Genomic DNA, 109,133 nt, shown 5'->3' on the forward strand with positions numbered 1-109,133 from the left:
GCTTCTTACTATGCTGTCTAGGTTGGCCATAGCTTTCCTCCCAAGGAGAAAGCCAAGCGTCTTTTAATTGCATGGCTACAGTCACCATCTGCGGTGATCTTGGAGCCCAAGAATATAAAATCCGTCACTGCTTCCGTTTCTTCCCCTTCTATACGCCAGGAAGTGATGGGGCCAGATGCCATGATCTTACTGAGCAGTGTGTACCTCTCTTCAAGTATAAGTCGTACGTTCGGAAGAACGGGCGGAGCTCTTCCGGGGCAGGGGGGAATCGGAAGGGGAAGTGGCCTGGGCCTCCCACGTGGCTGGTGCGTAGACGGGCTGCGGTAGAACGTTCGGTGGAGCAGCGCCCGGGTAGGTGGGCTCCGAAGGGAGGAGGGCGTTCTGGGGCGACCCGCTTGGACCTCCACGGGTGGCCCGGGCGCGCGTGTGTCGGACAATGCATGGTGTGGAGGAAGTGGATATGGGGCATTTATCTCCCTCTTCCGTAGTACTAGGGCCCAGTGGGGTCCCCATGGAGCTGAATGGCAGGAGATTCAGGGCAGATAAAAGGAAGGACGTCTTCACACAGCGCAGAGTCCACCTATGGAACTCAGTTCCACAGGATGTAGTGAGGGCCACCCATTTGGATGGCTTTAAAAGGGGGTTAGACAAATTCCTGGAGGAAAAGGCTATCAGTGGCTACTAGCCTTGATGGCTACTAGTCTTGATGGCTACGTGCTGCCTCCAGTACCAGAGGCAGTGAGCCTAGGTGCACTGGTTGTTGGGGAACGTGGATGGGAGGGTGCTCTTTCACTCATGTCCTGCTTGTGGGTTTCTCATGAGCATCTGGCTGACCACTGTATGAACAAAATACTGGACCAGATGGACTCTTGGCCTGATTCAGCATGGCACTTCTTCTGTGCTTTTTATGCAATACGATATGTTTACTAAGAAGTAAACCACATTGTGGTCAATGGGGCTGTCTCCTCAGTAAATGTGTATAGGATTGCAGCCTGACCTGTACTAGAGAGCAGTTCCTGCAGGTCCATTCCTCCTTTTGGGTAAGGACTGATACCTGTTTTGACTTCATTTACTCACAATTTCCCCCATCCCCTTTTATTTTTGCATGCTAGCTCTCCCCAATCTGATGTTCTCCAGATGTGTTGGGCTACAATACCCACCATCCCCGGCCAGCATGGCCATTTGCTGGGGTTGATGGGAGTTGTAATCCAGCCATCTGGAAGGCACTAGCTTGGGGAAAGCTGTTGTGTACTTGTGAAGAAACTGAGGTATAAGTTTAAGAGATGCATTTTGTTTCAACACTTAGGGTCTGAAAGGATTAACAGTAAAACAATAAAAGAAAAATGTATGGTTTTACTTGAAACTTTTGCATGAGGAGCATATTGTAAATATGGTGTGCTGACAAATTGCAGTTACTGTTATCGCTAAGGGCACAATCCTGTGCGTGTTTAGACAGAAAAAAGCCCTATACATCCCAGCATTCCCCAACCAGCCTGGCTGGCTGGAGAAAGCTACAAATTCTAGGACTTTTTTCTATCTAAACATGTATAGGATTGTGCCCTAAGAGGATTAGACATCTTAGTTCTATAAAACATATAGCATGAAGAGGGAAGAGAGTGATTTGTTCAATAATTTGTTCATGGAAGGCTGGTTAAGAAGCAACTGGCGTAATTTATAGGAAATGTCTTTTAGGGCGCAATCCTACGTGTGTTTGGACAGAAAAAAGTCCTACAACTCCCAGCATGCCCCAGCCAGCCATGCATAAGATTGCCCTTAAGAGGTGAAGATACAGCCAGGTTCTGTCTATTTATATGGGGAGTTAGGACTGAAATTTGTTCCATCAGATAAGGGAATAATTGAACCTTCTAAAGATGTTCATTGGTTGGAAGTGTACAGAGATGGCATGACAGAATGTTGGCCACCCCAAAGCTGATTGATTGTCTCTTGACTGGAGCGCCTGAGGAGGTGTCCTCGTGAGAGTCTGGGGAGGCTGAAGAAGACATCAGCCAGGGCGAAGAGCAGCTACAAGACTGGGAGGCTGAGCTGAGAGCATGTGAGGCAGAAGCTGAAGAAGATCTGCATGTGGGGAGAGGAAGGCTCCTGAAGCAGCCTTTGGAGGAAAGAGCGGAAGCCTGAGTGACAGCTGGTTACAGGAGTCTGGAGACAGAGCAGTGCTGGACCACTGAAGACTTCTGGGAAAGCTTGGTGAACAGAGTTGAAGGTTCCAGGTGGAAGTCAAACCAGACAGAAAGAAGACTGCCATTTGAGCCCTCATGTTAGACCTCTGAGTTAACTGATCTGGATAGAGATAGGAGCTGGGGCTTCTGACACCTGATTGGTGGTAAAGTAACTGTAAAGAAACCCAGTTTAAGAGTAGTAACAACTTCCTTAAAATAATAAGCTTTCTTGTTTTCTTTTTAATAAAATACTATATATCTTCATTTATTTTTCTGGCACCTCTGATGTGTTCTGTCTTATGCCTGATTACTGGCTACCTTAGGAAAAAAGAGTGGATGTTAAATAAGAAGAGTAGAGTTTAGTAGTAGCAGCAGAAGTGAAGAGAGGGTTTACACAGTGGTGAATGGTTGGAAATCAGTCAATAAAAGTGGAGAATTGATTTACAACATTTGTATACTGCTCCATATCTAAAGCAGGTTCCAGAGCAGTGAACATAAAAGGTAAAATAGTAAAAAGATGAGAAGATTAAAACACCAATATTAAAATCCTTTTTAAAAACTTTTGGAGATAAGGGTGGGTTTGTCCTAGCATACAGGCCCCCACTCCAAGATTAGGTTCTCCACAGTGCTATTATTTTAGATTCTAAGCTTAAGAGGAAGCTGTCTTCTGCTAGATCAGATTATCTGGCAGTGGCCCTCCCAGGTTTTTGGCGGAGAAGGGGCTTTCCCAGCACCTGCTACCTAGTTCTTCTACATGGAGAAGCTGGGGTTTTCACCCTGGGACTTTCTGCACGCAAGGTGTATGGTCTACCACTTAGTTGTGTTCCTTCTAAAGTTCCAGCTTAAATAGAATGTTTAAAAATACAGAAAAGCAAGTTACACCCAGCCAGAGTTTTGGTTCATCTAGCCCAGTACTGTCTTCTACTCCAACTAGCAGCAGCTCTCTGAGGCAGCCTTCCCCAACCTGGTGCCCTCCAGATGTGTTGGATTACAACTCCCATCATCCCCAGCTAGCATGGCATGCTCTCAAGTAAAGATCTTTCCTATCATCTGCTAGCTGAGCCTTCTAACTGGAGATTCCAGGGATGGAACCTGGGATGTTCTGTGTTAAAAGCATAGGCTCTCCCACTGAGCCACAGCCCTTCCCCATAAACTGCCTTGAGTGTGTTGACAGAAAGTGCTATATCCCTTTCTCGTTCTGTACCGTGTCCATTAGTTTGCAAGCCTGTGGGCAGGGACTGTCTTTATCTTTTAATGTCTGTATAGCGCTTTGAAAATTTTATGTGTCTTATAAGTGTTTATTATTAACATATATGTATTATTACTATTAATATGAGTGTGATAAGTATGTTTCTCTCAATGATTTATATCAGCTAGGAAGAAAAGATGGTGCGCAAGCTGAAGTTCCATGAGCAGAAGCTCCTCAAGAAGCTAGACCTGGTGAATTGGGAGGCTGCTTCGGGAAACCTTGCTGAGCTGCGTGTGCTCCGTCGATACCGCTTGCAGCGCAGGGAAGATTACACTCGTTACAACCAGCTGAGCCGGGCGGTTCGGGAGCTGGCTCGCCGGATCCGAGACCTGGGTGATGCACCAGAATCATCAGCTTTCCGGGCTCGGAGCACTGCTGCGCTCCTGGAGAAGCTTTACGCCATGGGACTGGTGGCCTCCAAAAGCTCGCTAGAGCAGTGTGACCGTGTCTCAGCCACCGCCTTCTGCCGCCGCCGCTTGCCTTGTCTGCTCCTGAAGCTCCACATGGCCCAGAACATGAAAGCTGCCGTGACCTTTGTGGAGCAGGGACATATTCGGGTAGGACCTGAAGTTGTGACCGACCCGGCGTTCTTGGTGACCCGGGCCATGGAGGACTTCATTACCTGGACTGACTCCTCTCGCATCCGCCAGCATGTGCTCAACTACAATCAGGAACGTGATGATTTCGACTTGGCTTGTTAAAAAGAGCCTTCCCTCCCCCTTGGTTAGCCCGAATTTTCCATCTTTTGTATAAATCTATGTGGCCTGCAGGAACATGCCTGAAATGCTTAGCCCAGGTGATGTCTGCTGGCAGGTTATGTCCGGTTTCATTTGGATTGTCTGCCATTTTGAATGATCATAGTGCATGAGGGCTTGGAATAGTGATTCTGCCTGCTCAGCTGTGCTGTGCTGTCTTCTTGCCCTTCCGTGACCGGGTGGGACTTGGTAGGCCCTAAGGAATTAATGGTGGTGTCTGTACTTCATGTTCAGATGGCAAACACTGCAGTGCAATGGCACCTCCTCTCTACGTATTTGAGAAAAACACATGCAAAACTACAAACAGAGACTTTACCCGCTGCACACTGCTGATACTCCTCACCATGTGCTCACAGTATCCACCAGAGGGAGGTGGTGGACCCAAGGTTGTCCAATTGAGTTTGGAAAAGAAAATATGTTGGCAAAACGTATGGAGAGGCTCACGATCAAACGTTCTGTGTGTCTCTATTATAGACTTCTTCCAGGACCACACTGCAGATTAAATCGCTGGATTATATTTGACTGCTCCCCAGAAAACAACCCAAAATAATCTTGATCCATCTTGAATGCTTTAATTTAAAGAACACCAAACAGACCTTATCACTCACTCCTGATCAAGGACTGGATGGCTGCCCACAACAAATCTGTGCAACTGTTCTTTTAAGAAATCTAATTTTCTTCCCTGGTGTCTCAGCAAAATAATTAACTGTTTGTCTCTATGGTAACACGTTCCTTGGTAAGTGTAGGAACAGTTACTTCACTGCAGAATTTGTTGGCTAGGACTTCAATCTCTGAATCAGTGCTCTGAGTGTTTTGTACATTTTTTTCTCTTCTGTGCTCTCCATTCCGTGAAGGAAAGACATGTTTGATAGTGCGTTTCTCAGTTTGACAATAGCTTGGCCCAAAAAGTGGGTTTTTGAGATTGCCTTTGGAAGGCAAGGTTAGTATTCCATGTTTCACTGTTGCCAACGTGATTAGGTCTTTTGCATTCTCTCTGTATAAAATTATGTTTGCCTCCAATTTTGGCAAGTTTAAAACTAACCATGCACTTTCTGAATGCTGTTAATAAACTGCGAATTGTAAATGCACTGATTTCTTGATTACCCAGCGTGCACTAGCAAGGTAATTTAATGAATAGTTTGATGGTAGAAGTCAGAGCTTTCTCACCGGAATATGTGCAAACCCCAATATTCTGCAGTTATCAACTTCATAGGCTCCCAACTGCATTTCCCTGGAAAACTAATTAACTGATAAGGCTAAAGAACAAAAAAAGAGTTTGCGCCTCAGTGGTTCTAAATAGTGTTTTTAAAAGCTGCAGGAGAAGTTCTACACACACACGCACACATACTTTGAGACACTTTGTCAATGGCTGTTCTGGATTTCCAGCAAAACAAAACTCAACTCCATAGAAAGGACGGGCCAGATTATAGCAAAATTCAGTCTCTTTACATTACTCCTCTGAACTCACTTGTAGCTCAAATCCTGTGCTCAGTTGTATGCAGAAATCTTATGCTCCATTGACTTGAGCTTTGCCATGAGCAAAGTGTCACAAGATTATAAATCAACCAAGAAGATTGGGCAGCTTGTGAGAATCTATGGATCTTGGAGGTTTGAAGTTGAGCAGGAAGGAGGGACAGATGGGTGGAGTGGCTTCTTTTTGTTACAGAGGTGTAAAATCTAGACTTGCTCACAGTGTGCTTTTTCCCGGAGTGGATGTGAGAGCTGTCCATAGAAACAAGGGAGACTTATTCTAATTTATATGATATCATGGCTATGTATGCTACTTTATATAGTAGAAAGGACTGGTCCCTGCCCCAAGAGGCTTGCAGTTTACAATTTGACATGGGAGTAAATGGAGGAAGAGCGGATACTGAAGAAAAGTATGTTTCCATGGGGAAAAGATGTGTTTCAGTTTCATGAACTTCGGTTTAGTTACAGTGAAGCGACCTTGCCCAACTTGCTGGGAATGACAGGAGATGCAGTCCAACACATCTGGAGCAGCACCAGATTGGGCTGTAGACAGCACTAGGAGGCTACAGTTCCCTTAAACTCTCAGTTAAAAGCACAATCCTATACATGTTTAGACAGAAAAAAGGCCTAATGCTCCCAGCATGTTTGGCTGGGGCATGCTGGGAGTTCTAGGCCTTTTTTTCTGTCTAAACATGCATAGGATTATGCCCTAAGAGAACCAAGGGTGTGCCAAGAGGCAGGGGCTGAGACAGGCAGAGTCCAGGATTTGTGCCTAGCTGCAATTGGGCCGCAGTGTGTCCCTCCCTCTCTCCCCCAGACAAAAAATAGCAATGATAGGACCTTCAGCTCTCGTGTGTAAATTTTAATGGGGGGGGTAGTTTTTAGACATTTAAAACGCAATGGGGCTACATGCAAGTCATCCGGCACAAGGCTTCTGCCTGCCTTTGAGCTGCAAAGTAATTTAAGGAGACAGGCCTTTGCTGCAGCCTGACAGGTGTTCTGCATGGGGGACTTTTGACAGCAAACCCAAACCAGCTTTGGCCCCACTTCTAACTAGCAATTTCAACAGTAGACTATTTTGGAGTGCTTGTAAACCGCTCTCAGCCAGCCACAGCCCTTTCTACCATGGGCAGGGCAATCTTTTAAGGTGCAATCTTACGAATGTTTAAGAGAGAAGAAAGCCCTATCCTAGGCATGTTAAAAGGGAAAAAAGTCCTACAACTCCTAGCATTCCCCAGCCAGCATTGGTAGTTGTAGGACTTTTTTCTCTCTAAACATGCATTGGATTGCACCCTTCAATATTTTAAAGCTTTAAAAAAAAAAATCATATTTCCCCCATGTAAGAAGACCTGAATTAGAAAGTGCAGGAACTCCTCGCTTTGCTGCTATGTTTGGTTTCTGGGTGGCCTGGCTGCTTTCCAGTTACAATTACGCTAAATTCCTGGATTTCTCCGTTGTTTCCTTATGAGCAGCTCTCGCTTTTGTTCAAAAAGAGCCAGGAGTTTCCATGTCCAGACAAGAGTGAACTTGGGTCTGTAGATATTTCCTAACTGCTGCTTACTGGCTACAACTGGTGAAATGCAATTGACGGAGAAAGAGAGTACAGTACACGCCCTTCCACCACAAGAGGAAAGTATATTCTTTGCAAAGCACAATCCTGAGGACAGAACTGACCGTTCCTTGAGGGTAACGGACAAATGAGTGAGTGGAGAGTATATCAACAGTGCAATCCTAGGCACATCTACAACTTGAAAGGCTGTCACAGAGAGGAAGGCCAGGATCTCTTCTCGATCATCCTGGAGTGCAGGACACGGAATCGTGGGCTCAAGTGACAGGAAGCCAGATTCCGGCTGAACATCAGGAAAAACCTCCTGACTGTTAGAGCAATGCGACAATGGAACCAATGACCTGGGGAGGTGGGTGAGGACAAAGGCGAAAGGGGGCACGGCCAATATTTTGAACATACCAGCATATTTTAGTGTATTTATTATGTTTATGTCCTGACTTTTTTCCTGCAAGGAACCCAAGGTGGCTTACATAATCCTCTCCATTTTAGCCTCACAACAACCCTGTGAAGTAGGTTAGGCTGAGAGTCAGCAACTGGCCCAGAATCACCCAGGGAGCTTCATGGCTGAGTGGGGACTTGAACCCAGGTTTTCCAAGTACCAGTCCAACAATCTTAATCGCTATACCGCACCGGCCCTCTTAAAGGTCTTACTGTCAATAACTAAGGGGAGGCATTTCAACTTCTTAGAATGGGGTAGGGGGGGACTGCACAAAAAGCCAAGAAATCACCAAATTATTGGGGTGGGGGGAGAAAAGGACAAAGTCCCATCAGGAGGCCTGGTCTGCCACACATCTGCTCCAATGGGTACACTGGGGCTCTGCCGGCCAGCTGGCCTTTTTTGCAGGTGAGGGAAGGCCTGCAAACTAGATGAACTACCCCCTACTTTTTGGCATCACCCCACCCCCACAAGCTTTTAGGCTGTAACTAAACCCTAAACCCTTGCAGCTAAGTGTTGGCTGGGGAATGCTGAGACTTGTGGGACTTTTTTCTGTCATGCCCAGGATTATGCCCAGGATTATGCCCTAAGTCTTCAATTCTGTTCACAGCGTATGAAATGGGACTTGCTTCTGAGTAAGTATGTATTGGGGCTGTAAGAGGTTTTTTAATAAGCCACTACTGGCTGTAGTAACTTAAAAACAATATTATTTTGCACCCAATTTTCCATTTTACACACGTGTGTCTGTTCGCAAAGATTATGCTGTTTTTCCATGTCTTAATGAATCTCAGAGGGGTGGCTTTGCTGCAACAGAGCTTTGTGGCACCTTAAAAACAAACTGATATTTTGTGACATAAACTTAGTGGATGGCATATACCCTGTCACTTTTTAAGGTGCCACAAGATTCTGCTATGTCTAATAAAGAATTCTCAGAGTATTTGCATATTCCTAGTCTAAAACACCCCTTCATGGATCACTGCCCTGTTGTGGCAAAGGGGCTTGCGTAACTCAGTGAAGCCATAAGCTATGCCATGCTGGGCCACCCAAGACGGACAGGTCATGGTGGAGAGTTCTGACAAAATGTGGTCCACTGGACAAGGAAATGGCAACCCACTCCAGTATTCTTGCCAAGAAAACCCCATGGAACGTATCACAAGGCTAAAAGAGATGACGCCGGAAGATGAGCCCCTCAGGTCAGAAGGTGTCCAATATACTACTGGGGAAGAGCAGAGGGAATTTCCAAGTAGTGCCAGAAAGAGTGAAGCGGCTGGGCCAAAGCCGAAAGGACACTCAGCTGTGGATGTGTCTGGTGGTGAAAAGAAAGTCCAATGCTGTAAAGAACAATATTGTTTAGGAACCTGGAATGTCAGATCAATGAATCAAGGTAAGCTGGAGGTGGTCAAACATGAGATGGCAAGATTGAACATCGACATCTTGGGAATCAGCGAACTAAAATGGACAGGCATGGGCGAATTTAATTCAGGTGACCATTATATCTACTACTGTGGGCAAGAATCCCTTAGAAGAAATGGAGTAGCACTCATAGTCAACAAAAGGGTGGGAAAAGCAGTACTGCGGTGCAATCTCAAAAACGACAGAATGATCTCAGTACGAATCCAAGGCAAACCATTCAACATCACAGTCATTCAAGTCTACGCCCCAACCACTGAGGCCGAAGAAGCTGAGGTTGATCGGTTCTATGAAGACCTACCACACCTTCTAGAACTAACACCAAAAAAAGATGTCCTCTTCATCATAGGGGATTGGAATGCTAAAGCAGGAAGTCAAGAAATCACCGAGATAACAGGCAAACATGGCCTTGGTGTACAAAATGAAGCAGGACAAAGGCTAATAGAGTTTTGCCAAGAGAACACGCTGATCATAGCAAACACTCTTTTCCAACAGCACAAGAGGCGACTCTACACATGGACATCACCAGATGGTCGATATCGAAATCAGATTGATTACGTACTTTGCAGCCAAAGATGGAGAAGCTCCATACAGTCAGTAAAAACAAGACCTGGAGCTCACTGTGGCTCAGATCATGAGCTTCTTATTGCAACTTTTCGGCTCAAATTGAAGAACGTAGGGAAAACCACTAAACCATTCAGGTATGACCTCAATCATATCCCTTATGCATATACAGTGGAGGTGATGAATAGATTTAAGGGATTAGACCTGATAGACAGAGTGCCTGAGGAACTATGGACTGAGGTCTGTAACATTGTTCAGGAGGCAGCAACTAAATCCACCCCAAAGAAAAAGAAATGCAAGAAAGCCAAGTGGCTGTCTGATGAGGCTTTACAAGTAGCTGAGGAAAGAAGGGAAGCGAAAAGCAAGGGAGAAAGGGAAAGATATATCCAACTGAATGCAGATTTCCAGAGATTAGCAAGGAGAGACAAGAAGGCCTTCTTAAATGAACAATGCAAAGAAATCGAAGAAAACAACAGAATGGGAAAGACTAGAGATCTCTTCAAGAAAATTGGAGATCTCAAGGGAACGTTTTGTGCAAAGACGGGCATGATAAAGGACAAAGAAGGCAGGGACCTAACAGAAGCAGATGAGATTAAGAAGAGGTGGAAAGCATACACAGAAGAACTATACAGGAAAGATCTGAATGTCCCTGATAGCCATGATAGTGCAGTCACTGAACTTGAGCCGGACGTCCTAGAGAGTGAAGTCAAGTGGGCCTTAAGAAGCATTACTAACAACAAAGCTAGCGGAGATGACAGTATTCCAGCCGAACTTTTTAAAATCCTAAAAGATGATGCTGTTTGAGTGCTACACTCAATATGCCAACAAATTTGGAACACTCAACAGTGGCCACAAGACTGGAAAAGGTCAGTTTACATTCCAATTGCAAAGAAGGGCAATGCCAAACAGTGTTCAAACTACCGTACAATTGCGCTCATTTCACATGCCAGCAAGGTGATGCTCAAAATCCTACAAGCTAGGCTTCAGCAGTATGCGAACCGAGAACTACCGGAAGTACAAGCTGGGTTCCGAAGAGGCAGAAGAACTAGAGATCAAATCGCCAACATTCGCTGGATCATGGAGAAAGCAAGAGAATTCCAGAAAAACGTCTATTTCAGCTTCATTGACTACACTAAAGCCTTTGATTGTGTGGATCACAACAAACCCTGGCAAATTCTGAAAGAGATGGGAGTACCAGACCACCTTACCTGTCTCCTGAGAAACCTGTACGAGGGTCAAGAAGCAACAGTAAGAACCGGACATGGAACAACCGATTGTTTCAAAATTGGGAAAGGAGTACGACAAGGCTGCATATTGTCGCCCTGCTTATTTAACTTATATGCAGAGTACATCATGAGAAACGCCAGGTTGGATGAATCACAGGTCGGAACTAAGATTGCTGGGAGAATTATCAACAACCTCCGATACGCAGACGATACCACCCTAATGGCAGAAAGCGAAGAGGATCTAAAGAGGGCGAAAGTGGAGAGTGCAAAAGCTGGTTTGAAACTCAACATTAAAAAAACTAAGATCATGGCATCTGGTCCCATCACTTCCTGCCATTATAGAAGGGGAAGAAACGGAATCAGTGACAGATTTTACTTTCTTGGGCTCCAAGATCACCGCAGATGGTGACTGTAGCCATGAAATTAAAAGACGCTTGCTCCTTGGGAGGAAAGCTATGGCAAACCTAGACAGCATAGTAAGAAGCAGAGACATCACCTTGCCGACAAAGGTTCATATAATGAAAGCTATGGTTTTCTCAGTAGTAACGTATGGCTGTGAGAGCTGGACTGTAAGGAAAGCTGAGCACCGAAGAATTGATGCTTTTGAACTGTGGTGCTGGAGAAGACTCTTACGAGTCCCCTGGACTGCAAGGAGGTCCAATCAGTCAATCCTAAAGGAAATCAACCCTGACTGCTCATTGGAAGGACAGATACTGAAGCTCAAATATTTTGGCCACCTAATGCGAAGAGAAAAGTCACTGGAAAAGACCCTGATGCTGGGAAAGATTGAAGGCAAAAGGAGAAGGGGACGGCAGAGGATGAGATGGCTAGATAGCATCACCAATGCAATGAATATGAACTTGAGCACACTCTGGGAGAGACTGGAGGACAGGAAGGCCTGGCGTGCTATGGTCCATGGGGTCACGAAGAGTTGGACATGACTTAACGACTGAACAACAACACTCTAAAACATTTGCAACCAACTTCACCCCATCTATAATGGATGTAGACTTGGGTCTGTGTCTTTCAACAGTTACCTACCAGCAGAAATCGACAGATAAAAGATGTTCATGGCACGGGAAATGTTGTGAGGAAGAAACCTGCTGATTTCTACCTCCCGTGTAATGCTACAGCAGCTGCACTGGTTCAATCTCTGCTGTCGTATGCAAGTACCTTGGAAGTTGCCATCTTTTAATAGAATCTCTTCCCTGAAAGGCTTTATATACTGCTATGTTAATTGATAGTCGGACACAACTGAACGACTGAACAACAATGTTAATTGACACACTGAATCTGTAGATGTGCATAGCTGTGACTGGTGCATAATTAAGGTGGCTTTCTCTGACATAATGCAGCACTGTACAATGATAACTCATGCTGCTAGTCATTTGCTATCATTTCAGCCACAATGGGTTATGCCATTTCTGTGGTGGCCAAAGAGCCACTGGGGTAGCACATATGAGCCATCCCTCCGTCCTTCAACTCTCCTCTCTGCTCACCTTTCACCTATGTCTTTGCCTGGGATGAATGGGCTACATCTGGCAGAGGGTGGGCATGTAATAAGAGTTTGGTTAACCCTTTACAGGCAACACAAGGTCTTGCATTGACCTCCAGTCATTTCAGGGTCTACTTCCCATCACAAAGCCACTATTTAAGATCCACAAAGGCCAAAATATTCACGGTCTTAAAACAGTTCTGAGTGCCAGGGCACAAACTGATGTGGGGGGACATAGAGATATGCTTTGCAAAATATTCACATTCCACCTGCCTTAGATTCTGACATTATTGGGTGTCATATCCCTTCCTTATCTGTCTCCTTTTGTCATGTGGTCCTCACATCTTCTTGCTCATCCAGCTGCCTCCTGTTGTTGCCCCTGCCATGCCACCTTTGCTCCCACAAATTCCTCCATCCAGAAGGGGAGATCTACTTCCAGGTGGACATGGGGACTGAGGGAGAGCGAATTCTTAGTAATTGTTATGAAAAACCCACATCCCACCTAGACTGCTTCTGAATCCCACTGGTGGTACGTGTCCAACCAGTTGGGAACCAATGTTGTAAGACATCTTTCATTTTCATGATGGTTCAGGTATCCCGAGATCCCGAGAGGTCAAAAATAGCGAAGAACAGGGCCAGCCCTTCCATAACATGGAATCATGTGGCCGCATCAGGCAGCGGAGCTGGTGGAGTGGTAAATTGCACCGATCCCTCCGCCGCCACCCTGCCAGGAGAGCCTACTGCCACCTCCGGTGGGTGCTCTTGAGAGCCCTGTCAGCCACATTCCTGCCATGGCATTTGCCACAGCAAGAGAGCAACCAGCAGGGCTCCCTGGAGCAGCTGCCTGCCCTCCCAGCGTGCCCTCACTCCCTTGAAGTCTTGCAAGACATTGAGTGAGCTCTCACAGGACTTTGGTTGAGCAGGGGTGCACTCAAGAAGGACGGGCAGTGGCTGCAGCTTTTTGCCTCAGGTGGCAAGATAGATTGAGCCAGGCCTGATGAAGGAGTGAATAGTTCATAGCACTTAGATAAAACTGGTCAGAAGACATGCGCGCAATCTGGAAGTAATGGCTCAAAAGCAAGAGGCGTCAGCTTGATTATGAACATATGAAGGTGCCTTACAAGGAGTCAGATTGTTGCTCTATCTTGCTGAGTGCTATGTATCTTCTCTCCCTGTCTCAGGGACAAAGGAGGCCTTTCCCTAGTCCTGTTACCTCAGATCCATCAACTGGAGATGGTGGGGATTGAACCTGGTATCTTCATACAAAATATGTGCTTAGGGCTAGCGTTGAAGACTGGCATGGCTGGGCACCTGCCAAGGGCTCACACCCCAGGAGGGACCCACTGACAAGAGCCCCCTGCACTTGCTCTTCCTCTTCCCCAACCTGCTTGTTCACCTGCCTCTTGCTCTGGCCCGATGATGGTGGTGAAAAGGAGGTGCAGGAGATGCCCCTGGCTACTTGCTTGTTGGTTTTCTGCCTGTCAAGCAAGGAAGTGGTAGCAAGGATGAAAAAGAGGAGGAATAGCAGCTGGTGAGAAAATAGACTCACTGAGGGAGGGGATCTATTGAGGGTGTCTTGCCTAAGGGTCCTCAAAAACCTGGAGTCAGCACTGCATATGATCGACAAGCACTTGGGGCAGATGACCCCACTGACCTGCGGCTTTTAGCCGATCTTGAAAAACTGCAGTCCTTTGCACGGGCTATAAGCAGTTGTTTTGGTTAATTGACACAGCATGGTGATAAGGTGGCATAGCCATCAAAAGCCTTGATAAATTCACTCATTAAATAATCTGCTGACCACACAAAAAGTACAGTGGTTTGGCTAATCCCCAAATTAATCTGACAGACTCATACCCTCCTTGGACCACCATAAGATAAGACTGTGCATTATATCTCTTCTTTTCCTCAAGCGCGGGGCAGGCTGAAATGCAGAGAGAGACCAAATGGCTGGGGAAAGTTCAATATGCAAGCCATTCTTATTCTTTAGCAGTGGGTTGTCAGTGCCTGGCAGTTGTGGAGGAGGCTGGTATCATGCTAAGATTATTAGCACGTTCTGTTTTTAAAAAAGGAAACAAAATAAAAGCTGGTACAAGCCTGGCATTAAAGCTGACACTTCGCTTTTGAAAAAAAGCTGGACCACCCTTGATTTGATTGGCAGTACTTGAAAAATAAGTGCCATGTTTTGGTTGTTGTTGTTCAGTCGTTCAGTTGTGTCCGACTCTTCGTGACCCCGTGGACCATAGCACGCCAGGCCTTCCTGTCCTGTACTCTCTCCCGGAGCGTGCTCAAGTCCATATTCATCTTTACTGCATCGAATTTTCTTTTCACCACCAGACACATCCACAGCTGAGTGTCCTTGTGGCTTTGGCCCAGCCGCTTCACTCTTTCTGGCGCTACTTGGAAATACCCTCTGCTCTTCCCCAGTAGTATACTGGACACCTTCCGACCTGAGGGGCTCATCTTCCGGCATCATATCTTTTAGCCTTGTGATATGTTCCATGGGGTTTTCTTGGCAAGAATACTGGAGTGGGTTGCCATTTCCTTCTCCAGTGGACCACATTTTGTCAGAACTCTCTGCCATGACCCGTCCGTCTTGGGTGGCCCTGCACGGCATAGCTCATGGCTTCACTGAGTTACGCAAGCCCCTTCGCCACAACAAGGCAGTGATCCATGAAGGGGCATTTTTTGGTAGAAGGGTACACATTGGACTGGGAGCAACGAGATCCAGGTTCTAGTCCCCACTCGGCCATGGAAGCTCACTGTGTAACTTTGGGCCAGTCACAGACTCTCAAGCCAACTTACCTCACGGGGTTGTTGTGAGGATAAAATGGAGGAGGAGGAGAATTATGTATGCTGCCTTGGGTTCCTTAAGGAGGAAAAAAGGCAGGATATAAATGTAATAAAATAAATAAATTATATATATATATATATATATATGTATATATATGGCTGCGGTGGCTTAGTGGTTAAGACGCTGAACTGCAGACTGGAAGGTCGGCAGGTCAACAGTTCGAGACCCGAGTGCTGCGTGACGGAGTGAGCTCCCGTCTTCAGTCCCAGCTCCTGCCAACCTAGCAGTTCGAAAGCAAGAAATTGCAAGTAGATAAATAGGCACCGCCTCGGCGGGAAAGGTGACAGCGTTCCGTGCACCTCGGTGTTCAGTCAAGCCGGCCACATGACCACGGAAGCGTCTTCGGACAGCGCTGGCTCTTCGGCTTAGAAACGGGATGAGCACCGCACCCTAGAGTCGAACACTACTGGTTGGGGACACCTTTACCATATATATATATATATATATATATAACGCACGTATATATATATATAATATATTATATAGATAGATAGATATAGATAGATAGATATAGATATAACATATATATAAAACCACTGCCCTTAGGTTGGTTCCAAGGTGTAAAATCTTGTGTAAAAACAACAAGCCAAAACTGATACTCAGCTAGGCTTTAAAGGTTGGCACCTGGCTTACAAAAAAGGCGGTGCCAACCTGGATGTAAGGTTGGCATCTTGTGTAAAAGAAAAGAAAAACTGGTACCAGGCGGGGTTTAAGGCTGGCACCTGTCTTAAAATAAAGGGGGCACCTGCTGGGATCTTAGGTTGGCATCTGTTTTTTTAAAAAGGTGGTACCAGGCTGGATGTAAGGTTCCTATGTTGTGTGAAACACACACACACCTGGTACCGGCCTGGCTATTCGATTGGCATTTGGCTTAAAATTAAGGCTGGGTCTAAGGTTTGCATTTGGCTTTCAAAAGAAGGTGGTGCCAGGCTGGGCCGAAGGTTCGGATTTAGCTTTCACGAAAGGTGGTGCCAGGCTGGGCCGAGGGTCCGTATCTTGTGTGAGCACACCAGCACCACCCGGTACCAGGCTGGCATCTGGCTTTTAAAAGAAGCCCGTTGCCAGGCTGGGTCTAAGGTTCGCGTCTGTGTGAAGACACCGCCGCCACCGGCCCCGGCGGGCTTTCAGGCTGGCCCCCGGCTTCAGAAGGCCCCGGCCTGCCCGCAGAGCGGGCGTCCTGGCTTGGGAGAGGCTGGCACCTTCCGATGCGTGTTCGTGTCGTGGAAGAGCAGCCCTCGGCGCTGGGCGTGGGGCCGGGGCCGGGGCTTGGCTCTCGGCCTGAAGTTCCCCCAGCCAGGAGGAGGCGGCGGGGGCGGCCGCCGGCCCGTCCGTCCCTGGCACGGCTGAGGGGGGGACGGCGGGCGAAGGAAGCCGGCAGGCCGGAGGGTGCCCCGCCTGGCCCGGCGCCAGCCTGCGCCAGCCTCCGGGCGGGCCGGCGGGCGGCCCCCTCTCGGCGTCGCTGCTCCGCCCCGGGCCTGGATTGGCGAGAGGCCGCGGCCGCGGCTCCTCCCCGCCGAGTTGGGGCCGAGCGAGGGAAGCTGCGGAGGGAGGCGGCGGCGAAGGTGATAGCGGCACCAGCGCCGGGGGACGAGAGGGAAGCCGAGGCCCGGAGGAGACCCGCCCGCTCGGCGTCGCCCCCTCGCCAGGTAGGGCAGGCCGCTCGAGGCGCGGGGCTCGCCTGGGCGCGCATCCCGCCCCCGCCGCGCGCTCCCTGGGCCTGGGCTCCCCTCGCCTTGGGCGCCCGCGGGGGCGCCCCCCACCGGAGCCCACGGGCCCATTTGCGGCAGGGGCCTCCGACACTCGCCGCCTCCCCCGTCCGGGTGTTTCGGGGTTCTGGTCCGGTCTATCCAGTATTTGGGGGTTGGGGGGGTAGGGAGGTGTTCGCGTGTGTGAGGCTGTAGGTGTGGGATGGGAGGCCTCTCTTTCCTTAGCTGTGGGGGAATATTCGGGCTGGGGGCTCCCATCCTTTGGTATGGGGGCTTCCTCCCTTGTCTTGTCGTTCAGGCTTAGGTTTTTGGGTTTTTTTCCATCCAGGCTTGGGCTGGCTTGGGGGTTAATATAAATGTAGGTACAGCTCTGTAAAATTGGGGCCATATTTGGGGGTGAGGCTGCCTCCATCTTTTGGGGTCAGGGTTTCCCTCCCTGTGACTCAGGGCTAAGGATGGAGGTTCATCCACATTTACGGTCTTTCGTGTCAGAGGGGGTTTATGGAATTGGGGCTGCCTTTGCTTTCAAGGTTGAGGGAAGAGTTGGGGTGGAGGCTTCTCATTCCCAAATGTTATAATCTACTGGGTCAGTGTAGGACTAGGGGCCTCTATATTTAGGAGCTTGGAGCTAGAGGGGGAATATAGAATTGAGGCAGCTCCTGTTGCTTTCATGGTTTGGGAGTAATTTCCTTGTTGTGAGGCTGAGATTTCCCCTTTTCAGAATGGGGGAGGGATATGGGATTAGGGGCTTCTTTTCCCCTCCTTAGTCTTTTTTGAGATTTGACATCTCCTCTTTCGGGAGAGTTACTTGCCCCTTCATATTTGGAGTTTCCCCTTAGCCAAGTTGTAATTTAGTTATTTATTTTATTTATTAACATTCCAGTACCATCCAATACCTGAAGGTCTCTTCCCCCAGCATTCAGGGTTCAGCTAGAAAAGAGGCTCTATCCTCCCCCACCCCTGTTCAAGAATTGCAAAGACTTTGTATTATTGGGAGTCCTCTGACTGGGGGTAGAGAAATTTTAGCAATTGCCAACCATGTCCTGAGGGCTGCTTGCATTCAGTTTGTAACACACAATGATTTCCATGTAAGAAAAAGTAGGAAAGTTCATGTAGAGGTGACGTGTGACTATTTGCCTGTGTTTGCGTCCAGTTAAATGCAAGTGTTTACAAAGATTGCAAGGAACTAGGGTATTTGTGCCCTGTAGGACAACTTCAGTTTACCTGCATGGGTTTAGGGGCAACGTTGCCTTTGTACATTTTTTTGTTTTACCTTTACATTTAGAATGAAATATGTGAAACATCATATGCTTCTTTCCAAACTAAAGGTTTGGGAATGGACTTTGTGCACTCAGCTGGCTTCCTATGTGTTGGGCTCCTCAGTTTTCCCTCTTTTATCCCCTCTCTTGGCAATATTTAAGGATTATTTGGGCATCTCTCTTTTTGGTTTGAAGGTACAGAGAATCCATGGTGGAGGTGGTTCTTCTCTTTGACTGGGTTGCATCTTGCAGTGGCATATACTTGCAGAATATAACAAGTTCTGCAAGTTAGTGAACTTGCAGAGTCCTGTGACATTTACGTCTGTTGGGGTCAGCTACACATCCAGCAGAATCAAGTGATAATGATAAAAGGGTTTGGGGATTGGTTTTTGCTAATGCTATAGAAATATTAGCCTTATTCAAAGCTAATCATTCAGTAGGTAGTCTCCATGCAATGACTAGGTATGATGGGGAAACGTCACCCTCCCATAGGTTATATCCAGTGTTAGTCTAATGCAAGTCCCATTCATTTCAATGGGTCTACCCTAAGTAGGACTGGCATTGGATAGAACTTTTTGGCTGCTTCTGCTGGGGTAACTTCAACCCTTAAAGTGTACCTTCCACATCACCTTTGCTGGTGGCTCTACTCCTGGAAAGGAAAAATAATTGGCCCACTAACAAGCATTCCCGCATGCCACTGTAGCTAGGGGAACTTCACTCGTTCGCTCCTTTTTCCATAAGGGCTCCCACTTGGCTGTACTTGATGCTCCATGGAGGAAAAGTTGAAAAAATGAGGTGAAATTCACTAAGGGTTTGTCAAATACACTTATTTTTCTTCCACCTTCAAACTGGGGACAGGTTGCAGAGGTGATTTGTCAATTTCACTCCGCTGGAGTGAGGCAACACATCCTATCCTATTTTATATTTAAAAACTAGATGGACAGTTTTCCTCCCCTCATCTCTGCTGTCCTGCTACAGTTTCAAGGTAAAACGAGGTGATATTGACAAGCCCCTTTGTGAACTCCATAACGGATGATGGTGCATGGGTGGCCAGCATGAAAAACAGCATAAGCTGTCATAAGCCATATCTCCAAATGAGATGGGATGAAAGTGCTACCTCAGTTCACACCTGAAAAAACTATGCTACAATTGTGCCAAACACTCTAATGATAAATGACTGGAAGAAGGCTAGGCTGAACTCCCTGACAGTCTAGATTTCTTTCACCCGCAGCCTGAAGTTGTTGTTGTTGTTGTTCAGTCGTTAAGTCGTGTCCGACTCTTCATGACCCCATGGACCATAGCATGCCAGGTCTCCCTGTCCTCTGCTCTCTTCCCGAGTGTGCTCAAGTCCATATTCATTGCATCGGGGATGCTATCTAGCCATCTCATCCTCGGCCGTCCCCTTCTCCTTTTGCCTTCAATCTTTCCCAGCATCAGGGTCTTTTCCAGGGAGTTTTCTCTTCGCATTAGGTGGCCAAAATATTTGAGCTTCAGCTTCAGTATCTGTCCTTCCAATGAGCACTCAGGGTTGATTTCCTTTAGAACTGAATGATTGGACCTCCTTGCAGTCCAGGGGACTCGTAAGAGTCTTCTCCAGCACCACAGTTCGAAAGCATCAATTCTTTGGTGCGCAGCCTTCCTTATAGTCCAGCTCTCACAGCCATACGTTACTACTGGGAAAACCATAGCTTTGATTATACGAACCTTTGTCGGCAAGGTGATGTCTCTACTTCTTACTATGCTGTCTAGGTTTGCCATAGCTTTCCTCCCAAGGAGCAAGCATCTTTTAATGTCATGGCTACAGTCACCGTCTGCGGTGATCTTGGAACCCAAGAAAATAAAATCCGTCACTGCTTCCATTTCTTCCCCTTCTATATGGCAGGAAGTGATGGGGCCAGATGCCATGCTCTTCGTTTTTTTTAATGTTGAGTTTCAAACCAGCTTTTGCACTCTCCACTTTCACTCTCAACAAGAGGCTCTTTAGATCCTCCTCACTTTCTGCCATTAGGGTGGTATCGTCTGCGTATCTGAGGTCGTTGATCATTCTCCTGGCAATCTTAATTCCGACCTGTGATTCATCCAACCCAGCGTTTCTCATGATGTACTCTGCATATAAATTTAATAAGCAGGGCAACAATATACAGCCTTGTCGTACTCCTTTCCCAATTTTAAACCAATCGGTTGTTCCATGTCCGGTTCTTACTGTTGCTTCTTGACCCTCGTACAGGTTTCTCAGGAGACAGGTAAGGTGGTCTGGTACTCCCATCTCTTTAAGAATTTGCCAGGGTTTGTTGTGATCCACACAATCAAAGGCTTTAGTGTAGTCAATGAAGCAGAAATAGACGTTTTTCTGGAATTCTCTTGCTTTCTCCATGATCCAGCGAATGTTGGCGATTTGATCTCTAGTTCCTCTGCCTCTTCGGAACCCAGCTTGTACTTCCGGTAGTTCTCGGTTCACATGCTGCTGAAGCCTAGCTTGTAGGATTTTGAGCATCACCTTGCTGGCATGTGAAATAAGCACAATTGTGCAGTAATTTCAACACTCTTTGGCATTGCCCTTCTTTGGAATTGGAATGTAAACTGACCTTTTCCAGTCTTGTGGCCACTGTTGAGTGTTCCAAATTTGTTGGCATATTGAGTGCAGCACTTTAACAGCATCATCTTTTAGGATTTTAAATAGCTCAGCTGGAATACTGTCATCTCCGCTAGCTTTGTTGTTAGTAATGCTTCCTAAGGCCCACTTGACTTCACTCTCTAAGATGTCCGGCTCAAGTTCAGTGACCACACTATCATGGCTATCAGGGACATTCAGATCTTTCCTGTATAGTTCTTCTGTGTATTCTTTCCACCTCTTCTTAATCTCATCTGCTTCTGTTAGGTCCCTGCCTTCTTTGTCCTTTATCATGCCCGTCTTTGCACAAAACGTTCCCTTGATATCTCTGATTTTCTTGAAGAGATCTCTAGTCTTTCCCATTGTGTTGTTTTCCTCGATTTCTTTGCATTGTTCATTTAAGAAGGCCTTCTTGTCTCTCCTTGCTATTCTCTGGAACTCTGCATTCAGTTGGATATATCTTCCCCTTTCTCCCTTGCTTTTCGCTTCCCTTCTTTCCTCAGCTACTTGTAAAGCCTCATCAGACAGCCACTTGGCTTTCTTGCACTTCTTTTTCTTTGGGATGGATTTCGTTGCTGCCTCCTGAACAATGTTACAGACCTCCGTCCATAGTTCCTCAGGCACTCTGTCTATCAGGTCTAATCCCTTAAATCTATTCCTCACCTCCACTGTATATGCATAAGGGATATGTTTTAGGTCATACCTGAATGGTTTAGTGGTTTTCCCTAGGTTCTTCAATTTAAGCCGAAATTTTGCAAGAAGCAGCTCATGATCTGAGCCACAGTGAGCTCCAGGTCTTGTTTTTACTGACTGTATGGAGCTTCTCCATCTTTGGCTGCAAAGTACATAATCAATCTGATTTCGATATTGACCATCTGGTGATGTCCATGTGTAGAGTCGCCTCTTGTGCTGTTGGAAAAGAGTGTTTGCTATGATCAGCGTGTTCTCTTGGCAAAACTCTATTAGCTTTTGTCCTGCTTCATTTTGTACACCAAGGCCATGCTTGCCTGTTATCCCAGTGATTTCTTGACTTCCTACTTTAGCATTCCAATCCCCTATGATGAAGAGGACATCTCTTTTGGGTGTTAGTTCTAGAAGGTGTGGTAGGTCTTCATAGAACCGATCAACCTCAGCTTCTTCGGCCTCAGTGGTTGGGGCGTAGACTTGAACGACTGTGATGTTGAATGGTTTGCCTTGGATTTGTACTGAGATCATTCTGTCGTTTTTGAGATTGTACCCCAGTACTGCTTATCCCACCCTTTTGTTGACTATGAGTGCTACTCCATTTCTTCTAAGGGATTCTTGCCCACAGTAGTAGATATATGCTTGTCTATTTTAGTTCGCTGATTCCCAAGATGTCGATGTTCAGTCTTGCCATCTCATGTTTGTCCACCTCCAGCTTACCTTGATTCATTGATCTGACATTCCAGGTTCCTAAACAATATTGTTCTTTACAGCATTGGACTTTCTTTTAATCATCAGACACATCCACAACTGAGTGTCCTTCAGCCTTTGGCCCAGCCGCTTCTCTCTTTCTGGCACTACTTGGAAATTCCCTCTGCTCTTCCCCAGTAGTATATTGGACACCTTCTGACCTGATGGTCTCATCTTCCGGCGTCATCTCTTTTAGCCTTGTGATAGGTTCCATGGGGTTTTCTTGGCAAGAATACTGGAGTGGGTTGCCATTTCCTTGTCCAGTGGACCACATTTTGTCAGAACTCTCCACCATGACCTGTCCGTCTTGGGTGGCCCTGCACGGCATAGCTTATGGCTTCACTGAGTTATGCAAGCCCCTTCGCCACAACAAGGCAGTGGTCCATGAAGGGGGCCTGAAGTGGTACAATCCAGGAAACGCTTTATCAGTTGATTCTGCCGAATGTATAAACTGGTTCTTGGCAAATTCTGTATCCACAATATCAAATTGTGCACCTAGTGCCACCTAATGTTGGCATGTATTCCATGCCATGCAGGATGGTGGTACAATATGCCTTAATGTTTTTGGTAGCTGTGTTTTCTACATGGGCAATGTTGTGCGAGTACAGTCTATTACAATGCAGCAGATATTTTAAAAAATGCTGCGAATCTTCTCATCCCTGTTTTTGTGCATGTATTGTTAATTTTGTTTCTGCCCTTTTCTCTGTCTTGCTGCTGTGTGACAGTTACATAAAGAGGGTATTGTGAAACTGGATTGGACAGAATGTCGTCAGATGCTCAGTGACACTTCTGAATTCACTGATCATGCTCTGTAATGTGCTTAGAACAGTGCGTGCGGAGTGAGATGGCATCGCATTTAAAATATTCAGCATGTCAGTGTCTCATTAACATGTGTTTTCCGTAAATCATCGATGTCATATTCATGCTGATTGCATAGTCAAATATAGGATAAATATACTTGTGCTTTTTTTTTTTTTAAGAGATAATTATAGTAGCTTGTGATGCTTTCATCAGTCTTAAGGCATAAAGAATGTTTATAGAGTGAATTTTGAGCTGTGGTGTGGAAGATATTGTTAGGTTGCCAGCCTGAATCTTTTATTACCAAATGGAAGAACATGACCTAAGGTTGCTGGGTTGGTTTTATGTATGTGTTTTTAGAGTTCAGCCTTTCTCAAGTGGTTATCAAGCTGTATCTCAGTGAATCTTCTCCATAGGAGCCACTTGATCTTGCTTTCCAGCCTACCCTGCCCCCCCCCCCCCCGTTTTCCGTTTAACCCATGACATCTTTGTTTGCTAGATGAGCCTCTTGCTCCCTACCAGTGAGCAGGGATCCCTGTGTTTCATTAAATGCATTTCATTCCCTCCAGTGCACCCTGATAGGGGAAGAATACTGCTCTTCCCCACATGTTTGAACAGAGCGCTTGGTTTTCCTACAAGCTAGGAAGGAAGGAAGAACGCTGAGCCTCCACTAGGAGAGCAGAAACGGTACTCCTCCCTGCTCTGTTGTGTAGGTGTTGGTTGTTTGAAAGCCTAAATATTCAGTGCATCCTCTCTTGTTTTGGAAGCTCCCAGTTTTGCTCTTGCTTGCTGGTGATACTCTGGAAGGCTGGGGTCACAGGCACCTTGGAGACTTCAGTTCAAAGCCCAGCTCAGCTATGGGCTTGTGGAAGATTACTCCCCAAGACTTACATTGCCATCTTGAAGATGGGAATAACAATGGCTATGTACCGATGAGTACATAGCCATTGTACATAGCTGTAGGACTTTTTTCTGTCTAAACATGCATAGGATTGCACCTAAATGTATTTGATTTTATTAAAATATTGATGAATTTGCCTTTGTGCCAAAAGAGTCCCTGAGGTGATCTACAACTTTAAAACAATGTTGTATCAAACAATCCAGATTAAGAACAGAACAAGCCATCTTTAAAACAACAAAAGAGTGGAATAAAGTTTTTTAAGACCCATGAAAAACCAGCCTAAGCAAAACAGTCTTTACAGCCTACATGAAAGCCAGGGCCAAAGGGACGGCATTCCAGAGTTGGGGTGCTGCCATAGAAAAGGCCGTGTCTAGTGTCTCCATCAACCTAACCGCTCTTGGTGGTGAGACGCATAACGGCTTCCAAAGAATGTTGTAGATTCTGGGAAGCTTCATACAAGAGGAGACAATTTTTCAGATATCTTGCCCCCCAACCATTTGTTGTTGTTCAGTCGTTAAGTCATGTCCGACTCTTCGTGACCCCATGGACCATAGTACGTCAGGCCTTCCTGTCCTCCACTCTCTCCCGGAGTGTGCTCAAGTTCATATTCATTGCATCAGTGATGCTATCTAGCCATCTCATCCTCTGCCTTCAGTCTTTCCCAGCATCAGGGTCTTTTCCTGGGAGTTTTCTCTTCGCATTAGGTGGCCAAAATATTGGAGCTTCAGCTTCATTATCTGTCCTTCCAATGAGCAGTCAGGGTTGATTTCCTTTAGGGTTGACTGATTTGACCTCCTTGCAGTCCAGGGGACGCGTAAGAGTCTTCTCCAGCACCACAGTTTGAAAGCATCAATTCTTCGGCGCTCAGCCTTCCTTATAGTCCAGCTCTCACAGCCATACATTACTACTGGGAAAACCATAGCTTTGATTATACGAACCTTTGTCGGCAAGGTGATGTCTCTGCTTCTTACTGTGCTGTCTAGGTTTGCCGTAGCTTTCCTCCCAAGGAGCAAGCGTCTTTTAATTTCATGGCTACAGTCACCGTCTGCGGTGATCTTGGAGCCCAAGAAAATAAAATCTGTCACTGCTTCCATTTCTTCCCCTTCTATATTCCCGCCTGCCGTATTTCCTCTTGCAAGGAACCCAAAGCAGCTTACAGGGTCCTCCTCTCTATTTTATCCTCACAACAACCCTGTAAGGTAGGTTAGGCTGAGAATTGGTGACTGGCCCAAAGTCATCCAGTGTGCTTCATGGCTGAGTGGGGACTAGAACCTGGGTCTCCTGAGTCCCAGTCCAACACTCCAACCACTACACCACACAAAGTTAAATGTTTTACAAAGTGCATACCAGAAAGCAATTTGGCTACTGCATTTTGCACTAGCTGCAATTTCTTCAAGGGCAGCCCCATGTAGAATGCATTGCAGTAATCTAAATGGGAGGTGAATGAGGCATAGAAATTAATAGGTGGGGATGCGGGGGGACATGGTTGCATATGCCCTTAACTTTCTAATTCAAGGATAGTGGCGTATGAAAATCCAAACATATTTTTCGTTTAGAGAAATGTATGTTTGTTAACAATAATCTTTTTCGAAATGCCCTCCAGCAATGGTAATTTCTCCTTGCTCACAAAGTAGCCCTGTTTACAACTTTTGGAGTTATGTTAAGTGGTTTTTCCAGCAGATATTTTGAATCATTTGAAACCAGCACACACTAAGCTTTGAAACTGGTTGCTTGCTGAACAAGCCTAAACTATAGGTGTGAAAACCACAGGGGTACCATTTGCTACTCAAAAGACCTGTTCTTTCCTTCACAACAGTTGATCTTGGTATTTGTTTTCCAGAAAACCCACATCATGCCCCTCGTGAGCAGTTTGCGGGTTCAAAGGTCGCAGTTACTTAAACATGTTTGCTTTTCTGTGCATATTGCTGTCTGGTGGAGTCTGGAAGCTGCACAATGAATGGGGCTTGTGGAGAAGGAATTGGGCTGAAGTAACTTTGTGTGTTGCTTTATTTTCCCCAAAGAATAGATATGCTTGGGGTGGGGGGGAGGGAATATTGTTGCCAGCATAAAAATTTCTCAGTTCCCCCACTTGGGAAACCCCCCCTCTGCTGACTGGATTTCTACCTTTGGCTCTGTTATCTTTTCCTCCCATCCACTGCTCACTGATCTTATCTCCTTCAGTTTGTAAAAGTTTTTCTTGCAAAACCTGACCCATGGAGCATAGTCCCCTAGAGTAGGGGTCCCCAACCTTTTTGGACCTGTGGGCACATTTGGGAATTTGAGAAACTGCTGTGGGTACCACCACAAAATGCCTAATCAGTGGATAGCCACTTTGGCATCTACCTGCTACCCCTATGGATCTTAGGCTGAATTTTATTCAGCAAAAAAAAATGTTTCGTGTCTATTGGACACCACAGTGTCTCTTTAATAAGAAATTTTCCAATTTGGCTAATTGCTGGTGGTGCAATACAGCTAAAGCTTCTTTTAAACATGTTTTGGCAATGTTCAGTAGTTGCTTCGTTTGGGGAGGAGGTTATTACACAGACAAATTTTATACGGGAACAGTCTTTAATATTCAGTGATGTACACGCTCTTTTAAATTATTTACCTGCTATGGAAATTAACAAATGGTCAGCGTAAATGGATTCTCTGCACCCTTTTGACAACTAAGAGACTGATAGTATAACGTTGGGAGGATAAACACTGACCTCCTATAATGCAATGGATTGAGGACCTTACAATGCTTTCAGTATTTGAACGAGTGGCATATAGTTGCTACCTTCAAATGGATACTTATATGGATATTTGGTCTGCTTTTGTTGAAGCCTATGTCTAATTGCAAGAAAGTTGTATGCATTTTATACAAATTCATGTATGTATATTAAAAAAAGGAGAAAAAACATTTTTTGTTTTGTTTTGCAGGTACTCATGGGCATCACTTTGGAGGTGCCTGTGGGTGCCACATTGGGGTTCCAGAGGGTTCTCCTGCAAAAATCTCTGTTCACTTCAGTGGTGGCCTCCAGTGGATTGTGCCCCCTATCATATAGGGGCGCCATTTTGGATTTTCCACCCTGGCTACCAAAATGTCTTGGATCAGCCTTGCCTACTTCCTGTCTTCGTGCAGTTTAGCTTACGTGTTTTATTTATTTATTTTAAAATATTTATTGGCCACCTTTCAGGGCAGAAGCCTTATCAAGTTGGCTTACAGCAGTGAAATACATATACAGCGGACTTTGACCATGGACATTTCAGACACTGTCTAAAAATGAAGATTTTGGAATACATTTTGTTTGGATGTCTAATCTGCCTCAGGATTTGGGAAAATAACTTTTCTTACTTCATGCTTTGGTTCTGGGGCTATTTTGAAGTAGGAAATGGGGTTTTAGAGTGTAGAAACCTCACTGCAGGTGTGGGTGGTGGAGGAATCATGTTCAAGACCAGCCTTCCCCAACCCAGCACCCTTCAGATGTGTTCGACTACAACTGACATCATCCCCAGTCAGCATGGTTGACAATACCTGAGGGCTGTACTGTGATCCCACCCACAGTGTCCTGAGAGACTCCCTTGGAATCCTAAAAGAGGCTGAGTTGAGTACTGATGTCAGGCGTCCTCCAGCATTTTCAGCCCCAATCCCTTCCGGCAGAAAGCCCGGCCTATAGTTCTGTGTTGTGTCATATGCGATATTAACACATCAGCTGATCTATGATGATGTGGACAGAATGTAGATCAGGATCTACTGGGTAGATCTCTGGGTGATTTGAAGTAAATCAGCAAGGATTTCTGACTTCCCCTTGTTTAACAATGGCAACAATGGTATGACTCCCTCACCCCACATAATCCTACTACAATGAAGAAAGCTGGGGGGGGGGGGGTTTGACCAGGAGTGCATTATTTTTAATGTGGAAAAAGTTCAGTTCTGGTACTTAAAGAAATTCCTGGGCTCAGAATTCTTTAATTCGAAGTGTATGTCTTTTGCACCTAAGGGTTCTAGTAAAAAACAAAGTAGAGCCCACAAGCCTGCAATCTGTCCACCCCTATGCTGTTTCAGACATAGTGGGGAGACATAGTTGATCCTTGGCCTATTCTAAAGTCTTGGGGTAATTAGCATTTTGCCATAAGGGCTGATCCTGTCTCCAGAGGACTTGCAAGGGTTATGTGGTGCAGTTGCTTTCGAGCTGTGTATCTCTGGGGAACTTCTTCCACATTGATTGGTCTGTTGATGAAGCCCTGCACTTTGCAGACAGTTCTGGGGTATGTTCCATAGCATACAGTTAGCTCATAGACAGAGCCAGGTCAAGTGGACTCCTTTGTTGCCTACATGAATTGAATGTACCTCTTGGAATATGCTGAATGCTCCTTCAAGACTGTGTTGAAGGTGAAGTTCAGTAGAGGTGGGGAAGCGTATCCTCCATTAATGATGATGATGATAATAGTTGGCTACGCCACCTCCAGTATCAGAGGCAGTATGTCTGGTGTACACCAGATGCTGGGGAACATGGGCGGGAGGGTGCTGTTGCACTCATGTCTGGCTTGTGGGTTTCCTGTTGGTCACTGTGTGGTAAGCTACTGTGTGAACAGAATGGTGGACTAGATGGACCCTTGGTCAGATCCAGGATGGCTCTTCTTATGTTCTTATTATTATGTCACTTCCTACCACAAAAAGCAGTCTTGAAGCAACACATACACACAAATATGGAAATTCATAATCAAGATAACACAAAAAACTAAAATCAATATAAAACATAATCAATACAATAATATAAATAAAAATACCATAAAAGAACATCTAAAAACAATACCACACAAAAAGTGTTCATCCAACAGAAAAAGTGTTCATCCAATATACACAACACCCCTCCCCACATCCTAGAATGAACATCACAAAAGGAGCCTACAGCAGTTGGGCCATAACTAATGTCCAAATGCCTGGGAAAATATGTACAGCTTTGCCTGTTGCCAAAAAGTTGACTGTGTCCACACCAGATGAGCTTCCTTGGGAAGAACATTCTATAATTGTGGGACTATCACAGCAAAGGCCTGTTCCTGAAATGCCACCCTTCGAGCTTCTCTTGGAGGGGGCACACAGAAGTAGAGCCTCTGAAGTAGACCTCAGGGACCTGGTAGGCTCCTATAGAGAGAGGTGATCCTTGCGGTATTGGGGTCTCAGTCCATGTAGGGCTTTATACACTGAATAAATTGTATAAGGTCATTGCTGACCTTCTCCTCGAGAAACTCCTGATAAGCTTCTAAGCAACCCAAGGGTTTTCCAGAAAACAAATTAAAAACCACTGGGCTAGAGAGATACCCAGTCTCCTTTTATCTACCGTTTCCTTGCCTTTTTGTCTCCACACCCTGCATTTGCCCTCAGTGCCTTCCCATCTTGCTAATGCTGATTTTTTGCTTCTATTTGTTTGTCGTTTTCTGAGCTTCCTAATCTTCAGCAGTGACATCAAATGACAGCCTGCTGCAGGAAGGTTTCGACTGATTAGAACCAGATCACTTGTAGGGAAAAGTTAGCGAAATGTCACTGCTGAGGTCATGAAGATTTTAGAAACAACAAACGGAGTGAGTGCAACAGCTTAAGTGAGCTGCAAAAGCAGCGTCCTGGGATGATGCCGGAATTGGGCCCCTGCCAGTTTGAAAAGGTCTCGGTTGTAATTCACCAGGCCGGGCGCTGGTTTGCGGGACTTGGATGCACACCTGCGTTTGCTTTGGTGGGAGCCAGAAAGGACATTCGTGATTTAGAATTCAACTGATGGGGGCTGGCTTGTTTGTGCTTCATTCATGGACTACTGCAGATGTTGCAAACCTTCTACCCCAGTGCTTTTCTTCCTGAAGGGAGCTTGTTGATTGGCCATGCATGCCACCATAGTGATGGCTCATGCATTCTAGCAGAGCAACTTACAGCTGGAAGAACTGCTGGATGTGTTCTTACTGCTGTTCACGTACTGCTGCTGTTGGCATAAGATCAGACGTTCTGCTTTGCTGAGTCAGGCCAATGTCCATCTAAGCTAGCATTGTCTCTACAACAGTGGCCAGCTGAAGGCATCTGGAAGCTTGTGAGCAGGGCACGGAGAGGATTGCTGCCTCCTGTATCAAGCCCCAGCACCTGTTACTTGACCAGGGAGTTGGAGCATCTTTTATAAGAGGAATGGGAAGGCTAAAATAGAGACTAAGTAGGGAACATTAAAGAGGTTTATAAAATCATGCGTGGTGTGGAGAAAGACAGAGAGAAGTTTGTCTTCCTCTCTCATATTGCAGTTCGGAGGCCATCCCGTGAAATAGGTTGCCCTAAATCTGCTGGCAGACAGAAGGAAATACTTCTTTGCTCAGCATGTAATTAATTTTTAGAATTCACTGCTATACAAGATGTGCTGATGGCCACTATGATTTCTTTAGGAGTGGACAAATTCATGTGGTCTATCAGTGGCTACTACTAGTCACAATGGCTGGATTCCAGGTTTAGAGGCAGAATACCTCTGTGTGCAAGCACTACGAAGCATCGATGGGAGAGGGCTGTTGCCTTCGTGCCCAGTGGGCAACCAGGAGTCATCTAGTTGGCCATGGCTGGGCAATCTTTTTAGTCCTGTGGGTGGTGAGGCTACATGCCATATACACACACTCCCCCCCCATGCATCTTCCCTCCCCCATACATGCATATAAACCTCCCCTCCCTGCGTCTTGAGATCAGGGGATAGGATCACTGTGGGGGGAGGGAGTTTAAAGCCCCCCCCAACAATCCTGATCCAGGTTGCTGTTTCCTCATTGTTAATAGCAGTGAGGAAACTGCCATCTCTGCATCAGGATTTATGGTAGTGGGGGCAATCTTAATGCCTTAAAATCCAGTAGGGATCTCAATCTCAAAAGAACGTTTTGGCCAGCTATGGAGTTGTGAGTAAGTAATTCTGTTGTCCTAGCAGAAAGAATTGGGAGGAGCGCCTTTCCACACGACAGCAACTTTGCATGCCTTCGCTGAATGCAAGGAGATCTCTGGGAGCCACTACTTAACAGGGGTAGCAAAGCAGTTGAATCCCTACTGAAGTGTGACAGTCTGAACAATACAGGCATAAAATCTTGGTGTGGGGGCAATGACTGCCAGAGAAAATCTGCTGGATAATGGACAGAACACTGCCCTGTAACTTCTGGCCAGCCCTGAGGTTCATGGCTCAGAGGCCCCATCTTGCCCCATGTTGTATTGGTCTTTGCTGAAGAATTATGTGAGCATACCGTTCATTAACACAATAGTAGATGATCCCATGTCAAAAATGCCTCCCCTCAGGCAGCAGGGCCAGGATGTTCTTCCTTCATCACATTTTGGGGGGATTTATTTACATTCTATTCTTTTAGGTCATCCTTTCATTACCTTTTTTTTTTTCCAAATCCAAACTTGCAGGTAAGAACAAGGTTTGGTAACCTATGGCATATTTCTGCTCATTCTTATGTTTGATCAGGATCGTTTGACTTTCTTGGAGCAATTCAGCTTGAACTGCACAAACACAGTCTCTGGTGGTTAAATCGACTGTAGTACAGACCTGGTGTGAATGCATAATGTGGACAAGTCACAGGGACTACTGTTAATGTGACCAAGGCACCCTGCATCGCCTCTCTGCATGGTTAGAAGTCTGTGGGTGACTGTAGTAGCCACTGGTTCCGACAGGTGCTACAATCACCCATGAATTGTTCCCATCCAGCCCCCTTCCTCTGTCATCCTCTGGCAATGCCTGGCCCACCTGGTCACTCATTCTCAAGCAGTTCCTGCCTTCCTCCAGCATCAGCAGAGAGAAACAAGAAAGTGGCTGTATTTCTCTTTCTCCCTCCCCCACAAACTGGGACTGAAGATCTGTTGGAGTTTAAGCTCTGCCAAAGGAGGCAGAGCAGTCCAATTCTGCCCCATTACCATTAAGGAAGAGTTTTACTTGCTTGTTGCATGCATGCATGCATGCATGCATGCATATATATATATATATATATATATATATATATCTCTCTCACAATACCATGCACAAGGTTGAAACAAAAATTGGGGCACAGCCCGGTGATGGTGGTACCACCATTGGTGCTCTGTAAAGTCCATGGTAGGAATGGCATATCCCCTTGGTTGGTCTGATGTCCTCCATTGTGATCTCCTGAGCTGCTGCTTTAATGAAAAACAAAGATAGCTGTATTGGGGAGAAGATCCAAAATCCATAGTTGGGCACCACCTTTATTTGGATCAATCAAAATGTCACAAAAGTGTGTGCGAGCTTTTGAGTTCTCCAGAACTTTTCATCAGGTTAGATGGTACGAAAAGCCGGGAAACAGCTTTTGCAAACCTCCTGTTCTGAACAGATATTCTCAGATACTGAACAGATATAAAGGTTCCTTCATTGCTATTGCACCAGCTCTTGATATATGGAGTGCAGCTTTTGGTTGGCCTCCCAAAGATAGGTGGGGTTCCTCAGAGTCCCACAATAAAATATGAAGCCTCTAGCCTCATGCCCTCCCTAGACCCCCCCCCCCCCGGGTGCTTGAACAGATCTTCATGTACAGCAAGAATACCCTATTATTCTTAAAGATGCAATTAAAATTCAACACATCCCCCAGTATCTGTCACATATATGATATGGTCTTAGAGTTAGGTACACTTTCAGGCTTCAGGGAAGAAAATATGGATAAATACCATCAAATACAAATGTCCTTTATATATAGTCTCTTAAAATTCATGGACCTGTTGATTGTAGCAAATTCCACTTTTATAGTCTGTCTCTGCAAAGAAGAACAGCCTAACACTTGCTAAGCACGTTTCCTGACAGGATGCTGGATAAGTCCAGCTTTGGAACAACTGATGTTAGCAATTGTAAGGACTGTGGTCACTCTTGTGGCTTATGGTGATCTGTACTTTTATGTAATAAGGGCTTGTTCATACAATTTAAGATCTGAAGGGTTTTCTCACACTTCTGAAATAAACAAGCTGGAATTATTTTTGGTTCAGGCACACACCTCTTTCTGGTCATCCTAGCTCATCCACAGGTCATGGTGCTTTTTTATAGAACTAGGAACTCCAGCTTTTGGGGATGAGAACCTTGATATCACTTACGTGTTCAAAGATGGGTGAACTAAGAGCCTCTGTTTTCCATTTTCTTTGACCAGAGAACCAGCCTTGGAATATGTGAACAAATCAGAAGTTGAACTGAGTCCAAGGGCAGGTTCATTCTTATTTATTTAAAGTATTTTTTATCCTGCTCCTCAGCCAAAAAGGCACCTGGAGTGGCTTACATGGAATCAGTAAAACAAGACAGTCCTCGCATGTAGGCTTACAATATAAAAAGACATGACACTCAAGGAAACAGGGAGGATAAGGGAAGAGGGGGAAAATGCAGTAGTCTTTCAGCAAGATTAGTGGAATGGCCTTGCTTCCTTTCTCGCCTTTCTCTGTTACACCCTGATGGAATGCCTCCTGGTGGAGATGGTTGAGGGAGAAGGTGCTTTCATGGGGTGGTCTTTCAGTAGATGCAAGGTTCTTTCCAGTCACATGAAAGTGACTCCCAAGATGTTCAACATTATCATACCCAAACAAAAGTATACGTGAACCTTGAGAGATGAGGGGACAGTGTACTGATGGTTAGTTGGATGAGTTCCAGGTTCCTGTTCATGTGGAGGATGACAGACCTATCCCCCAAATCCATGGGGGATGGGGCTTTTCTGTGCCTCTTAGTTGTGATGGCTGTGTGAAGCCTCCACATTCGTAGGCCTTGTGCTCACTGGAGAGGAGCAACAGCAGGGAAGGGCTGTTGATTCAGGCCCTGCTTGTGGCAACGGAGGCAGGCCACTGCAAGAAGCAGAAGCCAAGAGGCAACGGAGTTGGCCACTGCAAGAAGCAGAATGCTAGATCCAGCAGCCCTACTGGATCTTTGGTCTGATCCAGCATGGCTGCTTTTATATTCATATGATTGTCTTATCTAAATGGCTTTGATCGATGCTTTTATTTAACCGTTATTGCCTGTGACAGCCGATTTATAACATGCCCTGCAAAATCCACCTTTTATGACAATATTTTCTGTCAGTTTCTGAGAATATTAGAGACATGCCATCTTTATTATTTTTTTCTATAGTGGGATTTTCTTCCTGCTTCTGTGCTCCTTAACACTTAGCAACCTGGGGAATTTGCATAACCCTTTGGCCAGCACTAAATCTCTCTAATTGAGGGTTTGTATAATGTTTTTTTAATGTTCCCAGCAGTTCTGAACTATTTTTAGCTAGGCTTGTCATTTAGTACTAGGTGTTCTTGATAGCTATTAATTATTAAAGTTCGTTGGAATCCTTCTGTTGTGCCATGGGTTGTGTTGCCACACACACAAAGATCAGTACAAATACAGATTTTTGCTACAAACCTCATTGTTCTAGTGACCTTTAGCAAGGGTTTTAGAGTCTTCTGTAATGCAGAAATAAATTTGAAGTAGGTGAAGTGGTCTTAAAGCAAGTGTTTCCTATAGCTTTCTTCCTGGCCAATTTTTCAAAATGTAACCCATTGGGTTTGATCCAGATTTGTGCTCAGTGGAGTTCCACTCATGCTGGAGGATGGTTGTGTGTGATTTTCCTCTATTGCTCCTTTCCCCTGTAGCCCTTGAAAATCTGCTCCAGCGGATTGGGGACCCTTCGGAGCAACATGAGAGGTGGTGCAGGGGCACCATTTCTCCAGCAGGGAGCCTCCTCTGGATCTTGGTCCCTTTGGTGAATGAAAGAAGCCCTTCAGTTTTGGGGAAGGATTTTCTGGATCCATCCCATTGTTTTTCATTAGGTTCTGACACACACACACCTCTTTCCTGGTCCTTCCTGGCACGCTGCAAACCCTAAATTGGCTCCCTTTTGGGTGTGTTCTGCATTGAAACATGTGTAGTAGTCAGCTTTTGTTGGTTTGTTTTGATTGTCTTCTCACTTTCTTAATACGGAATGAATGAGGCAGAACCCTTGTATTAGGCCAAATAATGTTGAATGTGCTGGAAATGGAAGTTTCCAAGTTACACAGAGCTTCTTTCAGTATGTCCAAGGGGTGTGTGTTTTCAGGATCAAATGTATTGTTTAGCTTGATGGTGATCATTGGACCACAGCCCTTGGAGACCTCTCTGTGTGCTGCCTTCTGTCTCCACTGGGCATGGTGAAGTGAGCTGCTGATCTGGCATGATTGCTGTTTTGTGACTTTAAATACTATTGGTCATTTTGGGGTTGGATAAGTTAAATGTACCTTATGGAAAGGAATTTTACAAAGACCTTTGCAGAATCCTAGGTTTTAAATCCTTTTACGGTGCAATCTTGCCACTCCAACAGTGGAAGGCCTGAAACATCCGAGTATCCAGTGCCCCGTTGGGTGATTTTCACCTCTTCTTCCTTTACAGCGTTTTTCACTCGACAGGCCTCTGAGCCTGTCTAGTGGCGTTGTGCTGCCAGGGGCGGGGAGGTCGTTGGATCTGGCAGATCCGTTGCCCTTCCCTACCTGCCCACCAGCATGCCCCCATTCCTCCTCTTTCCTCCGTTTCCTGAGGTTGCAGCACTGACTTCAGCTAAGGTCACTGCTGCGTAGCTTTCCGGGGTGGCTGAGAGGGGCTCGGGGGGGCAGAATCATGCTTGGATCACTGTGCTGTCTCTCCAGCTGTGGAGGAGGAGATCCACTGTATCCTGTGGCCCCTCAGATGCTTTCTAGGGGCCATAGGATTGCACTGATGTTTTTGCCTCTAGCTTAGAACATGCAGACAATACTGGGTGTGTCCTGACAGAGAAAAGTGATACTGGATAAAACTAGCCTGTGCCAGTTTTATTTTACATGCCTGAAAGTGGTCAGTCCTTTCACTTGTCTGATTTTACGCTCCCTGCTAGGTCTGTTTTACATGACTGCCACCGTAAACTAAATCTCAATAAGAGTGTGATATGTCTCTTTGCAGAGCATATCTCTGTAAACGTGGGTGCTAAAAGCTAAGTTAACAAGTTTGACAGTTACTTGGGAAGAAACAGTTATATCCAATTGGCAAACTATAGTTCGAGCAAACCAGGAAATTACTCATTAAGCCAAATGTACGAATAAAATATGTTACATCTGAACCAATTGTTTTTCTGTTTATTCCACCTAAGGAAGACAATTAGATTTTTTTTAAAAATGACCAGTCAGTCCAGTTGGTTCCCCTTATCCTTGGCTATATTAGGTTAGACTGGGGTTCTTTCCTGTATCTCAAAATCGACCTCTTTTGTTGGGACCACTTGTGAGCCACCAATGTGAATGCTACCCACCACCCATGTATGGCAACCCACCAGGTTCAACAAACCTTTCTTGCTAGCTGCCTTGAACTTGCAACAACATGGAGGTTGCCAAGCACCAGATAGGCTGCAGTACATGATTGGAAGGCCAAATTTGGCATGGTGGGTCACACTACGTTGTGCAGAACTGGTTTGAATGCAGCAGCTCCAAGATGTGTTTTTAGGACATATGTGGTAAAGTTTTGTTCTGGAACACGTATTGGTATGTTGACATGTGAAGCCACTTAAATGTAGCACAGCTTGCATGTTATAATCATGAGAGTGGCATCCTCTTTCTTGTAAAATGAAAAAAAGAGAAATAGCTCTTATGGGGGCACAGAAATCAGTGAAACATCACATGCTTTATGGGACTGTGGATCCTTATATAAAAAAGCAGATAAAACAACCTCTGGGTTGGCAGTATGTGGGATCTATTCAGTTTGCTAGGGCCCATTGCCTCCACAGATGTACATTCTCCCCTCCCCCGCCAATCTGGTAGTTGAATATCCCCTTTACTGAAAAACATAATAGTTTGCCACATGCTGATACACATGTCACTTGATGTTTCCTTCTATGTGTGTGCACCTATTCTGTTAGGTGAAGTGCAGTTTGCTCCAGTAGTGGTGAAGGACTATTTTAGAATTCTTGTTGTTGTTCAGTCGTTCAGTTGTGTCCGACTCTTCGTGACCCCATGGACCATAGCACGCCAGGCCTTCCTGTCCTCCAGAGTGTGCTCAAGTCCATATTCATTGCATCAGGGATGCTATCTAGCCATCTCACCCTTTGCCGTCCCCTTCTCCTTTTGCCTTCAATCTTTCCCAGCATCAGGGTCTTTTCCAGGGACTTTTCTCTTCACAATAGGTGGCCAAAATATTTGAGCTTCAGCTTCAGTATCTGTCCTTCCAATGAGCAGTCAGGGTTGATTTCCTTTAGGATGGACTGATTTGACCTCCTTGCAGTCCAGGGGACTCGAAAGAGTCTTCTCCAGCACCACAGTTCGAAAGCATCGATTCTTCGATTCTTCATATTCATCAATTAAGCAGAAATAGATGTTTTTCTGGAATTCTCTTGCTTTCTCCATGATCCAGCGAATGTTGGCGATTTGATCTCTAGTTCCTCTGCCTCTTCGAAACCCAGCTTGTACTTCCGGTAGTTCTCGGTTCGCATACTGCTGAAGCCTAGCTTGTAGGATTTTGAGCATCACCTTGCTGGCATGTGAAATGAGTGCAATTGTGTGGTAGTCTGAACACTCTTTGGCATTGCCCTTCTTTGGAATTGGAATGAAAAATGACCTTTTCCATTCTTGTGGCCATTGTTGAGTGTTCCAAATTTGTTGGCATATTAAGTGCAGCACTTTAACAGCATCATCTTTTAGGATTTTAAATAGCTCGGCTGGAATACTGTCATCTCCGCTAGCTTTGTTGTTAGTAATGCTTCTTAAGGCCCACTTGACTTCACTTTCGAGGATGAAAGTTCAGTGACTGCACTATCATGGCTATCAGGGACATTCAGATCTTTCCTGTATAGTTCTTCTGTGTATTCTTTCCACCTCTTCTTAATCTCATCTGCTTCTGTTAGGTCCCTGCCTTCTTTGTCCTTTATCATGCCCGTCTTTGCACAAAACGTTCCCTTGAGATCTCCAATTTTTTTGAAGAGATCTCTAATCTTTCCCACTCTATTGTTTTTTTTTCGATTTCTTTGCATTGTTCCTTTAAGAAGGCCTTCTTGTCTGACTGGAACTCTGCATTCAGTTGGATATATCTTCCCCTTTCTCCCTTGGTTTTCGCTTCCCTTCTTTCGTGAGCTACTTGTAAAGCCTCATCAGACAGCCACTTTGCTCTCTTGCATTTCTTTTTCTTTGGGATGGATTGAGTTGCTGCCTCCTGAACAGTGTTACGGACCTCCGTCCATAGTTCCTCAGGCACTCTGTCTATCAGGTCTAATCCTTGAAATCTATTCCTCACCTCCACTGTATATTCATAAGGGATATGATTTAGGTCATACCTGAATGGTTTAGTGGTTTTCCCTAGGTTCTTCAATTTAAGCCGAAATTTTGCAAGAAGCAGCTCATGATCTGAGCCACAGTCAGCTCCAGGTCTTGTTTTTACTGACTGTATGGAGCTTCTCCATCTTTGGCTGCAAAGGACATAATCAATCTGATTTCGATATTGACCATCTGGTGATGTCCATGTGTAGAGTTGTCTCTTGTGCTGTTGGAAAAGAGTGTTTGCTATGATCAGCGTGTTCTCTTGGCAAAACTCTATTAGCCTTTGTCCTGCTTCATTTTGTACACCAAGGATGTGCTTGCCTGTTATCCCAGTGATTTCTTGACTTCCTACTTTAGCATTCCAAATAGGTACCAATATAAAGACCTCAGTCACATGTAATGGTGGTTAACCCACAATGTACTGCAGCACATGCGAACAGGCCTAAAATGTTTTGGTGCCCAAGCAACTTGGGAGCTGAAGGGCTGGTGGTGGCCTTTCACCATTCTGGTAAGCTGGGAGGGTGATACTCTTCCAGTTGTGGGATTGTAGACTGAAAATAAATATTGGCTAGGCTAATAACGCACTTACGTGGTCTGCACGATCAAAATAAGCCACTGTGGCTTAAACAAATCATTGTGGCTTGACCTAGGAGGCATGGCTTGTTGGAGGGTTAAACAACCCTCAAATAACCCATGGGCTGCTGTAGCATTTTTGTTTTGATTGTCTGAACCGGCCCTTTGCATTCTTGTTACCCAAGGAGGTGTTCTTAACAGTACTACATTTTTTATTACAAGCTTTAATGAATTTGAAATAATCCTTGCCCTGGTTCTGTCATACAGCTATTGTTTGCTTGGACCAGCAGTTCTATTCCATATGGGAACATCCTTGTGGGAGAACTAGGAAAAAAAAATCTAGACATAACCATTATTTTAACTGTCCTCTCTATCGGTGAAAATGATGACTGAAGAGCAGCAGCCATTGGCTGGTCTTGGAGCAAGTTGTGTTCTCTCTGTGTTGTTGTTGTTGTTCAGTCGTTCAGTCGTATCCGACTCTTCGTGACCCCATGGACCATAGCACGCCAGGCCTTCCTGTCCTGCGCTCTCTCCCGGAGTGTGCTCAAGTTCATATTCATTGCATTGGTGATGCTATCTAGCCATCTCATCCTCTGCCGTCCCCTTCTCCTTTTGCCTTCAGTCTTTCCCAGAATCAGGGTCTTTTCCAGAAAGTTTTCTCTTCGCATTAGGTGGCCAAAATATTTGAGCTTCAGCTTCAGTATCTGTCCTTCCAATGAGCAGTCAGGGTTGATTTCCTTTAGGATGGACTGATTTGACCTCCTTGCCATCCAGGGGCCTCGTAAGAGTCTTCTCCAGCACCACAGTTCGAAAGCATCAATTCTTCGGCGCTCAGCCTTCCTTATAGTCTAGCTCTCACAGCCATACATTACTACTGGGAAAACCATAGCTTTGATTAGACGGACCTTTCTCGGCAAGGTGATGTCTCTGCTTCTTACTATGCTGTCTCGGTTTGCCATAGCTTTCCTCCCAAGGAGCAAACGTCTTTTAATTTCATGGCTACAGTCACCATCTGCGGTGATCTTGGAGCCCAAGAAAATAAAATCTGTCACTGCTTCCATTTCTTCCCCTTCTATATGCCAGGAAATGATGGGGCCAGATGCCATGATCTTCGTTTTTTTAATGTTGAGTTTCAAACCAGCTTTTGCACTCTCCTCTTTTACCCTCAACAAGAGGCTCTTTAGATCCTCTACGCTTTCTGCCATTAGGGTGGTATCGTCTGCATATCGGAGGTTGTTGATAATTCTCCCGGCAATCTTAATTCCGACCTGTGATTCATCCAACCCGGCATTTCTCATGATGTACTCTGCATATAAGTTAAATGAGCAGGGTGACAATATGCAGCCTTGTCATACTCCTTTCCCAATTTTGAACCACTCGGTTGTTCCATGTCCGGTTCTGACTGTTGCTTCTTGACCCTCGTACAGGTTTCTCAGGAGACAGGTAAGGTGGTCTGGTACTCCCATCTCTTTCAGAATTTGCCAGGGTTTGTTGTGATCCACACAATCAGAGGCTTTAGCGTAGTCAATGAAGCAGAAATAGACGTTTTTCTGGAATTCTCTTGCTTTCTCCATGATGCAGCGAATGTTGGCGATTTGATCTCTAGTTCCTCTGCCTCTTCGAAATCCAGCTTGTACTTCCGGTAGTTCTCGGTTCGCATACTGCTGAAGCCTAGCTTGTAGGATTTTGAGCATCACCTTGCTGACATGTGAAATGAGCACAATTGTACGGTAGTTTGAACACTCTTTGGCATTGCCCTTCTTTGGAATTGGAATGTAAACTGACCTTTTCCAGTCTTGCGGCCATTGTTGAGTGTTCCAAATTTGTTGGCATATTGAATGCAGCACTTTAACAGCATCATCTTTTAGGATTTTAAATAGCTCAGCTGGAATACTATCATCTCCGCTAGCTTTGTTGTTAGTAATGCTTCCTAAGGCCCACTTGACTTCACTCTCTAGGACGTCCGGCTCAAGTTCAGTGACCACACTGTCATGGCTATCAGGGACATTCAGATCTTTCCTGTATAGTTCTTCTGTGTATTCTTTCCACCTCTTCTTAATCTCATCTGCTTCTGTTAGGTCCCTGCCTTCTTTGTCCTTTATAATGCCCATCTTTGCACAAAACGTTCCCTTGAGATCTCCAGTTTTCTTGAAGAGATCTCTAGTCTTTCCCATTGTGTTGTTTTCCTCGATATCTTTGCATTGTTCATTTAAGAAGGCCTTCTTGTCTCTTCTTGTAATTCTCTGGAACTCTGCATTCAGTTGGATATATCTTCCCCTTTCTCCCTTGCTTTTCGCTTCCCTTCTTTCCTCAGCTACTTGTAAAGCCTCATCAGACAGCCACTTGGCTTTCTTGCATTTCTTTTTCTTTGGGATTGGTTTCGTTGCTGCCTCCTGAACAATGTTACGGACCTCCGTCCATAGTTCCTCAGGCACTCTGTCTATCAGGTCTAATCCCTGAAATCTATTCCTCACCTCCACTGTATATTCATAAGGGATATGATTGAGGTCATACCAGAATGGTTGAGTGGTTTTCCCGACGTTCTTCAATTTAAGCCGAAATTTTGCAAGAAGCAGCTCATGATCTGAGCCACAGTCAGCTCCAGGTCTTGTTTTTACTGACTGTATGGAGCTTCTCCATCTTTGGCTGCAAAGTACATAATCAATCTGATTTTGATATCGACCATCTGGTGATGTCCATGTGTAGAGTTGTCTCTTGTGCTGTTGGAAAAGAGTGTTTGCTATGATCAGCGTGTTCTCTTGGCAAAACTCTATTAGCTTTTGTCCTACTTCATTTTGTACACCCAGGCCATGGCTGCCTGTTATCCCGGTGATTTCTTGACTTCCTACTTTAGCATTCCAATCCCCTATGATGAAGAGGACATCTTTTTTTGGTGTTAGTTCTAGAAGGTGTTGTAGGTCTTCATAGAACCGATCAACCTCAGCTTCTTCGGCATCAGTGGTTGGGGCATAGACTTGAATTACTGTGATGTTGAATGGTTTGCCTTGGATTCGTACTGAGATCATTCTATCATTTTTAAGATTGTACCCCAGTACTGCTTTTCCCACCCTTTTGTTGACTATGAGTGCTACTCCATTTCTTCTAAGGGATTCTTGCCCACAATAGTAGATATAATGGTCACCTGAATTAAATTCGCCCATGCCTGTCCATTTTAGTTCGCTGATTCCCAAGATGTCAGATGTTCAATCTTGCCATCTCATGTTTGTCCACCTCCAGCTTACATTGATTCATTGATCTGACATTCCATGTTCCTAAACAATATTGTTCTTTACAGCATCGGATTTTCTTTTCACCACCAGACACATCCACAGCTGAGTGTCCTTGTGGCTTTGGCCCAGCCGCTTCACTCTTTCTGGCGCTACTTGGAAATACCCTCTGCTCTTCCTCAGTAGTATATTGGACACCTTCCGACCTGAGGGGCTCATCTTCCGGCGTCATCTCTTTTAGCCTTGTGATAGGCTCCATGGGGTTTTCTTGGCAAGAATACTGGAGTGGGTTGCCATTTCCTTCTCCAGTGGACCACATTTTGTCAGAACTCTCTGCCATGACCTGTCCGTCTTGGGTGGCCCTTCACGGCATAGCTTATGGCTTCACTGAGTTACCCAAGCCCCTTCGCCACAACACGGCAGTGATCCATGAAGGGGGTTCTCTCTGTAGGGTGGGTGAACTAGATCCATTTTATTCATCCCTTTTTTCACCTAAGAACCGTTGCTCATATGAGAAGCAGGAGCGCTCACAAACCAGGCTCCTTCGTCATTTAGAGCCGACTGAACTCTTTAAAACAAACTTTTTAAGGCAGTTGGTTTTGGTAGAGGTAGAAAGACTTACAAGATCAAGGAGCATCATTTTCAAAAGGGAGGCCTTGCGTGCATATGTCTTCCAGTTCTGGGAATTCCATTACTAAGCAGATTGGGAGTGTAACCGGCGTGGATAATTTGGAGAGTTGCTAGTAAAGGCATGGTTTCCACTACTTACATTGAAACAGCATTTTAAACACTGTTCCTCTGTACCCTACGTTCTTGTTAAATGTGCAAGCTAGAGAATAAAAATGTGCCAGCTCTTACCTGTCTCTATGCTCGCTCTGATTTCTCAAGCACGTGACTGAGTCAGACCATTGGTACATCTAGCGCAGCATTGTCTGCTCTGGCTGGCAGTAGATCTTCAAGGTCTGGAGCAAATGTCCTGTCCTGTTGCCTGGACAGTTTCTGAGCCAAGCATTTACTAAGGATAGATGAATTTTCAGCCAGGAAAACTATTAAAGTCCTGGACTTCCCTGAATTCTAAGACAACCTTTTGGCTTGACATATTTATTACTGTGGTTTTAATAAGACTCTGAATGCCGGCATCTGGAGACTAGAGTGCGCAGGGAAGTTTCCTCCCCTGTATTTCCTGCTGTCCTTCCTTTGCAAAGCCAGTGTGGGAAGCTGCATTGTAAATTTGCAGGCAGGTGACTGTGTTTTAAGCAAGGCGATGAGGCCAATTTTATAATAAACGGCATGGGATTATCTGTCAGCCTGTGCTAGGAGCAGAACAATATTTAATTGTATTCTGCATGTCTAAGCAGACTTCAAAGCTGGGTTCATTTTTTTTTTAATCATTCCACCGCACCCACCAGTACTGCAATAACTTGCACGCAGCTTCCAGCAAACTCAGGCTATTAACCTTGCTCGATTTGTTGTTCTTCCTCAGGGTTAGAATAAATATGCTTCCCATGCTGTTTAGAAACTAGTCATTCCATAATCCACTTCCTACGAAGGCATGTCACTAGCAGAGACCAGTTGGCATATTTTAATGTTCTGGGGGTCATAGGGAGATACTTTGAAATTTTACTTGGGCTGTAACTTTCTTGTTTATTTGCCCAGTCTTTATTTTCATTGTGTTAAGAGGATGTTTAAATAATGTCTGTGAAGTGGAATTGATGAAAGTGAACAAGGAAGCTTGGATTACAGTGGGTAGATCATTAATGACTCGTGTTTTCCTTACTACTTCAACTTCCTTGTTCCTGGGGAATCTGTTCTGTAGAGAACATCCCATAAAATGATTCATTCTTTACAAAAAATTGAATTGGGGTGAGCTGGGGGACTTGTAGAAGTTTTAAGACCGTTGTGGATGTTATCACATCCCGCCTGCCTTTTTTTTGAGGCGTGGGACATGTTATGTTTTGCAGCCCACATAAAGGAGGAAAATATCTGTTGTGCATGGCTGGTTGTTTTAATCACTTGTTTGCACAGTAATCTGAGCCTATGAAACGCTTGGTGCCAAATTTTCTGGTCTCTTTCTTTCTTCTGGCTAGGAATGCAGGTCACTAGGCATTGGGTAGGTTTTGTTTTCGGCCATTTTTTGAGTCAAAGCTTCTGCTTCAGCAAAACAGCGAAGGATTCCTCTCACCCTCCAGCCTGGTGGCTTGATGGGATGTTGCTTAACTATCAAGGGCTTGCCAATGCCCCTCTAGGCCTTGTCCCAGTTTATAGCCAACGGTGAGTCTGTCTGGACAAGCAGTTAAGCACATAGCAAAATGGTTGCTGGGAAAAAAATTCTTGCACATAGAAAACTACCGTTATTGGGGGGAAAGCTAGGTGAGAACCCTTCTCCTGGACATCTACACCCTGAGTACAGGGGTTCTTTTTTCTGCTGGTAAATATTGACCTGGTTCACATGTAACAACAGCCCATGGGTTGTTGGGGCTGCATGCAAATGAGCACACAGGTTACCACCCACTTGCTGCTTCCGCTTTGCATCCAGTTTATCATTTTTGGTGTCACATCTGAACCTGGCTGTTTGGGTTGTTGAGGGGCAAATAACCTAGAGTTTCAACCCAACAACAAACCAATTGGTTCAAACTCCCTCAACAACCCAGAGTGCCGGATTCAGATGAAATGCCAAACAACCCAGCTTGCTAAACCGGATGCAAAGTGGAAGTGATGAGCGGGCATGAGGCAGCTTGCTCACTTGCACATGGCCCTAAAAACCCATGGGTTGTTGTTATGTGCGAACACTGCACTCAGAGAGTTGATATTCCTCATTCTGCACCTAGGAAAAAGAAACCAAATGCACAGTTACAAGATGGGGGATACATGGCTCAACAACACTACAAGCGAGAAGGATCTTGGAATTGTTGTAGATCACAAGTGAATATGAGCCAACAATGTGATGTGGCTGCAAAAAAGGCCAATGCTATTTTGGACTGCATTAATAGAAGCATAGCTTCCAAATCCCGGGAAGTACTAGTTCCCCTCTACTCAGCACTGGTTAGGCCTCATCTGGAGTACTGTGTCCAGTTCTGGGCACCACCCTTTAAGAAGGATGCAGACAAACTGGAGAGGGTTCAGAGGAGGGCAACAAAGATGATCAGGGGACTGGAAACAAAGCCCTATGAAGAGAGACTGAAAGAACTGGGCGTGTTTAGCCTTAAGAAGAGAAGACTGAGGGGAGATATGATAGCACTCTTCAAGTCCTTGAAAGGTTGTCACAGAGAGGAAGGCCAGGATCTCTTCTCGATCATCCCAGAAAGCAGAACACGTAATAATGGGCTCAAGTTACAGGAAGCCAGATTCCGGTTGAACATCAGGAAAAACTTCATAGAATCATAGGGTTGGAAGGGGCCTACAAGACCATCGAGTCCAACCCCCTGCTCAGTGCAAGAAGCCTGATTCCCAGGCTGGACAGCCACCTGTCAGGGATGCTCTGACTTGGATTCCTGCATTGAGCAGGGGGTTGGACTCAATGGTCTTACAGGCCCCTTCCAACCCTACTATTCTATGATTCTATATGGTTAACCCGTAGCTGCTTGTTACATGTGAACTGGGCCATTTAGGGCGCAGTCCTATGCATGCTTAGATAGAGTAAAGGCCTACAACTCCCAGCATGCCCCAGCATGCATTGCTGGCTGGGGCATGCTGGGAGTTGTAGGCCTTTTTTTTCTGTCTAAACATGCATTGGATTGTGCCCTTAGTCACCTAATTCTACCACTGGAAGTCTGAAGTGGTACAGTCCAGGAGGATTCTACCCTATAATGAGCTGTTTGTCTAAAGAGCTTCTGTGTATGGTTTCAGGATTCCATTGGGTTACTCGGTCTAAAGAGACTGACCTTTACTGTCTCTTGATGTATACTGGGAGGAACTAATAGGTCTAAATTGCTTTTTTCCATTTTGCTCTGACGTCCACCCTATCCCATGGGCTAAAGGCAGATTACAGCAGATTACAGCAATTCCTAAATGGTCCACATCCCTGCCCTACAGGACTCAGTAAGGTGGACAAGGAAGGGAGGAAGAGGGAGGGAGGGAGAGAGACAGACAGACAGACAGACAGACAGTATCTGAGATACATATACTCTCAATCCTCCTATATTCCTTGTTCCATATCTCTCTTCTCCCCACCCTCATCTCAATTCCTGCTCAGTATAGCTAACATTCTCTTCCTTTGCCCCACTGGTTCCCAACTTTGTGAAAAATTCTAGCCACCAATATAACTTTATTCACTTTAGGATAAAGCATTTCACATTTTTTATCTTATCAGAATATTTATAACCCACCTTTCAGCCCAAGCAGAGCCCCTAAGGTGGTGTACAAGAAGGAAAAGAGTATTAAAACACATTCCAAACAGACCACATTAACAACAAAGCTTTCATTAAAACTTCAGCGAGTGGAATCAACCTCATATTAAAAACCATTAAAAGCCAAGCAGAACAAAAAAATGTATTTGCTCCCTGCATAAAACTGAGCAAAGATGGGGCCAGTCTCAGCTCCCTAGGGAGGGAATACTACATTCAGGGTGCTGCTACAGAGAAAGCCCTGTCCTGCATTTCCACCAACTGAGCTTTTCTTGGTGGTGGGACATAAAACTGGGCCTTCAAACCACCCCAGATAGAGCCCTGAGATTCCCCATAGGCCAAGGGGCCAAACAGTAATCCCCCAGCATCACTTTCTAGTAATGTTCAGCCAAATAGGACCATATATACCTACCTATATACTAAAGTCATCATGCCAGAAGGATATCATGGCTGATGGTATTGAATGCTGCTGACATATCCAACAGAACCAACAGGGCCACACTTCCCCCTGTCTAGCTCCTGATGCAGATCATCCACAAAGATGCCCAAGGCTGTTTCAGTCCCCAAACTGGGCCTGAACCCAGTTTGGAAAGGATCCAAACAATCAGCTTCACCCAAGAAAACCTGGAGTTGAGTTGCTACCACTTGCTCTAAGACCGCACTCAGAAAGGAGCGGGTGGAGACTGGTCTCGCATTCTTTTAGAGAGGCATTGGAACATAACCCTCCTTCAAAGCAACATTTGCAATCTCCACCACCCAGCTGGCCAGTCCACCTCTGGCAGTGTTTTACAGGTCAGGATGGACACAGGTTCAACAAGCAGATGGCCACCTACACTCTTCCAAATAATTTATCCACATCCTAAGGCTGAAGAAGTTGAAACTCAACCACCAAATTGGACAAGCAGATGCCTCAGTTGCCACCATAGAACTTGCACTCAATGTGGAGTCCCAGTTGGAGCGGAAGTCAACAATTTTATCAGTTTTGCAAGCTCAGCACAGCAGGTGTGTTGGTTTGTTTATTTACTATGCATTTAGGGAGCAATCCTATCTGGATGCCTGTCACCCTTCAAACCTGGAGGCTCATGGGCATCCTATGTAGAGCAGGAGCAGTATGGAGCAGTCTTCACCTCCATGCTGCTCCTGCTCTCCATTTTTGCTAGATGGGCAATTTCGCCCATCTAGCTGGGGCTCTATGGAGCAGGAGGGAAGAAGGTTGGAGTGGCTGGAGGGTACATCATAAGCCGGCTGCCCTGGTCTCATCCCCTCCCCATCCACAGAACTGCTCCCTTTGCCTTCCCACCGAGGTTGCCATCGTGATCTTGGAGAGGCAGCTGGCGCGGTTCTCCCCACTCCAGCTGCAAGGGGCAGGGAGTGGGGAGCTTGGACTCCTGGATCCGAGGTCAGAGCGGTGTCTCCGACCTCGGATCTAGGAATCCATAGTATCCTATGGCCCCCCAGACTCTGTCTAGGGGCCATAGGATTGCTCACTTAAACAATTTATAGACCGCTTGCCTGCATCTAAAAAGACCCTTGCTTCTCCCTGAAACCACATGCCAGTGGCAGGGATATAAAGGAAAAATGGCAAAATTTGGCAGTATGGAGTGCTGTAGTTCAGGACTCCATCTCCCCTCATCCCCACACACTTTTCTGTTTTTTCCTCCCAACAGACAATCAACTGTCCTCATTGTGCTGTTTTTGGGGTTCCCCTCTGTTAGTATCCCCGCCCCCTAAAGACTTGCATACTTCTGAAACCCTTGGGGCTTACCTGAGCCTGGTGATATTTCCCTTTTGTGCATGGGGGGCGGGGGTGCAGTATTGGCTACATAAGCAACATCACTCACAGCCTGAACATTGGAAATAAATGGAATGATGATCATCATGCTCTGAGAAGGGTTCACACTCCAGGCAGTTGGATTCCAGGACCCAGCGGGGGGCTGGCTGGCTGGCTCTCCCAAGTGGATCAGAAGACTTATTTCATTGATACCCTCTTTTTCTACAGTATTTGTACTTGAAGGTGCAGAACAGTCATGGCCATTGTTTTATAGGGATTAGTGGACAGGGATTGTCTCTTGGGGGTCGGCTGACTGGACCGAAGTTGCTGGTGTCTTCTACAAAGAATCTTTTGAGGGCTTCTAAGAAGCTAGTGCTGAACAAATCCCAAGTTTTCAGATCACCCCGTTACAAAGTGTTTCTGATGCTGGCAGTGATAACTTGGCACAGCCTTCCATCTGTCAGTTCAAGAAGGCCTCTGAAATGGGACTTGCTGACTCTGTCTGGCATCATCCTTCTTGATTCTTTTGTCTAGGACACAGGCCTATCTCTATATGGCGGGGCATCCTATTCTCAAGGCACCCCTGCAAGATGTCATTCCACTCCCCTGCCCCCAAGTTGGTGCTTTAAAAATATTAAAAATAAGAGATTCCACAGGCCCACCCGAGCAGCCTGTTCCACTGCTGAACTTCCCCTTCTTGCAAACCTCTTGCCAGTTCTTAATCCAAATCAACTTTTCTCTCAAGCTGCTGGGTTTTGCCATATTTTCCATGGATACTGTGGATACAGCCTTCAAATGAAAGCTAGCAAGATGTTCTGTGAAGAGAAGCAGCTGTGCTGCTGATATCAGAGTGGTGATAAGTGTTGTAGATCTCAGTTGTCCACAGAGGTAAATTTCCACCCCTGCCTCCACCCGTCTGTAAGGGGTTGGGGATGTAGGAGTATCCCATTTACGCTGGGAGGAAGAGGAGGAGAGGGGGGCAGTCTTCCTGCCTCCCCTTGCAGTTCTTCAGACATTGTGCTGCTCTTGCTATCAAGTAAATTTTTCTCAAGTGGAGCAGTGGCAGCGCCTCTCTTTCTCCTTGAGGAGGAGAAGGTGCAACATGGGTCCCGGAGAGACAGTGTTCTTTGTCCTTGTGAGAATCCAGAGAAGGCAGCGTAGTCAGGTTTGGGTTAAACAGCCTTGGCTGTGACTATTCCAAATCCCCCTTATGCCTCTCTTCCAGCCTTGAGTTGCAGAGGACAAAAAAGCCATAGCCTTGCAAATACTGCCATGCATTTCCTGGTCTTGGGTGGTGGCAGCTTTTGTGGGGGAGGGGCACGTGGGGGGGGGGAGAGAGGAGATTGAAAATAAAGCCAGACGCATGACGCGAGGTTTATGAGGATCTGGCTTGCAAATCCAGTGTCTCTTGTGGTTGAAGGCACCGCTGATGCTGTACTCCGGAGCGAGGAGGGCCGCTTTCTTCAGCCTGGTGAAAGCTGCATGAGTGCCATCTAAGCTGATCGGCAGCCAGTCCAACCCAGCCACAACAATATTGCTGATGTATGAGCAAAGTGGGGTGTGGGGGACCATAGACATACTCCCTCATCTCCTTGGGAATGGCAACATGCCCCCCCCCTCTTTTGGAGGAGATGACGTTCCCAGTAACCCTACAGCAGCCTTCCCCAACCTGGTGCCCCCCAGATCTGTTGCACTACAACTCCCATAGTCTCACAGCCATAACTGCTTTGCGTTATGATAAATTAAGGAGAGAGATTACATTCTCGCTCTTCTGTGACACACCTGCTATCTTCACTCTTCCCTTCCTGGTTTTTTGTTGTTGTTTTTTACATTGACGTTAATATTTTCCCCTAGTGGCCGAAAACATTGCAACTCCCCATGGCCATGCTAGCTGGGGATGATGGGCGTTGCAGTCTGACACATCTGGGGGGCACCAGAGATGCTGGGGCATGATGGCACTGCAGGAGCGGGCTGGACGCACAAACGTTTGCGCGCACGTGCGCGTACACATATAAGCTATATATTCTTTTTATTTTTAAAATTGTACCCCACTGTACACATCTCCATGCAGTTCTGAATGCAGCCAACATTATATAAAAACAGTGTTATGCCACATAAACCATTTAAATGATACTCCCGTCATCATCATCATCATCAAAAGCAATACAGCCATGAAGCAAAACAGAAAAACCTGTCCAACAGATTTAAGACGTAACTACCAAGGCTGGCTCATGTCTGTATGAGATGCTGCTCGCTTCCATACTCTGCTGTTGGAGTATTGTGTGTACAACTGAACGCAGGCACAGGGGGCTTGTTCCTGTGGCAGATTTGGGAGCTGGCTGAGATAATCTCGCAAGCTGCATGCTAGTTGTGGGTTGCTGACCTGGTCCTAGTTCCAGAGAGCTGGAAAGTCAGGGTGGGTGGAGGTACGGTTCTCTGCATGGGGATATGCCTTTCATCTCGAAGGATCTGAAATAACTTTCTATACAGGCTTAGCTAGCCCTGTACATGGGCCCATGGAGGTCTATACCCTTCGTACAAAAGCGCTAACGCCACCAGAGATGTCGAAGCTGTGTGCCTGAGACTCCAGAGAGAGAGAGAAGTTAATTGAGCTCTTTACGGCATGGCTTCCTATACATGGCTGAAAGAAATGCTAACCTCAGAAGGCTGGCACTAAAGTGGGCACCAACTGTGGCGTGGGCTTTTTTCAGTGCCATGGGCTTAAAATCTTCAACCAGTGGTGTGTAAAAAAGTATGTGCGTTGGTTTTATTTTTCTCCCACCCTTTCCGATCTGAGAGGCAAGCCAGCTGTGCTTTTTAGGGAAGAGTAACAAAGCAGCATGCTGGGTTTAGCTGGAACATTTCTAAAAGCTGTGCTGGCTGGGGGTGAGGGTTGAGTTGTAGTCCAAGGCTTCTGGAGAGCACTTGATCGTGCTGCAGCTTCACTTCTGGTTTGCTGCAAGAACGCCAACTAAAGCTATACTCTTTATCACTGTATACACTACACACTCTCCTAGTGCTGATTGAATGGGTAAAATCCAAATTAGTTACCTCTGCACAATTGAGCAGTAATTTTGAAGATCTTTGGAGTAGGGGTGGAGGGGTGAGTCAACATTAATTGTGCAATGCAGACGGGTCTAGTAATTTGGGGCAGACTGCTTCTGTTGCTCCTCAACCTGCTAGAAACCCTGTCGTACTTAAGATATCTCTTAGTATATGCATATGGGTGTGTACATACACTTGTAACTCAGAATAATACTTCATGCCCATGTTCATGACAACCTATGCCATAATAAATTTGTTAGTCTTTAGGTGCCTCAAGATTCTTTGTGGGTTTTGCTACAACAGACTAATATGGGCCATCCTGTTGCTAGTCTATAAGATGCCAAGTGCATAGTGAGCCAGTGTGGTGTAGTGGTTAGAGAGGGCTGGAGTTCGTTTCAAAACAAGGAATGGCCATGCTGGCTGGGGATGATGGGAATGGTGGTCCAACACATCTGGAAGGCACCAGGTTGAGGAAGGCTGAAATAGATTAACCTGATGTACACCACCCTGATTTGAGTGAAATTTAGGATGAAAACTTGGGAGAAGGGTTGAAAGATGGACCTTATTCCCCAACTCTCAATCATGGGCTGATGGTCTGACAAGACAACTTCCTATGTTCCAGGAAGGTGGGATTTGGGCATTTATCCCATTTGTATAAATTTTGCCTGTATGTTGTGTGTTTTGATACATGATTGTGTTGTAGTAGAGTTTTGTTCCTGTCCTTCAGCTTGTTGAGTTGAGTTGGGTTAGAAAGCTCCTGAAGTTGTTTGTGTCCTTCCACTGTCATTTTTGGAAATTCATTGCACAATCTATCCACTTTGAGTTGTCATTGCCAGTGTCCTCCAGAGAGAAGAGCCCTAAATGTTCTGGGTGTTGCTTCTTTAATACATTTGGTTGATCTTGTCCTCTGGTAATTTTTATGAAGTGTCCTTTTTATAAAGATAAAATGTTCGCTGCCTGATAATTGCCTGCTGCTCTCTAACCTCCTTTCTCCCCCCACCCCCATTTACTTTTTCAGAAATGCCCTTCAAAGGATTGTGCAAAACATCGAGGGCGCTGTGATGTCTGAAACTGTGCAGAGGGGCTGCTCTCTGAAGGTACTCATTTAATTTCCCCCCAGCGATGTGTCTAAGCAGAAAGGGGAGAGTCAGGGGAGACATGAGAGAGGTGTACAAAATTATGCATGGTATAGAGAAAATGGATAGGGAGTTGTTGTTCAGATAGGGAGTTGCTTTTCTTCTATCTCATAATACTAGAACCCAATGGGGTCATCCCATGAAGCTGATTGGTGGGAGATTTAGGACAGAGAAATGGATGTTCTTCTTCATACAACACGTAGTTGATTCAACTGTGGAATCTGCTAACAAAAGATGCAGTGATGGCCACCAGTGTGGATGACTTTAAAAGGGGATTAGACAAATTCCTGAAGGAGAAGGCTATCAGTGGTACTAGAATGATGGCTATGTGTTACCTCTAGTATCAGAGGCAGTATGCCTATGTACACCAGTTGCTGGGAACCTGAGTGGGAGGGTGCTCATGGACTCATGTCCTGGTTGTGAGTTTCCCGTGGGCAGCTGGTTGGCCACTGTGTGAGCAGAATGCTGGACTAGATGGACCCTGGGTCTGACCCAGCATCAGGGCTCTTCTTATGTTCTAATGAGCAGCTCAACTTATTTCTTATTGGCTTTTTGTGGTTGGGGCAGAGAGAGAATCCTTTTCAACATACACAATTTATGTACTGCCTTTTAAAAAATGGAGTTTGGATCTGTCAATATATTGAGAGATAGATTGGGAAATGGGCAAGGATTGTATTTTATTTGTTTCCCTAGATGTTTTCAGTTTTACAATATATGCTGCTCTGGAGTTAATTTAGGCCTGTTTGCTTGCTTGTTTATGTTTTAACTAAGGCTTTGGAAATTGCTGGCCCAGAGGCTTTCTAAACTTTTTGCTGGGGCTTTGGGAAATGAATGAAGTCATTAAAGTTTCTTTGGCGTCCAAAGGATGCTCCAGGAGGCTGCTCACCATTTGTTTACAGGCTTTTCTTGCTCTGGCCTTACCACCTCTGACGTGGATTCCTGCATTGAGCAGGGGGTTGGACTCGATGGCCTTGTAGGCCCCTTCCAGCCCCACCATTCTATGATTCTATGACCTCCCAGTCAGCTTCCACGTCTCTGTATGCTTTGGACTCTCAGTAGTCTTTATGTTGTTCAGTTTCTCCAAGCACACTAGTGTGCCCCAGCAGCACGCAGTTCATGAATGACCTAGCTAGGTTTATGTTGAGCTGGCTCAGGCCGTAGCTCAGTGGGAGAGCACATGCTGCGTATGCAGAAGTTCCCAGGTTCAGCGTTTCTGGTTAAAAGGTTCATGGTTAGCAGTACTGGGAAAGATCTTCCTTTTCAGAGTAGATGGCACTGGCAAGATGGGAAATAACCTACGTAAGGTAGCTTCATACGTTGACAATAGATATGTTTTTGTCTCCAGGTGGCAGGGAATCTTCTGGCTAAGTGGATTATATGCTGCATTCCAGGATCTTCCTTCATAATAGGTCGTAGTATCTCCTCAAGGTGCTAGTAGTGGGTGCGTGACTGAGTGAGTCTTGCAAAAAATCTTGCAAATCCATTAATACCTTTCTTGATAGCATTGGCATATTCCACCACTTCTACCTGTCATTTTAAACTGTACAAAGCCTGGGCTTAGTTTCACAATCCCCATTGTGGGCGGTCTTGTCTGTGTTGGAGTTGTTGTAGCAGTTGCAATCCAGAAGTGGTGGTCCCCAGTCGATGGGAGAGGTAAGGTAAGGTGAGCCAGGGAATTTGGGTACAGCCCAGAGCCAGAGGGGATGTCTAGTTCAAGGCTAGGCCGTGCTGCTACCAGGGACTCGTATTACTAATTAGAGCTAGAAGGTTAGTCCAGGCTGGGAGTAGAAGTCAGCAGAGGGGGTAAAAAGCAGATGGGGCATTAAAAAAATGAAAGGATTTGGCACCAACAGAGAAAACATGATATTCTGAGATAGGGATATATGAGAATTTCATTTGTGTTTGCATGTCCCATTCACAACTTTGAACACGAGCAGGAGTACTTTTTTTGGAGAAATGTTTGCAAATTCCCGAATTTGTGACCGTGCTCAAAAATGCATTTTTTAAAAATGTGCACTTTGTTTAAAAAAAAACAAAAACCCAACACATTTTCATGCTATAGTCAATAAAGGAAAATGCACATTAATATATATATACATATGTATGTATGTATATATATATATATATATATACACACACACATATATACACACACACATACATACACACACACACACACACACACACACAGAAGTGCACACTTTCCCTGTTGGAACAGGCAAAAAAACAGGTCGAAAATGGGAGCGACCTGAAATGATATTTAAAGTGATTTTTGGAGAATTCAGGCAAGCTAAAAAATCCTACTGGGAAAGCAAGGAGGCAAGAAATGGATGTTTATTGGCTTGCTGTTCTGAACTGGTGGGCATGGAAAAGTGATACTAACTGGAAGACACCAGGCATTGAGCAAAACGCTTGTTGTTGTTGTTCAGTCGTTAAGTCATGTCCGACTCTTCGTGACCCCATGGACCATAGCACACCAGGCCTCCCTGTCCTCTGCTCTCTCCTGGAGTGTGCTGAAATTCATACTCATTGCATCGGTGATGCTATCTAGCTATCTCATCTTCTGCCGTACCCTTCTCCTTTTGCCCTCAATCTCTCCCAGTATCAGGGTCTTTTCCAGGGAGTTCTCTCTTCACATTAGGTGGCCAAAATATTTGAGCTTCAGCTTCAGTATCTGGCCTTCCAATGAGCACTCAGGGTTGATTTCCTTTAGGATTGACTGATTTGACCTCCTTGCAGTTCAGGGGACTCATAAGTCTTCTCCAGCACCACAGTTCAAAGGCATCAATTCTTAGGCACTCAGCCTTCCTTATAGTCCAGCTCTCACAGCCATATGTTGCTACTGGGAAAACCATAGCTTTGATTATACAAACCTTTGTCGGCAAGGTGATGTCTGTGCTTCTTACTATGCTGTCTAGGTTTGCCATAGCTTTCCTCCCAAGGAGCAAGCATCTTTTAATTTCATGGCTACAGTCACCATCTGCGGTGATCTTGGAGCCCAAGAAAATAAAATCTGTCACTGCTTCCGTTTCTTCCCCTTCTATACGCCAGGAAGTGATGGGGCCAGATGCCATGACCTTATTTTTTTTAATGTTGAGTTTCAAACCAGCTTTTGCACTCTCCACTTTCACCCTCAACAAGAGGCTCTTTAGATCCTCTTCGCTTTCTGCCATTAGGGTGGTATCGTCTGCGTATCTGAGGTCGTTGATAATTCTCCCGGCAATCTTAATTCCGACCTGTGATTCATCCAACTCGGTGTTTCTCATGATGTACTCTGCATATAAATTAAATAAGCAGGGCAACAGTATACAGCCTTGTCATACTCCTTTCCCAATTTTGAACCACTCGGTTGTTCTATGTCTGGTTCTTACTGTTGCTTCTTGACCCTCGTACAGGTTTCTCAGGAGACAGGTAAGGTGGTCTGGTACTCCCATCTCTTTAAGAATTTGCCACAGTTCGTTGCGATCCACACAATCAAAGGCTTTAGCGTAGTCAATGAAGCAGAAATAGACGTTTTTCTGGCATTCTCTTGCTTTCTCCATGATGCAGCGAATGTTGGCGATTTGATCTCTAGTTCCTCTGCCTCTTCGAAACCCAGCTTGTACTTCAGGTAGTTCTCGGTTCGCATACTGCTGAAGCTTAGCTTGTAGGATTTTGAGCATCACCTTGCTGGCATGTGAAATGAGCGCAATTGTACGGTAGTTTGAACACTCTTTGGCGTTGCCCTTCTTTGGAATTGGAATATAAACTGACCTTTTCCAGTCTTGTGGCCACTGTTGAGTGTTCCAAATTTGTTGGCATATTGAGTGCAGCACTTTAACAGCATCATCTTTTAGGATTTTAAATAGCTCAGCTGGAATACTGTCATCTCCGCTAGCTTTGTTGTTAGTAATGCTTCCTAAGGCCCACTTGACTTCACTCTCGAGGATGTCCGGCTCAAGTTCAGTGAGCGCACTATCATGGCTATCAGGGACATTAAGATCTTTCCTGTATAGTTCTTCTGTGTATTCTTTCCACCTCTTCTTAATCTCATCTGCTTGGGTGGATGCCAATAAAATGGTGGCTGTGACTTTTGAGAACCTGTTGGAATGAGATATCCTCTTAGCTTAAGATAAGCGGTAAAATTATCTTGTACATTATTGTAAGTGATGCAGGGGGACCTGATCAAGTAGGGCGGTGCCTGCTCTTTAGTGTAACTTTTATTAGGTTATTCTGCCACAGAAGATACTATGGCAGAAGAAAATTGCATTTGTACCAACCTCTTTTGTTGAAGACTGTGAACTACGTAGTTTGATTTGAATGCTGTCAAAATGTCTTTTTGCCAACACTCCTTTCAGAGGTTTGGGTCTCTCCTGATCATCTGACTTTGTCTCTGGCTAAGAGTGATTTTTCCTAACACCCACTCTGAACAGCTGTCCCAGTGGCACAGCAAATATGGAGCTCTTGTCTGATAATTCTTTGGGTTCCTGATTTAAGTAAGCTGACTGGGGCTGGAGAGAAGACCAGGCACTGGCTCTATTTTCAGCTGTGGCCGTAAGGACTAGAAACCTTGAAAAAAATGAAAGCTGGAATTTATAGGGTGACTAATACTGCATTACATCATAAATTCAGCTGATCCCATGGTTAGAATACAGTCGGCTGTGGACTTCTGTTGCAGCTGCTGTTTTGATGGTGGTGGGGAACAGCTGTAAATGGCTTGTCGCCCTGAGCAGTGCACAGAAGAGTGAACCTACCCCATTGTGCCCCCCCCCCCGCTGTTTACTGAGGATCACATGTGCATACGCACACACAGGCACCTCCATGGCATGAGTTTAGCCTTTGGTTAGGAATGAATGGTGGGTCTGTTTGCTCAGGGCTAAGCCACAAGGTTGAAAGAGCGTGGCCTGTCTGGTATATTTACAAGGCGTTGGGAGGGCCCTCCACCCCATCCCAAATAAGACTGTGAATATGCTTGAGAAGCAAGAGAATTTCAAAAAGAAAACTCCTCCAACATGGAACAGACCACACCCTGTTACTACAAGTGTGTGTGGAGTTTGGCCAGCAAAACAGTTAAGCAAGGTCCATGAACACAACAGGGCCAGTAGCTCATTCTGGTGTCTAGAGCCAAGGAAAGCTTTGCCTTAGCAGGATTGCTGGCTGGCTCCAGGAATGATTCTGGTTCCTGTGGAAATGGTGCCGCTTCACAGAAGTCATCGTCATAGCTTGGTTGAAGGTGGTCCTGTGAGCTGAGGCTAGATTCCTGGAATGTATCTGCTCTCCTGGGGTGCAGGTGTTACATGGATGCTGCCTTCTGATTCAGTATTTTCATACATGGGGTGGGGTGTGAGTCCAGGAGCCATGGTGTAGGTTCAAGAAACTGCACCACAGCTGTGGTCTGAACTGGTACCTGTGGTTGGCAAGGAATGTGGGAAGTCAGAATGCCAGCATGTGGCTTGGCATCAGTGGTCTGAAGCACTTGGAGTTTCTGCTCTGTAAGCTGCTTTCTGAGCAATGCCTGCTGCCTGCTTGTGGTGCTCTGTACCTGGGTATGGTGTTGTGGGGTGGGGGCAGGGAGAGAAGGGGGCTGGTAGGATGGCCTTGCCAGGCACCAGGGACTTAATCAGATTTCCCAGCTTCCAACCCTTTGTTTGTGTGAGCTGGTCCAAAAGCAAGTGGAGCAAGTTTCTGGGAAGAAGGGCTGAATTAAAGGGCATGGAGCCCCTGTGTATATTCCAGAGCCCCACACAGGGCTGGCATCAAGGGCAGGCATGGTTGGGCACATGCTGAGGGCCCACACCCCAGCAGGGGGCCCACTGGCAAGAGCCCCCTGGATTTGTTCCTCCGCTTCACCACTGCAACCTGCTTGTTCACCTGCCTCTCATTCTGCCCCAGACAACAGTGGCAGTGGACACACTGTCTTAACATGGAATGCAGACAAATATGGGAACATGGTTTTTCTTTGTATTGTTGATCTTTATTGTGTTTGATGTTTCTAATGATATTGCATTATTCATGATGTCAATAATTTTTTCAAATTCAGAAAATTGAATTTCTACCTTCAGACTCTGGTGCCTGATCATGAGATCATCTCCATGCGCCAGGATCCAGAGGCCCAACCCAGAGTTTGGACTGGTGGGACAGTACACCCTTCATTAGGCTGCCCTCTTCTCTTCTCATTTTCCACCCTGCAATCTGGAAAGTTCCTCTTGGTCAACAAGCGGTAGTACATAAATGGAAGCTACTTTGCTGCAAGCAGTGTAGTGTCACCTCAATGCACTTGCCATGCCTTGGCCCCTCTAGTAACACCCGTGAAGTCTGAGAATCAAGCTCAGCTAATTTCCTTTCAAGACAAGGCAAACCCTAGAAATAGAAACATACGCTGCCGTTTCCTAAACTGCAGGCTTGACTCCACACCAAGCCCACTCCCGGCCCTCACCCTTCCCAAGATGAGGGTAGCTTGGAAGAAGATGGCCGGTCTTGGATTTATCTCCACCAGCACATCCAGCCTCATGGAAAGCAAAATCACATTCTGTGCAAAAATGGGCCCTGGTCTTGGTGCCAAATTCAGCATCCTGAAAATCTCCCCTTTTCATTTGAGAAAAGAAGACAAGTTTCTAGCCCTCGTGGCAGAGAGAATGAGAGAGAGAGAGGCTTTAAAATGAGTCGTGTCTGTGGGGGAGCTCCATGTCATAGACGAGTTGAGTAGGACTTGCAGGGGATGGGGCTTCAGTGCCCTATGCAGCTTCATCTTCTTTTCAGATTCCTAGCAGCTGCAGGCTTTTCTTCAAAACCCTACCTTAGGCCTGGTGCTTCCCTTCAGTCTGGGTGAACAAACCCCTGAAGCATCTATTGCAGCCTTCCCCAACCTGGTGCACTCCGGATGTGTTGGACTACAACTCCCAGCATCCCCCAGCCAGCATGGCTTGCTGTGTGTGTGTGTGCTAGGAGTTGTAGTCCAACATATCCAGAAGGCACCAGATTAGGGAAGGCTGAACTACTGAGAGCATATGAAGCTGCTTTATACTGAGCCAGACATCCTGCTAGCCCAGGGGTGCAGAACCTCTTTCAGCCTGAGGGCCGAATTCCATTTCAGAAAAGCTTTCAGGGGCCACATTCCAGTGGTGGGTGGGGCCGAAGGCAAAAGGGGGTGGGGTTTGTTGTTGTTTATTCGGTCAGTCGCTTCCAACTCTTCGTGACTTCATGGACCAGCCCACACCAGAGCTTCCTGTCAGCCGTCGCCACCCCCAGCTCCCCCAAGGTCGAGTCCGTCACCTCCAGAATATCATCCATCCATCTTGCCCTTGGTCGGCCCTCTTCCTTTTGCCCTCCACTTTCCCTAGCATCAGCATCTTCTCCAGGGTATCCTGTCTTCTCATGATGTGGCCAAAGTACTTCAGTTTTGCTTTTAATATCCTTCTCTCAAGTGAGCAGTCTGGCTTTATTTCCTGGAGTATGGACTGGTTTGACCTTCTTGCAGTCCAAGACACTCTCAGAATTTTCCTCCAGCACCACAGTGCAAAAGCATCGATGTTCCTTTGCTCAGCCTTCCTTATGGTCCAGCTCTCGCAGCCGTAGGTTACTACGGGGAATACCATTGCTTTCACTATGCGGACCTTTGTTGTCAGTGTGATGTCTCTGCTCTTCACTATTTTATCAAGATTTGTCATTGCTGTCCTCCCAAGAAGTAAAGGTCTTCTGATTTCCTGGCTGCAGTCAGCGTCTGCAGTAATCTTTGCGCCTAGAAAGACAAAGTCTGTCACTGCCTCCACGATTTCTCCCTCTATTTGCCAGTTATCAGTCACGCTGGTTGCCATAATCTTGGTTTTTTTGAGGTTGAACTGCAACCCTGCTTTTGCACTTTCTTCTTTCACCTTCGTCATGAGGTTCCTCAGCTCCTCCTCGCTTTCAGCCATCAAAGTGGTATCATCTGCATATCGGAGATTGTTAATGTTTCTTCCAGCGATTTTAACTCCAGCCTTGGAGTTAATCAGTCAAGCCCAGCACGTCGCATGATGTGTTCTGCGTACAGGTTGAATAGGTAGGGTGAGAGTATACAACCCTGCCGTACTCCTTTCCCAATCTTAAACCAGTCCGTTGTTCTGTGGTCTGTTCTTACCGTTGCTACTTGGTCGTTATACAGATTCCTCAGGAGGCAGACAAGATGACTTGGTATCCCCATACCACCAAGAACTTGCCACAATTTGTTATGATCCACACAGTCAGAGGCTTTAGAATAGTCAATGAAACAGAAATAAATGTTTTTCTGAAACTCCCTGGCTTTCTCCATTATCCAAATACCTCAAATACCAATATATTTTATTAAAGCTGTTACTGCCAGTAACTGAGCCTTAAGAGAGGCATTTCAACTGGGGAAAAACTGCACAAAACATGGGGGAAAGAGGTGGTGTCCTGGGAAAGGGGCGGAGCTATCTGGGGAACTCCGGAGAGCTGGATTTGGCCCTTGGGCCCGAGGTTCTGCACCCTGGTGTAGCCCAGCACTGCCTGTTGTTCTGATTGGCAGCAACTCTCCAAGATCTCAGGGAGGGGTCCTTCTCAGGAGATGCAAGGGGCTGAACCCAGAACCCTCTCAGTGCAATGCAGGCATGCGCTCTGCAGGAGGCCTCTTAATTACACCCCTCCCGCAGCACCACCTTGCAACAGGTAGCTTTCCTGCTGGAACAAGATTTGCCCAACGAATGGCCCTCCCCTGGGCGTAAAGAACAGGCTCTGGACTGCTTTGTGTCGCGCTCCTATAGACACCGGCTCTGCTGCCTGATCCTGCAGCAGCAGTTCCATAACACTGGGTTCTGAACAGCCCCCATCATTCCCATGGTAACAGACTGATGTCACAGCCTGAAGGACGTGATTTTAGTGCCTGGCTGCTGCAGGGGTCTTGCGACTCAGGTGAAGGAGCAGGTGCGATGGAACTAGGGTGAAACTCCAGTGAAGGACCTGTGCTGAGCAGGGCAGTTTCCTGCACCAGGTATGAACACTGTTTTCGTCAAAAGGGAAAGCTGAACGTGTGAACCGGCTGCTTTTCTGCCTGCCGGTCGACCTTCTAGAGCTGCTGATGTGTTGCAAGTATCTCTCTCTTGAAAAGGACTGTCCTGGGGCATGGGTCAGGCAGGGGTGGGAGGAGAACCTTTTCTTCTGCCTTCCCCAATCTGCTGCCCAGCATGCTGGCTGGGGATCATGGTAGCTGTAGTCCAAACCATCTGGAGGGCACCAATTTAAGGAAGGCCTTTCTGGTATGTCACTTTTTCATTTGCTTTGGGAGAACTTTCCCATGTCATGGTGGTGTTTTAATTCTGTTCAAATCGTCTCTTTTGTTCTCTGACCCACACTCTTCCCCACTCCTCCCCCTCTTTTTCCTTTTATTCGTTAGGAAAGGGAACTCTCTCCTGCCCTCTACATTATGGTCACATTTTCCTATATCCTATTAGCAGATTCCAAGATTCTTGAACGGGGTCCCCACCCATTTAATTTGGCTGCAACCTTTTGCTCCAATGAAAGCAGGGCTGATTGTTCTGAATCTCTGTGTATATGTGCTTTGGCACGGCATAAAGGTACCTACAATCACACTGCCCATTGTTGGCTTGCAGAAGTGGCTACAAATGAAAGGGGTGCAGCCCCAGGGCAACAAAGATAATAGTGTGGTGTTCCCCCCCCCCCGTCCCTCTTTTTTCCATGACAATTTCCCACAAGCGGTTCCTTTTCTGTGTTCTCATATATAGCACTAGCATATTGTGGGTTTTTTTGTCTAAATGGACTGAAATCCTTGTACATTCCCCCTTCCACTGTCACTGTTTTTCCAGTTTGCTCAACTTGTTGTTTCTTACACCTGCTTGCAGGAGAGTTCACCTTGGCCTTATTGTCATGATTTGGAAGCGTTCATGCAAGAATCTTGTCATTTCAATCTTGCCTACGCTTCTGCCTTCTTGCTAGAAATAAACCAAAGAACTAAAATAGTATGTAGGTAGCACCCCATTAGGGTTGCCTAGTTGAGGCTAGAATGTTTGCATATATGCCTCTTCACTTTCAGAAGCAAGACCCCACTTACCCAGCAGAGTTATCCCAATTTATTTGGGACAGTGTGGATTTCTGGTCTGGGAAAGCTTGCAGAAAGTGGAGTTGTCTTGCAGAATGCTTTGCTTTGATCTAGTAAGCCTAGTTCTTTAGCAGCTTATTTTATTTTCCAATACGATTGTTTAGGAAAACTCCAGAAAGAGCAGTGGTGCCCTCTGGGTGAGTAGCTTGGCAGTTCCAGAATTTGAGCCTCCCAGTAGGACATCTGTCTGTGAGCTAGTAGTTGTGTGTGTGTACCTGTGTTTGGGGATTTATTTGCAATCCAAACCAAACTGTGGTCTGTGTGAAGGGATGTGCAAGCAGATTGTGGAACATCTAAATCAGCCTTCTCCAACCTGGTGCCCTCCAGATGTGGACCACAGCTCCCATTATTCTCATTGGCAATGCTGGGCAGGAATGATGGGAGCCGTAGTCCCAATACATCTGACGGGCACCAGATTGAGGAAGGCTCCGGATGAAATCAACAACTGTAGGATATACATTCAAATGCCACAAGAACAGTAAGATCTTCAGACCATTGAATAAGAAGTAGGGGGTGTTTATCTTTCTAAGCTTGAAGTATGAGTCTCTTCGCAACTGTACGGGCTCTCAAAGTCTACCTTTGCTGTTGGAGGATTACTTATTTGGGGGTCAGTGAGGGGAAATGTTTACATATACATTGTTTAGCCACTAGAACTCTCATTGTGACTTTGATCTTGGAGCCTTTAGCTGATAGTGCGGCCACACTGGTTGGAAATGCTGGGAATTGCAGTCCCATGCAGCTGGAGGGCACCAGGTTGGGGAAGTCTGGTTTAAATGAACTGGGTTTTTTGTTTTTTTAAAAAGCAGAATCATTATGAAATTTGTGAAAGTTTTGAACGTGGTCTGTGTGCTGAGTTATGTTTCAAGGGTGTCAACAAAAATGATGTAATCACTGAGAAAAGGACTTCTGGTAGCCTCACCTGTGAGATCATGATGACTTCTCAGGATTTTCATGTTGATTTTTTCCCCTTCTCCCTTGTTCAAAAAACCAGTACTTCTGGCAGTTCAATTCTCTGCATTTCAGTGGCATATCTATTCCTGTTATAAGCAATCTGTGTCTATGGTTATCTTAGAGAATAAACCACTTTTTCTGTATTTTGGGGAAATGTTTGGTTTCTTTTTGGTTTTGCTTTTGCATCTATTGATTGATATTTATATCCCACTTTTTCATTTAACAAAAAAATCCACAAGGCAGCTAACAATAAATCACAAAATATACAAGGGAGCTTAGAATAAATTACAAAATGGAAATTACACAATATCACCACATACGAAGAAGGGAAGAATGGCAGCGGTTCATCAGAGCATCAGGAAACATGAAATGTGAACAGTGGCAATAAATACTCATACAAACTAGAGCCAACATACAGTCCCATCCTAGCCAGCTATCTAATAGCCAACAAGAAGTAAGTGTGTGTGTGTGTGTGTGTGTGTGTGTGTAAATTCCACAGTATTGGTGCCACTGCCGAGAAGCCCCTACCTTTGTGTAGCTAGGTTACTTCAGGTTAAGAGGCCATTTGCTCCAGTGCTGTAGCAAGGCAGGAACGTAGTGGAGTGGAGTTCTGGCACTTTTTTCAGCCGATTCTTATACTTTGGGTATTATGGTATATACTGCTGCTCTTTATAGTTTATAAATATAATGCATCAACACTGCTGCCTGAATTTTGGGCTGGGCTTGGGGCCATGACCATGGGGGTGTCATGATGAGCTCCTGCACTTCAAAATGCACAAATCTTATGAAGGGGAACAAATGTGCATGTATGTGTTGTGTTTAAAAAGAAAATCCTGGGAACTGAGTTATTTGCTGTAACTGTTATAGGGGTGTGTGTGTGTGTGTGTGTGTGTGTGTTTGAGAAGCAGCCCTTCTCACTGCAATGGAATTGCTGGTGGTCTAGCACATTGCTTCATCCCTCTGTGGACTTTTCCGAGTTCTGCAGGGTGTGATGCGCTTCCAGTGACTTTCCAGATTCCTGTCAGTGTGAGCTGGGAGGGTCTGTTTTGAGTAGCGGTGATAAAACAGCAATCCTCAGCTGGACGTTAGTCAACTCTCCAGTATCAGTGTTGTAAAACAATGCTAGGATGGAAAAAACGAGTGTCTTGGACTTTCTTTCCTCCACCTCTTGGAGGAAAGGCATGGAATGGTTTTTCCGAAGTCTTGCAGAATCTTAGTAGGGGCAATGAAAACATTTGGAGGCTTAGCTTTGTAGAAGTTAATGGTGGTTCTTCCTCCATTTCACGCTAAGGGGCTTCCCAACCCTCCCAGCTGGAGCATCTGGAATGGGCACATGGGCTGCCGCTGCTGCAGCCTCCCAAAATCCACTGCAAAAAGTCTTCCAGCTAGTGGGGGGAAACTAAGATGGGTTTAGAGAATGCCAAGTATGAGACAAAATAGCAATTATACTTGTCACTGGGTACTTAGCCTTATGCGTTCATTAGAATCTTTCTCGCATTTAACCTAAGGGCTGATTGATCCATGTTTGTTTATCACTTAATGACTACAGCAGTCAGTTCATACAGTCATGTGTGAGTTGTCATGCATTGAGTAACTGGGTGATGTATGTGAATGTGTGAACCAGTTCTAAGACTCTCATGTGTCCTATAAGAGTCAGATGGCCATGGGTGTTCCAGGGGACATGCTGACTACCACCTGTCTAAATTGTATATTGTTTCCAGTTTCTTTTCCAGCTTGTATATTGTCCTCCTCCTCTGTCCTGTCTTTGGTGCATCCATCTTGTCTTCTAGGAGGAGCATAATCTAAACCCTGCTGGACTGGAAATGTTTAGATTCAATGTTTGTGACCACAAACAGTGGCTTACAATCTTTTTGACAGCTGAGGGGTTCTCTCTTTCCTTAAAAACACATTATTAAGGAGAACACAAGAGAGTAAGTGAAAAATAAAACCCCAAATGACTCTTTGCATTCCATAAGCTATATGGTCACTTCCTTCTTTTGATAGAAAATTAGAAATCTAGGAGTTGATTTGCTGTTTGTTTTTCAGCCAAAGCCTGTGATCTTTCTGGGGCTGTAAAAGTTGTGCTCGTAGTCTCCTGGTATCTCCTAAGCTTTGATCCTCGTTTGTCTCGAATCTCAAAGAACATGATGGCTTTTTGAACAGTCCATCAGGTTGGGCTTCTTTGATTCCCAGAACAGATAAAAGTCTTTAATTGAATTTCCTGGTTGGACATATTTGATTTACTACATCATACTGCCTCCCCTCCCCGCAAAGCCTAATTACGTGCATAAAAAATGGCTGCACCGTATCTATCGGCCACAAAGTGAGCCATTACTATTGAGATTAGCCAAAGGGCTGAGAGAAGCTTTACAAATGAACCATTTCTGACATGGAAAGCTCCTTCATATATAAAATACCTTGAAAGTAGTATCCACACTGCCACATGGGATAGTTGTACATGCTTGCAAGAGTTGCTCAGGCACATGGAATTGAAGAGTCTTGGCCCAACTCTGGCCAATTGTGGTGGTCTGTATTCATGGAAGTGCAGTGCTTCTATGTGGGTTTGGCGGTGCTTCGCTCCATGGAAGCAGAAGCACCATCTGGGTAGTAAATACACCCCTGAGTCATGGTTCTCTATAAATATGTGTGCTGAGTCATGGAAGGTACGTCCTGACTTTGGCTCACCTTATCTCACCCTTCCAATCCCATGACTTCACCCATCATCCCTTTCTATCTCCTTTTTTCTCACCTTTGCCTTCCAGCTCCTGGTATATGTTCATGTGAAGGGGGAAAGAGATGGCAGGACATCAGGGGGCCGAGTGTGCAAGTAAAGTTATGGGGCATGATATGGAGGCATTGAAGCCCTGTTGAGGTCTGCTGGAAGCCCCATTGAGAAGACTCCCCCTCCCCTCATTTCAAGCTTTATCTCTGAAGCTAAGCAGCCTAGGGATTTGCTTTCTTTTAATAAAAAAGATAAGTTGTGATTCTTGACGTTCTGTGCCATACAGTGGAGATTATTTCCACAAAGCTCTTGTTCACGCACAAAAAAATTAGTTGTATTTGTTGGCTATTCCATCAACCCATCAGCGAAGATGTTACGAAAGATCCGTGTAGAAATTGCAGCTGTGTCATGCTGCTAGAACACCAGGGAGGTTGCTGTTGGCGCACTGAGCTGGAGCAACGGGGAGAATGCTGGTTGGAAGCAGTTGGGAATGTTCTTCGCCTGCGTCGGAGGTTACGGCACATCTGTTCTGTGTGAGTCAGTGCTGCAGCAAGCAGAACATGTGGCCAGACCGAGATAGATTGATCTCTACAACTGAGTATGTTGGCAGTATTCAGATTAGCAGGTGGCTCATTCTCCATCCTTGTTAACTGCACTATTTGCTTGAAGAAAGAGCAGCTCCACTGATAACAGCATCAGCAGCTGCTTTGCACAGCTCAGGGGAGCTGCTGTTAGGAGAGGAAAAATGCAAGGCCCAGCTAGGTGTATGCGTGATCTTCTGTGTACCTAATAAGGGCTTGCTGGATTATGACTCTCCTCTTGACATTGCAACTGTCACCGCCTCTGTGCTGTTCCTCTGTATCCTTTACTCGTCTCTTATTTCAGGAAGTCCACTGGACTAGTTCCTTGGCGACTTACAGAAAACAAGCCAAAGGTTGCTGCTGCTGTTTTTTAAATTGTCATGTTTTGGGGATGTAGTGGCAGCTTGTTTTCAATGGTTATGCTGCCATGTTTTCAGTGTTCTGTTTTTAATTACTGTATTGTGTCATGGTGATCTTTTCTTAATTGTAGTCAGGGCCTTGATGGCCCCTTTTGTGAGAAAGGCAGGGCAAAAATGGGGGAAATAAATAAAATTTCCCATATGTTCATTCTACAGAGGTCTTTTGCTCCCAATTCCTTTGTCCATTTTCTTGCTTTGCTGCTCATTGTGCACAGATCAACTCCTCTCACCCTGTCCGCCAAACTCCATCCCCTCCTGGTAATCCTGCTTCTCTGCAAAGCCCTTCCTGCTCCCCCTCCATTCACTGTGCCCCAGGGCAGGGTGGGGGGTGGGGAAGAAAGAGGTACATTTCCAGGCACTATTAAGTGAGGGGATCTGTAAATGATTGCCCTTTGTTCTAACAGGGTTGGTGATATCTCAGATATTTGTGCAGTTGTAATTAAGACTTCCTTGTAGACACAGATGCATAAAATATTTTATAGACCTGGACACAGAGAGGAACACAGCATGTCATGACTTTTGAACGTATCAGGTAGCAGGTGATGGATGGGAAAAATATTTTTCTGCCTGAGACCCTGGAGAGTTGCTACCAGTCAGAGCAGACAATACTGGGCTGGATGGGCAGATAGTCTGCCTTGGAATTAGGCAGCCTCCTGCGTCCCTCACCAAGGAGAGCCCTGCGTGTACTGAAATAAGCTTTTGGTCTTCTTCTACAAAGAGAGACCCTCCCTGAAGTTGCTCCAGTTCCTATTTGTTTGCATGTGCGGATCTGAGGCTGAAGAGAGTCGGCAACCCCTGGTAAGATGATCTGCTCTCTCCTTGCTTCTCTTTCATCCTAGGTTATGCAGTCATGTAAACAGCGCCAGTACTAGGCCTTATTTATCCTAAACTCCACGGCCTAGTTCTCATGGAGGTAGTCAGCTTGAGTCTGGGCTGTACCACTTCAGACTACAGATGGGGGCTCACATGACTGAATGCTTCACTGTGCCTACAGATTCCCTGCCCATAGAAAATTAACATGTGAGAGAAAAAGCTAGAGTAGAACTCCTCTTCGTAACATATGGTTTTCTAGATGGGTTTATGATTACTTTTTTGTACAGGGGGAACATACAATTGTAGGGCTTCCACCTGCAATCTGAAGTGGTACAGCCCAGACACAGTTTTAATATCTCTTTGAGAACTTACATCTAAATCTCTTCTGCTCCTTATGATACTTTCAAGTACTACCCAAACTGTGATATTGGGATCAGAAGAAATTATGCCAGTGGAATAAATTTATTCCAAATGAGAATCCACGCAGTGAACTAACATACATCCAGGCAGCGGTGCCATTACTGAAACTTTTAAAACGGGAGAGGCATGACTTAAGGAAGGTTCAAAGTCTCTCTCTTTGATGTAATTAAGACTGCAAAGTAGCAGAGTATTTTTGGGTGCTCCTTTTTATATCTTACAGTAACCATAGTAGTGTTAGCAACATATACTGACATGGCTTTCCCCCCCTTTTCCTTTGTTTTGAAGCCAAGGGATTTGGATCTGTGGCATACATATCTAGGCTGTAGGTGCACTTAATTGCTTATAACAATAGCCACCCAGTATGTAGAGCTGTTAAGCAACCCAGAGCCATGGGTGTTTCTGAGGAATATAATCATACATGGTCTGAGGGGTGTTCAGACACACACACCCCATATGCACTAAATGATTGTGTCTGCTAGTGCACCCACCCGCTCGCGCTCTCTCGCTCTCTCGCTCTCTCTCTCTCTCTCTCACACACACACACACTTGCTGGTGGCTGCACATTCAGCATTAGTGGGAAGGGACCCTATATGGGTATGCAGTGCCCCCCTTCTGACGAATAGAATCCCAGATCGGCTGGAGTTCCACTGGTGTGGAGGGAGCCCAACATGCATTGGCTCCCTTCATGGTAATGCCAAGTGCGTGTCTGTGTGAGTAGTGAAGGGCAGGACGAATGGCAGCACCTCGCTTCCTCCTGCCTGCGTACAGCAAGTGCGTGGAGAAGATCTGACAGACCTGTGGTCTGCACATGCAGCTCGATGTGGCTGAAGGGTGAACTGACCTAGTTCAGACATTTTTGAATCCTCCTCTTTGTAAAAAGTTCCCTGAAAGTAGAACATTAAGAGAGCAGGGACTAGAATCTTTTCCCCTGATAGGCAGCAATCCTAGGTGCACTTTTTAGGGAGTAAGCCCCATTGGACACAGCAGAACTTTCTTTTAGGAAGCTGCCTTCTACTGAGTCAGAGCACGGGTTCATCTAACCCAGTACTGTCTTCATCAGGGGTAGGCAACATGGTGTCCATGGGCCCGAATGTGCCCCCCCGACCCCTTTCTTGCCCCCCTCCAAGGTGCCTCCCCCTCCCCCTTGTTTTTTAAAATTAACACACTTTCTTCCTAGCAGCTGGGATTGGTGTGAAACAGGTTTCTGTTGGTGCTGAAAACTGTGGGTTCAAAGGAGTTGTTTGGTGTGCTGAGGCTCAGATGCTACCTCTGCCTTGTATTCAGCCTTTGGGGCAGGTAACTTGTCCTCTGCCCCAACCCCCAATGGCAGCCATTCTTTTGCGGTGCCCAGGACAGTTTCTCAAATTGCCAAATGTGCCCATGGCCCAAAAAGGTTGCCTACCCCTGGTTCACATTGGCCAGCAGCACTTCTCTAAAGTTTCAGACAGGGGTCTTTCCCCAGCCCTAGCTGGAGATGCCACGATTCAACCTGAGACCAAAAACAAAAAAGGACACATATAGGAAGTGAAAAGAAGGCCAAGCAACAAAGGAAGAGTACAGGCAGGTAGCACAGAATTGCAGGGATGGCGTCAGGAAGGCTACAGCTGAGAATGAGCTGAGGTTAGCGAGGGATGCTAAAAGGAACAAAAGGCTTTCTTCAGCTACGTGCACGGTAAAAGACAGAGGAAAGAAATGGTTGTTATTAAATAAAGATGGCAAAATGATAACAAATGACAAAGAAAAGGCAGAGGTGCTCAATTCCTACTTTGGCTCAGTCTTCTCCCAAAAGAGGGCCTATGACCCCCCGGCAAAGGCCAAGTACAGGCTGAAGGGGCAGGATTGCAGCTTGAGATCAATAGGCATATGGTCAAGGAACACCTAATGACTTTGAATTAATTCAAATCTCCAGGGCCAGATGAACTGCATCCTAGAGTCATAAAGGAACTGGCAGAAGAACTCTCAGAACCACTGTCTATTCTCTTTGAGAAATCATGGAGGATGGGGGAAGTGCCAGATGACTGGAGGAGGGCTAACGTTGTCCCTATCTTCAAAAAGGGTAAAAAGGAGGAACCTGGGAACTACAGACCAGTCAGTCTGACATCAATCCCAGGGAAAATTCTGGAGCAGATGATAAAGCAATCCATCTGGAAGCACCTTGAAAACAATGCAGTGATTACTCAAAGCCAACATGGATTTGTCAAGAACAAATCCTCCCTTGTGGACCGTGGGAATGCTGTAGACATCATATACCTCGACTTCAGCAAAGCTTTCGACAAAGTGCCCCATGATATCCTGATGAGCAAACTAGCTCAAAGTGGGCTAGATGAAACAACGATCCGGTGGATCCACAGTTGGCTACAGAATCGGACTCAAAGAGTGCTTCTCAATGGGACCTTCTCAAACTGGGTAGAGGTAACGAGTGGGGTACCGCAGGGCTCAGTCCTGGGCCCAGTGCTCTTCAACATTTGTATTAATGACTTGGAGGAGGAGGTGCAGGGAATGCTGATCAAATTTGCAGATGACACAAAATTGGGAGGGATAGCTAATACTTTGGAAGACAGAAACAAAATTCAAAGTGATCTGGATAGACTGGAGCGCTGGGCAGAAAACAACAGAATGACATTTAATAGGGATAAATGCCAAGTTCTGCACCTAGGAAAAAGAAACCAAATGCACAGTTACAAGATGGGGGATACGTGGCTCAACCACACTACAAGCAAGAAGGATCTTGGAATTGTTGTCGATCACAAGCTGAAGATGAGCCAACAATGTGATGTGGCTGCAAAAAAGGCAAATGCCATTTTGGGTTGCATTAATAGAAGCATAGCTTCCAAATCTCATGAAGTACTAGTTCCCCTCTACTCAGCACTGGTTAGGCCGCATCTGGAGTACTGTGTCCAGTTCTGGGCACCACCCTTTAAGAAGGATGCAGGCAAGCTGGAGAGGGTTCAGAGGAGGGCAACAAGGATGATCAAGGGACTGGAAACAAAGCCCTATGAGGAGAGACTGAAAGAACTGGGCATGTTTAGCCTCGAGAAGAGACAACTGAGGGGAGATAGGATAGTGCTCTTCAAGCCCTTGAAAGGTTGTCACAGAGAGGAAGGCTGGCATCTCTTCTCGATCATCCCAGAGTGCAGGACACGGAACAATGGGCTCAAGTTACAGGAAGCCAGATTCCGACTGAACATCAGGAAAAGCTTCCTGACTGTTAGAGCAATACGACAATGGAACCAATTACCTAGGGAGGTGGTGGGCTCTCCCACACTGGAGGCGTTCAAGACGAGGCTGGACAGCCATCTGTCAGGGATGCTCTGACTTGGATTCCTGCACTGAGCAGGGGGTTGGACTCAATGGTCTTATAGGCCCCTTCCAACCCTACTATTCTACGATTCTATGATTGTATGACCTTCGGCATGCAAAGTGTATGCTCTACCGTTGAGCTATGGCCCTTCAGAATATTCATGCATAGGGTTATGCTGTCGGTTTGTTTTCAGGATGTGATGTGAACAGCCACACATTCTTAAGCATTCCTGTAGCAATTTTCCCAGCGAGTCCCAACTTCCTTCATGTCTTCTGGCCTCCTCTGGCAGTTAATTCCACGCCTGGCGACCGGGTGAGAGTGGAACTCTGCCATGACTCACCCCTCTTCCTTTTGTTTTCACCAGCCCTGTAATAACCTTGGCAGGTTGTTGGTTGGGTCAACTTTCATTTCCTCCTGTGCTGTGTAGCACAACTCGTCTGGCAAGCTGGTTCCTGTGCCTGCAGGAGGAAACCAGCCCGGTCGTTTCTGCTGCAGCTTCAGTTTACAGGCCCATGAACTAGGCAAGCGGCAGCACCGCAACCCAGTGGGAACTGAAATGCAGACCCAGTCGGGAATATGCAATTAGTTTGGGGCATGAGGATGGGATACTGCACCCCGACTCTGAGGCCCCCCCCCCCCGAAGCGTGGAGGTGGGTCATTGCTTCATTTCAATACAGTGCTAAGGAAACTGAGTGGCGAAGAGGCTCAGGAAATTTCTCACACAATGTATTATGCTGCTTCTATCGCATCTGCAGAGTGCTGTCCCAGGAGGCTGTTCCAAGTGGTCCGGAGCCTGGTTGGTCCAGTTGCTCCGGAAAAGGCCTCCTGTGAGGCCTTGGCAAGGCACTTTGCGGATAAAATTGATTGGATTAGGAGTGTTATTCTGTGCGCCGTGGATACAGTTAGCGAGCAAGAGGCGGTCTGTGGCAAACCGGTTTTGTGGGATCAGTTCCATCTTGTTCCTTCTGATGAAGTGGACAAGGTGCTTTCATCTGTAAGGCCGATCACCTGCTTACTTGATCCTTGCCCATCTTGGCTCATTATGAGCTGCAGAGAGAGGCTGGGTGAGGGGATCCGGGTGGTGGTGAATGCCTCCTTTGAGGGAGGGAGTGATGCCATCAGCTCTCAAGGAGGAAGTGATAAGACCGCTCTTTAAAAAGCCCTCCTTGGATCCCCAAGTTTTGAACAACTTTCGCCCAGTTTCGAATCTGCCATTTTTGGGCAAGGTGATTGAGTGGGTGGTGGCGATGCAGTTGAAGGCACACTTGGAAGAAGCCGATTATCTAGATCCATTTCAATCCTTGAATGGGATGGAAACTTGGTCACCTTGGTGGATGATATGAGGAGGGCTTTGGACAGGGGCAAATGCTCCTTCCTTGTTCTCCTCAACCTCTCAGTGGCTTTTGATACCATTGACCACGGTATCCTCCTGGACCGCCTGGAGGGGTTGGGCATTGGAGACACCGTATTACAGTGGCTCCGGTCCTTCCTCTCTGGCAGGTACCGGAGGGTAGCACTGGGAGAGGAGGTTTTGGACCTGTGGCCGCTCACTTGTGGGGTGCCACAGGGTTCCATCCTCTCCCCGATGCTATTTAACATCTATGTGAAGCTGCTGGGGGCTATCATCAGGAGGTTTGGGGTGCGGTGTCATCAATATGCGGATGACACGCAGCTCTACCTCTCGTTTAAATCTTCACTAAGGTTGGCTGTAGAATCCCTGTCCAAATGTCTGGAGACAGTGAGTGGCTGGATGGGGAGGAATAAGCTGAAGCTGAACCCTGACAAGACTGAGGTACTTTTGGTGGGAGACAAGAGGAGGCTGGGGGATGTTGACCTGGTGTTGAATGGGGTAAGGCTACCCTTGAAAGATCAGGTCTGCAGCCTGGGGGTCATTTTAGACTCCCAGCTGTCCATGGAGGCTCAGGTGTCAGCTGTGAGCTGGACAGCGCTGTACCAACTCCATCTGATACAGCAGCTGCGCCCCTACCTTCCCAACCATCTGCTCCCATCGGTAGTACGTGCCCTGGTCTCCTCTTGTGTAGACTACTGTAATGCGCTGCATGTGGGGTTACCCTTGAAGATGGTTCGGAAGCTGCAGCTGGTACAGAATGCAGTGGCTCACCTGATTAAAGGCAGCCACTGGCGTGATCACATCAGGCCGTGCTGAAGGAGTTGCGCTGGTTACCAGTTGTTTCCTGGGCCAAATTCAAGGTGTTGGTTTTGACCTTTAAAACCCTATATGGTTCTGGCCCAGGCTATCTCAAGGAGTGCCTCCAGCAGCACCAGACAGGCTGCTTAACGAGATCAGCCTCGGATGGCCTTCTCTCTGTCCCATCAGCCAGGACAGCTAGGCTGGTGAGGACGAGGGAGAGGGCCTTCTGTGTGGTGGCCTCCACTCTGTGGAACTCCCTCCCTAAGGAACTCCGCCATGCTCCCTCTTTAATGAGCTTCCACCACACATTAAAAACGTGGTTGTTCAGGCAGGCATTTGGGGTGGGTTAGGGTATTTTTAGAAATACGATGTTTTAATGTAAAATTTTATTGTTTTAAAACTGTTTGCATTGATGTACATCGCCCAGAGTGGCCGGGTGACCAGCCAGATGGGCAATTAAGAAATTTAATAAATAAATAAATATATTACCTTTGGCTGGTGACTCCGTATGGGCTTAATGATTCCTGGGCCTTATCCAGTCTAGAGGAATGGTCCACAAGTGGGGAGGTCAGGAGAACGAGAGTGGTTCGGTGTCAAAATTCTCCATCAGACAGTTTGCTAACAAATTCTCAAACTTGAAGTTTACTGAGAGAACCAACAACGCACCCTTACTTGCTTTTGTATTGTCATCTATGGGTTATATTCAGTGGTATCCATCCACCAGTGGAACAGACACCAGTAGCAGAATAGATTTCCCCTCCCTTCAGTAGCCCTCCCTATGCGCCCCCCAGATCTCCTCCAGGGGAGATTGGGTGGGGGGAGGAAGGGGAAGTCCCAGCGCATGAGCAGACATCCTTCACACTGCATTGGATATGGAGCCCCATCACACTTACATTCAGAACACTTTAACTGTTGCAAGCTGCTTTGGGAGCCAATCTGGGCTGAAAAGCAGCGTACAAGTATAAAAAAAAATTGTTGCTCACTGTTGTACATCTTGGGTTGTGTAAACAGTCCAATCTGCATTGGCCCTGGTAGGATCCCCTTCTCCTGTGGTCCTGGCTGGTGCCCCTTGAGTTGTGCCGCCCTTGGCAGCTGCCTAATCTCTGTATGTTCAAGCAAGCCCTGCCCTTCCATCACTCCTGCACTTTGATTTGATGGTAGCTGTCAATGCCCAATCCTAGTTCACCATGGATCCTTCAATTTTGTGGATGAGCTTCCTGGCTCCTGCCAACCCAGCTGCCTCTGTAGAGCGTTCTTCTCACACTGCTTATCTTCCAAACTGGCTGGATGCCTTCCTTGTAGAGAACCTTTGACTTCCCTCTTGTTGAAGAAAGTGCCCTGTTGGAGACCTTTATATTTCAACATGCTTTTGATGTTCTGTTTTCTTCAATGGATCGCGACACCTCTAATTTTTATATGGTTTTAGTGCTGCGATTTCAGTATTTTTTATGTATTCTTCCATCTTTATTCTGTGTGATTTTGATTGCACTTTGTTAACCCTTTTGTAAGCTTCCTTGGATGTCTTTAACAGCAGAGCAGGGTCCTAATAATGATCTTGACTGCTACCCACAATGACAGCTAGAACCTTCTTTTAACAAGAAAAACGCTGAGCTTCTGGGGCTGTTTGGTGTCCTTCGGACGTGTTCCACACCCCAGCTGCTGCTCCACATGTGGAATGGACGCAGCCCCCCTGAAAGCCCTGCTGCCTCCCGAGATCAGCCCAGCAGTTCTACCTCGGTGCTGCTGCACACTTCTGCCTGCCAGTCAAGGCTTGGTGTTGCTGCTTCTGCATGTGTTGAGGTCAGACGCTGGCTTATGTAGGCTGCCGCGGTGCTGCTGAAATGTCAAAATCCAAAAAAGAATGTGGCTGTTGTCTTTGCGGCGGCTGCCTCAAAAGCCCAAAGGAGCTGCCATGCGCTGCTTTGACCTAAAAGTGAAGGGCTGTAGCTCCGTGTTATAGCATCTGCTTTGTGTGCCAGGTCCCAGGTTCAATCCCTGGCATCTCCAGGTAAGGCTGGAAAAGCTCCTGCCTGAAACCCTGGGGAGCCATTGCCACCATTCAGTGTCGACAATACTGGGCTAGATGGATCTAGGGTCTGGGATTCTTGGTCATGCAAGTTGTTTGTTCTGCTCTTAGGCAAGAGCGTAGACCTGGAATCACATAACGAACAGTAATGCCCCCTTCACACGTGCATCTCCTGAACGGGAATTACACCTAGAATAGTGGGGCTGTGGTTTTTGGCCCCACCCCTGAGGTAGCGCAGTGCCTCTGGCCCCCATTACAGAAAAGTCCAGAAGGAAGCCCATTCCCATATCAGTAGCCATAGTGGCTGGATGGAGTTTTAGCTGAGCCAATACTGCATAACTTAAAAGGAGAACTAGTGCAAAAGAGGTAAGTTTGTTTGTGGGGGAAAGGCGGCCAGGGAGTTGTTTGAGACAAGGAGTCAGAAGCCAGGCAAGGCTTGAGGTTGAGACTGGGATGACTCTTCAGAGAAATCTTTAGGAGTTTATTCGGGGGGGGGGGGAGGCCAGAAATTGTAAGTCCTGGGCAGGCTTGAGCCCCAGTATGGAGGAGGAGGAAAGTGGGAGCAGACTGAGAAGGTGCTCAGTTAAGATGTTTCTGGATCAACAGTTTTGGGCTTGTTTTGTGCTCTGGAGCAGCCTGGAATCTATTTCTTGCAGCGGCTTAATATAGCATTGGCAACTCCTCAGAGGTTCTGGCTCACATAGAGCTCTGGAGCTGGGGTGGGGTGGAGGGATTGAGCCCAGACCTGTCTGCATGCCAAGCACGTGCTTCCCCCACTGAGCGACAGGCCACCCCCACTGTTTCGGTGCTGAGGTTCAGCCCTGGAGCCTCCCTGTGAAGTAGCAACTGGAGAGAATGCCTTATGTCTGGGGCATTTTCTGAGATCACTACTTACAAGGCATGTTCCAACAGTTCGGGGGGGGGGGGATAACTTCAGCTACTGTCTCACAAGCAACACCCTCTTCCCCTGACCCCCTCGGCCACACACACAGGACTACACCTGTGCTGGCCTGCCCACAGAAATCTCACCTTTTGGCTAGCAGCCCTACCAGGTCTTAGTCCCAGAACCATTTTCAGTGGTGCCAGTACGCAAGCCCTGAAACTTGTGAAATAGCAAATATGTGGCTGTATCAGCTCAGTGAGTTAACAATGTTAACCCAAAACAGCTCTTATCTAGAAAGAAACAGTCTGGACTTTCTGGCTGTCCCAGGTGAATTAGGGCAGTTGGGAGGCTCTGAGCCTAGATTCCAGGTGCCCACTGGCCATTAAAGGAAGAACAGGGGCAGAGAAAAAGGCCAGGCAAGGGCCGCAGCCATGCTGGTCTTTGTGGCTAACATTTAAACTCTGGTCTCCCTGATCCAAGACCAGTGTTTTACCCACTAGTTCTCCCTGGTTCCCATGGCAAGTTTTCTGCCTTTCCAGCATGAGATGAAGTCAGTGAAGGCCCAGCTGTGGTCCATGCAGCCACACTGGTGCAGTTGGGACCTAAGCGCAGAGGCCCAGGCAACCACCATAAACAGGTGCTGTGACGTTTGCAGAATAGCGCCAAAACACTGGACTTTGTATTATTGTACATGAACCAGTTGTGTGGAAAATACCTCCATGTTTGAGGGAGGGCGGAAGATAAGCAATGAATTCATGTGTGTTATCTCTGTGGAACAGCTGGGACATTGTGGGCAACTTGTCACAATAGGAACTCAACACCTCCTTTATGTGCGGACAGGCCAGGTGGCTTTTTTTAATTTTAAAAATAGTACTAATATGTCCTTTGTGTTGTTGGTTATCTCTCTTCAGTGTTTTCCTGGAAAGAAGCTCTTTGAGTCACAGTGTCTGTGTGCCTGTCTATATACGTACGCGCGCGCGCGCGTGTGTGTGTGTGTGTGTCTTCGTTCAATCAAATGTGGGCAGGTGGCTTGCCTGTGTCTCCACACGAGAAGTGCCCAATCTCACCACTGGTTGGCATAAATGTAGCCCATTTACTGCTGCCTTTCTGGAAGGTCACCCTTATCTGGAAAGTCACTGTTTAGTGAGCCACGAGCTGTATTATCGACTGGAGAGGCACCGAAACAGGGCGGGAGCCCAGTATCCTGAATGTTTTCTTCCTCTTTGAAAAGGGCCTGCTGCCTGTTTGGGGGGCATTATTCAGGGAGGCTTGAAAAATGTGCTGAAGTGTTTGCAATGGTGGCGGGGAAGGATGCTCTCAGTGGGATGTCTGCCTGAAATGGCCACAGATGTTTATTCCAATGCACACACGCTGGCTGGTCCAACTAGAGCTAGGCTGGGGCTTTGGAGCGAGGGTAGTACAGCTTCATTTGTCCTCTCTGACGTCATCCCACAGCCTAACCTGATGGGCTCTGTGACATCATCAGGTTTGTGACACGATCCCTGCAGAGAGGTGGAAAGGAAGGGGGAAAGGGGGGGGGGAAAGGCAAAAAACACGATTTTTCTAGGGTGCTTTCTGGACCCTCCAAAGTGCACTTTGCAGGGTGGGAATTTGGTTCAGCTCTGATATTGATTAGCCAAGCCTCTTGTAGGATGGTGAAATATAGAGACTGTGTTCGTCAGAGGAGTGAGGGCTTCTTGGCAGGTGTTTGCTAACAGATTGCAGGAGGAGGCTCGCAGCCTGCAGAATTTCCGATCCAGTGAGTCTTTGGAGTACTTAATAGATGCTGACTTTTTTCCAGAGCATTGGTGTCACTACCATGGGGACCTGCCAGTGTTCTGGCGCTGCCCCCTTCTGTTCAGGACACTCTCATGGGACGCTTGTGTGGTGCCACCTCCCTCTCCTCCTTCTGATCCCTCCTCAAAACCCACCTTTTCCATGGAGCCTTTGGCCTAGCCCCTCCATCCTAGGCTGACATGGAGTCTGAGGATGTGTGGCACACATCCATTTAGGCATTCATTTATTTATTAGCATTTATATATCGTCTTGCCTGTTAAAAAACCATCAAAGCAGTGTACAACAATTAAAGAATAAAAACATAAAACAGTAAAAGCAAGAACATTAAAATAGTAAAAACCTTCAGAAGTTAAACTACACATTTTAAAAGGCTAAATTGAAAAGATGTGCCTTTACACCCTTTCTAAAGGCCGAAAGAGTAGCGGCTAATTGTAGTTCTTGAGGGAGCACATTCCGTAGTTTGGGAGCAATACAGGAGAAGCCCTTTCATGCATGCCTGACAAATGGGCCTCTGCGGGTCATGGTGCCCTCAAAAGGCCCATCATGTCCTTGTTACTACCGCTTCTCCCTTTTCTTCTGTCCCTTTGTTGTCTCCCTCACTGTCAAAATTTAGATTTTATGCTTCTTCGGCAGTTGGTGGAGTCAGTAGTGGGCTAAACAGACCAGTGGTCTAACTCTCGAGAAGCCAGGTTTTCCTAATCGTTTTCCTAATCCTAGGAAAGCCTAGGTTTCAAGAAGCCTAGGTTTTCCTAATTGTCACTTTCTTTTGACGTTGATGAAAGTTCCCTGGCAGCTTTGTGTTGCATGCCCCAGAGATGGGCTCTGTTTCCTTAAGAGCTCCAGGGCAAGTGGGAGGGGGACATTCTATTGAGGAAGCTTCCTAGAGCCTGGAACATGTAGACAAAGGGACGGAACTTCTAGAGTGGCCAGCGGCAGCCCTCCTCTTGGCCCTTGGCATTAGGAGAGGCACACGGGCGGTGCTCTGTGGAGATCTGGCTCTGTAATGCAGCTGTATTGATGCCCGTGTGTGGAGGAAGAGCTGGATCAGCACTGATTGAGCGTTCTGGAGTGGTAAGATCTTTGAGGCACCACTCCTCATGCTATAGGGTCTGTCATTACCCACTGAATGCTGATCAGTGTTCAACAAGCAGTCAAAGCCCTGTTGGCGTTCAAGGCATTATCTCTCCTTAAGCACCTTCTGGTGGTGTCCTGGAAAACAACTTGAAGGGATCAGTCTGGAGGGCAGACAGTGCATGGCTGTTGAGTGGAAATGCATGGGGTAGGCACAGGAAATAGTGACAATGAGAGAGGGGTAAAGAACCTTCTTGGGCACTGGCATTGCTCACCACCCCCCCTCAAGCCCGTCTTGCGTTCTGCATCATAAATGCAGCCAAAGCATTTTGGAGCTTTTCACTGTAATGAGGACTAGACACTTTTTAAATTTAAAGGTAGGGGTTGGGGCTCTCTGTGTTAGATCAGAAGGTGAAGATCTGTAGAATATTGGGCTGAGTACAGAAGAAAGTCTCTAAACGAGGCTGATATCCTAGGATGTATGACACTATTCTGGATATCCAGATAGAGATATCAAGGCTCACAAGAACACACCTTATGAGCCACCTAACTGCTAGCACAACTGGTTTGCCATGAATTTCCTAGATATCAACCAATATCCTAGATATCAACTGATGGGATGTTTAGCTTAGGGAAAAAGGAGGGTAAGGGGAGACATGATAGAGGTGTACAAAATTATGCATGTTGTGGAGAAAGTGGATAGGGAGACATTTGTCTCCCTCTCTTAAAATACTAGTACCCAATGGGGTCATCCTATGAAGCTGATTGGTGGGAGATTCAGGACAGATAAAAGGAAATACATCTTCTTGCAGCACATAGTTAAACTATGGAATTTGCTACCACAAGACATAGTGATGGCCACCAATTTGGATGGCTTTAAAAGGAGGTTAGACAAATTCCTGGAGGAGAAGGCTATCAACAGCTACTAGTCCTGATGGCTATGTGCTACCTTCAGTACCAGAGGCAGTCTGCCTTTGTATACCAGTCACTGGGGAACATGGGTGGGAGGGTGCTTGTGGGTTTCCCATGGGCAGCTGGTTGGCCACTGTGTGAACAGAATGCTGGACTAGAAGGACCCTTGGTCCGATCCAACATGGGTCTTCTTACATTCTCATATTCAGTATTTGTCCAAATGGCATTTCATTGCATTGATACTAATAGTCCATCCCCCCCACCCCCAGCTCAGGGCCTGTTTGTTGTTGTTCAGTCGTTCAGTCGTGACCGACTCTTCGTGACCCCATGGACCATAGCACGCCAGGCTTTCCTGTCCTGCGCTCACTCCCGGAGGGTGCTCAAGTTCATATTCATTGCATCAGTGATGCTATCTAGCCATCTCATCCTCTGCCATCCCCTTCTCCTTTTGCCTTCAGTCTTTCCCAGCATCAGGGTCTTTTCCAGAGAGTTTTCTCTTCGCATTAGGTGGCCAAAATATTTGAGCTTCAGCTTCAGTATCTGTCCTTCCAATGGGCAGTCAGGGTTGATTTCCTTTAGGATTGACTGATTTGACCTCCTTGCCGTCCAGGGGACTCGTAAGAGTCTTCTCCAGCACCACAGTTCGAAAGCATCAATTCTTCAGCGTTCAGCCTTCCTTATAGTCCAACTCTCACAGCCATACATTACTACTGGGAAAACCATAGCTTTGATTAGACGGACCTTTGTCGGCAAGGTGATGTCTCTGCTTCTTACTATGCTGTCCAGGTTTGCCATAGCTTTCCTCCCAAGGAGCAAGCGTCTTTTAATTTCATGGCTACAGTCACCGTCTGCGGTGATCTTGGAGCCCAAGAAAGTAAAATCTGTCACTGCTTCCATTTCTTCCCCTTCTATATGCCAGGAAGTGATGGGGCTAGATGCCATGATTTTAGTTTTTTTTAAAGTTGAGTTTCAAACCAGCTTTTGCACTCTCCTCTTTCACCCTCAACAAGAGGCTCTTGAGATCCTCTTCACTTTCTGCCATTAGGGTTGTATCGTCTGCATATCGGAGGTTGTTGATAATTCTCCCGGCAATCTTAATTCCGACCTGTGATTCATCCAACCCAGCATTTCTCATGATGTACTCTGCATATAAGTTAAATAAGCAGGGTGACAATGTGCAGCCTTGTCGTACTCCTTTCCCAATTTTGAACCACTCAGTTGTTCCATGTCTGGTTCTGACTGTTGCTTCTTGACCCTCGTACAGGTTTCTCAGGAGACAGGTAAGGTGGTCTGGTACTCCCATCACTTTAAGAATTTGCCACAGTTTGTTGTGATCCACACAATCAAAGGCTTTAGCGTAGTCAATGAAGCAGAAATAGACGTTTTTCTGGAATTCTCTTTCTTTCTCCATGATCCAACGAATGTTGGCGATTTGATCTCTAGTTCCTCTGCCTCTTCGGAACCCAGCTTGTACTTCCGGTAGTTCTCGGTTCACATACTGCTGAAGCCTAGCTTGTAGGATTTTGAGCATCACCTTGCTGGCATGTGAAATGAGTGCAATTGTGCGGTAGTTTGAACACTCTTTGGCATTGCCCTTCTTTGGAATTGGAATGTAAACTGACCTTTTCCAGTCTTGTGGCCACTGTTGAGTGTTCCAGATTTGTTGGCATATTGAGTGCAGCACTTTAACAGCATCATCTTTTAGGATTTTAAATAGCTCAGCTGGAAGACTGTCATCTCCGCTAGCTTTGTTGTTACTAATGCTTCCTAAGGCCCACTTGACTTCACTCTCTAGGACGTCCGGCTCAAGTTCAGTGACTGCACTTTCATGGCTATCAGGGACATTTAGATCTTTCCTGTATAGTTCTTCTGTGTATTCTTGCCACCTCTTCTTAATCTCATCTGCTTCTGTTAGGTCCCTGCCTTCTTTGTCCTTTATCATGCCTGTCTTTGCACAAAACATTCCCTTGAGATCTCCAATTTACTTGAAGAGATCTCTAGTCTTTCCCATTGTGTTGTTTTCCTCGATTTCTTTGCATTGTTCATTTAAGAAGGCCTTCTTGTCTCTCCTTGCTATTCTCTGGAACTCTGCATTCAGTTGGGTATATCTTCCCCTTTCTCCCTTGCTTTTCGCTTACCTTCTTTCTTCAGCCACTTGTAAAGCCTCATCAGACAGCCACTTGGCTTTCTTGCATTTCTTTTTCTTTGGGATGGATTTCGTTGCTGCCTTCTGAACAATGTTACGGACCTCGGTCCATAGTTCCTGAGGCACTCTGTCTATCAGGTCTAATCCCTGAAATCTATTCCTCACCTCCACTGTATATTCATAAGGGATATGATTTAGGTCATACCTGAATGGTTTAGTGGTTTTCCCTACGTTCTTCAATTTAAGCTGAAATTTTGCAACAAGAAGCTCATGATCTGAGCCACAGTGAGCTCCAGGTCTTGTTTTTACTGACTGTATAGAGCTTCTCCATCTTTGGCTGCAAAGGACATAATCTGATTTCGATATTGACCATCTGGTGATGTCCATGTGTAGAGTCACCTCTTGTGCTGTTGGAAAAGAGTGTTTGCTATGATCAGCGTGTTCTCTTGGCAAAACTCTATTACCTTTTGTCCTGCTTCATTTTGTACACCAAGGCCATGCCTGCCTGTTATCCCGGTGATTTCTTGACTTCCTACTTTAGCATTCCAATCCCCTATGATGAAGAGGACATCTCTTTTGGGTGTTAGTTCTAGAAGGTGTTGTAGGTCTTCATAGAACTGATCAACCTCAGCTTCTTCGGCATCAGTGGTTGGGGCATAGACCTGAATTACTGTGTTGTTGAATGGTTTGCCTTGGATTCGTACTGAGATCATTCTATCATTTTTAAGATTGTACCCCAGTACTGCTTTTCCCACCCTTTTGTTGACTATGAGTGCTACTCCATTTCTTCTAAGGGATTCTTGCCCACAATAGTAGATATGATGGTCACCTGAATTAAATTCGCCCATGCCTGTCCATTTTAGTTCGCTGATTCCCAAGATGTCGATGTTCAATCTTGCCATCTCATGTTTGACCACCTCCAGCTTACCTTGATTCATTGATCTGACATTCCAGGTTCCTAAACAATATTGTCCTTTACAGCATCGGATTTTCTTTTCGCCACCAGACACATCCACAGCTGAGTGTCCTTGTGGCTTTGGCCCAGCCGGTTCACTCTTTCTGGCGCTACTTGGAAATACCCTCTGCTCTTCCCCAGTAGTATATTGGACACCTTCCGACCTGAGGGGCTCATCTTCCAGCGGCATCTCTTTTAGCCTTGTGATACGTTCCATGGGGTTTTCTTGGCAAGAATACTGGAGTGGGTTGCCATTTCCTTCTCCAGTGGACCACATTTTGTCAGAACTCTCCGCCATGACCTGTCCGCCTTGGGTGGCCCTGCACGACATAGCTTATGGCTTCACTGAGTTACGCAAGCCCCTTCGCCACAACAAGGCAGTGATCCATGAAGGGGCAATCTGCCTGCAAAATGTGTGTTTTGTGTTTGACGATTTCCAGACTTCCCTCCAGGTATCAATGTGGAAGCAACTGCTCTTGTGAACCCACCTATGTGGGTTGGGTAGTGCATGTGTTCAGAGAGTCTCAAGGAACAGATTGGAAAACTTCCAGGTGCGGTGTTTGAGCTTGCCCTGCAGTCTCCTCAGACCACTGGGTCACCACTGGCAGCACCTCTGAAGGTCTGCTGCCGTGCACCAGTCTGTTCTTCCCCAAAATCCAATATGTTGCTGGGATTTGGAAAGTCAGCATCGCTTTCCAGAAGTGTTAGCAATTTTGCTGCTCTAATGTTTCACTCATATGCAAGAGTCATAGGAGGGGCTCCCCCCCCACTTTATTATAGGATCAATTCCTCATTTAAAAATAAAAATGGCAAACTGTCAGACCCGATGGGATCCTTCATCATGGTTGTTCAGAAGAAAATGTATGACTAGCCAGCCCAAGGGGGAGTTTTAGACTGTAGTTCCATGGCAATGCCCCTGCTTTGCATGCAGAAGGTCTCAAGTTTTACCCCCGTCGGAGAGGGCCTTCTCTACAGTGGCCCCATACCTCTGGAAGAAGTTGCCATCAGGGGGGTCCACCATAGTCCATCATTGCAGGGTTCTTAGAAGGCCTTGCAAACATTATTTTACTCTGGCTATCTCCTGGCATGATGGCTGCTGTTGAAGTTTTTGTTGTTTTTTGTTGTTTTTATTGTGTTCCTACTGTTTTATTGTGCTTTTATCGCTTTTAATATTGTATCGGTTTTATGTGTTGTATTGTATGCTGCCTTGAGAGGGGTTCTGCCCTGAAAGGCAGCCAAGAAATATTTTAAATAAATAAATCTGGTTGGGCTGGGAAAGGCCCTTGTCTGAAACCCTGGAGAGCCGCAGCCGGTCAGTACAGACAGTCTGGCTCAGCCTTCCCCAACCTGGTGCCCTCCAGTGGAGGTTGGTGGCTCTGATGTCAATGGGGTCATGAATCTGCTCCAGGTTTCAGTCAGAACCAGTCAGAATCTGCACCTGGGAGAGCTCCTTTAGAGTTCTAACTGAAACCCGGAGAGGATTCATCACCCACTGACATCGGAGCCACCAGCCTCCACTGCCCTCTAGATGTTTTGGACTACCACTCCCAGGATTCCTGACCAGCAGCTGGGGCTGATGGGAGTTGGTCCAAAACACCTGGAGGCCCCCAGGTTGGGAAAGAGACAAGATTGACTTGGTAGAAGGCTGCTTCTGATATTTGAGAGATCATTTCCCTGAATACAGGCTGTCATGCTACTGGACTGTATATATGGACTGTGCATATGTATCCCCCACTCAGTCTAATGGCATCTCCTCCTCTCGTTTTCCCCAGCAGTTTTTAGGTGGCAAAGACCCAGCTGGCCACCGTGTGGGACGAGGCAAGCTGATGCAGGAGCCCTGGCAGTGGACAGAGATGGATTGGCTGTGACAGCCTGCCGCAGGTGGAGGTGGGGGGAGAGTTATGAGGAAGAGTTCCTGCCGAGCTGGCGTCCACAGGGACCTGCTGAATTCCACGTCCTCCACATTCCACCCGGTCAAAAGGTGCGGCTGATGTCAAGACCTCCTCCCCCATCCATCCATTGAAACGTTAAATGCTTAAGAGCCTCACTGTCTCTGTGTCTGCCTTTACACAGGCCTGGTGGTTGCAACGCCCAATTTGAAGAAAGGATGGGAGTGGGAGTGGGTTTCCAGAAAGTGTATACAACTACTTTGTGTCCTAGGAAAATTGGTGTTAAATGTGATGAAAGATGGAGTCTCTTGTAGATTGGTAACTGGTTAGAAAACAGGAAGCGGAGAATAGGAATAAAGAAACAGTTTTCACAATACTTACTTATTTAAATATTTGTATCCTTTGCATCCTAAAATAGGACCTTCCAAGCAGCTAGTGAACCATCATACAAACCATAATCATTGAAAACAAACCATAAAAGCAAAAACCAGAAATAGTAGCAATCAGTAAAATATAACATGTTCAGTTGTCTGAATGCCCTTTTACAAGGTACATTTAGAGAGTAAATTCCATTAAACTAGGGGTGGGGGAGGCATTTTTCTGTCGGGGGCCACATTCCTTCAGGCAGTCTGTCAATTGCTAAGAGTAGGCAGGGCCAGAGCCAAAAGTGAGTTGGGCCCACCCTTCTCTCTCCCTCTCTCTGCTACCCCCTTTCTGCCCAACAGGAGGCTGGGTCCAGGAGTGGAGACAGGTCACTTTTGCCACAGGTCTGAACTGAATATTTGCAGACGACTGCTGAAATTAGATCAGGGGACACAGGTTGCCCACCCCAGCATTAAGCTCACGAGGACATGCTTCTGGTCCATAAGATTGTGCTGTCGACACAGTTTGTGTATTTATTTCTTGGATTTATATCCTGCCTGCCTTCCAAGGAGCCCAAGGCATGGCATACATGATCTTCCTCTTCTCCATTTTATCCTCACAAGAACCCTGTGAGGTAGACTACGCTGAGAGTCAATGACTGGCCCAAAGTCACCCAGTGAGCTTCAGGGCCAAGTGGGGACTTGAACCCAGGTCTTGAACCCTAGTCCACCACTCTAACCACTTCGCCACACTGGCTCAGTTAGGAACAACTTAGGAAGTTTTCCAAATCAACTCCTAAAACACAGAGAGAGGGAATCAGGTAGATCCAGTGCCACCAGCCAATAAGAGAAAGTACCATTGGGCTTCCCCAGAGATCTGTATCAGAATCAGTGCTCTGGAGTCAAGGTGATCAAGTGAGAGGTAGGCACGGTTGCGGGCCAGTTTATTCTTGATAGTAATTCTTATAATTGATAGTAAGATCAAGAATTCTTGATATTCTTCTTCACAGTCCACCTCAGAAGTCGAAAAAGATCTCGACGATCTGCAAAGACTGGCAACAGAATAGCAGTTGTGCGATTCAGGGCAGAGAAGGCGAGGCTGAGCACCACCTGCTGAGGAATGCTCAGCACTATCCGTTAAGACTTCGGGGGAGTTCCACCCATTCTCCTTAGGACCCCGCCCACTGGGGGCATGGCCATGGGTGGGCTGGGCAAGAACCCCTCCCTTCCCCAGCCTAGAGCCCCCAAATCCTGGGAGGCAGGGTGGAGCGTGTGGCCAGGCTCTCAAGGAACCCGGGCTACAGGTAAGCAGCCCCCGTGCTTTACATTGGCTGAAGGTCATCCCTCTCACATCCCATGCATCCCAGGAAACATGCGAATGCTCACACCACAGCACCCAGTACAAAGAAGGTGCCAGAAGCTCCCAGCACCTCTCCTCTTGATCTCGGATAGTCATCTTCATCCCTAGGCTGCTCCATTCACAAATTAGCATAGTTGTTCTTAAGATGTCCCTCTTTCTCACTTTCTTTCCTAGAATATCTGGCATGCACTTAAAGCCATATCTCAAGTTCCAAAAGAAAGAGAGGTCTCTTGAAATTAGCCCAGACCCTCCACGAAGCCCACCCATGAGCCAACAGAGGTTGGCGAATGAGGAAAAACCAAACGGCACCAAGCCCAGCCTCTTGCCCACCCCGTCTCTTTGGAAGCCATTGGGGAGCCTCTCTCCCAACACGATCTGTGGCAGGAACCGCAGCAAAAGCCATGCAGAGGGGCCCAGTGTGAAGGAGAGGAGGGCTGCTCTGCCTGCTACCATCCACCAGCGGGACGATGGAGAGGGACCCCTGGATATCTGGGCTGTCGTGAAGCCGGGGAACACCAAGGAGAAGATTGCCTTCTTTGCAGGCCAGCAATGCAGTGACTCCAGGGTATCCTCCATGAAGACCAAAAGCACCTGGGACATAGATGGGCGGGCGACTAAGCGCAGGAAAAAGTCGCTGGAGCTCAAAAAGGCCAAGATCCACCTGGAAAGGATGAGAGAGGCCAGCGGGAGGTGCTGCCAGCCTGAGCCATTTGCCTGTGGCATTGAGCACTGTTCTGTACATAATGCGAATGACAGCGGGGAGGGCGGGTTCCCAGGCCGACCTCTGTCGGTTGTCGAGATGGTTGCTTTCCTGGAACAAAGAGCAAGTGTCTTGCTGGCCAGCTGCACCAAGAACTGCCCCACTGCCTCTGCCGTGACACGGTTTCCCGGACCACCCAAAGGGGCCCCTCCTACTCCTGGACCCTTTCCCACCTTGGGGGCCTACGAGGCTCACTCTGAGAAGGCGTCCTGTGGGGGCGGCAGTGACGGAGAGCAGCTGAGCGAGCCGGTGCACGTGCTGGACATGGTGGCCAAGCTGGAATCAGAGTGTCTGAGGCGCCAGAGTGAGCGCGAAGCGGGCAGCCTGTCCAGAAGCAACAGCTTCCGGCGGAATGTGGGGCGGGTGCTGTTGGCGAGTGGGATGCTGCCCGAGAACAAAGCTGGCAAGGCCTCTGCTGGGGCTCTCCGCCAGGACAAGCGTGGTGGGGAGGAGGATGGATGGAGATCGAAACACGGTGCTTCGGAGGAGGGTCCATCGGCTGGCCAGCCAACTTTGCTTCCAGAGGGCCCTGCGGGGCCCAGTGGCCGTCGGCTTGAGCAGAGAGATCCTGCCACATCTGGCAAGTGTCGTGCTTCTCAGAAGATCGCTATGCCACGCCATGCTGCATATCCAGAAGCTGCTCAGACGTTCCCACATTCCTTGCAGAGCCAAAATGCAACTGTTGATTGTACCCCTAAAGAGCCAGTAGCTCTTCCTAATCTGAATTCCAGTGGAAGAGTGAGAGAGTCCTTAAGTATTAGCATATCTGTCACCAAGACCGAGAAAGGTTGCAGAAGAACCCATCCTCCCGACTCCAGCTTTGGCGAAGACTCTCTTCCGGGGAGGCTGTTCTTGCTTTTGTCCGAGTGTGAAATCCCGCCAGAGCACCTGCCGTCAGGGGAGGCTCCTGCAGAAGAGCGTCAAGGGAAGGCAGCTTCTCCCACAGGCGACCCTTCCCTGATCAGTCATGTGTCTGGGGAGCCCCCAGAATCTCCATCAGAGAATGCGTTGCAGATCTCTGACTTGTCCCGTCTCAAGAGGCAGAGGTCTCACGACTTTCTGGAGACCAGGTTTAAGATCCAGCAGCTCTTGGAGCCCCAGCAGTATCTGGCCTTCCTGCCCCATCACATCATCGTCAAGATCTTTGGCTTGCTGCCCACCCGGAGCCTGGTGGCCCTCAAATGCACTTGTGGCTATTTCAAGTTCATCATTGAATACTACAACATCAGGCCAGCGGACTCCCGCTGGGTGCGCGACCCACGCTACAGGGAAGACCCTTGCAAGCAATGCAAGAAGAAGTATGCCAAGGGGGACGTCTCTCTCTGCCGGTGGCACCCTAAACCCTATTGCCAAGCGTTGCCGTACGGCCCGGGCTATTGGATGTGCTGCCACCGATCCCAGAAGAGCGTCCCTGGCTGCAAGCTCGGCCTTCATGACAATCATTGGGTCCCTGCCTGCCACAGCTTTAACCGCGCGCTCCACAAGAAATCCAGGGAAACCGATGAGGACTGTTAGCGCCTCCTGCACAGCTTTTGGGCACCTCGATCCCGAGTGGGAGGAGAATTCCACGCCTTGTGATGTTTACACTGTATATAGTTTGTGGGTGGTTTTTCTTTCCCCCTTCCACAGGGCTATGAAACTGCACATACTTTAAATCACAAAAGCCTTTGACCTGTTAGAGGAAAGATCGCATTTCGCCCATCTCTGTGTACATAGAAAGCTGTAGAGTCTCCCATGTCCATCAGAGTGTCTTCAGCTGGTTGACCAACGTTAATTGCTACAACGCAGCTACAAGAGTGTTGTGGCTCCAGTCTTGTGTTTTAAAGTGTCTCATTTTCAAATCTGTATATCCTGTATAAAATATACATATATATATATAAATATATAAATATATATTAAAAATGTTTCTGGAGAAACTCTAAATAGGTGAAAGATCGATCTTCAAAAAGATGGTTTAACTGGACAACCTTAAAACTAGATTAGAACAAATATTTGTTATATCTTAGGGTGGCGACAAACAAAAGAGGAATATTATCATATAGCAAAGAGTGTTAAGAAAAGCTCTGGTCTACTGTGCCCACCTTATCTGGTTTTTGTTTTTTTACTTAAATAAAATATGCATTCTAAATCTGTCTCTTGTTAATCTTTTTTTTTTTCCCCTCCCCCCCTTTAAAATAAAGTATTGCAAACATTCAGGTTCTGTATTTAGAGGAACGTGTATGGGGGTGTTAGAAAATAGCAGGGTTTTACATTTAAAAATGGATATTGTGAATGTTGACAATCCTAGATGAATTTTGCAACTGCAGGAAATAGATACGTATTCCCCCATCTTTTGGACATATGCCAGTGAATGCTGACAAATCACACTTAGGCGAGTCTCCACATTCACTGATGCATCTTGCGTGAGTTTCAGACAGTCACAAAATCTTCTGGACCTTGTTGACATTGACCAAATTTCAAACATTCAGTGTTACATACATATATATCTAATCCTGATTAGTAGGAGGTTGAACACTTTAATCAGAGGCAAGTGGTGAATGTTTTAAGCTGGTCACTGCATGTTAAGGCCTCCCACCCCCCCACCCCCACACACAAGAACATAAAAAGAGCCATGCTAGATCAGACCAGAGGTCCGCACACATTCACACAAACAGAATTAATCTCAGGCTGCAGACAAGCTGTTGCTTTAACAAGCAACTTGCCTTGAACTATGAATGATTCTTTGCTTAGTAAAAAGCACAGTATATATCCTTGTTCCCTGCTGTAATCAAGAGACTTTACTGACTCTGTGAGTGCGGTCTGAATTTGCTGAGTGCTCCCAACAACTTGTGTGTTTGACTGCTGCCCCCTTAAGCTGCAATCCTATACCCACTTACTGGGAGTAAGCCCCACTAAAATCAATGCGGCTTACTTTGAGTAGACATGCATAGGATTGCACTCTTAATCTGCCATTCCAAAATTAACACACAGCACCAGTCCCAATACAGATCCCTGTTGGACCCCACTGTTTATCCCTCCACTGTGAGAATTGATTATTTGTTCCTGTTCTCTGCTTTCTGTTCTTTAACCAGTTAGCGATCAATAAGAGGACTTCTCCTCTTATCCAATTACTGCTGTTTGTTCAGGAGTCTTTGGTTAGGGATTTATCAAAACTCTTCTGGAAGTTCAAGTAAACAGAGGCTACTGGATCATTCCTAGCCATGCTTGTTGCCACTATTAAAGAACTCTAAAAGGTTAGTGAGACAGGACTCATAATCGCAGAAGCCATGTTGATTCTCCTTCTGCAAGACTTGTCCTTCCATAGGCTTGTTAATTTTAGCATTAATAATGCTTTCCACTAAGTTACCCAGAACAGATGTTAAGCTAACTGGCCTGTAATTTCCTGGATCCCCACATATCCCTTTAAATAAATAATCTTGAATCCTTTCCAACTTGTAACTGAATCCTACTTGAACTGCAGCAGGCTGTATTGAATATGCTTCAGGCCAAGAGAGCATTGCTTCCTGAACCTCAGAAACCATGCTGCTGTTAAAGCAACATTTGCCTTGTGTAATACAGAGGCAGCAGCTCTCTAAGGCAGCCTTTCCCAAACGGATGCCTGCCTCATGTGTTGGACGGCAATTTCCATCCTCCTCAGCCAGCATGGCCATTCTTTTGGCTAGGAATAATGAGAGCTGTTGTACAACACATCACAAAAGCTCCACGTTGGGGAAGGCTACTGTAGGGTGAACTTCTGTTTCCCAATGGGAGTGGGTGTACGTTGAGCTGTCAGGAGCTTCACCTGTGAGGTGAAGGGGGGTGGGACGACAACACTTTCTTCTCAATTCACTGAGTGGCAGGATATTAATATCCAAATAAACTCCCAAACTGCTCTGGCTGTTTGTGTGCCATTGCCAGAAGCCCAGCTCCAAGCAACTCTGGGGTAGTGTCCCCCTACCCCCACAGGCCTAGACCATAAAGGGTTCATCCAGATTTACACATGAGGAGTCAGCCCTGAGCGTTCAATAGGGAATCAAGGAGAGAAACATTCTGCTCCTATTTAACAAAACAGGAGATAGCTGCACATGTTTCCTTCATAAGCTTGTATCTGAACAGTAAATCCACCCGACTGCATCATGGTGGGAAGCGGGATGTTTTCAGAGGGTAGAATCATGGAATAGTAGGGTTGGAAGGGGCCTATAAGACCATTGAGTCCAACCCCCTGCTCAATGCAGGAATCCAAGTCAGAGCATCCCTGACAGATGGCTGTCCAGCCTCGTCTTGAATGCCTCCAGTGTGGGAGAGCCCACCACCTCCCTTGGTCATTGGCTCCATTGTCGTATTGCTCCAACAGGAAGTTTTTCCTGATGTTCAGCCGGAATCTGGCTTCCTGTCACTTGAGCCCATTATTCTGTGTCCTGCAGTCTGGGATGATTAAGAGATGCCGGCCTTCCTCTCTGTGGCAACCTTTCAAGGGCTTGAAGTGCGCTATCCTGTTTTCCCTCAGTCCTCTCTTCTCGAGGCTAAACACGCCCAGTTCTTTCAGTCTCTCCTCATAGGGCTTTGTTTCCAGTCCCCTGATCATCTTTGTTGCCCTCCTCTGAATCCTCCCCAGCTTGCCTGCATCCTTCTTAAAGTGCAGTGCCCTGAACTGGACACAGTACTCCAGATGCGGCCTAACCAGTGCTGAGTAGAGGGGAACTAGTACTTCACGGGATTTGGAAGCGATGCTTCTATTAATGCAGCCCAAAAGAGCATGGGCCTTTTTTGCAGCCACATCACATTGTTGGCTCATATTCACTTGTGATCTACAACAATTCCAAGATCCTTCTCGCTTGTTGGGTTGTTGAGCCATGTATCCCCTATCTTGTAACTGTAATTGAATCCAGGATCTTATGCCTCAAACTGGATAGAAATTCACCAGCAAACATAGTAGTCTCTCTCTCTGTAGCTGTGGGCATCTCTCTCGGGAATCTCTTTTCGCAGTTGAGGTTAGAAGATCCATAAGCACATATTTGAGAACAGAGATCCAGTCTACTGCTGTCTGAATGGCCCCTCGCATCAAGGAGATCCAGCCACACCCAAGTCTTGCAGGCTGGCGCTCCATCAGCCCCTGTGGGATAATTATTGTGTGCCCCTAGAGGCCCATCTGCCGTCTTTTATTATCTGGGCCCAGAGAAATGGGGTCATGTGTTAATGAACTGTAATCCAGCAGCCTCACAATTCCATTTCTTACGACATCTTTTGCATAAGCATTATGTGTGACTTTGGAAGACAAAAAGCAACAGTGCTCAGAGACTGAAATTTGCATCCACTGGTTGGTTTGTTTTGGTGCCATGACTCATCCAGAAGGTTACGCCTCCTAATGATGGGTGCACAGCAACTGGCCAAGAACATCAGAGCAGCCCTGCAGGATCAGAGCAGCATTCCAACGGAAAGAGTGGGAAGGCTTCCCTGCAGTGGGGCCCTAAGAACTGGTTTCCAGCGGCCTAACACTTCCCCATGGAGGTTCCAGAGAGCAGCCTCTCCTAACCTGTGGTTCTCCAGATGTGTTGGACTGCACTTCCCACCATCCCCAGCCCACCTGCAGTCCAGCATATCTGAAGGGCACTAGGTTGGTGAAGGCTGACATAGAGCCACCATGGCTAATGGCCATCCACAGATGGTAGACCTCGAATCTGATGTTCCAAAATCATCTAAGCTAGCAGCCATCACAAGCTGTAGCAGTTGAGTATAGGAAGAAGAGAAGAACCTACCTTATACCATCAGACCCTTGGTCCATCTCATCATCATCATCATCATGGCGATCATTTGTAACCGAGTAAGATTGTCTTCCAGGGGTACAGTCTTAGCAGTGGGTCTGCAGGTGGCTCTGAAGGCCAATTCTGGATCCACACAGCCTCTCACAGTGAGGACATAGGTTTCCAGGTGGAAGGCGACCACGATGAGGGTTTGCTTGACATGCCTTCCACTGAGCTCGTTTCTCCTTTTCGCCCTGTACTCGTGCTTCTTCAAAGTCCATAGCGCCTCTAATATAGGCTGACCTCCAGTTGGAACACTCATGAGTTAGAGCTTCCCAGTTCTCAATGCTTATGTTACATTTTTTTAGATTAGCTTTGAGAACATCTTTAAATCTCTTCTGCTATCCACCAGTATTCCGTTTTACCTTCATAAGTTGGGAATAAAGTAGCTGCTTTGGAAGTCGATGATCAGGCATTCGAACAACATGGCCGGTCCAGCGAAGTTGATGTTGGAGAATCATTGTTTCAACGCTGGTGTTCTTTGCTTCTTCCAATACGCTGACATTAGTCCGTCTGTCAACCCTGACTGGCAGCAACCGCTCTCCAGGGTTTCAGGCAGGATTCTTTCCTAGACCTACCTGGAGATGCTGGGGATTGAACCTGGGAACTTCTGCGTGCAAAGCCTGTGGTCTTGCCCCTGAGCTATGGCCCTTCTGTGTGGTGTGAAGAACTACTTCCTTATGCCTGCCCTGAATCTGCTGCCAACAAGTTTCATTAGGTGACCCAACTACTAGTAGTACGAGGAGGAGAAAAACATCTTTTCATTTCCACTTTTTCCACACCACATATAATTTTATGAACCTAGATTTTTTTCTCCCTCCCACACACACACATAATAAGAAACCCCAGATGCTTTTGCCGTTCTCCATACGGAAGGTGCTCCAGCCCTCAGATGCTTTTGGTTGCCCTTTTCTGAACTTTTTCCAGCTCTGCAATAATCTTTTTGAGGTGCGGTGACCAGAACTGTACACAGTAATCCGAATCCAACAATCTATAGGAGGAATATGAACTAGGAAGGTCCTCCGTTCAAATCTTACTTCAGCTACAAGTTAACTCAAGTCACTTGGGCCTGTGCAAAATTTGGGGAGAGCTTGTCAATTCACAGCGCACGGCTGGTGGCCTGTGTCCAGCGCAGCAAGTCTCACGTTCTGCAGCCCTGACATAAAGATCACCAAGAAACATTTTAGAAGGTCAAAAGCACTACCTGAATTTTAAGGATTACTATTAGATGCAGGGGGGAAGAATAAGTCCAGTCCCAGCTATTATACCGCACCTGTAAACTACTTCCAGGATCTGGTTGAAAGGGGTGATTTCTGTTAGGGGGCCCTGTAAACAAACAATGGGGAATTGCGCATTGTGAAACAGGAGATGCCTCTTTACAACCATGCATTGCCAAGGTTGTACAGAACTGGGCAGACATCAGAGATCCACTTTGTTTTTTAATGGAACCCTGAAGTCTACCAATTGGAGCCAGGTGCAAAAGAGTGGCTTAGAGGTGCAGATGTCACTTTGAATAAAGGAACAAGGTACCTCTGAGCATATGTTCAATTCAGGAATTTGTTTACAGAACTAGAACTGAGCTCCCAGTCCCGTCACACACAAGCCCACTCTTGTTTTTTTGTTTCAGCAGCCTAATTTGGGGGTGGGTATCAGGCAGGGGGAGCCTTTTTAGTGTTGCTATTAGGAGTCAGGAACACCTGCTGATCTACTGCAACCCATCCAGAGATCTACCAGTAGATCCCAGTCTACCTTCTGCCCACCCCTGAGCTTGAATTGTCTGAAGGCCTGTGGATTTCTGAGGAGGAGAGGCTGCCTTCCATAGGAAGGATACAGAGGTGCGGTACGAGCCCCTCCTGCTGTTTGCATACAACTATTACAGCCAACGTTTTTGTCTCCATTGCGTCTCCAGAGATGCACACATTCCATTGTCATCATTCACTGCTATTACAGCCCACCCCACCCCTCCTATCTGCACTTCCTGTGACATCAGCACGGAACCTCCATGGTGCTGTTACTAATCTCCAAATTTGCCACTGCTTTGCGCCCTACGGTGTTAAGAAGGTAGTGGCTGGTACTATCACATGCTCTTGCCAAAATCCGGACAGCGACCAACCACCATGATACGGATGCAGAATTATGAGGAAATTTTTTTTAAGATATGTCAGGTTTTTGTTTCATGCAAACGCCTCTCCCTTTGGCCCAAATGTTTGAACATTAAAGATTCTGGCAACAGTCAGCAGCAGAAGTCAAGTGTGAAGTACCAGCATACAGTTTACAGACAATATGGGATAATTTCCCTAAGCTAGAAGTTTTAAATTAAGTCCTTCTCTCCCCCCCGCCCCAAGTTTGCCTTTGTCTAGACATCATTTTCTTGGTGGCTTGCTTAAGCACGGTGTTTTGCTCTCTGATTTGGGATTAAAAAATACAAGTATAGCATCTCTTCATACATTGTCTGTTTCTTTAAGGGGCAGCAGGGATCAGAAAGGGTTCAATGTGTGCAAAAATGCAGCGTGCAATAAAGGAGAAAGAGCTGGAGTGGCACAGAACATCAGAGCTGGGCTCACATCCCCATTCAGGCATGGAAGCTCACTGGGCCCGGCCATTTCATGACCTGCCCTTCCTCGCAAGGTCGTGCTGAGGATACAACTGAGCAGATGCACGTGGCGAGTCCGAGCACTGGTCCAGCCGGCGCCATGCTCCCTCCAGGCCCTCCCAGCCGAGGCCTGCATCCTTCCACTGCAGATGCCGGGATCGAACCTGGGACATCGGAGAAGCTGCGTCCAACGCCCTGCGTTCTTCTGAGTAAGAGCAGGTCCAGAACACTAATATCGGGAAATGGCCGGGGCTCTGCTATCCTGCCCGCTGACCCCCTACTCTATTATTACTACTACTACTACTACTGCTACCAAGGCATCTTAATTGGTCCTCTCCATTTTATCCCCACAACAACCCTGTGAGATAGGTTAGGCTGAGAGTCAGTGACCGGCCCAAAGTCACCCGTGAGCTTCCATGGCTGAGTGGGGACTAGAACCTGGGTCTCCTGAGTCCCAGCCCAACACTCTCACCACTACACCACACTGGGCCTCTATAAATGTTGCTCAGAATATCCATGTGTGTGAGAGAATGAGAGAGAAACTCTGCACATGCTCAAAGGCACGCACCACTATTACCTCCTACGTTTCAGGGCTGACAGGTGATGACTGCACAAAGATCCCGGGCTAGACTTGGCTATTCCCCCCCACACACACTTTCCTTATTATTGTTAATGTTATTATTACATTTATATCCTGCCTCTTGTAAGGAGCCCATGGCAGCCGACATGGTCCTCCTCTCCATTTTATCCACAACAACCCTGTGAGGTAGGTTAGGCAGAGAGTCAGTGATGTCCCAAAGTCATCCAGGAGCTTCTTGTCTGAGTAGGGACTAGAACCTGGGACTCCTGAGTCCCAGCTTGACACTAACTGCTACACCACACTGGCTGTCTGTAAACTTACCATGAAGTCTTACCAACAGTTGCTAGCTTTAATGGCTAAGCAAAGCGTCCAAAGCTTCAGAGGCTTTTGAATACGAGTTGCTGGGTGGGTGAGTAGAGGGCAAACAGGAGGATGGGTCAGGCCTTTAAGCCCTGCTTGGGGGCTTTCTGGAAGTATTTGACTGGCCACTATGGGAAACAGGATGCTGAACTAGATAGCCCAAGAGGGGCCATAATAAAACAAATGACAGTACTTGCCCATAGGGAAACACAGGATTATACCTTTCCATAGGTAAACATCTTCAGCAAAGGAGATCATTACCCTGTCGTGGTGCTGGAGCTTGAGCACCTCAATGATGTCATGAGCTAAACCGTGAAAGGACACCCAAGACGGGAAGGTCATGGCAGAGAGGTCAGACTAAACACAATCCCTGGGGAAGGAAACGGCAACCCACCCCAGTATTCTTGCCATGAAAACTAAATGGATCAGTACAACCAGAGATATGTCGGTATACCATCGGAAGATGGGACTCCCAGGTCGGAAGATGGTCAAAATGCTACTGGGGAGGAACAGAGGATAAGTTCAACTAGCCCCAGATGTGATGACGCAGCTAGCTCAAAGCCGAAAGGACGGCTAGCAGCCGCTGGTGCTGGTGGTGAACGACGAATCCGATGTTCTAAAGGTCAACACATCATAGGAACCTGGAATGTAAGATCTATGAGCCAGGGCAAATTGGATGTGGTTATTGGGGAGATGTCAGGATTAAATATAGACATTTTGGGTGTCAGTGAACTGAAATGGACTGGAATGGGCCACTTCACATCAAATGACCACCAGATCTACTACTGTGGACAAGAGGACCACAGAATAAATGGAGTAGCCTTCATAATTAATAATAAAGTGGCTAAAGCAGTACTTGGATACAATCCAAAAAACGATAGAATGATCTCAATTCGAATTCAGGGTAAGCCATTTAACATCACAGTGATCCAAATATACGCCCCAACCACAGATGCTGAACAAGCAGAAGTAGATCAGTTCTATGAGGATCTGCAGCACCTACTGGATAGTACACCAAAAAAAGATGTTATTTTCATTATAGGAGACTGGAATGCTAAGGTGGGTAGTCAAACGACACCCGGAATTACAGGCAAGCATGGTCTGGGAGAACAAAATGAAGCAGGACATAGGCTGATAGAATTTTGCCAAGACAACTCACTGTGCATAACAAACACTCTCTTCCAACAACCTAAGACACGACTTTATACATGGACTTCACCAGACGGTCGACACCGAAATCAGATTGACTACATCCTTTGTAGCCAAAGGTGGCGGACATCTATGCAGTCAGTAAAAACAAGAACTGGAGCTGATTGTAGTTCAGATCACAAACTTCTTATTGCACAATTTAGAATCAGACTAAAGAGAATAGGGAAGACCCACAGATCAGTTAGATATGAGCTCACTAATATTCCTCATGAATATGCAGTGGAGGTGAAGAATAGATTTAAGGGACTAGATTTAGTAGATAGGGTCCTGGAAGAATTATGGACAGAAGTTCGCAACATTGTTCAGGAGGCGGCAACAAAAAGCGTCCCAAAGAAAAAGAAAACCAAGAAGGCAAGATGGCTGTCTGCTGAGACACTGGAAGCAGCCCAAGAAAGAAGGAAAGCAGAAGGCAACAGTGATAGGGAGAGATATGCCCAATTAAATGCAAAATTCCAGAGGTTAGCCAGAAGAGATAAGGAATTATTTTTAAACAAGCAGTGCGCGGAAGCAGAAGAAGATAATAGAATAGGAAGGACAAGAGACCTCTTCCAGAAAATTTATTTATTTATTTATTCATTCATTTCATTTCTATACCGCCCAATAGCCGAAGCTCTCTGGGAGGTTCACAGAAATTAAAACCAAACAACACACAATAAAACAATTTAAAATATATAGAACATTAAAACCACAATATAACAATACAACCACAATAAAACCTAGCAGCAGTACAGGAGTTTAAAATACAGATTTAAAACAGCAAAGATAAAAATTTAGAAAGCTAAAATGCTAAAATGCCTGGGAAAACAAAAAGGTCTTCACCTGGCACCGAAAGGAATACAATGTAGGCGCCAGGCGAACCTCACTAGGGAGCTCATTCCAGAGCCGGGGTGCCACAACAGAAAAAGCCCTCCTCCTAGTAGCCACCCGCCTCACTTCCTTTGGCAGGGGCTCACAGAGAAGGGCCTCTGATGATGATCTTAAGGTCCGGGCAGGCACATATGGGAGGAGGCGATCCTTCAGGTAACCTGGCCCCAAGCCGTTAAGGGCTTTGAATGTTAACACCAGCACTTGAATCGGGCCCGGAAATGGACTGGCAGCCAGTGCAGCTGGAAAAGTACTGGCGTAATATGAGCTCGCAGGACAGTCCCTGTTAACAATCTTGCTGCCCTATTTTGGACCAGGTGAAGTTTCCGGACCGTTTTCAAAGGCAGCCCCACGTATAACGCATTGCAGTAATCCAGACGAGAAGTTATCAGAACATGGATAACTGTAGCTAGGCTATCTCTGTCCAGATAAGGGCGTAGTTGGTATACCAGCCTAAGCTGATAAAAAGTGCTCCGTGCCACTGAGTTCACCTGTGCCTCAAGTGACAGTTCTGGATCCAAGAGCACCCCCAAACTACGAACCTGATCCTTTAGGGGGAGTGCAACCCCCTCCAGAACAGGTTGAATATCACCTAGCCGGGCAGACGAACCACCCACTAACAGTACCTCCGCCTTGTCTGGATTGAGTTTCAGTTTATTGGCCCTCATCCAGTCCATTACCGTGCCCAGGCACTGATTCAGAACAGCCACTGCCTCACCTGGTTTTGATGAGAAAGAGAGGTGGAGCTGGGTGTCATCCGCATATTGATGGCACCTCAGCCCACACCTCCAGATAACCTCCCCCAGCGGTTTCATGTAGATGTTAAACAGCATGGGGGATAAAATAGAGCCCTGTGGAACCCCATGGCACAATTGCCATGGCGCAGAGCAATAATCCCCCAGCACCACCTTCTGGAATCGGCCATCCAAGTAGGAGCGGAATCACTGTAGTGCAGTGCCTCCAACTCCTAACCCAGACAACCTATCCAGAAGGATACCATGGTCGATGGTATCGAAAGCTGCTGAGAGGTCCAGGAGAATCAACAGGGTTGCACTCCCCCTGTCCCTCTCCCGGCAGAGGTCATCCCACAGGGCGACCAAGGCAGTTTCCGTTCCAAAACCAGGCCTGAAGCCCGATTGAAATGGATCTAGATAATCCGTTTCATTCAAGAGTGCCTGGAGCTGTCCTACAACCACCCGCTCAAGCACCTTGCCCAGGAAGGGGATGTTGGCCACTGGCCTATAATTGTTAACATCCTCTGGGTCCAGGTTAGGCTTTTTCAGGAGTGGTCTAATTACTGCCTCTTTTAAAGCGGCAGGCACCACTCCCTCTCTCAAGGAGGAATTTACAACCTCCTGGACCCAGCTGGACATCCCCTCCTCGTTTGATTTAATAAGCCATGTAGGGCAAGGGTCAAGCACACAAATGGTCGATCGGACTTGGCCAAGCACCTTGTCCACATCCTCAGGCCTCAGTAACTGAAACTCATCCAATAAAACTGGACCAGACGGTGCTCTGAACACCTCTACCAATGGAACTGCATTAATGGTGGTGTCCAATTCATGACGAATCTGAGCGACTGGATAAAGTGCTGTGCAAACTCGTCACAGCGTGCTACCGAGGGTTCCACCGTCTCTCTCCCTGGCCCAGAATGTAACAGGCCGCGAACCACTCAGAAAAGCTCCGCTGGATGACTCTGAGAAGATGCAATGCTGGTGGAAAAGAACGGTCTCTTTGCCACCCTCACCGCCACAGAGTAGGCTCGATAGTGGGCTCTTACCTGTGTTCGGTCAGACTCAGCACGTGTTTTCCTCCACCTGCGTTCTAGCCGTCTCCCCTCTTGCTTCATTGCCCTCAGCTCAGGTGTATACCAAGGAGCTGGCCGGGCTCTGCTCAGAGGGAGAGGACGCTTGGGCGCGATCGTGTCAACCGCCCGAGTCATCTCTGCATTCCACAGAGTGACCTGGGCTTCGACAGGAGCACCAGCCATACCAGCAGGAAAATCCCCCAGAGCCCTCTGGAATCCATCGGAATCCATTAATCTCCGGGGGCGGACCATTTTAATAGGTCCCCCACCCTTGCAGTGGGGAAAGGCCGCCAGGAGTCTAAACCTCAGCAGGAAGTGATCTGACCATGACAAAGGGACTCCCCTTTCCTCCACTTTCAGATCACCATCCTCCTGCCCAGTCGAGAAAACCAGATCAAGCGTTTGTCCTTTTATATGCGTTGGGCCGATGACATGTTGGGACAGCCCCATGGTTGTCATGGCAGCCATGAAGTCCTGAGCCGCCCCGGATACAGCGGCCTCGGCATGGAAGTTGAGATCCCCCAGGACCATCATCCTGGGGGTCCTCAACACCAAGTCCGAGACCACCTCCGTCAGCTCAGGCAGGGAGTCTGATGGGCAGTGGGGTGGGCGGTACACCAACAGAATCCCTAATCTGTCCCGGGTACCCAACACAAGGTACAAACACTCAAGTGAGCAGGAAGCCTGGAGAGGGAGATTGAATTCCTATAGACCATGGCAACCCCCCCTCCCCAACCCTCAAGTCGGTGTTGGTGCTGCACCGAGTACCCAGGAGGGCACAGCTGGGAGAGAGTGACCCCCCCCAGTTCCCCCACCCAGGTCTCAGTAATACATGCCAGGTCAGCCCCCTCATCCACAATCAAATCATGGTTGAGGGAGATTTTATTTTGGGCCGAACTGGCATTCAGCAGCAGCACCACCAGACCCGAGGGCAGACTGGTAAGGCTGCCAGGAACCATCAGGTTGGGGGAAGAACCAGAAGAGGGGACAGCTGTAAGGTGTCTAGCCCCTCTTCTCAAATTAGAAACATCAGAGGTAAATTCCAGGCAAAAATGGGTATGATCAAAAACAAAGATGGCAAGAACCTAACAGAAGCAGGAGAGATCAAGAAAAGGTGGCAAGAATATACGGAAGATCTGTATAGGAAGGATAATAATATCGGGGATGGATTTGACGGTGTGGTCAGTGAGCTAGAGCCAGACATCCTGAAGGGTGAGGTTGAATGGGCCTTAAGAAGCATCGCTAATAAGAAGGCAGCAGGAGATGACGGTATCCCAGCTGAACTGTTTAAAATCTTGCAAGATGATGCTGTCAAGGTGATGCATGCCATATGCCAGCAAATTTGGAAAACACAAGAATGGCCACCAGATTGGAAAAAATTGACTTATATCCCCATACCAAAAAAGGGAAGCACCAAAGAACGTTCAAACTATCGAACAGTGGCACTTATTTCACATGCCAGTAAGGTAATGCTCAAGATCTTGCAAGGTAGACTCCAGCAATTCATGGAACGAGAATTGCCAGATATACAAGCTGGGTTTAGAAAAGGCAGAGGAACTAGAGACCAAAGTGCCAATATCCGGTGGATAATGGAGAAAGCCAGGGAGTTTCAGAAAATCATCTATTTCTGTTTTATTGACTATTCTAAAGCCTTTGACTGTGTGGATCATAACAAATTGTGGCAAGTTCTTGGTGGTATGGGGATACCAAGTCATCTTGTCTGCCTCCTGAGGAATCTGTATAATGACCAAGTAGCAACGGTAAGAACAGACCACGGAACAACGGACTGGTTTAAGATTGGGAAAGGAGTATGGCAGGGTTGTATACTCTCACCCTACCTATTCAACCTGTACACAGAACACATCATGCGACGTGCTGGGCTTGATGAAGCCGAGGCTGGAGTTAAAATCGCTGGAAGAAACGTTAACAATCTCAGATATGCAGATGATACCACTTTGATGGCTGAAAGCGAGGAGGAGCTGAGGAACCTCATGACGAAGGTGAAAAAAGAAAGTGCAAAAGCTGGGTTGCAGTTCAACCTCAAAAAAACCAAGATTATGGCAACCAGCTTGATTGATAACTGGCAAATAGAGGGAGAAAACGTGGAGGCAGTGACAGACTTTGTCTTTCTAGCGCAAAGATTACTGTGGATGCTGACTGCAGCCAGGAAATCAGAAGACGTTTACTTCTTGGGAGGAGAGCAATGACAAATCTTGATAAAATAGTGAAGAGCAGAGACATCACACTGACAACAAAGGTCCACATAGTGAAAGCAATGGTATTCCCCGTAGTAACCTATGGCTGCGAGAGCTGGACCATAAGGAAGGCTGAGCGAAGGAAGATAGATGCTTTTGAACTGTGGTTCTGGAGGAAAATTCTGAGAGTGCCTTGGACTGCAAGAAGATCAAACCAGTCCATACTCCAGGAAATAAAGCCAGACTGCTCACTTGAGGGAATGATCTTAAAGGCAAAACTGAAGTACTTTGGCCACATCATGAGAAGACAGGATACCCTGGAGAAGATGCTGATGCTAGGGAAAGTGGAAGGCAAAAGGAAGAGGGGCCGACCAAGGGCAAGGTGGATGGATGATATTCTGGAGGTGACAGACTCGACCTTAGGGGAGCTGGGGGTGGCGACGGCTGACAGGAAGCTCCGGTGTGGGCTGGTCCATGAAATCATGAAGAGTCAGAAGCGACTGACCGAATAAACAACAAAAGTAGGTAAACATAGGCTTTTACCTGCCCATAGCAAGATCTGGAAAGCCCATTGGGAAACACAGGATTCTAGCTGCCCATAGAGAAACCATGAATGGCCACAGGGAATCATGGGCTTTTACCTGCCCATAGGGAAATCTTGAATGCCTGTAGAGAAACATAGCCTTCTGTTAAAATAATTTCTTGTGGGCATTCATGGTTTCCCTATGGGCAAGTACTACCATTTATTTTAGTATGTCCTGCCCGAGAGTGGGGGACTGGTGGCTCTCCAGAAAGGAGCAAATCTTTGACTTCTTTATGACACAAAGGGTGCAATCCTGTTTAGACAGAAAAAAAACCCTCCTACAACTCCCAGAATTCCCCAGCCAGTATGTGTGTGTTTTGTGTAATATGTGGCCTGGTCCATTATTCATGTCCAACCTGCAGCTAATCTTCTGTTCCTTCCCCTCCCCACTTCTTGTAGGTTGTTAAAAGCTATGGAGGGGGAAAAGATAACCGACCAGCTGGTGAGTCCTTTGGAAGCCTTCCAGTTCGTATTTAATTGGCGCTGCTTCCCCATAGTGCACCCTTCCCCAACCTGGTGCCCTCCAGATGTGCTGGACTGCAACTCGTGTCATGCCCAGCCAGCATGTACAATGGAACACTCTTAACTGGCCCTGCCCATGTGGCTCTCCTGTGCGCATGCCACATGCCCTCAGGCATTGATTCAATTAAAAAATGAAGTTACCATACATTAGAAATACAGATAAATACAAAAAAGAGTGCCAATCTGGTGTCGTGGTTAGCGTTCAACTGGTACTTGGGAGTCCAGGGTTCAAGTCCCTACTTGGCCATGAAGCTCAACTGGGTGACTTTGGTCCAGTCACTAAGTCTCAGCCTAAACCTACTTCACAAGGCTGTTGTGTGGATAAAATGGAGAGGAGGAGGATCATGTTCTCCGCCTTGGGCTTCTTAGAGGAAACATGGGACATAAATGTAACAAATAAATAAATAGTGATCAGCCCTCAAGAATTAATTTGCCCTTTCACAAGAACCTATGTACCAAAAGACCAACTTGAGCAATGAATCTGAACGCTAGTCTTCCCTGCAGTGTACAGTTTCAGGAGAGCATTGGTTCCTACCACTAACAATCAAAATACATTGTGCAGCTGTTCTGTCTTTTCTTCCTTAATGGATTTTCTGTGGAAGTTTTAAAAAAGTGGTGGGGAAACTTAAGAGGGTTACAAATGGAAGATGTTGTCCTCTGAACCTCCTTCAAAATTCAGTGCGCATGATGTGGGATTGCACCATGGGGCAGTGACTATGATTTTGCCAAAGTGCACAGGTGCCTCACACGCTTTGGTTAATACGTTTGGTCTACCTGGGTGAGTTGGGTGCTCTACTGCATGAAGAACTATAATTTAGATGGATACTCCAAAACTCTCTCCATTAGTAGAGTTTTTGAGCAACCCTCTGTTTCACCTGGATTTAAAGTATCAGGCCTCCTCAGTCTAATAATAATACTAATAAGCATCTGTGCAGCATTTTTTCCTACATGTTCAAAGCACGATACACACATTATCGTGGTAATCTCCACAACAATCCTGTAAGGTTGATCCCTCACTCCCAAATCCATTTGGGGCATTTAAGTAAAATAAAATAAATAATAATAAAGAGGAGGAAAGAGCTACTGAGTTCAGTGCCTCATATTGAGATTACATTTCCCGGTGTTGAACAGTATCACAACATTCCTCCATTTCATAAAGGGAGAGTGATACCCTTAAATTTGATGGATACGTCATGTCTGCTAAAAGACTTGTTTGCTGAGCTTGACATGGAACCTCCACCCAGTGCAGACCCTTCAGCTGAAGTTCTCAATTTCAGTGGTATGAAATTATCAGTGCAGCCCAGCCGCTCCACTATTTCCGTTTCTGAGGCAATGCCCAAATACCTGGCAAATAACCAAGACTTACATTGCAGGACTCTTTGGTTGAAAGCGAATGGAGAACTCTTCCTCCCAGAAGGTCGATAACTCATGGGCAAACCCAAAATGCATCTTGTCCACTTAACTGTGGCACTGTACTAGCCGAAGGATAAATCTAAGGCAGCCTTCTCCAACCTGGCGCCCCCAGATGTGTTAGACTGCACATCTGGAGAGGACCAGATTGGGGAAGGCTGATCTAAGGCGTCATAGTTATTTAATGTTTACTTTCTCGGGGGCGCTGGAAATCTCTGGCTGGCTGCTGCTGCTTACAGCCAGATGCATTTCAAGACACGGTCAGGGCCATAATAGCCAAGCGTTGCAAGTGCCTTTTCTTTGGGGCCCTGAAGCAGAATGGCTTTTGTGATATTAAGAGTGCCAAGGCTGGACTGTGGACAGTTTCTGCTAGTTACTCTGTTTCTTTCAGAGATGGAAAATAATGTCTTGCAAGATGAGGATTGAGCAGCTGAAGCAAACAATTTGCAAAGAAAATGAAGAAATGTCGAGAAGTAAGTAATGGTCATGCGGTCGCAGAGTTGGCATATTCCAGCAGGGGCGCTCCTATTCCCATATCCGAGTCCAGCCCTGTGGTTTGCAACATGAGCAGTGTAACCTTAGCAATACTCAGAAGCTGAACTGGGGCTTCTTTGAAAAGAAGAGGCTGGAAGGACAGATTGTCCTCTCCCCCTGTAATCCTTGGCAATGGATGTGCATTGGGCATATTCTAGGGTAGCCTTCCCCTGCCTGGTGCCCTCAAGATGTTTTGGACTTCAGTGCCCATCAGCCCCAGCCACCATGGCCAGTGGTCAGGAATCCTGGGACTTGTAGTCCAAAACATCTGGATATTATTATTCAGTTTATAACCTGCCTATATACAAATACTCTAGGCGGCGTAAAAAGTTAAAAGCAATTTAACAAAAAACCCAACAATAAAAACAATACAGCATAAAAACAGTATATAACAGTCAACAGAAAGGAACAAGAGTTCTAAAGAGGGAAGGCCTGCCAGAATAATAGAAACTTTAATTCCCACTTAAAAACCTTCAAAGACATCAGCAGGCACATTTCAACCAGCAGATCATTCCACAACTGAGTTAATAGTATTAACTAAATATTAGTTAATATAGTAGATACATATGTTAAGAAGTATATGGCCATTTTCACACGTGTTCACAACGATGATTGCTACATTTATAATTGCATGCATTAAAAAGAGCCACACCACATCATAGAGTGGTGACAAATATTGCAAGAAATATCCTAAAATCCCTATATAAATACATATGCACTGGGCTTTTTAGTTCTGGGAGAGACACGCACCTGTCTATGCACAGGTTTCTTGCTATTATATTGGACTGAAAGGCAGCAAGTGATGAAGGTCATAGAAGTGTATTAAAATATTCGAATTTTAAACGTAAATCATCCAACTAGTTTCCCTCCACCAACAGAAATCTTCCATCAGTAGAATGGGGAAGGGCAATTTGAGTGACTCCTGTCTGCCCCACATACCCCACTCTGCTCCGGAGGGTCCCCCAACTGTCCGGATCAGATTTGATGGGGCACAGGGGCCTGCATAGAGGAAGGTATTAGCATTAGAGATGTCAGTTAGCATCTCGCATGTCAGGATCTCTTCCATCCCAACTAAGCCACTGCTGTTCTTGGCAGTATATTTATCTGCATTTCCCCAATATTAAGATAATGTACCTTAATTTGCCCCTTCATGGATCACTGCCTTGTTGTGGCGAAGGGGCTTGCGTAACTCAGTGAAGCCATAAGCTATGCCGTGCAGGGCCACCCAAGACGGACAGGTCATGGCAGAGAGTTCTGACAAAATGTGGTCCACTGGAGAAGGAAATGGCAACCCACTCCAGTATTCTTGCCAAGAAAACCCCATGGAACGTATCACAAGGCTAAAAGAGATGACGCCGGAAGATGAGCCCCTCAGGTCGGAAGGTGTCCAATATACCACTGGGGAAGAGCAGAGGGTATTTCCAAGTAGCGCCAGAAAGAGTGAAGCGGCTCGGCCAAACCCGAAAGGACTCTCAGCTGTGGATGTGTCTGGCGGTGAAAAGAAAATCCGATGCTGTAAAGAACAATATTGTTTAGGAACATGGAATGTCAGATCAATGAATCAAGGTAAGCTGGAGGTGGTCAAACATGAGATGGCAAGATTGAACATCGACATCTTGGGAATCAGCGAACTAAAATGGACAGGCATGGGCGAATTTAATTCAGGTGACCATCATATCTACTATTGTGGGCAAGAATCCCTTAGAAGAAATGGAGTAGCACTCATAGTCAACAAAAGGGTGGGAAAAGCAGTACCGGGGTACAATCTTAAAAATGATAGAATGATCTCAGTACGAATCCAAGGCAAACCATTCAACATCACAGTAATTCAAGTCTATGCCCCAACCACTGAGGCCGAAGAAGCTGAGGTTGATTGGTTCTATGAAGACCTACAACACCTTCTAGAACTAACACCAAAAAAAGATGTCCTCTTCATCATAGGGGATTGGAATGCTAAAGTAGGAAGTCAAGAAATCACCGGGATAACAGGCAGGCATGGCCTTGGTGTTCAAAATGAAGCAGGACAAAAGCTAATAGAGTTTTGCCAAGAGAACACGCTGATCATAGCAAACACTCTTTTCCAACAGCACAAGAGGCGACTCTACACATGGACGTCACCAGATGGTCAATATCGAAATCAGATTGATTATGTCCTTTGCAGCCAAAGATGGAGAAGCTCCATACAGTCAGTAAAAACAAGACCTGGAGCTGACTGTGGCTCAGATCATGAGCTGCTTCTTGCAAAATTTCGGCTTAAATTGAAGAACGTCGGGAAAACCACTAAACCGTTCAGGTATGACCTAAATCATATCCCTGATGAATATACAGTGGAGGTGAGGAATAGATTTCAGGGATTAGACCTGATAGACAGAGTGCCTGAGGAACTATGGACGGAGGTCCGTAACATTGTTCAGGAGGCAGCAACGAAATCCGTCCCAAAGAAAAAGAAATGCAAGAAAGCCAAGTGGTTGTCTGATGAGGCTTTACAAGTAGCTCACGAAAGAAGGGAAGCGAAAAGCAAGGGAGAAAGGGGAAGATATACCCAACTGAATGCAGAGTTCCAGAGAATAGCAAGGAGAGACAAGAAGGCCTTCTTAAATGAACAATGCAAAGAAATCGAGGAAAACAACAGAATGGGAAAGACTAGAGATCTCTTCAAGAAAATTGGAGATCTCAAGGGAACGTTTTGTGCAAAGACGGGCATGATAAAGGACAAAGAAGGCAGGGACCTAAGAGAAGCAGATGAGATTAAGAAGAGGTGGCAAGAATACACAGAAGATGTATACAGGAAAGATCTGAATGTCCCTGATAGCCATGATAGTGCGGTCACTGAA

General features: G+C 46.4%; 2 protein-coding genes across 8 annotated transcripts; both read left to right on the plus strand.

Annotated features, from left to right (window-relative positions):
* The first annotated feature begins 296 nt into the window (after positions 1–296).
* On the plus strand, positions 297–5,282 carry IMP3 (IMP U3 small nucleolar ribonucleoprotein 3). Of its 2 annotated transcripts, none has more exons than XM_084835263.1 (2): positions 297–351; positions 3,551–5,282. In XM_084835263.1, exon 2 carries the CDS (start codon positions 3,564–3,566, stop codon positions 4,125–4,127), a length of 564 nt encoding a protein of 187 aa, XP_084691389.1. In that variant the 5' UTR covers positions 297–351; positions 3,551–3,563; the 3' UTR covers positions 4,128–5,282. The 2 variants fall into 2 exon arrangements, with proteins under 2 accessions (XP_084691389.1, XP_084691397.1); XM_084835271.1 differs by having other exon boundaries at positions 1,693–5,262.
* An 11,274-nt stretch (positions 5,283–16,556) lies between these two features.
* Positions 16,557–89,994, plus strand: FBXO34 (F-box protein 34). Of its 6 annotated transcripts, XM_084835314.1 has the most exons (5): positions 16,557–16,846; positions 52,138–52,216; positions 53,601–53,708; positions 85,267–85,472; positions 87,277–89,994. In XM_084835314.1, the coding sequence occupies exons 4-5, from the start codon at positions 85,393–85,395 to the stop codon at positions 89,375–89,377; spliced, it is 2,181 nt and encodes a 726-aa protein (XP_084691440.1). In that variant the 5' UTR covers positions 16,557–16,846; positions 52,138–52,216; positions 53,601–53,708; positions 85,267–85,392; the 3' UTR covers positions 89,378–89,994. The 6 variants fall into 6 exon arrangements, with proteins under 6 accessions (XP_084691440.1, XP_084691431.1, XP_084691412.1 ...); XM_084835305.1 differs by having other exon boundaries at positions 52,138–53,708; positions 85,264–85,472; XM_084835286.1 differs by lacking the exon at positions 53,601–53,708 and having other exon boundaries at positions 85,264–85,472.
* The last annotated feature ends 19,139 nt before the right edge of the window (positions 89,995–109,133 follow it).

This window comes from Heloderma suspectum, chromosome 1, assembly GCF_057233095.1.
Source record: "Heloderma suspectum isolate Gila_16-S chromosome 1, 16-S_ref, whole genome shotgun sequence".
Taxonomy (NCBI): Eukaryota; Metazoa; Chordata; class Lepidosauria; order Squamata; family Helodermatidae; genus Heloderma; species Heloderma suspectum.

Coding starts and splice junctions, on each gene's coding strand:
- IMP3 (XM_084835263.1), top strand. CDS start 3,564: ATGGTGCGCAAGCTGAAGTTCCATGAGCAGAAGCTCCTCAAGAAGCTA.
- FBXO34 (XM_084835305.1), top strand. CDS start 85,393: ATGAGGAAGAGTTCCTGCCGAGCTGGCGTCCACAGGGACCTGCTGAAT. Junction 85,473..87,276: donor ACATTCCACCCGGTCAAAAG/GTGCGGCTGATG, acceptor TTTCTTTCCTAG/AATATCTGGCATGCACTTAA.